At 45.2% G+C, this 144,179-nt stretch overlaps 1 protein-coding gene across 2 annotated transcripts; it reads right to left on the minus strand.

The window, feature by feature from the left end:
• Positions 1-631: 631 nt before the first annotated feature.
• LOC147722237 (C-C chemokine receptor type 5-like) lies at positions 632-104,294 on the minus strand. Of its 2 annotated transcripts, none has more exons than XM_086964688.1 (2): positions 103,687-104,294; positions 632-4,822 (listed from the first exon to the last, which is right to left on the minus strand). In XM_086964688.1, exon 2 carries the CDS (start codon positions 4,810-4,812, stop codon positions 3,754-3,756), a length of 1,059 nt encoding a protein of 352 aa, XP_086820814.1. In that variant the 5' UTR covers positions 4,813-4,822; positions 103,687-104,294; the 3' UTR covers positions 632-3,753. The 2 variants fall into 2 exon arrangements, with proteins under 2 accessions (XP_086820814.1, XP_086820815.1); XM_086964689.1 differs by lacking the exon at positions 103,687-104,294 and adding an exon at positions 101,135-101,232.
• Positions 104,295-144,179: the final 39,885 nt, after the last annotated feature.

Here is a 144,179-nt window from a genome sequence, read left to right on the forward strand (position 1 = left end):
ATGCGTTGTAATGGATGTTGTGTTGTAAAAGTTTTGTTGTAATGGTAGTGCATTGTAAAAGTTGCGTTGTAAAGGTTGTTTCCCTTTCAAAGCCTGTGTTCAAGCAGCGCGGAGGGAAAATGAGTCACCACATATCCTTTCATAAAAGTTGAACTGTTTCTCTCATACAATATTGCAAATTGCTATTTGGAATATACCACTGTCTTTTACTAATTCCAACAGTGGATTTTATAATTATCCTACCCGCCAAACAGCCCTTAGAGGGAGACCTGTCCCTCAACTATGAAATCTTTCAGAGTAAAAAACGCACTAAAACGTAGTTTTGCTTTTTTTTAAGTCTGGCTTGACAGCTAATCCTATTGTTGCCTTATGTTATCAATAGCATACCAGCTTTAAGAAGCAGTACTGAGAAAGAGGCTTTGCATCAGCCCAAATGTTGATTTCCTTGAGATTTTAATTGGGCTGAAGTTGTGTGCTTCCACTGAAAAAAAGTCCTTGTGTTGCGCCGTCTGCCTTGCTAGAAGTCGTATGCTCAATACAGCAGGACTCGGGTGCTCATGCTAAGGAGGAAATGAGCAAGGCTAGCTTGATCTGTTTATTATGAAAAAAATACGACAAAGGCTGTATGTCTGACTTATTTATTTTGAAAAGCACATGTTGAAGCCAATATGCCTTTAAAGATAACTTATCATTGCACAGCGGTAAATCATGTTGAAAGGTATGTTTTTACACGTAATCTCACAGATTACCATAGTAGGCATGGGTTTCCATGTTGGGTATCCCTTTTGACAAACTCTCACGGTAGAAAAATTGCACTTTTAATTCTTTGTCATGCATTTTAGGAAGGGTTTCATATTGTTTCTCAACTGTAATTTTGTACATATTTGTAGCGATTTGACTGTGAACCAGTACATTTACTGGTGGGATAATTTATGCAAAATGCAATAGACATGAGCTGTTCAGTGATAAACACTATAATCTTGATTTATTTAAAAAGTTTTACATCACTTTTTATTATGCAAAATTACGAAAAACGTAGGTTTGATTTGTTTATTGCTAAAATCATTTTTTAAACAAATAGGCCTCGGAGGGTAGATTATCATTACAATGTATTAAAGCTATTGCGCTATATAGAATCTCACAGATTACTGTAGTACGCAAGGGTTTTGATGTTGCTTTCCCCCTTTTATTTCCACCTCTAACAAACCGTGCCGGTAAAAGATTTGCAATTTGATAATCCTTGTAAACTCTCTTAGTTGTGGAATGCTGTTTTTCCAGCTGTCATTTCCTGTATTTTTATCATTTTTTGACTCTATGCCTGAGGGTTGACTTGTGTGAATTTGATAGCCTGATTTGTCTATGGTGGAACGACAATTATAAAGGCTGTGGGCTCATTGAGATGCCACAGGTCTGATCTGTTTATTGTGAAAGACTATGACAAAAGCAGTACGCCCAACCAATTTATTGTGAAAAGAGTTTGCTAAAGCTCAAAAGCTTTTAAGGGTGGGTTTTCATCACATTGAGTTAATGTTCTGTAGAGAGATATTTTGTTGCATAAAATCTCAAAGATTACCGTAGTAGGCAAGGTTTTTGTTTGTTGGATACCTCTTCTGGCAAACACTTGTGGCCTGATTCACAAAAGTAAACTTACAATTTTGTGTGAGTTTATGGTTTTTTGCTATTCACGAATGTATTTTATTAGTGATATCTTTACAACTGCAGAGTATCCCCACAGAAAAAGATAGGACAGTCCTGTTGTGAATAGCAAACAATTGTACACTTACACAAAAGTGTAAGTTTACTTTTGTGAATCAGGTCTTTGCAGCTGACCGGCTGCAATCTGCAATGTGATAATCCTTGCTATGCCCTGCATACGGGTTGTATATTGTTTTTCGAACTGTATTTTTGAACACATTTGTAATTTTATGATTGTATGCTTGATGTTTGCCAGCCTATGCGCACTACAAGAGGCTTCAGTTGGAAATGGTGACAAGCCAGTTATGTAGGCTATCTGCTTGATTGGAAAGGTTATAACAGATGCATTATGTCTGATCTGTTTATTGTGAAGAGTTATGACAATTCTATTGTGAAAAGCATATGCTAAAGCAAAAAAAATCATTAGGCCTTTAAGTGTGGTTTGTTATACTGTGTTGAAGGCTGTTGAGTGTTATTTTATTAGATGGAATCTCACAGATTATTATAGTAAACAAGGGCTTTACTAACTTTTATGCCAACCTTTGCCAACTTTAATGTTATATGTATTAGTAATGTTACCCTGGCAGCTGCCTAGGGAGAACCCTTAGGATTGATATAGTAGGATGAGATGGTTATGGTGACAAGCCAATGATGAAAGCTCTAGGCTTTATTGGTTCAGGATGAAAAGCAATGTCAGTTGCTATACGGCCAATCTGTTTATTATGAAAAATAACATCAAAGACAGAAGGCCTGACTTATTGTTTGTTACTGGAGTTGTAGGGTTGTTTCCCTTTCACAATGAATGGTTGCTTGGTGTTCAAGTGTTTTCTTTCAATCCCTGGTTCTACTTCAGCACTTTTGACTATTGCGATCCCTGGGCAAACCTAAAAGTATTTGTTATTTTCAGACTTTGAATATCTGGGACAACATAAATGTCGAGTATGGATTTGCCAAATAAATGGTGCACTACGAGTCTGGACACATCACAATCAGAGGCAGTAATCATATTTGAGCTAACACTTTGCAGAATTACAAAATACAAACCTGACACTGGTAGAGACACATATCCAGGAACTGAAAAGTTTAGAAAACTGTTAAGATGTTCTTGGTTAGAATGTTTATTTTGTGACAAGATTTCTTTCACTTACAGGTTTATTATAGATCTGTTGGGGATCCTTTCAATCTAAGTAGGACGTTTTTTCAAAACCTTCATAAGATAAGTAATATTTTGATGTAAGATAAGTCAGAAAGGAGATATTTTTGAAGAGCACTTGAGAAGCGATAGGGGCGTATTCCCTCTCAGCCACTACTATCTTCTGTGCTAATGCCTAGGTTATTCTCAGTTCATTTTCCATCCTCTTTACAATGCAGTGTTCTGAGCGTTCAGGGTTCTTGCCCTTACCTCTTTTCTCGTAATAATGGCAATATCATTTTATATATGAACAGTTCAAAACGCCATGAATCAGTATGTAAAACCAGAAAGAGTGCTCAGCCTGACTGGGCTTGTCCTTGAAAGTTTTGAGTTCTTGCGCTTTTGTATTGACATGAATTGGGCTGGTGCGATCATTGGTTAAAGTGTGTCCAGAATAATCCAGCACAGAACATATATACTTTCTAAAGATGGATGTAATTTGTCATACAATGTTCTGATATGTAGTTTAATTAAACATACAGAATTATACACATTTTAAACACCACAACAAAGTACACCGCTAGAGGCTGTAGGTCAAATAGTATGAGTATGGACCATCTGGTTTAATCTTTGACACAAGGTCTTTAGCCTGTAACTCTGTAATTGGTTGTGCTACTCGATCCACAGTCTTTAGTCATTAACTCTGTACTTCGTGGTTCTATAAAATCAAAACTTTGTTGAGTCTGCTCCATTAGACATATAGTTGAAGATTCATCTTCATGAAGCAGCATAAGAAGGCTGTGCTTAATGCTGTGTAGCAAGGAGAATGTATCTGATAGCACAACATATATGAAAATAATGGATTATCAACCCCAACTGTAGCTGAAGTCCATGAATCTATTGGCCAAGATAGTGGTGGATGAAGTCTACATGATGGCCGAGGTGTCCTGCTCGGTGGAAGGCGTGTATACAGAACTTTGCCGCTCTAGTCTTTCTCTATCAGACATTGGGCAGTAGGTACACATTGCCCATTTTGGCATCAGTTTTCTGAGATATTTTCTGAACTTTTCCCCTACAAAAGCATAGATGAAGGGATTAAGACAGCAGTGGATAAAAGCAATTGATTCTGTCCATTGCACTGCCCGATCTAGCGCCTTGCTTGTCTCACAAGTATTTAAAGCTTCGGAATCCTGAAATGTGAACAAGATGATCACTACATTGTAAGGCATCCAGAACAAGAAGAATGTAATCATTATGATGAAGATCAGCTTGACTGCTTTGTGCTTTTTCTCGTTCTTGCATTTCGATAGAGTCTTGAGTATCCTTGTGTAACAGAATATCATCATGGCCATGGGAAGTAAGAGACCCAGGATATTCATCTTAAATGTAACAAAGAGTTTCCAGGCCTTCACATTATGCAGTGGATAATGAGGGCTGCAGGTGTATTTTTCATTTTCCTTTTGAGCTTTGTAAAAGATGAATCCTGGAAGGGATGCGAGCAGAGCCACAACCCACGTGACCACGCTGGTGATTATCCCGTATGATACAGTCCGGGCTTTGAAAGCAAGCACGGCATGCACTATCGCTAGGTATCTATCTAATGTGAGAAGAATTATGAACAACAAGCCACTGTAGAACCCAACAAAGTAGATGCCGGAGAGAAGTTTGCAAAACCCATTGCCAAACACCCACTGGTCTTTAGCATAATGTGCCCAAAATGGTAAAGACATAACGAAGAGCAAGTCTGAAATCGCCAGGTTCAGTAGGTATATGTCAGTCATGCTTTTCAGCCGCTTGTATTTTATCAGAACCAGGATCACTAGAGCATTACCAAGAAAGCCAAACACAAACACAAGAGAGTAGACAGCTGGTAGAAACTGTGCTGCAAATTCTTTCACATCGCCTTTTTGACATGGCTCTGTGTCGTCATAGTTATATTCTGTAGATGCACCAGGGCTAGGTTCTGCTTCAGTTGTTGGATTCATCTTGAAAGACCTGAAAATAAAGACAGGAATATATCAGTGACATGAACAGCAACTGAGTGGGTCATACGTTCAACCAGAATTCTTATAACAGACATTACTGTGTCAACCTCACAACAATCTGTCTTATATCTCTTGAGATTGTTTAATGAAACAATTGTATCCTTTTCTGCAGTGAAACTTGATTTAACTCATGCACTGTAAGCCAGCAGTTAAAAGGCACAGCAGTCACAATCTCTCTGAAAAAACTCACAGGAGTGTAGATCTCAAAACATACATCTGGGAAGGTACATTGTGTGTTTAATTGTTGACGTTGCACTTTAATATTGTGTTGAAAATATGGGCTAGTGTATGAGCATAATTTCAATAATGTGAATGATCATGAACTATTATTTATGATCTGTGTTCCAAGCTTTGATGGAATCACTTCTGACATCAGCCTGAATAATATTTATTTGCAACTCGCAGAGGGTTATGTTGCTATGCACTTCTCTTTAAGTGTGGTAAGTAGTTCACTGTTGCATTAATACTCTAAGTGGATTTATTATTCTTTTGTGCAAGCGGCTAATTCTTCTACTGTTATTTATTTTCTTAAAAGTCTATTTAGGATTGAGGGTGCTCCAATGTGTTGTCACAGATAATGGCCACTCTTTCCTTTTCATCAAGTTACTAGTTTTCTAGAAAGTTTTGAAGTCAAACACTTTCAAGTTGCCTTGTATAGTCCATCCTCCAATGGACTTGTCGAGAGAGCTAATCGTTTTCTTAAGGAAGGGGTCCAAACAGCTTTTGCAGCTAATATTGATGTGGGGGATTTTTTGCAAAAAAAGGTTTGGGCATACCTGACTGCACCACATTCCACCACTGGTGTGACACCTTTTAAGGCAGTCAGGGGTAGAGAAGCTAGCTCACAAGCAGCGGATCTGTAGGTTACCTATCAAATTGCAAGACTATGTTTTATATTAATGTTACTGCTTTTTTTTTATCAATGGGAGGGGGGTTGTGGTAAGAAGTTCACTGTTGGTTTAATACTTAGAATGTTTTATATGGAATTCTCCTTATGTCATGTTCTGTTCTACTCTGGCTCTGGCAGTTGCTTCTGTGGTCCTTTGCCATGCAGCTGCCTCTTCCGCTGACTCCTATTTGTACTGTCTACTTGCTTTATTGGAATAAAGCTTTCCTGGATTAAAGTTGACATTTCTGCGAGTTTCCTGCCTCCAACCCCACCACATTAGGCTGACTATCTTGTGATGTAGCCACTCTTTTACGGAAATCATCATCTAAACCACTGATTGCTATTTCCTTACAAAATCATTTTGACATCCAGGCAACAAAAAAGGTACTTTAGGACCCCTTAATAAATCAAAATGAGTCCTTTTGATGATGGAATAAGGAGTGATCCAGTAGGACTGCAACATGGATCTGACTGCTCCTTCAATAACACAGCTAATCTTTACACACTTGACACAATCAGCCAAGACCCTATTCATTCTGTCTGTGAGCTCATTGATTTGTAGGTGATAAAAGGAACTCATGAGATGTTTAACTCATAAATTTGACAAAAAAGTGTTTCATGTCAGCACTCACAAATTGGACACCATTGTCTGAAACAAGATACTCGGGGAATCCCTACAATAAAAAAAAACCTTCCAAAGCGCCAACATATGTATAAGCAGTGGGATCTGTTACAGAATGCACTTCAAGCCACTTCCTATAGTAATCCATATGGGCAAATGCATTACAATGCTGTTGAGACAGAAAGTTGAACTAGCCAAACATATCTATTTTTACTTTAATCCATGGACTATCTGGAAATTCCATTGGATCTAAAGGGGCCATTTGAACATCCAAAAATACCTTGTTTCCACTCAGAGTTACTGTAGACCACACATTCCCCAACAGCTAAGTCAACGTTCTTGTCCATTGAGGGCCACCAAAATACAGCTCTGATCCGCTTCTTTGTCATGCTGGAACCTAAGTGACCTTTATGTGTGATGTGCTACAAGTGCATGTAAAGTCCTAAAAGGTGGATCCAGCTTGTCAACTCCCAAAATAACACCATTCTTGACAGACAATTTGATAAACTCCTTCACTTTAAGGGTTTCATCCTTTTCACCAGCTCTCAACCACAGCTCTTCAGAACAATCACAAGTATCAACTGCCGCTATAAAACCATCTTCCCTGTACAAAGACTCTGGCTCATTTAAGGGTAACCTGGAAAGAAAATCTGCCCTAAGGTTTTGTTTACCAGGAGTATACACAACATCAAAGCTGTCCACTTAATGGTAAGCCTAGCGATGCGTGGTGTGGTATTTTTTACATTCTCACCATTCAGAATATTAACAATGAATATACAATGTTTCACCACGTAAAAATAGTGTGAATAGTGTGATTTACTATTCCAACTCCAGTCTACGTACAATAGGGAAGGTGTTGGAATAGTAAATTACACTATCCCTTACGTTAGAGCGACATCCAGCACTTGTAATGACTTGTGTTGTAATACCCGCGTTGTAAAGATATTGCGGTGTAAATACGGCGATGTAACCGATATTTCCTATTAACAATAAGTTTGTGATCGGTCTGGAGCATAAACCATCTGCACCACACATAACAAAGACATTTCCATATAGTCCAAAAATAATGCAGGAGCAACTTTTCAATGTCCAGTGAATGCAATTCTGGCTCCCTCATGACTCTTGATACAGAACGTATTGTGACATTCCCATTCCCAATTTTGTGTAGGACCAGTGCCTAAGCCATATTTACTGGCATCATTAATTTGCTTTATTTCGGCTCACAAAAAAACCATAAAAGGAAACAATATACTATCACATATGAATAAAACAGACTAAAACATATATGTACACAAAAAAAGACAATAGATAAATAAATGTTAAAAACAAGTTACAGCCCTCGTGACATGTGAGTAATTTAAAATATCTCTAAGGCCCTTTCTTTGACAAGAAATTTCTTAGACCTTAGATACCATATGGCTATTAAAAATGTACCAATTGAAAAGACAATCGGACCACTCGTATTTGTTCTGAATACTCTTAGTGCTGGTACATACTTTTTAAACCCATCAGTTTGCAGAGAGGCCTGATCCAGCGTGTGCATTGCTTTTTATATGCCCTGCAGAAGAATAAGATGTGTTCAATGGACTTTGGAACCTCACAGGACACATGTTTGATATGCCGGACCCTTTCTTCCAAAGACAGGTGAAGGAAGCTATCTGTAGTGTGCCAATTCAAAACTTGATCAAAAGTGCTTGTGTAAAGGGGTTGGTAACCATATCTAAGTACACGTCAAACTCAAAGCTACATTTAAATAGAGATCATAGAGAGCACATAGTCTCAATAGGCCACTTTGAACTTCTTAATGGCGTTGCTTGGTAAATCTTGGGTGTATAACCAAAAAACCCTAGTTCAAGCCTATGTAACCCTGTCTTTCTGTAAGCACAGCAAACACAAGGGGATGGTGGACAGAGTGCTGAAACTTTTCAGACACTAACTGCAAACCACAGATCTTGGTTGAATCCTTCATCCTTCTTTAGCTCACTTCGTCAACCCAGTTCAGACCCAGCCATATGCGAATCAGTCTTGACCCTGTTCCTCATAGGAACTGTCCAAACTGAACTGCCAAGCCAGGTCTTCCCTGGACCGGAAATAAGCCTTCTGGGACCAGTTTCGGGGTAACACCCCTCTTCAGCCAGGCTAGCTTAAATCTAGTGCAAAGTGAGCAAGGGACTCACGTCTGGGCATACTCTGCTAACTTAGGGCAAACAAAGCAAAAAAGAGGAGATGATGGATGGAGTGCTGACATTTTCAGACACTCATCCTTAGTCACAGATCGTTCTTTAGCTCACTTCGCCACCCCAATTCAGACCTAGTCATATGCAAATCAGTCTTGACCGTGTTCTCATGGAAACAAGTATCCTGGAACCAGTTTCGGGGTCACACCCCTCATTGGCTAGGCTAGCTTGAATCCTGTGGCAATGTGAGCAAGGGACCCACATCTGGGCATGTCCTGCCAACTTAGGGCAAATAAAGCAAACATAAGGAGATGATGGACAGAGTGCTGAAACCTTACAGATACTCACCGCAAGCCACAGATCTTGGATGAATCCATCATCCTACTTTAGCTCACTTCACCACCCCAATTCAGACCCAGCCAAATGCAAATTGGTCTTGTCCCTATTCCTCATGGGAACAGTCCAGTCCGAACTGCCAAGCACACCAAGGGATCCTATCGGCACACAAACCCTGCAGTAAGCCTTGGAGTCATTCCATACAGGGCTCTTGTTCTTCTGTGACCCACACCCTTAACCAATACTGGAGTGGTCTCAATCCTGCAATATCAGAAAAGGGTCTTAGTTTTAGATCCTCCTGAATAGGGAGGGGGGGGTGCTCAGGTGATTTTTAAGCAGCAATTTGAGAAAACCATTCTCTGCAATTTCCAGCATCTCCAAGTTACAGTGGCCCCAGATGTCTGCTCTATAGTGGGCCGCCCCACAAGCTTGTTTTCTATAGATTTCCAATGGAGGAGAAATGGGAAAAGAAGGATATTTTAAACAGCTGTGATGCTGTGATGCAAGACGTGAGGCACACGCGGAAGGGGAAGAAGCCATCGGAGCCGGAGCAGGTTGGAAGCAGGTTGGAAACAGCCGTAAGCCGCGGGTCCGACCCAGCTAAGCCCTCAAATTTGCTCCAGGTCGAGTGTTGAGCAATTTAGCCCCATTCAGGCTCCACAATACCATTCCATAATAGCCATCTGTGCTAACTTCTAGCAGCGGTACTGGGCCACTGAGTACGGCTGCAGAGAGCGTTGGTGCCGCTGGAGTCGAGGCAGGGGGTGTTGTGTTCAATTTTAGATTCAGAATGAAATTCCCGATTCATGCCCTTATATAGGTACAATTCGCATTGCCTTTATATAGGCATAGAAAACAAGTCCTTATTTAGGCATAGCCCATGCTACCCAAATACAGGCATGAACACTTCCATCCGTTCATCTACGTCACAGCGATTTCTTGGAAAACTAGACACTTAAGCCGTTAGGGACTTCCCCTTGCATGGATATTGATTTCTCCAAGAACTAATTTATTATGCATGAACATCTATTCCTTAGGGGTTCATTCATGACGTTCATATTCTGACTTTACGTCAATACTGGCATTCCTAAACACTTTCAAGGTATAAATATACCTTCACTTGCTATGGCAAAGCATGGTGTGGTTCGGTGCAGTTCGACGCAGCTCGCTACAGCAAGTGCCGAAGGAAGCTAACTCTCCAGCTGACACACTGATTAGAAGCTATCATCCGCCTGCCGAGAAATCCAGCTCCAGTGTTCCTGACTTCCCTTGCGGGGTGTTGGGAAATCGAGTCCCTTGAAAGAGATACCAACCTCTCTCATTCTAAGGTAAGGAGCTGATTAGAATCTAGAGAAACCTTTGGCAATTCTTGGCAAAACTGAACCTATGCTAAAGAACAACACTTACTTCTTCCCTCGTACTAGACCTAGGTTAGGTACACTGGGGTAGGCATATTTTAGAAGCACCAGTTGAGTATTTTAGCCTGTGTTATTTATGTATGTATTTATATATATTTCCTAGCACCAGACAATGCTATTACAGTATTATTTTATATTACTGTTTGCGCTGTACGCATTATAATTTGCATTCTGTCTAACGATTGTAGCAGTTCACCTCTCTTGCATGAGAAAGAAGACTGTTCAATTAACCTCTTTTTTATTGAAACACCCGTCTCTCTATTTCTATGCAACTCTGTAGAAACAAAGCATGCACGATTGACTGAGTGAAATAGTTATCAATTGTTTCCACGACTCTGAAGATACGTTTCGATTCTAGGGGAAACAAAGTTGTCATGTTTATGCGGTTGTTAGAAACTAATCCCTTCTTGTTTATTCGAGAAAGTTTCTAGTGACCTCTGAGCTAGCTAGCACTCACAATTAGGTTTAGTGAACTCGATAGAGACATACTGACCTCAGTCCTATCTCAAATCTATAGTATATATTATTCCAATGCGCCGAGCCTATTGGGAATATAGCCGTACGGTTTGGTAAGGCACTAATTTAACGCTAGAAACTGGAGTAACTCAGTCGTGCTTTACTCAGAGACCCCTTTTCCGTAAAACTCCAATAGATTTCTGGAGTGGGTAAGGGATAATATCCACCAAAGCTGAGTAGGACAAAAAGTCCTATGTATTAGCTTTTTGGTTTGTTCAACGTTTAAGGATACAGTGTTCCAAAATATTGTGCACCTTATCTTTGTTCCCTTGAAACTTGCTCTGCAATTTTTCATTAAACAAAATGTCCCTAAACGGGGATAACAACACTGAAACCGGTGGAGCTGCGACTGATCCAGCCGATGCAGCTTTTAACTTTACAGGTTTCCAAGAAACCGATGCGAATGCTGTAGTCATTCCTCAAAATTTGAGGAAAGCCATCACTATAAAACTTATAAAACATGGCCTATCATCAAGAGGTGGTAGGGCAGTTTTTGTGATAGAGGCACATGAATATCACCAGCTAGATGTATTCTATTCATGGATAGTCTTCCCTGAAGCAAATTCAGTAACACATGTATTTCACTTCTACAAAGAAGATGATCCACCAGAGGAATATATTCCATTCGAGGATATTGAAATTCCACTCACATACCAGGAGCATGAGCTCTGGTTTAAAGGCGCCCTAAAACATTTAAATCACATTACCAGGCTCGGTCCACTAGGTAGACCAGGAGCAACATGGCCGGTTTTAGCTGGCTGTACATCACATCCTGAAATTAATGACAAGACAGATGTGGCATTACTAGCTCAGCGCAAAGAGTTAATCAAAATTTACAGACAATTGGTCCAATATGTCATGCGGACTCTTACAGTCCAACCTGCAATAGTTAATCCACAATATACCTCTCACCAGGGGAATACACTAAAAATTACACCACAGACTTCACACTCAGTCATTGGTAAATTACCTTCAAAACGTGAACAAATTCCATTCTGGATAGCTAAAAGAATTACTCAAATTGAAGCAGTATTTCCGAATACTAGACCTCATGAGAAACACAGGATTTTAACAATCTATTTGCCAATGGGGATCACACCACATCTGGAAGACTGCACCACTTGGGTAACAGTCTTCGCTGCAAACTACACTAAAACACATGGTGTTCAGTCTATGGCGGTAATACCTGATGTCCTGAAACAGATTCAAAACAAATACGGGGCAGAGCCTGCTCTAAATTTAGTTATGAAATTACTGAAAGATTTCAAACAGGTCTCAACAATAATATTAGCTAATCTGGCGATCAGCCAGAAGTTAAGAGAATTTGATGTAACTGAGCAACCACAAGAACTAGCCAGAATAATTGAGAAATCCTATGAGGAATTAGGCAGAGACAGCTTGGGTGGGAAACTGTCTGAAAGTCCTGAAAAGGTCTTTACTAAAAACACTCCTACTCCTTCTAAAAAGAAGTGGAAAAATAACAAACAAACTTTTAAAGAGAAGTGTTCTCATTCCAGAGGTAGGTCTCCTCGAAAGGAGCCCTCTGAAAGGAGGTAAAACCTCAGGAATGGGGATAATTTGAGAAAACTTGATAGATATCAAGATACTGATACACGTTCCTCTCGTAACTTTCAGACTTCGTCACAGAAATCCGAAAGAAGAGGACAGTCAGAAAACAAGGAAGAACACGTGAAGTCCAAAGACGATCAACACGTTCAGAAAAACAAGAAACCTCAATTCTCCAAAAAAGAAGGTAGCAGGTCTAAAAATCAGACATGCCAAGGATCTTGAGGACACAACTCAAGAACGGAGAATGGGCTCAGACAATGTTGGACAGCGCCGCAGAAGTCACAATAGCTCGCCAGAACCTGAAGGATCATCTGGAGACAGTGGACTTGAATGAATACATCTAAGTTGAAACTGCAGACACCAGGGTTAGTTCTCCACATAAGTTATATGAATAACACTCGGGATGGAGGGAGACATACCAAGAAAAGTGAGAGCACTCTTTTGAGAGCGACTCTCTAAGGGTTATGACATTCTTCTAGCTGAACAAGACTGGCCACCAGAATTTGTAAGGGAGTGCCCACATGGCGAGGACATCCTTATGCCAGCCTTCTCCAACCACATTCCAATACATTTAAAATATATTTATGCCAGGACATGGGCAGTCACCGAAGCTCCTGCATTATACAAAAATCATTTAGGATTGGATGAGGACTCACCTCACCATAAAATCCAATAAAAAAATCATCCAACTGCACAAAGGCAGTACCCAGTTAAGCAAGAAGCTAAAAAAACAGGTCAGGGAGATCTTAGATCAACTTTAATACCAGGGGGTGATTGAAACATGCACCTCATTAATGAACAATCCTTTGTTTCCTGTCTCCAAACCAGACAATACATGTTGTCTAGTTTTGGATTACAGTCATCTAAACTCTTGTTGCAAAACATTTGAAGTGCAAAATGCACACAGTACAGCATTAATGAATAACATTGTGCGTAAAAAATATAAAACAACTTTAGATATTTCAAATGGTTTCTTCTGTCAAACATTGCCCCTGATAGTAGGTATATGACAGCTTTCTCAATCATGGGGACACAGAGTCACTTCTGTCGTCTCCCTCAAGGATTCCAGGATAGTCCTGGGTTATTCCCAACAAGGGTAACAGAGTTACTACAAATTTATGATGACGAAGCATTGTCATATGTTGATGACACCTATCTGACAGACGATTACTTGGATAGGCACTTGAACAGGGTGAACACCATTGTATTGGGCTTCGCCTCTAAAGTGTACAAATTCAATTTTAAGAAATCAAGAATTGCCCATCTCAACGTCCTTGTTCTAGGATATGAGTTATCAAGTGAAGGCAGAAGCCTGGCAGCCAACTTTTAGAGAAATGTGCACTGCTCCAACCTCCAAAAACGCTAAAAAACTTACAGTCAATTCTGAGTTTCGGAAGAACTTACATTCTAAACTACACAGAAAGGGTTAAACCTCTCTACGAATTAATCAAACCTGATTTTAAAACAGTAAATTGGACACAAGGATTAAACCCAATGCGGCATGATGGCCATCATGTAATCAAAACAACGTCCTTTTTACCCTTGGTTGGGCCTGTGAGAAACCCAATGTGCAAACATGTCGCTTAGCAATGCATGCATAGGTTTAGCAGGAAATAGGGCACAACAAATAATCTTCCCAATTACACAAGATGTTTGTCCACAGTTTTTACCTTGTGTTTTTTGCAGTTGTACACGCACAGTGAATGCACAATGTGCTCCTGTTGACACATCGGGTGGTCTCAAGGCCCAGCAGACCCAGATTAATGCAACACTGTTTTTTTGCAATACTGGGTCACAGAGAGGAGACATTGGCTTATTGGATAAAGAAAATCTGGAAGGCGAGCAGGCCTAACTCATGTAGACACAGAGGCTGACCATCTTCATGGGATGAGCGTGGGTTCTTTTTCTTTTATAAATCTTTTTATTCAACAGTCATCGACATATAGAAAGTCATACAACACAATCAAAATCATTGCAGGCAAGACGGACTAATACAATCATCATTTACAGTATACATCATTGGGAATAAATCATGGGGAGAGTACGTCATCCAACTCACAATTTATAGGGGGAGGGCATATATCTCCACGATATGAGTTCCACACACTCCAAATTCGTGACTATTTTTTGGGCAGCCACGGGCCACATGAACTGTCTGTTTCCGGAACATGCACCAGTCTAGGTTTGTTTCCCATGTTCTTACTGTGGGTGGGTCACTGCTCCCCAGGCCTGAGCAATATTTCTTTTTGCCATCATCAAGCCCAAAGGGGCCCATTGTATCTGGTGTGTATTCAAATCAGTAGGCTCCCAAATGTGCAGGAGACATCAACGTGCCTCCGGATGAATAACCATTTCAAACATGGCACTCATAACCCTGTGTACTTCTCTCCAATATGTCTGGATATGTTTGCAGTCCCATATGATGTGCATAAAGGTGCCCAGCTGTCCACATCATCTCCAACAATCCCCTTTGCTCGATCTACCCATGTGCACTAAACGGGTTCCTGTAATATATGTCCTGGGCAGGATTTTGAGGTGCACTAGCCTGAGCCGTGCCGGGATAGCTACCACTCTTAGGGAATACACTGCGTCTTGCCATTTCTCATCGTCCATTTCTATACCCTCTGCCACCCATTCATTTCGGAGACCTAAAAGAGGATCCTCTATATTGTATATTCATTTTTTATTTATAAGAGAGATTTTTTCTCAGGGAGGTGGCCGTCTAGTAGTCTATCCTCTAGTGGGGAGGACTCTGAAGGGGAGGAACCCTTTGGAAGGAGTGAGTGTAATGCGTGGTAAACTTGGGTGTAGCCAAAATATTCAGTGGCAGCTAGCTCGTGTTGACTTTGGAGAGCCACGAATGTTTTAACATCCCTCTTTTCCCACAGGCCCGCAATCCGAGAAATTCCAATCAAGTCCCAATGACCAAATTCCTTTGACTTCCACAAGCTACCCAGTCTTTCAGAGTCCCACAGGGGGTTTGCTAGCGTTAGTTTATTCCACCATCCGAGGGATTTGTTATCTGCCTGCCACACCTTTACAGAATGGCCAGTGGGGCCGGTAAGACGAAATCTGATCGGTCTCGAATGAAGTGCCATATTATAATTACCTCCCGGGAGGAGCCACCTATCCATACGAAATCCACAGTCATCCGGGTTACCGTATGTGCCATGATTAATAGTCGCCAAGTGTGTGGCCCAGTAATATTTCTTTATATCACGCAGACTGATGCCTCCGTCATATCAGTTTAAGGTGAGTTTAACAAGGGCAATACATGGCACTCCATTCCACAATAAGTCCCTCTGGAGACTTTCAATGTCTTTAAAGTACATGTAAGTACCAACGAAATTATTTTATTTCTCTTGGTTGGCATAGCAAAGTCACCTCAGGACCAGTCAGCAGCTGTCAGCATCTCCAATTGAGTCCAGCAGAACGTTTGTAACCATTCTATACAAAGCAACAGAATCCTAATGAGGGTGAGTTATATTCTACCAACAGCAGCTCATAACAATATGACTGGTCTTCACAAGCTTGTCTCCCAGTACAGGTGATGTGAATGCCACAGAAGTCTGCCGATCAAGGAATATTTTCTGGGTACTGCAAGAGACTTCTTGGCCTAGGTCGCAGATCATTTTTAAAAATGCCTTCAATATACTGTCTTCAATATACTGTCTTGAAATAAAAGAAAAAATGACTGTAAATGTTCTCCCCTGAAGTGCCACAGTAGTTGACTTTAGGAATTCTAGTTAAACACAAAATGGTTGATGAACCTCTAAGGGGAATGTATGCAATCTCTTTTCTCTTTCTCTCCAAATATTTCACAATAAATATTGATGTAATCCATGCCTAGACATAGTGATTGTGACATACACCTTTTTTAACTCAAATCTGATTTACAAATCAGGACAACTGATGGAATCCTTGATCAGAAAGATTTGTTTTCTTGCACACAAGGTTTTCTATTTTCCATAGCAACATAATGCTAATGATTCTCTGTATGTAGAAGCATCTCTAAACTATGCCCCTTATATACTTACGATTTCTGGTCTTCTATGCCTCCTAAGATAAAATGTAAGTCTGTGAATTTTCTAGCACAGAGCTTGTTTTTTTTCCTGTCTAAAGGACACAGTCCAGTTTGTAGGTGGGACAAACATTATAAATCTTTAGGGAGGATGCTCAGGGTCCGTTGGTATGTTCTAGGTCTCACATAGTGGCGTGGCTTGGTTTTTAGGGGGGGGCGGCAATGGTGAGCAAGTTGTGTCTGTCTGCTATCACCATCCCCCCACCCCCGAGAACAAGTTGTCCGTCATCCGCCCCCCCCCCCCCACCAGAACAAGTTGTCCATCGGCCGCACCGCCCTCCCACTCTTACCTGCACCAGGCGGCAAACTTAGGGTCCGCCCGCGTGGCAGTAGGTCTTGCTATGCCACCAGTCTCACACTAATTGAGCCGCTTGGATGGTCCCTGAAGTGCCAATCCAGACAAGTGATTCTTTGTGAATCAGCCAATTGTAGTCATCGTTTTTCTGGTTTTTTTTTTGGTATTCCTGTAAAAGTGAAACAAGGTGCCCACAAACGTTGTGTAGAATTTATATATCCTGGTTTGCCTTTGACTGCCTTGATTATTCTCTCCTTTAGGGAGAATTATATGACCTAGACACCACAGTATTGCATTTAATTGGATCTCTTCATAGCAAAACCTTGTTTAGAGTGAAAGATGTTAATTAAGGTACAATGTTTGCACACATTCAATTGAAAATGACCTAAATAGGTCTGCACCTTCCCGTCCACACTATCTTACTTTGATGGTTGTTGACATGGTCCACCATCAGCAGCAAGTAGAATACTCTCCCAAGATTGGATAAAACCCAAAAGTCAATAGTTACATATTCAGAAAGCTTGTTCTTACTGATTCAAATATCTGTTGTGTTGCAGCTATTTGATCCATTGATCAAGTTTAGTCATATGTTTTTACTCTAATTCACCAACAATCAAAAATTAAATATTTGGTAGGGAGAGAAATATGTGTTTGTGGTTTACGAAAGGTGTTAAATTAGATCTCGTCTGTCTCAAAGTGGGGAGACAACCCCAAACCCATTTAACAAAGAACTTTACTGGCAAGGGCAGGCATAACACATTTTAACAATCAATTTGTCAGATCATCTCATACACAAATAAAGGTTAACATTATGCTAACCAATATTGGACCTGTTGGTTATTATAATGCTTATTTAGATGTAGTAGAGCTACACTTGTTATAAAAAAAATATTGGTTAATGACTGCCTAAATCTCATTAGCTTCTGCCTTTACATGGTCACTTTGAGCCCTTAGCAGGCCTTTTACTCAACTACATACTATGAAAGTTAGTATAAAAACAGCCAAAAATAAAAGATGGTTTCAAAGTGCTACAGGCGAATCTGTTCTATTTTGTGAGAGCCCATTGTGAATCTTAAACACTGTTTGCAGTGATTACATTAAAGTTTCCATCTTTAATGAACTATAGAGGGATAGGGGGTAAATCTATTCAGAATTAAATCTTTGGAGGCTAGCAGTAGATTCACATAACGTGTTTTTTGAGTATCAGAAGAATGCCCATTGACCGCCACACAAAAAGACCGAATGATATTTCGTCAAAGTGTTTTAGCACCTAGCATGACTTGTAGCCGTCACAATGGTCTTGGGTCTTACTGTTTAATTGTATAGAGTCTGCTCTAAGTATGAGGAATGTTTTAGTATTTTGTGAGATTTGATAGCAACATCACTATTTTATTGGAAACTGGATAATTATGCATTTAGTTTAGTCGTTGCAATATTTTGTATGATGTTGTAGAGTAAGTAAGTAATACACGAAAAGTGTATCTAGTTTAATATTTGATTTGAAGGTCGACATGCATCAAATCATCCCTTTAAAAATCTTGGCAACGGAAATAATGACATTTGCTGCTTTTTAGGTGCCATTGTGTCTCTCACAGCCAGAGTAGGGTATTTTGAACAATACTCACGTTTGTGATTGTTGAGCTGACATAGCCATGCCAGCATACTGCATCTGAATGAATGCCATCAAGCAAGCAACAAGTAAAGTGAGTTAATTTGGTAGAGCTGCTGTCTTATGGTTCTTCTGGATAAAAAGTAATTTCCCTTCATAATCCATCAGCAAACCTTGCAGCCTACTTTCTTTGGCTGCTTTTTATTCCATGTCACCCAAATAATTAAACAGTACTGTAAAAAAATGGTTAGTTGACACCTAGCCAGTCTGTAGTTCCAAAAGAAGTCGGACAGCAAAGGCAAAGTCTATATTACAAGTAGAGGATGGCACTGGGCTGAGTTCAGAAGGTAGTAAACTAGTGATCAACATATCTGAAGTGTCTCCAAGGATGAGGGTCTTGATTTGATCTGAGTTTGGTTTCAACGTGTTTGCTCACATGAATATGCTAATGGACAGCATGCATTCTCTAAAATGTTCAGCCACCGCACGATATCCCAATAAAGTCTGAGGATAATCTGTGTATCGAAGTATACACAAAGGGTGTGGGCTGATTTAATGTCCCTGGAGATGGGAGCACTGGATGATGATGGAAATAGAAAGAGGGAGACTATTTTCAAAGAACATGAGATGAAATTGAAAGCTAGATTCCAGATGCCCATTCCATGGACGCTACTATGGAGAATGTAATTGTTGATGATTTGTAGACCACGGAAAGGTCCACAATATTGAGAACTGAAATGTAACTGGCATACAAGTCACTGTTGAACACACCCAGCACAGCAACCAGGAAGGATTCAGTACTATGGGCAAGAAAATGTCCTATACGTCTTTGAGAAGAGGAGAGTTTTTATACAATTTAAAATTTGGATAGTAACTCCTTATCCCTTCATTTTTTTGCTATAGAAATGATAGGTGGATCCAAAAATAGTCAAAAGGGCCCATTTACAGGCTACTGGCACTAATACTGTTGTAAATGGTCTGGGTGACTTAGGAGGTGGCTTTTGGGTAGAGCAATAAGTTGTGCCTTTAATTCATGTTTAACTACAAAAATGGGCAACAAGGAGTTAATAAAAATCAATGGCTTTCTTCTCTGCTGCAACGCTCAGGTCTAAGAATGAAAAAGAGAAGAATCATTTGAAAGTGATGTCTGGCCACCCATAATGCGTTTAAAAGTAATGGAAAGTGACCACCTCTCTTGCATGTAGAAAAGACTCCCAGATTTTTCCAATGGAAGAATCCAAAGAAGTCCTTACATACCTTGGATAAAGCAAGGATTCACCCCAGCTATCTCTATAGCTAAATCTGAAATTACTCCACTGTGTACATGACTTAAAACAATGCACTTGCTAGCTTCAACTTACAACTTCAGATTGTTAGATTTGGGGGTCTCTAGTTGGCACCGGTAGGTACTTGTGACAAATAGGGACCCGTGCCTCTAGTCAGGGTAAGGGGGTACACTCCTAAAATAACCCCAGCTCACCTCCTTGGTAGCTTGGCACGGGAAGACAGGCTTATCTCAGAGGCAGTGTGTAAAGCATTTGTGACCACATACACTAATCAAGTGACAACACTACAGATGGACACCACACAGGTTTTATATCAAAAGTAAGTATGCTTTATATAGACTTATCACAAGACCACAAACTAGTCCTAATCTACAATACTGTACATAAAAATGGTAGTTTAGCTTAGTTCTGTTCAGTTCTTAAAATGCAGCACTTTGAGTCAATGTACCTTACGGTGCGTTACGCTTCCACAACAAAAGTGTTGCAGCGATGGAAATACGGCAAAGTTCTGGTGCAAAGAAATAAAGTCGTGAAGATCTTCCAGAAGTGGCATGCTTCTCTGATGATGCCAGAAGTCTCGATTCAATGCGTAAGCTGCAGCGGCGACACTCTTGTTCCGCGATGCGACGACAAAAGCTTTGACTGCAACACTCTTCTCCGAAGTTCTGAGACGCTTCCGCACAATGCGACAACTACAGGAAGTGGAGCCAGCATTGTGGAGGGAAGGCACAGCCCTTGAGCACTCTGTTGACATGACTCTTTCTCTCCTTTCACAGTGCAGGGCAGGGACATCAGATGCACCACAGGAGGTGGAGCCAGCATTGTGGAGGGAAGGCACACCCTTATTCAGGTCCCAGGTGCAACTCCTCCCTCCCATCTTGATGCATATCTCTCTATTCACCACTGGGCTGACTCATCCTGTCTCCTGGAATCCCCCAGTCCTGTCACTCAAACTCCAGATAAGGAATACACAACCTAGCAGAGGCAGGCTTGGATAGTTAGACAAGAAAATACCTACTTTCTAAAAGGGGTATTTTCAAACGCAGAATGTTAAAACCAAATTCACTAAAAGATGTATTTTATCTAAGTTCAGGCATACTAAACTCGGATTTCTACCATGTTCCCTGTGTCTGTTAGGATTATAGGAGGTAATAATCTAACTGCCCATTCTGGCCTATGGGGAATAGGTAGCCTTGCAATAGTGAAAAACTTAAATGGATGTAATTCACTATTAGGACATGCCACACACACCACGGCATGTCCTAACTTATACTTACAATGCACCCACCATAGGGGTGTCTGATATGAAGAAAAGGCAAGGTTTAGGGACTGGCAAGTGGGTGCACTTGCCCAGTTAACATGGCAGTACCCGACTGCAAAAAGGCTCTGCAATGGCAGACTTGAGACACACTTTACAAGCTGCTTCTGTGGGTGGCACAACCAGTGATGCAAGCCCACCAGAGGCATTTGGATTTACAAGCCCTGGGCACACTCAGTACACTGTACTAGGGTCTGATAAGTAAACCAAATAAGCCAATCATGGAATCACTAATCCATACATCAATTTACAATAGAAAGACCATATGCACTTTAGCACTGATCAGCAGTGGTAAAGTGTCCAGAGTCATAAAACCAACAAAAACAGGTCAGATAAAATACAGGAGGAAGGCAAAAAGTTCAGGGATGACCCTGCAAAAAGGGCCAAGTCCAACACAGCCCACTTCCAGCCAAAAGGCAGGGTAGACCAATAACTACCTTGATGGGCTTCCTGCTTTGGGCAATAGAACCTGGACCTGGCCCGCAACAGCAGGGGCATATTCCAGTTTTACGCCAATCTGGACCCATTTCAATTCCTCTATCCATACTCTCAGGGCCCACCATGCTAATCCATAGGGAACCCTTCTCCTCACCTGTGGACACCACCTGTGCAGCATCTAACCTTAACTTGCTCACAGGTGTGTCCCAACAGACAGACAGCAAGCCACACTGGCCACTGACAGTAGTCAGGGATGACACCCAGCCCGTATGCCTCTCAGGGCTCTCAAATCTCTGTGGCGTCAGGGAGCGGGGGGCAGTAGCCCCAAGTGCTTGGCACCCTTTGTCCACTCACCCTACTGTCAGGTCATGTATGACATCCTGGCACTGACCCACCAGCCCTAGGCCTGGACCCGGCGGCTGGACCAGAGCCTGGGGTGGCTTCTCCCATACCTGGTCCTCCTCCTTGGGGATCTGTACCCTCCCACCTTGAGCGGTACCCCCCTTCCAGAATTGTCATAGTGCCTTTAGCAGGTGTCCTGCACAATTCACCCACCATTTCAGGGGTTCTATCCTTCAACTGGGCTACCAGGTCAGGGGGGGACCCTGAACCTGGCCCTCCAACCTATGGTCTAAACCCTCAGGCGGCACCGGGGTCAGAGGCGAGGACTCCCTCCCTCTGCACCATCTTCCAGAGCACTTGCCCTTCCAACTGGAGGGGTATCACTAGAAGCTACATTAGTCAGGACACTGATCACAGTTGTCCCTCCCTCCAGGTCAGACAACAACTGAACCTGGCTCTCCGCCCCAGGGTCCAACCCCTGCGGTTGAACACTTGCCCAGCATATCAGGATTTCCTTTGGATCAAGCAAGCCCCCCCTGAGGGTAACACATAACTCATGTGTTGTGTGATAGTCTACCTGGCACAGATCTCACAACCCCTGTCCATCTGACAGTGGGCAAAGGTCCCCCAGAACAGAAGTGGTGTCTCCATGGTCATTCACTGGTGACCCAGCCCTTCTGGCTGGCCCCTGACCCACTGGTTCTTCCACTGGGGACTCTTTCCCCCTCTCACCCCTCAGTCTGGACTTCTGTACCCTCCACTTAGGAGCAGCACTGACAGACACCAGAACTAATGGAGGCCTGTTTACAGACACTGCCAGCTCACCAGACACTAGGGGATCCCCCTCAACGGGTGGCCCATCTGGCAGCCTAGGCTCCCCACCTGGTGTTCCCTTAAAGAACCATCCAGGCTCTGAGACTGGGTTTCGGGCACCTGGGGACATGCAGCCCCACACTCACTCCTTCTCCACTGAGACAGGACGTGAGTCCCTACACCCCTCTCACTACAATGGGACCTAGCTGGGCTACTCTGAACTACTTCCACCACTCTGGGTTGGAAGATACCTGAGCCACTCCCTCAGAGTCACTCCCCAATGCCTCTCCAGACCCTCTGGAATCCACCAAAAGGTCAGCCTCCAATGTGAGCTCCCTGGGATCAGAGAACTCACTCTCCAACAGGTGTTGGCATAGCTCTGGAAAACAGGGACTTACAATATTCTCTCCCACAATTGGATCAAACAGTCCCCTACAGGGGTTAACCAAACTATCCTTCACCTCACCATCAAGTGCCTCGCACACATATTCCACACCACTCTCCTAAGATTGGTAAGACTGTATCTGACTGTCTCTGTCACTCAACCCACACTCTTCTGGGTGGTTTTCACACTCACATACCAGGACATCAACTTGGGGAGAACCCCTCTTCCTGCACTTCTCATCTAGAGTCAGTAGAGTGTCTCTCCCACCACTAGGACCATGAACCCCTGCGCCAGTCACCCTATTCTCCTTATGGACACTGCACACTACTGGAGCTACCTCATGTCCTTGAACCTCTTGGTGTATGTTAAACCCCTCCTTCAAGTCAAGCGCCACATCTCGGGGTGTATGTACTGCTCCCTCAGCACTACATAACTCAATTCTGCTGCCACTATCTGAGCTGGACTCCACCTCCAACTCAGCCAAGCCCGCTTCCTGGGCTACACACTTTTTTTTTCAGCTAAGGCTCGCTCAGTTTCCTTGCACTGCTGGTCTAACTGCCTCAGCCTCCGGTCACAAGCACAAATCCGATTCCTCTCTTCACAAGCCAATATTTCCCAAAATGTTTCTTCCTCGGGGCCACTGCCCTCTTGGTATTTTGGCTGGGGATCCTCCCCCTCAGACTCCTCCTCAGAGTCATCAGTTAGTGTTGCTTTCCAGCGTAGCACCTCATAGCTATAAGGGCTGCCTCAAGATCCTGCCTTGTGGATCTCCTCTTCACAGGCAACCCCCTCCCCTTGCAAAATACTTTTAGCTCCCTTATCTTGTAGATGTACAGGTGAGAAAAGTTGACTTCCATTTTGACAAGGTCGAACAGGTACAACAACTAACCAGAGTTTCAAACACCAAACTCCAAAGAGAAACAGGGAAAAATAGTACGTGGTTGCGTTTTGGTCTGCAATCACTAGTATTGTTCACCAATTACTGTACATGAGTCACAAAGACAAGTCCAGAATCCTTACGGCTGACCACCAATGTTAGATTTGGGGGTCTCCAGTTGGCACAGGAATAACTTGTGACAAATAGGGACCCTTGCCTCTAGTCAGGGTAAGGGGTAAACTCCTAAAAATAACCCCTGCTCACCCCCTTGGTAGCTTAGCACGAGCAGACAGGCTTATCTCAGAGGCAGTGTGTAAAGCATTTGTGACCACATACAGTAATCAAGTGACAACACTATAGATGGACACCACACAGGTTTTTAATCAAAAATAAGTATGCTATATATAGACTTATCACAAGACCACAAACAACAAAAATCCACAACACTGTACTTAAAAATGGTAGTTTTAGCTTAGTCCTGTTCAGTTCTTAAAATGTGACACTTCCCGTGCAAAGAAATAAAGATGTGAAGATCTTCCAGATGCGGCACGCTTCTCTGATGAAGCGAGAAGTCTCGATTTGATGTGTCAGCTGCAGCGGCGACACCCTTGTTCCGCGATGCAACGACAACAGCTTCGGCTGCGACACTCTTCTCCGACGTTGCGAGACGATTCCGCACAATGAGACAACTACAGTGGCGAAATCCAAGATGCGATGGCAGCAGCTCCGACGGCGGCACGCTTCTCCGTGGAATTCCTTTTATGGTTGTGCTTTACCATCCAGGTAAAATTTGCGGTTGGAAATTCCCCCTTACTCTCCCTTACTGGCGTCCCGATTCACAACATCTTTTGAATAGGTGAGGTACTTATACCTACATGATATACCTTGTATGTTGTTTTAACATGAGTGTGTGCAACGCTGAAATTTTGGCTTTAATTTGGATTCTGAACGCTAGGTTATCATTGTAATGATTTATTTATATAGAATCAAGTGTCTCATTATGAAGTCAATATATTCATATGTTTACAGTGAAGAATCGATAAGGGTTTTCAAAGGAAATCAAGTGTCACTCATCCCTTGGGGTTTCTCATTTAACCCAGTAACTGTCATAGCACACGCCTTATTAAGTACACATACCCTAGTTTATCCGCAAATCCCTTGACATTTCTTCCACTTATATCTCTCCCGTCCCTTTTCTACAGCTCGTACTTTTGATTCTTGAGAGGTGATCGCCTCACTGAGAAATAGCATACCCTGCCGGGTTGGGATTATTACTGGCTTTGAGGTAAGGATTCACTCTAGTCTCTTACCCCCAGATTCATCAAAGTGCCGTTTTGCGAGTCCTTAATAGCGATTTTTAAGGAAACGCTATTAAAGACTCGCAAAACGTGATGCATGTAGAAATCGCAATATTTTTTGAGATTTCTACTGCTTCCTTATTTGCGCTTCGGTAATTGCTAATCGCAAATAAGGAATGGCTTTCCCATTCATTCCTATGGGCCTTTAGGCCCATAGGTATGAATGGGGAGTCATTCCTTATTTGCAATTAGCAATTAGCGAATCGCAAATAAGGAAGCGATTTCAAGGGTGCCAGGGTGTCCAAAGGACACCCTGTAGCACCCCTGAAATGCAAATGTACACTGGTGTTGCGCACACACATGTCCAAAGGACATGTGTGTGTGTAACATACAACTTAGAAAAATGCACTAAAGTGCATTTTTCTAAGTTTTCGCTATTTACCACGAAGTTACGCTTCGCGGTAAATAGTGGCGCCATATTGCGAATTCGCAATTTTAAAAAGGTTCATGAATAGCATTTAAGGAATCTCTAATTGAGATTCCTTAAATGCGATTTTTCGCAATTTAGCGATTTCTCTAATTGCGATTTTCGCATTTGGGATGATGAATTCCAAATGCAAAAATAGCGCTTGCAAAGGGCCAGATTCTCAGAATCTGGCCCTTTGCGAGCCGATTTCAGCTTGATGAATCTGGCTGTTAGTCTTTCTGTTTACCGATCTTTAATTTCAAGATTTGTTTTCCTCCTTGGCATTTTGATATAGCTAGGATGTGTACCCCCCCCCCCCCAACTTTGCCTCTCTTCTCTAATTTTGTCCTAGATATCACTGACTTTGAGTCCAGCCGTAGAGGTACCCTGTTATCTTTTACACCCTTTTTTTTTTTTTAGCCTTTTCGTTTAGATTTAGCTCTTGGCACTTTTGAGCTCCTTTACATTCAGTGGAAACATGCACAAGCCTGCCTTGTTTCACCCTGTAATTTGGGTCATTAGAAAGTGGGCTTCAACCCTAGGTATTCTCCTACCAAATATTGGCAATAACACCACCGTGGAGGGGTGGCGTATATACTACATCAACTGTTGATGTTTAAGCTCTGATCTATTGATTGAAAAACATTTGGGCATTCCGCTCACTATATGGTGTGGGCTACTTTCTCTTTTACGTTTTTATTAATTGGTTTCCACGCGTGCCTGGTGTTGTTCTTTTGTTTTTCACTCTCCACCACTGTGGGCAGATATGTTTTGCAGACATTGTGATCCTATACCATGTCCTCAGGTGATCTTTTGTATCATTCCCAGCCCTGAAGAGTCGGAGAACACTGTTTCTCTGATGAAACACGTGTCGGCTGGCTGTGTGTCCTTTTGTGTGATGAACAATTAAAGAAATCGAAGAACTTCAACGTTGGATTGGTTCCATTTGCTTTTACACATCGTCGACCTGATGTATTAATATACTGTATGTGTGCGCGGGATTGTTGCTATATGTATTTGTGCTTGGATTCTCCTTCTCAGATTAAGGGGTTTTAGGGTCTCCTCTTTTCCTGTCTGCACCATACCAAATAGTTTCTTCCCTCACACTATTACGTTAATATTAGCGAGCGCCATCACTTCCTGTCCACGAAAACCCTGTCCACTTTACTTGAATCATGTACAGTGCCCGGGTGGTTGGCAGTGAGGTTGGCGGAGATTCCCCGGTGTTCCACTAGTGCCTGCACATTGGAGGGATACATGCGCTTTCTGTTGCTCTTATTGTGTGCAGTGTTGGCATGTGTGCAGTCTAATGCCCCAACACATGCGGGAACCCAGCTCTGGCGTTAACGGCTTGCTTGGTCTCCAACTGTTCCTGGGCCGTGTGGGGGAAGTATAGATAATGGGGTACCAAGCTGATGGTGTCATCCATGACCATTTTGAGGGACACAGATTGGCCTGGCTGTGTGACTCCTCCAAATAGTGCAGATGTTGGTTTGAGGGTACCAGAGGCCAACAGGTGCATCACTGCCAGCAGCTTTGTCTGAGGTGGGACGTTGGTTGTCCGCTGTCTTGGTACCGTCAGCCTGTGGACAATGGTGGTCAGGATGTTGAGGTGGGTTGTCCCTTTGAGCAAGTAGTGGGCAATGACATTCTCTGGTGTTGGCTCTGTGAGGTTAGTGCATTTTCTGGGGTCGCTGTCTTGGTCTGCGCTGCCTCAGTGTTGGTCCGGGGGGGGAAGTCTGGTTAGTCCGGGGTGTGAGGAGGCAGGGGGTGTCCGGGGGTGGTGGCGGTGGGTGTTGTGGCCCTCTTGGGAGTCTGGCCCGCATGCTCAGTGGCTCCATGGCATGTGTTGTTTTTCAGGTGTGGCTCTGGGCTGGCCTCCCTTTTGTGGTGCACCAGGTCAGAGCAGGTGTTATTTTCCTGCGGCTAATGTACCTTATCGCATGTTTTGTGGTCTTTTCGCCGATCTGGCTGGTCGTTGAGAATGTTGCTTAGTGGTGTTGTTGTTGCTTTTGGCACGGGAACACCTACTCTGCATCTCATTAGCGATAGTTGCTGGGGTCATCTGTGGCGATGTGTTTTGCGGCTGCTATTGCTGGTAAACTGGTGATATCAGCTGTTAGCACCAGCTAGTGAATGGGGCGATACATTTATCGCCACTTTCGCTGCGATAAAGTGCAGTTAAGTCAGTGTTAAGTCCTTGAGAATATGCCTCAAAGTTTGTTATAGGATAAACAAGGGTAAGATGTATTTCTAAGGAGATATTTGTGCCTGGTGTGGTACTTGTGGCATGTCTTAGTCCTTGTTCCATTGTTATAATGATATATTCAAATTCCTGGTTCCTTGTTACTCGTAGGATTGGAAATTAGAGCTGAAGAAATGCGATGAACAGGAGCCACAACAGGGCAGAAATATAGGCTCTTCTCTTGAATGATAGTTGCTTGCACTTTTGAAGAGTCATCACTGAATGCTTCCCATTCTCAAGAAATAATACACAATCTTAGAGGGGCTGTTAGAATGTTAAGGGGTCGTCCTTGGCTACAACTTGCTTGGTTAATGCACCTTTTGTTAGGAGAGTCAGGTGGAGAAACACATTCATTAAACGGACATACTCCACTAGAAATGTGGTGGAGAAACTAAGCTTAGTGGCTTGCTATTTACTAATGAAAACTCTATATTATTTTCTAATGCTGACATTGTGTTCCAATACGTATCTACACTTATTGTAAGTCAAAAAGGGCTATGTGTGTTTTTCCATGGTAACTAAATCGCCTCTTCCTCTTTTGGTTATATTTGTGGTTAACAGTAGTAAAAAGTCTACTTTGCTTCCTCTTGTTATTTCGCAACAGTGGAAAACACAGATTCATCTATTTCTCTCAACCATATTTATTATTAGGTCTGGCTAAAAACAGCATTAGCATTTGTTTGTAGTGAGAGCTCATATTATCACTTTTTCAAAATAAACCAAATGTACTATATAGAGAGAATGGGCTTCGGATCAGCTTCTCTCAGCCATCGGCTTTCCTGGTTTTGTTATGAGTTAGGCATTGTTTGGGTGGCCTGCCATACAAGTCTGCAGCATCTCACAGATGTTCACATTGTGCAATTAACTTTATAAAACAGCTTTGGTGATGGTATAAAAGTAATTGCTTCCTGTGACACCACCACTTGAGGACAAACTGTTTTTTTGTTCTCTGGTAAATCTTCACATGAATGGGTACATCATCGAACAGCGGCCACAAGCTGGCCACTGCAGAGCCCCCATGACTCCTCTGATATTGCACCACTGTGATGCTGCTTTCAATGCAGAACCTTTACGGCATAGATTTAAGTGTCCTCTTCTCTTCCTCCAGTTATGTTGCTACACTGTGCTGCTCCTTGCCATACAGATCAAATGGTGAACAGTGTGGAGTCCCTCCACACCTCTGCTTTAAACAGTGTCACCTCTTTAGAGTGGGTGTGCATACAAAACAGCTTTGCAGGCTCCTCCCACAGCTAAGCCCGCTCCTCCCGCTGTCCTGCCAGCGCACGTCACTGCCTGCTTCTATCTTAATTAGACTGCCCCATGAAAGAAAGCATTAAATAGTGCTGTTGTTGAGTGGGGAGAGGTGTCTGCCACACGGCTTCTCATGTAGTTGTTCTATAGGCCCGAGGTTACCGACATATGTAGGCAATGACTCAGGCACAATTATAGATTATATCTTTTTATCTCCTAGTATTCTGCCCGAAGTTACTAATTATAAGGTAGAAACTACAGTTTTTAGTGACCACAACCCTGTGATTTTAGAGACTTTATCTCAGGGAGTCTTGGGAAAAAGGAAGATTGTTGCTTCATGCGCGACAGAATTAGTCCCGAAAGATCAGAATCGGAGACTGAAATGGGACCAAGTAATCCCAATCACCTTTTTGCAGGAAACTCTGGCTAAAGTTGAGGGGGAGGTTGCTATCTGTCTGGATAATAATAACTCTGGTGCCACCATGATTGAGGCTTTCAACGCTATCTGTCGTCAGGTCAATTTAGACCTGACCATAAAAACAAAGCCAAATAGGATCAGGGGCCCCAGATGGTTTGACTCAAACTGCTCTAAGGCTCACTCAATCCTCCTAAAGGCTCTAAAAAATAAACCTAGAGATAAAGAGCAGATAGCGTCACTGAGGAAACAATATAATTACGCTATCAGGGTGAGGAAATCCGAGATAAAAAATGAGGCCTGGAGTGATTTATTATTGCCCGAAACACAACGAGATAGTGCCAAATTCTGGGCAATCATAAACCACCCATATTTTGCAGGACAAGACAATCAGAGAGCAGACTGCATTATACCAGACGATCAGTGGGTGACACATTTCAGTAACATCTACAGCTGTTCTGATACCACCACAGACTGTGAGATGTCACTCATACAACCAACAACTACCATCTCTCCCTTTAGTTTAGAGGAGGTGAAGAAAGCAATTAATGATACACTTCATAAAAAGGCACCGGGACCCGATGGGGTCCCCGCAGATTTCTTTAAGAGTGCTCCTGAATTAAGTACCAAGATTCTCACAAATATTTTTAATGCTACTAGAGACCTCATTTTTCCTACCAGCTGGGCCAAGTCCACAATAGTACCGATCTTCAAAAAAGGACAGAGGACAGACCCGGCCTGTTATAAGCCAATTTCTCTCATAGATTCAAGTGTTAAAATTTTGGGAAGAGTCCTTTTAGGAAGACTGACTCGGCTCTTAGAAGGGAAGGGTGTCCTATCAAACGCACAATACGGCTTCAGAGCCAAAAGAGGAACCTTAGATCAGTGCCTAAATCTAGAACTAATTTTAAATAAATATGTAGTCGCCAAGGGGGGTTCCCTGTACATGGCCTTTATGGACCTCTCATCGGCTTTTGACCTGGTCAACAGGACAAAGCTGTGGAGGATCCTTCTGACCATGGGCATCGACCCCCCTTTGGTTGGATACCTAGCCGAGTTACATAGGGACCTTATGACCTCGGTCAGAGTGACTAGGGAAGGAAGATGCACTTGCCACTTTAACTCGGAGAGGGGGGTTAGGCAAGGGTGCCCCCCTCCTCTTTACTCTCTATATAAATGACCTGGAGGTAGTTATGGCAGCATCCCACACTGACATTCCACGTGCTGGTGAGACAAAGTTACCTGTCTTCCTGTACGCGGACGATGCAGTCCTACTGGCACGCTCCGGAGTGGCATTGAATAAACTTCTTTCATCTTTTGGAGATTTCATGACCTCGTTGGACATGAAAACAAATACAGAGAAATCTCATGTAATGATCTCAGGAGCTGCAGGCAGGAAGAGAAAGACTAAAACATTTTTCTGTGCAGGGAAAGAGGTTAGGAGAGTTCCATCCTTTCCATACTTAGGGGTGACCTTTGACGAAAAGGGCACTTGGGGCCCCCAGCATTCCGTTAAAAGCAACGCTGTTGCAAGAGCGGCAGCAGGGTTGCTTGGTTTTGCTAAGAAGTTAGGCGCCCGTCCCATGGAAAGCATCCTTAAGGTCTATAAAGCAAAATGTGTATCCGTTGCCCAGTACGGCTCTGCTATTTGGGGGTACACTAGTCACGATAAAATCCAGAAAGTAGAAAATACATTTTTGAGATCCTTGCTTTCAGTCCCCCAATCGACTCCTACTTATGCATTACATACAGAGCTAGGATTGGGCTATATAACTGACACCTTAAAATTAGCCCCAGTCATTGGATGGATGAAAACTTGGCTTAACCAGGAGCTCACATCAAACCACACTATTTTAAAAGATTGTTTAGCCCTGGATAGAGCCCTACACATTCCGTGGGTAAAATATGTACAAATGCAGTTGACCTTAGCGGGTCGACCGGAGCTTTTCTCATCTCCAGACTTGATAAGACAGGAAGACCTTAAAAGAGTAAAAAACACCCTGACTAGCTTATATGTCTTGGAGAGGGAAGCCATAGAGTTAAAGAAACCCACGGTAAGGAAACATTGTATGCTGACATCTGTCCCAGGAATGGAACCATACCTTTTCCTGGTAACTAAACCATACCATCGTTTCCTTTTAACAAGATTTCGTTTTGATTTGATCCACCTCATTCTGGGCAATTTTAAAACTTGGAACAGACCCGATGATGCTGAACCATGTGACTGCGATCACTTTTCCACCCAGGATACGACTCATTTTATCATGTTTTGCGGACATTATACTGAGATTAAAAAAAGATATTTGCTTCCAATTTTGCGTAATCAGGGCTTTATTCAGGTTAAGCCCGCCCTGATGTTCTTGCAACTCCTTCCTAACGTAAGAGTAGCCTCCCATGTTGCTAGTTTTTTAGTCGCAGGAGCACGCACAAATAAGCATCGTACAAGAGTTAGGCACTTTACTCCTGAACACTGACTTCCCTTTTTACCATATTTATTTTTAAGCGTTTGTTTATTAGAGGATCTCTTTTTAATATTTTTAACATCTTTATATGATTCGTTTTGTATATTGTGATTTTAGTGTCTTTTAAAAATTGATTATTTGTTATAATTATGTATTAACCTTTGCTCTGATGAATTATTGCTATGTAATTACGCTCGTTCTTTTATGATTTTTAATAAACGAATAAAGATAATTGATTGACTGACACACTGCTTCTCTGCTCCTCTCACAGTTAACCTTGCTCCTTCCATTGGCCAGCCTGATCCACCTTCTGGCAGCTCAGTTCATATTCAGAAATTCAGAAGGCTTGGCACAAGCAGGCATCAAATAGTGCCACCAGCTACCCCCTCCTTTGACAGTGTTGGGTTCCCGAGGTGTTTGGTCAGTACAGAAATTTAACCTAGACCCCTGTGCTAAGTGACTTTTAACATGCGAAAAGTGATGCAAAAGTGGCGCAAGGGGCATGTAAATCTGCCCCCAAGTTTGGAAGTAAAGAATAACTATTAATGCTTGCTTTATGACATTCAGTAAACAAGAGCGTGCACCCTTTTGCAGAAACACATGTTCTGTGCTTCACATTTGTCTAACAGTGTTGTAAGCATACATGTTCGTGGCTTAACTCCCGAGCTGGATACTTTCAGCTTCGTTGGCACGCACAGTGGTAAACTGAGGGGCTTAACCTTGCGCCGCCGATACGTCACGTTGTGACTCACAGGTGGCGCAAGGGGCTGTAAATAAGCCCCTAAATTATTAAAAGCTCTTTCCAGTTCTGCTGTACTGGGCTGGACTGGTGATCTTTAAAAAACTCGCTCTATGATGAAAGTTGCATCAAGAAATATGCAGCTCAAAGTAGATTCCCCTAATGTCACAGGCGTATTTTGCATGTAAAGAATCACAAGGTGCTTTGCGATAACTAGAACTGTGCTTCTGCTGCTGCTGCTGCTGCTGGAACTGGTCCTTGTCTGCTGGGCTGAGCACCACACCTAACTGCCTCTCATGAACCTGACAATTTCTTTTTTATGATTTGAGGATCTTTGTCAGCTGGTTTTGTGTGATCTCTGGTATATCGTGCAAGGTGACTTCACTTGATCACTTGCTCTAAATCACTGTGGAGGAGGGTGCTCGGGTTGAGAAATATGAGTCTACATTGTAACCAGTGTTGCTGCTGGGAGTAGTAATACCAGTTGTTTTGTTTATTTTACTTGCCCCATTTCTTTAATAAAGTCTCCCTTTTTGCTAAAGCTAGGAACATCTGCATTCAATAGATATAGAGGGCAGGGTTAACTGAGGATAAAACCAATGCCAGCACGAACCACTCAACTACACACCCTGCGTGCTGTTGTGCTACATGAAGTTTCCATGTAGTTGCTCAGCAAAATGGATTTGATCAACCCCCCTCCTCTTCTTTACAAGAAATGCCACTCCTGGTCAAGATAGCAGTGTAATGCCAAATGTATCTCAAGAGGCCTTACTTGAACGGCATTGTATTATGACAGTGGTTTGTTTTTTACCTGAACCATGTCCTCGTAATTGGGAACGGGGTATTGTCATTTTGTGAGTAGGGGGCACCAGCTCACTGTTGTTTTCATGTATGATTGTCTTGGTTTTCTTAAAATAAAATAAAGACTTGTTGAAAAAAAACTACTTCAAAATTCTAGTGATGAAATAAGTATCTAATTTCAGAATAGTGATCTGACACTCAGTGTATCCAGCTACCTCCTGAGACTCCATCAGTTTTCATCCAGGCATAGGCATAGGCACTCATTTCAATGGAAAGATCAAATTGAACCATCAATCAATCTCAGAAGCTCAGATCTACTGTAGATAATACGGATTTCGACTGAGAAATGAATGATGTGAAATTCAGTTGCAAAGAGAATTTACACTGAGCGGTCTAGCGCTCCGTATGTCCAGAGGGACTGCTATTTAAAGCTCGCTCCTCCGCGCAGCCGTGCCAGAGTCCTGCCTGTCTGCGCCCGTCAGCGTCCCGGCGGCGGTGGGAGCGGCGGGAGGCCTGGATTTGGCTGACCGATTTCACCTGGAGCTATCATGGTCTGCTATACATCTTCGCAACTGCGGTCCTTACACAAGGTATTGTGTGGTTGCTTTAAGGTATTCCCTGGTCGCTATAGGGGCAAGAGTAGATGCCCGGGTTGTGGCTGGTCGCCAGGCATTGTTCCACGGACACCCCCTCATCGGGAGGTGGCTAATAAACACCAGGTCAGTGCGCAGTCACGCCCAGGAGCTCTTTGACCACTTGACTACGGAAAAACCGGTGTGCCTGATGCTTACAGAGACCTGGCTTGGAGTTTCTTCCAACCCGGATATCGCCTCTGCGATCCCGCCAGGATACAGCATCTATAGGCAGGATAGACCGGAAGGAAGGGGCGGCGGCGTAGCACTCGTGGTGAAGAATTCCGTTGGATGTTCTATCATTCCTACTGAGGCTATCAAAGGGTCTGAATCCCTTGCCTTTTCTCTATCTTTGGCGCCGCATCAGTCAGTTAAAGGGCTGTTAGTATACAGACCCCCTGGTCCAGCAGGTACTTTTTTCGAAGAGCTCCAGTCTGCTATGTCAGCGCTGGCCTTGGGAGCGGACCAATGCATTTTGGCCGGTGACTTAAATTTTCACATGGACGATGCTTTGGACCCAGACGTGATTAAACTATCCGATATCACGGCTCCTCTGGGCTTAGCCCCCTTCCTCTTTGAACCAAAGCATGGCAAAGGCCATACTTTGGATCAGGTCTTTTCTACCTCCCCCATAGAGGTGACGGCACTTCTGCCGGTCCTATGGACTGACCACCGTCTGGTTAATTTTTACATACAGGCCAATAAGAAACCCCTGAGTAGTGCCCCTAGGCAGCTGGGATCAGCGTCAAGGGCATTTCACCGGGTGACCCCTGAAATGTTGTCACAGGCACTGTGCGAACATCCTTGCCCTTTTACGGGGGTTTTGGACAGGGACTTGGAGTCCTTGCAGGCCTTGTTTGTGGACAGGTTGAATGACCTGGCCCCCTTGACAGCTCCTCGTCCATTGCCCAAACGGGTTTCTGCTCCATGGTTCACTGGTGCGCTACTTGCCTCTCGCAGGCAGTGCAAGGTGGCGGAAAGAGCCTGGCGAGCTCAGTACAATCCAGCCGCCAGACTCGAATACAGAACAGTGGTCAAAGCCTACCACCGAGATATTTTCCTCGAGAAGAAGTGCTACTTTGCTAGGAGGATTGAGGATGCCTCAAATTCCTGCAAAGAGATCTTCACGATCGTCAGGGAATTTATTGCTCCACGGTCGAATGCGGCCCAGACTGCTCCCACAGAGTCATGGGCATCGGATCTTGCTTGTTTCTTCACTACAAAGATCAAGTCGATACAGGACTCCTTTTCACCGCGGCCGGCTGGTGCCGTCCTTTGTCTGGAGGTCGGTTTAGTTCAATCGGCTCCCCTAGGGCCAGTCTTGTCAGACTTTCCGCCTATTTCGACTGCTTCATCCCTGACACTTCTGGCCAATCTCAAATCTGGATCGCCATTCGATCCATGTCCGGCCAAATTTTTGGCAAAGATGGCGGCAGTGGTAAACCCGTTGGTCAACCCCCTTCTGAATCTTTCTCTGAGCCAGGGTGTGGTCCCTTCGGCTTGGAAGCAAGCTATGGTTATTCCCCTTATCAAGAAGCCCGGCCTGGCCCCCGAGGTCTTGGCCAATTACAGGCCTATTTCTCTTCTCCCCGCTCTGGCCAAGACCGTGGAGAAGCACGTGCATAACGTGCTTTCCAATTTCTTGGAATCACACGATCTGCTTCACTCCACACAATCGGGCTTTCGCCCCAATCTTAGTATGGAAACGGCGCTGCTGGAAGTGTCTGAGGTCATCAAGGAGACGCTAGATTTGGGTGGCAGAGCTATGCTGATCATGCTCGATCTGTCGGCGGCCTTCGACACCGTCCCCCATGAGGATCTGCTCGTCAGACTTCATGAGATCGGTCTGAGGGGGACAGGGTTCAGCTGGTTTGCATCTTTTATGGCCGGCCGCCGTCAGACGGTCTGGGCCTCTTCTAGCTCTGCCGAGATGCCGCCATTGGGAGTTGGAGTCCCGCAGGGCTCTGTATTGAGCCCGACTCTTTTTAATATCTTTATGACCCCTCTGGTGGCTCTGGCCGAGTCCTTCGGGGCCCAGATCGTATCCTACGCAGATGACACCCAGCTGCTCTTTACCTGCCGGAAAGGAGAGGATTTCGATGGAGAGAATATCCGTGAGTGCCTTGGGGCTGTTTTTAAATGGCTCCAACTGAACAGCCTCAAGTGCAACTCAGATAAATCAGAGGTGCTCTTCTTCGGTTGTCAATCCGATCCGGACTGGCAGGTATGGTGGCCTGCTGATATGTCTCCTCCAGGGCGGTCGTCCCAGTCAGCTAAGAATCTGGGGGTTAAAATCGACAACGGTCTGACTTTAAGATCTCAGATCCTCGCCCTTACTGGCACCTGCTTTGGTCTTCTCCGCATGCTTCGGAAGTTTTTTCCTTTGCTCTCGGAGCACCACAGGAGGATTACGGTGCAGGCCTTGATCGGTTCAAGATTGGACTATTCCAACGTCCTGTATCTTGGCCTGCCCGAATACCTCCTGCAACGGATGCAGGTGGTCTAGAATGCGGCAGCACGTGCCATTTTTGGCCTGCATAGGCGAGTCAAAGTCTCTGGCCTGTTGCAGTCACTTCATTGGCTGCCGATCCGACAGCGGATAGTTTTTAAAGCTTTAACCCTTGCGCACAAGGCCTTCTACGCCACAGGGGCTAAATACCTTCAGAAGAGGTTCGTTTCCTATCGTCCTGCCCGATCCTTGAGGTCAGAGTCGAAGTTCCTGGCCATTGTCCCTCGTGTGAGGAGGGCTCAGATGGGAGGTCGTTCTTTTATGCTCCGAGCCCCTCAGTTTTGCTCTCTGCCCCTGACGTTACGTAGCACCTCAAATCTGTTGGCTTTTAGGAAGGGCCTGAAAACTTGGCTTTTTGCTTCCTAGGTTTCTGTGTTCTGTTGACCCTGCTTTCTTTTAATCTGTTGTGTTGTGTTTGTCTTCCTAAGTTGTCAATAAAGCGCCGGGACATTCTTCGGAGTAGCCGAGCGCTATAAAAGACATAAAATAACATAACATAACAAGATAATGATTGACTCCGACAACAGTATTAGAGTGCAAGAAGTGAAGTGTATGGTTTGCCAAACTGTAGCTTGAGGCAATATTGCTCAGGAGATGTGGCCCCTCCATTCGCCTTTGGTGTGTTGGCAATGTAGAGCTACTTCACATGACCATGTGGAGAAAACGTTTGTTCTTAGCAGTCAGAAAACAAGCATGTGCAGCGACTGCAGAATAGCAAATTGGTGGCAAAGGGAACTCAAAAAGTGTTTTAGGCACTGTATGGTTCAATCAATCAATCAATCAATCAATCAATCAGGTGTTTGTGAAGCACACTATTCACCTGTAAATGTTTCAAGGCACTGGGAAGAGGAGGGGGTTCGAGGAGTTCTGTCTCATCCAAAGAGACAGGTCTTGAGGTTCGTCTGATGCTGAGTGGTAGTTTGTTCCAGGTCTTGGCTGCGATGTAGGAGAAGGATCGCCCTGCCGCTCTGGCTCTCTGGATGTGTGGGATTTTAGTCAGAGCAAGATCGGCAGAGCAGAGGCTTCTCTTGGGTGTGTTGAAGGAGATTCTTTCGTTGAGATATTGGAGTCTGATGTTGTGGAGGGATTTTCAGGCGTGAGTGAGAAGATTAAAGGTTACTTTCTTTTCGACTGGGAGACAGTAGAATTCGCGTAGGTGCTTGGTGATGTGATGTTGTCGTGGGATGCAGAGGAGTAGCCTAGCTGCAGCGTTCTGGATTGTCTGGAGTTTGAGGAGAAGAGATTTGTTTTTTTAGGTGTAGAGGGTGTTCCCGTAGTCCAGTCTGCTGGTTATGTATGCGGTTGACGATCTTTCTCGATTCGGGAGGGATCCATTTGAAGGTCTTGCGGAGGATGCGCACAGTGTTGAAAGATGCAGCGTTGATCTATCGATTCATGGCGAGAGAAGAGTTGAGTATGATGCAGAGGTTACGAGTGTGGTCTGTGGCTATGGAAGGGTTGCCAAGGGCGGTGGGCCACCAGGTGTTTTCCCAAGCAGAGGGGGTGGTTCTGAGGATGAGGAGCAACTGTTGCTCATCCAGGAGGGGACGCCTCTCATTTTATTACTGAAAAGTTACTAGAGTGCTTTAAATATATGGCATACACTAGATCAAATGATTCTTCTATTGTTATACTCACATTAAGCAGTATAGTGATATATATCATTAATTCATATAGGGATTAGGATGCATAATTAATTAATCCAGTAACTGTTTTCAGTAATAACAGGACATTATTCTTCCTTTCATATAGACCCAGGAGAATTCCTTTTCTGACTATCACTGTTATTTTTGCTTTAAATAGATAACTTAATATGGGTATGCATTAATATGTTGATTAATCTTAATCCAAGGTGTTTATTATCTTGCTAGTACTTATTTGTCATTGTTAGACCTGACATCATTGGCTTGAGTCTCTCCTCCATTTTTTCTGTTTTGCCTCCGCTGTTTTACGATGTTTTGCTGGTATATGCTTTGGACGCCGTGCCACTGCTGATCAGTGCCATAGCGCAAGTGCTCCCTAGGTTAAATTGATGTATCTATTGCATCCATGTTTGGCTTATTTGGTTTACTGTCAGTCCCTAGTCTAGTGCACCAGGAGTGCCGGGGCTTGTAAATACAAATGCCGCTCGTGGGCTTGCAGCACGTGTTGTGCCACCCACAGGAGCGGCCTCGTAAAAGAATGTCTACGGGTCGGTCATTGCGAGACCCACGTGCAGCCTAGTGCTGTCACGCAGACTGCGCAAGTATACCTACTTGCCAGCCCCTCAAACCTTCCCTTGACTTCATGTTAGTCACCCCTATGGTAGGCCTGCGGGCAGGGTGCATTGTAAGTATAAGGTAGGACACGCCTGACCAAGTTGGCATGTCCTAATAGTGAATTACCGCCATCTTCGTTCTTCACTATTGCGAGGTAGCCTGCTCTCCGTTGGGGAGAATGGGCCGCCGGGATTATTAACGCTATGATCCTAGCTGGCTCGGGGAGCATGGTGCAATGTCGAGTTTGGTATCCCTGAACTCGGGGTTTAATTACGCATCCGTTGGTGTGGATGGTTTTTGTACTCTGGGTTCGAAAATAGCACTTTTAGAAAGTGTCTATTTTCTTGTCTAACCATGTCTGGTTTCTGCTGGTCTTGCGTGTGTGTGACAGGAGCTGGGTGGCTCCACAGGTCTGGATGAGTCAGTGTGGGATGAGTGGGACATTTGCGTTGAGAGTAGGGGGAGAGTAGTTGCTGATAGCCTGCCCTGCCTGATACAATGCTGGCTCCACCTCCTGCCAAGCGGCTGATGGCTCTGTGCCTGCCATGGACGATCCCAGCCCCACCTCCTGCCAGGAGGCCGATAGCTCTGCTCCTGCCAGTGTCAATGCTGGCTCCACCTCCTGCTGGGCGTCTGAGGACCCACCCCTGCGCAATGAATAGGCCAGGTGCTTCTGCCTGGCTCCACCCACAACAGACCCAGGGTGTTGGGAAATTCCCCTGCATGGACAAAGGGATCAAAGCCGAAAAGGGGTATAAGAGAAGGACCCCTGAACCAAGAATTTAGATCACTTCTGACAAGGAACCCTGTAACCAAGGACAAGAGGCCTGCTGATCTGAGGACTTGCCTACCCCTTCTGCCAGTGTGCTGTTTGCTGGGGGGAATCCTGCTGTGCTTCTTTATTTTTGCCAAGGAAACCAGGAGAGAGGAACTGTGTGTACTCTCACGCTTGCTAAGAAAATCTCCAAGGACTGGAAGAGTGCCAGTCTCCTGCTGAAGTCACAGGGCTAAAGGACTTCATCTACTTAAAGTGCTATTTGCTGGAACCTGTGAATCCAGCACCTCTGAAAGAGCCGGCAACCTCAACGCCGACGGACGTCGCCGAATCCAGCTCGACATAGTGGGTAACGGCCCCAGTGTCCCGCTTCCTCGACGACCGGCCGCCGGGCCTGACCGACGCCAGCAGCAACGCCAGTGAGTGGGAGTACGGCTCCAGCTCCAAGGGACCTCGCGTCCGCACCGCTGCTGATCGCATCGCCCTCGTGCCCTCTCGACGCTGTGAGCGCTGCTCACTCTGTGCAACCGCATCATCGACAACGATGCCTGCTGAGGCCTGATCGACACCGAAGACGCGACGCCGGATTGCTCGACGCCGCTGATCATCGTGTGCTTCATTTTCCAAAGGGACTGTGTGTTGGGGGTCCGTGTGACTCCGAGCTCGACGTAGCGCTCCTCGCAGTCGATGCCGAACCTTTGGATTAACTTTGCCTCAACGTCGTGTAGCCCCCGTGTGGGTTACCCTGTTGCTAAGAACTGTATTGCCAAGAAGAAGATTTGCTTTGATACTAAAGACTTTTGTGCTAAAGAAGAAACTACCTTTGAACTATCATTTTTCCCTTCCCAAAGTATTTATTAAGATTGTGTACATTTTTGTCGTTATTTGGTCTTGTGCTAAGCCTTATATAAAAATACTTATTTTTATAATACTACTGAGTCGTGTCCATTTGTAGTGTATTCCCTTTATTACTGTATGTGGTCATAAATGCTTAACACACAGCCTCTGAGATAAGCCTGTCTGCTCTGCCAAGCTACCAAGGGGGTTAGCAGGGGTTATCGAAGGGTGTGATCCCCTTGCCCTGACTAGAAAAGGTGTGTCCCTATTTGTCAGAAGTGCATACCTCTGCCAACTGAAGACAGCCGGTTCTAACATTGGATGCAGCGGTGAGGATTTGGACCTTGCATTTATGACCCATGTGCAGTGATTAGTGTGCGCTACATAGTGAAAGCAGACCGTAGCGCAATCACAATCTAATTGGGAAGGATTCTATTTTTGGTTCTCCGCTTTTCTGAAACTTGATTTTTTGAACACTGCCAGTTTTGACCATGAGTGACAACGGAGTCACTACCCCTGTGGTTGTTGAGGAGGAATTCGACAGAGCGAAATTAAACGACTACAGATTGGAGGAGTTGAAACCCTTTTGCAAGAAGTTTAAAGTTCCTACCAAAGGTCTCAAGGCTAAGGAAACCTATCTCAAAGCATTGCAGGCCTGGTTGGAAGCCAGAGATCCCACTGATCCGGTGGTGGTACCGCCAGTGGAAGGGGATGAGGAGGCGCCAGCGAATGGGCCTGAGTCCTCTCCCGGAAGCAGTGTTTCCTCCAAAGGTCTTTCCCCTGAAGAACGAGAAGAAAGGGCGAAAGAGCGTGCATACAACATGGAAATGGCAAGGCTAAAGATAAATGGGCAGTTGGAGTTAGAAAATGCAAGAGGTAGAAGAGAAGCTGATTTGGAGACCAAAAGGTTAGATTTTGAAAGAGAGAAGTTAGCTTTGGAGCGTGATACCAAGTTGAGGGAGTTGGACATCCAAGCTAAGAAGTTAGAATTGAATCCCTCTGGTGGCAGCATTCCGTCTGGGCCTGCAGAAAGTAAGTTTTACTTTCCCAAAGATGTGATGAAAGATTATCATAGGAACGAAGATATTGGTCAGTGGTTTAAAGCATATGAGTTAGCATTGTTGGCCCACCAGGTCCCTGAGAAGAATTGGGGAGCGGGGTTGTGGGGTCGCTTTGTGAATGAGGGGAGAGATACCCTGTTAGACATGCCTGTTGAGGATAGGATGTCGTATACTCATATGAAAGATGCTTTAATGTTGCGGTATGGCCTAACCCCCGAGAAGTACAGACAAGCTTTTAGAGAATGTAAGACGTTGCCTGGTACGACGTGGGTTGAATATGTGTCTTATTTTTGCAGAGCCATGGATGGTTGGGTGAAGGGCAGCAAAGTGGAAAGTTATGAAGCTCTTTATGATTTGTTCGCTTGGGAGCATTTGTCTAATAACTGTTTTCCAGAGCTGCGCCAGCACCTGATTGATAGCAAGATATCTAACCCTAGAAAACTTGCTGAGGAGGCGGACCGCTGGGTCAGTACCAGGGTCCACAAGGGTCCAGTGGGAGACTCAGCCAAAGGTGGGCAGGGTCCCCACCAGAAGAGTGGGGGGGACAAGGGTAAACAGAAGGAGTCCCAGAAAGGGCCCCAAAGTAATCCCCAAGGGAACCAAGGGAAAGGTTCCCAGCCTCCCCCTGAGAAGAAGCCAGGGGCCCGACGGGTAAACCTGTTCATAGGGGCCCCCTAACCTGCTACGGTTGTGGGCAGGTGGGACACCGGTTTTACGACCCCCAGTGTCCCAAAAAGGATTCGAATGCACCGCCGCGTGCCCCCCCCCCCCCCCGTCAGTTGGCGAGTGTAGCCCTGGGAGGGGAGGAGGTGGTTGTCCATGGTGGGAGGGGTCCCGCAGAGATGTCCCTGGTCTCGCTAGGAGACATGCACATGGTCCCTCCACCCCCTCTGCCTAGTAACACTAGTAAATATAGGCAGTGGGTGACCATTAATGGCCATAGAGTGGAAGCTCTCAGAGACACCGGAGCGAGTGTGACAGCTGTCAAGTGTCACTTGGTGTCCAGAGAGCAGGTGGTTCCCCACGCATTCTACCCCGTGATAGCTGCCGACAACTCCCAGAAAGAGTGTGAGGTAGCTCAGGTTTCCTTTGAATGGGGGGGAGTTTCAGGTACTCTTCAGGTTGCTGTGAGGCCCGCCATGCCTGTCGATTGTCTCCTGGGCAATGATTTAGAAGACTCCCCTTGGGCTAAGGTGGAGAGAGAGGCGCACTTGAAAGTGTTGGGTGTGCCGGAGTGGGTGTGTGCAACCACTCGATCGATGACAGCAAGTAAGGGTGTTGATGGGGTCCCGGAGCCTGAAAGTACGGCCCAGGACCCAGCTGTGAAGAGAAGAGGCAGGGGGCGCGGGAAACCGCCCCCCGTAGTTCCCGTGGTCCAGGAGGAGGTAGACCCTGAGGGGGATGCCCTGAAGCCCACAGGGGAACAAATTGCCGAACTGGGAGACCTGCCCGAGCTGACCCATTGGCAGCAGGATGGTGGTCCCTCCAGGGAGGAATTCTGTGCGGAAGTGTTTTCTTTTATCGGCGAAGCGGACTCCTTCCGGCCAGGAACAGCACCATCTTGCTGCACGCTCGGCTCTGATCACTAAATAGTTTACTACAGCCCCTAAATATCCAGTCAGAAGAGGCGGCTTTAACCCTTTGTAGAGACCACTGTTTCCGAACTGAAAGAGGTTGTGATATGTTATATAAGTAACAAGCTATCAAGCAATTTTTATTATACTGGTCATCTCTGGGGTTACCAGCCTCCCCTTTTTGAATTAACACGTCAATCCAGGAACTTAAGTGATGTGAATTTTGACGCCAATATAAAAGGTGTTTATTTACACTTTTAACCGCTTGAGAAAAGCTTATCCGGCCACTCCAACCAACCTTTACCTAAGTGTTTATACAAGATTACTACAAAGATTACAACATAATTTATCAGGAATTAGCCTTTATCAAGTGGCTCCTCTTGTGAATATGAAACTATGAGATGATGCTACCCAATTTCTGATGTACTAAGCAAGAACACAATACTTCTGATAGTTATCACCAGTGACTCCTGAGGAAGGCGTTTTTTCAGCCGAAACACGCGTCGAGTTTTTTGTAATTTTTATTGTGACATCTGTGTATGAATTGTTTTACCTGTAATGTTTATGATTTATATATGCTGTGCATTTATTGTGAATATAATGTGTTATGTTTCTTTTATTGTATCATATAGTTTCAACGTGTTGTAGTTACTATATGATTTTTATCTATGCTAATTAAACATATATTTTTAATATATATTTATATTTCATTGTTCTCTCTGTATAGTTTGGATTAATTGTTCACTAACTCTTGCTGACGGCCTAGGTTGTTTTTCTCATATTGGTTCTTACCCTGCCCTAGGAGTCTGCGTACCTTACTACCCAGGGGGTCCTTGTTTAATTCTCACGGAACAGAAAGTGTGCCCTTCTCTTGTGGGTATGAGGCAGCAGGCCTCAGCCCAATCCTCAGGTGATCAGTCAGGGTCACATTTTGTGTACTGTGAGAACGACCTCCTGTATAGCGAGCCTAAGGCTGCTGAGCCTGGGTCAGCCCGTGTGCTGGTGGTACCCCAGCGCTTCAGAGCCTTCCTACTAGGGTTGGCTCACGACATTCCTTTAGCTGGACATCTAGGGCATGACAAGACCTATGACAGGCTTGTCACCCATTTTTATTGGCCTCAGATGCGAAGGGATGTAGACATCCATTGCAAGACTTGTCACACTTGCCAGGCAAGTGGGAAAAGCGGAAAGAAGCAGAAGGCTCCCCTCCAGCCTTTTCCAGTGGTCAGTACTCCCTTTGACCGGGTGGGTATTGACATTGTTGGGTCCCTGGACCCCAAGACAGCCCTGGGCAACAGGTTCATCCTGGTCTTGGTGGACCATGCCACACGGTACCCGGAAGCCATCCCTCTCCGAACAGTGACGGCCCCCGTGGTGGGACGGGCACTGATGGGTGTTTTCTCCCGGATGGGGTTCCCCAGAGAGGTGGTGTCAGACCGGGGCACCAACTTCATTTCGAACTATATGAAGTCTCTGTGGAAGGAGTGTGGGGTAACCTACAAGTTCACCATTCCTTACCACCCTCAAGGAAATGGGCTGGTTGAGAGATTCAACCGGACCCTTAAAGGCATGATTATGGGTCTTGAAGAACCAATGAGGCGGAAATGGGATGTCCTCTTGCCATGCCTGTTGTTTGCTTACCGTGAGGTGCCGCAGAAGTCTCTAGGGTTCAGCCCCTTTGAGCTTTTGTACGGTCACCCAGTAAGAGGGCCTTTGAGTCTGGTCAAGGAAGGCTGGGAGAAATCTCCCAGGAAACCTCCCCAGGATGTATACAGCTACATGCTGGCCTTTCGGAACCAGACTCGGCGTTTCAGGGAACTTGCTCAGGCAAATATGGAGGCCAGCCAGGAGGAGATGAAGCGTTGGTACGACCGGAATGCCACTCTGGTAGAGCTTCAGCCTGGTCAAGAAGTGTGGGTCATGTCCCCTGTGGAACCTTGTGCGCTCAAGGACAGGTGGACTGGACCGTTTAAGGTTGTGGAGAAGAAGAGCGATGTCACCTACTTGGTGGACTTAAAATCTCCCAGGAACCCCTTGCGGGTCCTGCATGTCAACCGTTTGAAGCCCCACTTATAGAGGTCCGAAGTGGGCATGCTCCTAGCTACAGATGCTGGAATGGAGGAGGAGAGTGAGCCTCTTCCTGACCTCCTGTGTGCTAAAGAGCAAGACGGGTCAGTGGATGGTGTGGTCCTCTCTGACACACTGACCCTTGAGCAGAAACAGGATTGTCGCCACCTTTTGGGACAATTCCTGGATCTGTTTGCCTTGGTTCCGGGTGTCACTCATTGGTGTGTCCATGACGTTGACACCGGAGACAGCCCTCCTGTGAAGCACAAGGCTTACAGGGTGACTGACAAGGTTCGAGCATACATTAAGGAGGAGGTCTCCAAGATGTTTGCGTTAGGGGTGGTTGAGTCCTCTAGCAGTCCTTGGGCCAGCCCAGTGGTCTTGGTCCCGAAGGCTGCAGCTCCTGGTGCTTCACCGGAACTCCGGTTCTGCGTGGATTACCGAGGACTCAATTCGGTCACGAAGACTGACGCACACCCCATCCCCAGAGCTGATGAGCTCATAGATCGGTTGGGGGCTGCCCGGTACCTTAGTACGTTTGATCTAACGTATGGGTACTGGCAGATCGCCTTGACTGATGGGGCAAAGGAGAGGTCCGCATTCTCCACACCAGATGGGCTATACCAGTTCCGGGTGATGCCCTTTGGGATGAAGAATGCCCCTGCCACCTTCCAGAGGTTGGTCAACCAGGTCTTGGCTGGACTGGAGGATTTCAGTGCCGCCTACCTGGACGACATCGCAGTGTTTAGCGCCAGCTGGGAGGAACACTTGCAGCACCTCCAGGAAGTGTTGTTGGCCCTGCGCGGAGCAGGCCTCACAATCAAAGCCAGTAAGTGCCAGATTGGGCAGGGTTCGGTGGTGTACTTGGGGCACCAAGTAGGGAGCGGCAAGGTTGCCCCCCTGCAACCCAAGATTGATACCATCCTGGCTTGGGCGCCGCCCAAAACCCAAACTCAGGTGAGAGCCTTCTTAGGACTCACGGGTTATTACAGGAGGTTTGTCAAGGATTACGGCAACATTGTGCACCCCTTGACGTCGCTGACTTCCAGGAAGCAGCCACGAAACGTGATCTGGACTGATGCCTGTCAAACGGCCTTCGACACCCTGAAAACTGCAATGTGCACAGCACCTATACTCCAGGAACCCGACTTCTCGAAACAATTTATTGTCCAGACGGACGCTTCAGAGCATGGTGTGGGGGCTGTTCTAGCTCAGGTGAATGAAGAGGGCCGAGACTTGCCAGTAGCCTTCATCAGTAGGAGGTTACTTCCCAGGGAAACGAGGTGGAGTGCGATAGAGAGAGAAGCATTTGCTGTGGTCTGGGCGCTGAAGAAGCTAAGACCCTACCTGTTTGGGACTCACTTCCGGGTTCAGACAGACCACAGGCCCCTCAGATGGTTGATGCAGATGAGGGGTGAGAATCCAAAACTGTTGAGGTTGTCCATTTCTCTACAGGGGATGGACTTTACGGTGGAACACCGCCCTGGTACCGATCACGCCAATGCTGATGGTCTGTCCAGATTTTTCCGCCTTAGTGATGAGGACTCCCTAGGTCAAGGGTAGTTCTCCCCACATTTCAGCTGGAGGGGACACGTGTTAGACCTGACATCATTGGCTTGAGTCTCTCCTCCATTTTTTCTGTTTTGCCTCCGCTGTTTTACGATGTTTTGCTGGTATATGCTTTGGGCGCCGTGCCACTGCTGATCAGTGCCATAGCGCAAGTGCTCCCTAGGTTAAATTGATGTATCTATTGTATCCATGTTTGGCTTATTTGGTTTACTGTCAGTCCCTAGTCTAGTGCACCAGGAGTGCCGGGGCTTGTAAATACAAATGCCGCTCGTGGGCTTGCAGCACGTGTTGTGCCACCCACAGGAGCGGCCTCGTAAAAGAATGTCTACGGGTCGGTCATTGCGAGACCCACGTGCAGCCTAGTGCTGTCACGCAGGCTGGGCAAGTATACCTACTTGCCAGCCCCTCAAACCTTCCCTTGACTTCATGTTAGTCACCCCTATGGTAGGCTCGCGGGCAGGGTGCATTGTAAGTATAAGGTAGGACACGCCTGGCCAAGTTGGCATGTCCTAATAGTGAATTACCGCCATCTTCGTTCTTCACTATTGCGAGGTAGCCTGCTCTCCGTTGGGGAGAATGGGCAGCCGGGATTATTAACGCTATGATCCTAGCTGGCTCGGGGAGCATGGTGCAATGTCGAGTTTGGTATCCCTGAACTCGGGGTTTAATTACGCATCCGTTGGTGTGGATGGTTTTTGGACTCTGGGTTCGAAAATACCACTTTTATAAAGTGTCTATTTTCTTGTCTAACCATATCTGGTTTCTGCTGGTCTTGCGTGTGTGTGACAGGAGCTGGGTGGCTCCACAGGTCTGGATAAGTCAGTGTGGGATGAGTGGGACATTTGCGTTGAGAGTAGGGGGAGAGTAGTTGCTGAAAGCCTGCCCTGCCTGATACAATGCTGGCTCCACCTCCTGCCAAGCGGCTGATGGCTCTGTGCCTGCCATGGACGATCCCAGCCCCACCTCCTGCCAGGAGGCCGATAACTCTGCTCCTGCCAGTGTCAATGCTGGCTCCACCTCCTGCTGGGCGTCTGAGGACCCAGCCCTGCGCAATGAATAGGCAGGTGCTTCTGCCTGGCTCCACCCACAACAGACCCAGGGTGTTTGGAAATTCCCCTGCATGGACAAAGGGATCAAAGCCAAAAAGGGGTATAAGAGAAGGACCCCTGAACCAAGAATTTAGATCACTTCTGACAAGGAACCCTGTAACCAAGGACAATAGGCCTGCTGATCTGAGGACTTGCCTACCCCTTCTGCCAGTGTGCTGTTTGCTGGGGGGAATCCTGCTGTGCTTCTTTATTTTTTCCAAGGAAACCAGGAGAGAGGAACTGTGTGTGTACTCTCACGCTTGCTAAGAAAATCTCCAAGGACTGGAAGAGTGCCAGTCTCCTGCTGAAGTCACAGGGCTAAAGGACTTCATCTACTTAAAGTGCTATTTGCTGGAACCTGTGAATCCAGCACCTCTGACAGAGCCGGCAACCTCGACGCCGACGGACGTCGCCGAATCCAGCTCGACATAGTGGGTAACGGCCCCAGTGTCCCGCTTCCTCGACGACCGGCCACCGGGCCCGACCGACGCCAGCAGCAACGCCAGTGAGTGGGAGTATGGCTCCAGCTCCAAGGGACCTCGCGTCCGCACCGCTGCTGATCGCATCGCCCTCGTGCCCTCTCGACACCGTGAGCGCTGCTCACTCTGTGCAACCGCATCATCGACAACGACGCCTGCTGAGGCCTGATCGACACCGAAGCCGCGACGCCGGATTGCTCGACGCCGCTGATCATCGTGTGCTTCATTTTCCAAAGGTACTGTGTGTTGGGGGTCCGTGTGACTCCGAGCTCGACGTAGCGCTCCTCGCGGTCGACGCCGAACCTTTGGATTAACTTTGCCTTGACGTCGTGTAGCCCCCGTGTGGGTTACCCTGTTGCTAAGAACTGTATTGCCAAGAAGAAGATTTGCTTTGATGCTAAAGACTTTTGTGCTAAAGAAGAAACTACCTTTGAACTATCATTTTTCCCTTCCCAAAGTATTTATTAAGATTGTGTACATTTTTGTCGTTATTTGGTCTTGTGCTAAGCCTTATATAAAAATACTTATTTTTATAATACTACTGAGTCGTGTCCATTTGTAGTGTATTCACTTTATTACTGTATGTGGTCATAAATGCTTAACACACAGCCTCTGAGATAAGCCTGTCTGCTCTGCCAAGCTACCAAGGGGGTGAGCAGGGGTTATCGAAGGGTGTGATCCCCTTGCCCTGACTAGAAAAGGTGTGTCCCTATTTGTCAGAATTGCATACCTCTGCCAACTAGAGACAGCCGGTTCTAACAGTCATATATTACCCACCTTAACTGTATTGTGAACATGGTGTTGAATCATTGTTGTGTCTTTTCTCGCTTTTCTGATTCGCAAATACAGTAATTTCCAATTGATTCACTTTCCTTTTAAATTCTGATTATTTTGATAAACATGTTGCACTTTACATATGAGGAATACCAGTCTGGCATTTGTTTTTCCTTTTTGATATTTCATTTTAATAAGTATGTCTTCCCTCTTTTTTCCCATAGCACCAGTGTCATTAGTATTTCAAGCTTCGGGCTGTTCTCCTTAGCTTGGGTTACGACATCTACATTTGATGAAATTGTTATTTTTAATCATTGTTATGCTGTATAACTATTGTAATAATTTGGTTATTTGCATTTTTTCTTATCATTCCTTTTTCTTTCACTGTGATGTATTTTTCTTCATACTGTTATTATATTGTGATCATGTTAATTATTCCATTACTGCTGTATCATAATTACAAAAACAACAGGTGATGGACCGAATGTGGATCAATGTCACACACTCACCCCAGTCCAAAGATCTGGGCCCAAATCCATCGTTTGTTTGCACTCCACACCACCCTGGGTTAGACAATGGCGATATGCAAATCATCTCTGACCCTGTGCCCCATGGGAACAGTCCAGTCCGAACTACAAAAGCCATGTCCTTCCCAGAACGGAATCAAGCATCCGAGGACCGGACCGGTTTCGAGGTAACACCTCTCATCAGCCCGGCTAGCTTGACTCCAGTGGTGTGGAGTGCCTGGGACCCACGTCTGGGCATCCCCAGCGCACTTAGGGCGGAATATGCAAAAACAACAGGTGATGGACCGAATGTGGATCAATGTCACACACTCACCCCAGTCCAAAGATCTGGTCCCAAATCCATCGTTTTTTTGCACTCCACACCACCCTGGGTTAGACAATGGCGATATGCAAATCAGCTCTGACCCTGTGCCCCATGGGAACAGTCCAGTCCGAACTACAAAAGCCATGTCCTTCCCAGAACGGAATCAAGCATCCGAGGACCGGACCGGTTTCGAGGTAACACCTCTCATCAGCCCGGCTAGCTTGACTCCAGTGGTGTGGAGTGCCTGGGACCCACGTCTGGGCATCCCCAGCGCACTTAGGGCGGAATATGCAAAAACAACAGGTGATGGACCAAATGTGGATCAATGTCACACACTCACCCCAGTCCAAAGATCTGGGCCCAAATCCATCGTTTTTTTGCACTCCACACCACCCTGGGTTAGACAATGGCGATATGCAAATCAGCTCTGACCCTGTGCCCCATGGGAACAGTCCAGTCCAAACTACAAAAGCCATGTCCTTCCCATAACGGAATCAAGCATCCGAGGACCGGACCGGTTTCGAGGTAACACCTCTCATCAGCCCGGCTAGCTTGACTCCAGTGGTGTGGAGTGCCTGGGACCCACGTCTGGGCATCCCCAGCGTACTTAGGGCGGAATATGCAAAAACAACAGGTGATGGACCGAATGTGGATCAATGTCACACACTCACCCCAGTCCAAAGATCTGGGCCCAAATCCATCGTTTTTTTGCACTCCACACCACCCTGGGTTAGACAATGGCGATATGCAAATCAGCTCTGACCCTGTGCCCCATAGGAACAGTCCAGTCCGAACTACAAAAGCCATGTCCTTCCCAGAACGGAATCAAGCATCCCAGGACCGGACCGGTTTCGAGGTAACACCTCTCATCAGCCCGGCTAGCTTGACTCCAGTGGTGTGGAGTGCCTGGGACCCACGTCTGGGCATCCCCAGCGCACAGGGTCAGAGCTGATTTGCATATCGCCATTGTCTAACCCAGGGTGGTGTGGAGTGCAAAAAAACGATGGATTTGGGCCCAGATCTTTGGACTGGGATGAGTGTGTGACATTGATCCACATTCGGTCCATCACCTGTTGTGTTTGCATATTCCGCCCTAAGTGCGCTGGGGATGCCCAGACGTGGGTCCCAGGCACTCCACACCACTGGAGTCAAGCTAGCTGGGCTGATGAGAGGTGTTACTTTGAAACCGGTCCGGTCCTCGGATGCTTGATTCCGTTCTGGGAAGGACATGGCTTTTGTAGTTCGGACTGGACTGTTCCCATGGGGCACAGGGTCAGAGCTGATTTGCATATCGCCATTGTCTAACCCAGGGTGGTGTGGAGTGCAAAAAAACTATGGATTTGGGCCCAGATCTTTGGACAGGGATGAGTGTGTGACATTGATCCACATTCGGTCCATCACCTGTTGTGTTTGCATATTCCGCCCTAAGTGCGCTGGGGATGCCCAGACTTGGGTCCCAGGAACTCCACACCACTGGAGTCAAGCTAGCCGGGCTGATGAGAGGTGTTACCTCGAAACCGGTCCGGTCCTCGGATGCTTGATTCCGTTCTGGGAAGGACATGGCTTTTGTAGTTCGGACTGGACTGTTCCCATGGGGCACAGGGTCAGAGCTGATTTGCATATCGCCATTGTCTAACCCAGGGTGGTGTGGAGTGCAAAAAAACGATGGATTTGGGCCCAGATCTTTGGACTGGGATGAGTGTGTGACATTGATCCACATTCGGTCCATCACCTGTTGTGTTTGCATATTCTGCCCTAAGTGCGGTGGGGATGCCCAGACGTGAGTCCCAGGCACTCCACACCACTGGAGTCAAGCTAGCCGGGCTGATGAGAGGTGTTACCTCGAAACCGGTCCGGTCCTCGGATGCTTGATTCCGTTCTGGGAAGGACATGGCTTTTGTAGTTCGGACTGGACTGTTCCCATGGGGCACAGGGTCAGAGCTGATTTGCATATCGCCATTGTCTAACCCAGGGTGGTGTGGAGTGCAAAAAAACGATGGATTTGGGCCCAGATCTTTGGACTGGGATGAGTGTGTGACATTGATCCACATTCGGTCCATCACCTGTTGTGTTTGCATATTCCGCCCTAAGTGCGCTGGGGATGCCCAGACGTGGGTCCCAGGCACTCCACACCACTGGAGTCAAGCTAGCCAGGCTGATGAGAGGTGTTACCTCGAAACCGGTCCTCGGATGCTTGATTCCGTTCTGGGAAGGACATGGCTTTTGTAGTTCGGACTGGACTGTTCCCATGGGGCACAGGGTCAGAGCTGATTTGCATATCGCCATTGTCTAACCCAGGGTGGTGTGGAGTGCAAAAAAACGATGGATTTGGGCCCAGATCTTTGGACTGGGATGAGTGTGTGACATTGATCCACATTCGGTCCATCACCTGTTGTGTTTGCGTATCATAATTACAGCATTTTGTAATATTAATATCTTGTCCCTGAGGAACCGACTGGTTGTCGTGAAACACATGTTGGCCATTGAAGAATTTCTGAAATTAATACATTTTCCTCTTTGACTTATGAATTTTTGACTATTAAGATTCATATCTAACCATTTTATTGACCTCAACTGCGGTCTAAGCTTACTGTTCTTTGTATATCATGCAGTAATTTCCGTTTTTATTATGGGAACATATTACTTGTGGAGAAGTGTGGCTCAGGGGTTAGAGGCGGCAGACCCGGAAGCTGAGATCGGTCCTGGACCAGGGTTCAATTCCCCGCCTCGGCGGGTCTTGGGCTAAAAATTCCACGGACTCGATAATTCTCGCTCCGGTGCCTTCTCGACTCACGGGTTCACACTCTGCGACTCTGGGCAATAGCTTGCTTAATCTCCACAACGGCCCCTCGCGGCGGGATGCCTGACTTTCACCTTGTGGATACCCGCTGGGGCTATCACACAGGGGAATATCAGGACGGGTTCCCTAAGCAAGCGCCGGGACACCCACTGCGGGTAGCTGTGCGCTATATAAGCTCAACTACATTTACATTTACATTTACTTCCAAGGCATGAACTCGCAAGTTTAGGAGAGGTTATTGGGTGTCAGGACTACTCTCCATTGACTGATCTTCTAGTTCCCACCTTTTTTATCATGTATGTGTGTTTTCCACTTTAATCCTTGTGTTAAGGCCTTCTAGATTATTTTTAGTAAAGCTATGTTAAGGGACTAAGATAAGTAGTAATGGATTTCAGACAGGGAGAGCCCTTAAACCACAACGCTTATTGATTTTGTTTTTTATGAAATAAGGAATGGCTTTTAATACTTTATTTAGGAAAGGCTGAGTTTACTATGGGAGTAATTTCGCTCAATGGCACAGACCTCCGTGTACAGTGGTGCTTGTTGGGTATTCAAGACTGCTGTCTACTGATTGATTTATTGTCTTCCGATTTCACTTTATTGTGTGGTTATGATTGTGCATTTTTTATTCTATCTAGGGTGTTAAGGCCCTTTTATGATTATTTTCTGGGATGCTATGCTGTGTGATCAAGATGAGGAAAAATTATACTTGCATATAATATACATTTTGTCTCTTGTTTACTTTGTCGAACTTGGGTTGTTCCTTTTTCAATTTTTTTCATAGTCCGTGTCAGGTTTAACATTTTGCCCATGACTTCTCAAAATTGTACCAACAAATCAGGAATAAAAGTTTCAGGAGAACTTAATTATGAGGGGTCACCAACTGGGTATTTAAGCATGCTTGCCAGCAGGGGTGTAGTAGAAACTACATTTCTGGGGGGGACAAGGACAACCTTTTGGACTTTTTCAGTGACCCTATACAAATCGCTCATTGTCTGAAAGCCATTCGCTCCCTTACACAATTGCATAGTTTTGTAAAGAAACATTGGCAGGCTTGTAGTCACAGTTTGCAAGTATACTTTAGTTGTTATTACCATTCACAAAGTAATTAGACCAAATGTGAAAAAACACATGTTTTTTCATTTTAAATCTTCATGCACCAAGCAAAGAAAGGTGGGACAAAAAAGGAAGAATAAACTGAATGCTCTTTGCAAAATTCCTAAACCTCAAAATGCAATTGGACTAATATGGGAGTGTTTTGGAGACTGGCTTTAAGCACACATAGCTGTAAGAGTAGAGAAATGTCTACTTTGTAAAAGTAATAGTGGGTGGATCTGCACACCTAACTGTTGGATGATGGTTGTGGGGTTTAATACAAAAATGAGGGTTAAGTAACAGAAGTTTACCGTGCCTACATGTAGTGAGGGAGTGTGCCCATACCCCTAAATGTTACGAAAAATTGAAAAAGAGTCTCGGGTCAACCCTGGACTTCATGTAGCACAGCTGTAGGCTGAAATAAACATGTTTGTCATTTCTTCAACAAAATATACTACAGTTACACCTTCTCTTTCTTCAAAGTTTTCATTCATAAGATATCAGAAAATCACCTTGAAAATATCATTTGAATATAAAACAGAAGGTCTATCCTGAGACCAAATTTCTCACAATCAAAGAAAGAATAGATAAGTGAAAATGTTCTAATCACATCAAATGTTTGTAACTCAATATTTGGTACTAAAACAAACACTCCCAATGCATTTCGCGTTCACCATGAACCCTTCTTCAGGGGTGTATAATTTAAGTAAAAGTGCATTCAAATAGAGACAATAAACTGTATTCTTCAAGGTCTTTTCATCCGGATCTACAACACAGAACAATATCAGTGTCAAAAGTGTTAAGAGTACATGATAGTGATAACATGACATAAAGTTAAGCATAATGTATGCTCCAGATTTGCATTAGTGATATAAAGAATACAGATCAAGGTAAAACGCCACCATGAAAATGTTCTTGCGAAAAATAAAAGTGATGTCTCCTATTAACAAAAGGTGCTCACTTGTGTACTAATGCTCGAGATACAAAGAGGAGTGGACCTCCATTTAGGTGACTAACCACGAAATCAAGATAAGGAGAAATACACAGATCTGTGCTCATAAAGAAAATAAGTGCTCACAAGAAGTAAACAAGGTGTCTACTGTCATCAAAATGTGTCTCCCAGTGCACTGGTATTCAAGATTCAAGAGGAACTGAACTCCACTGCGGTAGTTACCCGCTGACCCCGAAATCGGGTTGAGATCATATTTACAATATGGCTCTACAAAAGTAAAAGACTGAATTAAAAATGAGCCAAAGTTGTCAAGTGCTGTAAAAGAACAGTAGTGGTGAGATGTGTCCTTACCAATAAAGCAAGAGCTGTGACTGTCGGAACTTAAACCACGAGTCTACTGACTTAAACCATGAGTCACCCTAAAAAACCACAATAAGCTATTAAGACGCATTACTCTAGATGTTTTAACACATCATAACTCAAAGTATACCCGCCGGCTTACCAAAAGGAACAGGTTGTTCCATAGTAGAGTTGGGGACGTGCGGCTAAAGACACTTTAATATGCTGCAGTAAAGACTAAATCCTTGAATGCGCTGAGATACTGCGACAACACCCTAAAAAACACCATAAACCCACGAAACACAGTTCTCTCGATGTTAAAACTCATCATGACTCTATCTATACCCAAAGGCTTACCGGTAGGAACAGGTGGTTCCGAAGCAGAGCTATGATGCAAGGCGTGAAGCACTTCTCCGTACTGCATATTAAGTATAGAAAATAAACTTCAAAGAACTTGTAATCAACGTAATTATCACAGGCAAAAATGTCCTAAGTTTGACACTCACCAAGACCTGCAACGCGATCTCTCAACATCCGAATCAGCTTGAAGGTGTGTCGCTAAGCGGTCATATGATCAGTCCTACGCGGATCTACTTAATTAGTGCGTGCGTCCATTATTAAAGCTAGAAACGGACCATGCAAGTTGTACCTTAAAGGTGTAATAACAAGCGTGAACTAAAAAGAACGAGTGTTCAGAAAAAAATACACAAAACTTTATTGACTATATCCAAGACGCTTATGAGATCAGTCCAACGCGAATCTAGTTAATTTGTGTGTGCGTCCGTTCCCAGAGCTAGAAAACGGACTATGCAAGTAGTACCAGAACAGTGTTATAATGGGCATAAAGAACAGACTGGCACGTTGTCAGGAAGCAGATATACTAAACTTGTAAACTATTTCCAAGATGCTTATGTGTAGCGATCCCCCGTGGCATGTAAGCATGATTGCGTCAAAAAGTTGTAAACAATGATAACGTGCTGGAATGTGGAAGTAATTGAACCGAAACAGAGTGTGAAAGAGAAAAAAGAAAAGGAAAATGAGAAAAGAGGGAGCTAGTGCAATACCTTACAGTCTCAAGCCACAATATCGGTCTTTACATAAATAATATAGGAAACATAAGTATTATAGGAAACATAATAGTTCATAATGGTCATTCAGACCCCCAATGACCATTCCCAATTGCTTAATCCAATGAGTTTCCCTACCTGCCAGGGCAGTATTAATGTCAATCCCTGAAGTTTTGTGGATGCGTTCTAGAACAGTGTACCGTAATTGTGGGATAGTGTGTGAGGCTTCTACCCAGTGTTTTGCCAAAGATGAACTAGTGTTTTTGTTGCAAATTTTACTTTTATGTTCCACTATACACATTTTTATCTTACGGCTGGTCCTGCATATGTATACAAGCCCACAGGGGCACTTGATTGAGTGAATTACTCCTTCTGTAGTGCAATCAGATGTATGACACAATGTAATAGCCTGACCTGTATGTGGGTGTGTGAACTTATTTCCCATGATGACGTTTCCACACTGACCGCAATTGTGACATTTTTTCATGCCTTTAAGATAGCTTTTTATCTCCCTTTGAGGGTTTCAACAATTCCCGTAGATTCTGCAGATTGTGTGTGCAAAAAGTGGTGTTCCTAGGAAAATTCCCTTAAAGTCCGGTTCATTCTCAATGAGCTCCCACCTGTTTCTAATTATGGATTTTATTGGTGGTGCTTGTACTGAATGCTTTAGGACAAACACCTCCCTTCTAGTGGGCAATCAAATTTTTTGCTGCAAGAGATCTTCCCGTCGTTTCTGTGAAACAATGAATTCTTCCTCTGTCAACGTAGAGTCTGGGTATCCTCTTTCCTTGTATCTCAAGATTTGTTGCTTAATCAATTCCTGACACGTGCCTGCCTCCGAAGTGATTCTTTATATCCTCATTATTTGTGAAATTGGAAGATGTTTTTTAAGCGAATGTGGATGTGCGCTGGAAAAGAGCAAAGCGTTATTAACATCAGTTGGTTTCTTGTAAACCAATGTTTCCAAGGGGGCGGAGCTAGCCGGCAAGCGAAATGGCTGCATGATCCCGCAGCTCCGCCATGCACAGAACATAATATCCTTTAAAATCCTGACCCAGCAACGTTTGAGGGCCGAACCCGGATCTCACGGACTGCCCAGAGTGTGAGGAACGAGCGGACGCTCCGGTGGCTACGAGGGAGCGGAGTCGGGGCTGAGCGAAGGTGTGACGGTGTCTCTGAGGAGCAGGGCCGCGAAGCCGCGGTCCAGAGTACATACGGTACCCGTGCGGCATAACGAGGCGTGCGGCAGCGGGCAACGCACGGTGCCGGTCCAGCGACTCCCCCCCCGCCCGAGTGCAGGGAGTTTACCGGTGGTGTTTCGGGAGTTGGCGGCCCCCCGCGCGCCGCTGCCCATTGGCGCGGGACCTACGGGGTCCGCCCCCCACCTCCAGGAAACCTACTATAAGGCGGAGGGGAGCCACGACCCCTCCCGAAAAGGCAAGCGGACGTGGGCCCGACTCTGGATGACTCCGGGGTTTCGCAGCAGGACGGACATCATGGTGGGCTGGTCTGGAGGCTCCTGCCCTACCTGACTCGAGCGGAGTGGAGGACTACCCCCTGGAGGGTCTTCGCGCCATTTTCCTGTTCCGCGCCTGGTGTGCTGGTAGTGTGGGGCACCCGTGAGGCGGCTACCGACATCGCGCCTGAAGTGCAGTGTGTCTCCTGGTCAGCACAGGGCTGGCCCCTTTGGCAGCAGGACCCTCGTGCCCCCCACTCCTCCCGGCTGGCGTTTTCTTCGGAGTTGCAGACTGCTCGGCTTTGCCGCTACGACACACACCTGGGTGGCCCTGGGCCGAGGTAGTGCGTGGCCCCCGAGGTGAGGAGGCGATTGAATAGGGCTGGACATCTTCCCTCTCTGCCCCCCCGTCAGAGGGTGGTTTGGGGTGTGGAGACTGGTGAATACACGTTCCACGGCCTACCTCGGTGGTCCCACTCCTCTGTGCAGTCTACAAGTGTTTAGTGTGGCGAGATGGGCAAGGGTGACAGGACTCAAAGTAAGCTCCCGTTCTCGCAGAAGCAGTTACTACAGCAAAGCCCGATTACAGAGGATGGCCCAACGAAGCGTTCGGAGGAGGCTCCGAGCACTGATTCAGACATAAAGACCATGCTGCTTTCCATGGAGCAGGGCATACAGACCAGTATCTCCGCCCTAGGGTCCAAGATCGACGCTATGTCCTACAGAATGGATCGAATGGCGGAGAGGCTAGACAGGCACGCCGAGAGACACGATATGGCCGAAAGGAAGATGACGGGAGTCGAAGAGGCGCAGACAGACCTTGATACGGTGCAAAAAAAGATGGAGAGGATGATGCGGGCCCTGCAGGACAAGACTGAAGATTTGGAAGCGCGCTCGCGGCGCTGTAACCTTCGCATCACGGGCCTTCCGGAGAGCACATCCACGGGCCCTATGGAGGGCTTCGTGGAGCAGCTCCTCATGAAACTTCTGGGGGACAGAGTGTTCTCAGCTATGTTTACAGTGGAGAGAGCACATAGGTCGCTAGCGCCTCGGCCTCAGCCTGGCGCGCCTCCGCGCCCTATCATAGCGAAACTACTCAATTATAGTGACAGGGACACTGCACTCCACCTGGCGCGTACAAAACAACAACTGCAATATGAGGGGTCCGCCATCTCGCTGTACCCGGATTTTACAGCTAAGGTACAAGAGGAGCGGAAACAGTTCATCCCGCACAAAAAGCGTCTCAGGGAGATGGGCCTGGACTATGCGTTGCTGTATCTGGCTAAGCTGCGCGTCAACAAGGGAGGTCATTCCCATATCTTTACGGATCCTAAGGCGCTGCAACAAGTGATGAAGCGGTGGTCAAAGGAAGCGAAAGCGAGCTCGGAAAAGAACCATGAGGTCGACGAGAGCGACAGTAGGCTGGACGATCAGGATTGATCTTTTTCACTGCCCTACTGTTAACCTTGTGTCTAAGCAGCGATGTCCCGGATTGTCCTTTTGCAGCCCCCATCTGAAGAAGAAAAGGATCACCTGATGTACTTTATGAAGACTGCAAGCTATGCAGATAAGTGGTCTTGGGGGGGTGGTGTGTGGGAGAGGGGGCTACTCTGATTACACGTTCGCACACCATTGGTCCCTGCACACGTTGGGGAACACCACATGAGTCATTTTTGTGGACAGCTGGGAATGAATGAACTGGCACTGGGAACACTTAGTCAAGTCAAGTCAAGTCAGAAATTTATATAGCGCTCTACATACCCAGAGGGTCTCAAGGCGCTTGAGGAAGGGTGAATTACTTGTCGAATATCCAAGTTTTAAGTTGTTTTCTGAATGCTAGGTGATTCTGAGTGAGACGAAGGTGAGTGGGAAGTGAGTTCCAGGTCTTAGCTGCCAGCTAGGAGAAGGAACTGCCTCCCATGGTGGTTTTGTTGATGCGAGGTACGGTGGCGAGGGCTTGGTTGGTGGATCGTAGGTGGCGGGGGGGTGTAGAAGGAAAGTCGTGTGTTGAGGCATTCGGGTCCAAGTTCGTAGAGTGCTTTGTGTGCGTGGGTTAGGAGGCGGAAAGTAATCCTCTTGTTGACGGGGAGCCAGTGGAGGTTTTTCAGGTGGCTGGAGATGTGGTCTTTACGCGGGATGTCTAGTATGAGTCTTTCTGATGCGTTCTGGATGCGTTGGAGTTTTTTCTGGAGTTTTGCGGTGGTACTGGCATATAGGGTGTTTCTGTAGTCCAGGCGGCTAGTAACCAGTGCATGGGTGACCGTTTTTCTGGTTTCGGTGGGGATCCAGCGAAATTTTTTGTGAGCATGCGAAGAATGTTGAAGCAGGATGAGGAGACGGCGCTGACCTGTCTGTTCATAGAGAGTGAGGAGTCCAGGATGACGCCCAGGGTCTGTGCGTGGTCCGTCGGGATGGATGCTTTTCCAAGGGCCTCTGGCCACCAAGAGTCATCCCAGGCGGAGGGGGAGGTACCTAAGATAAGGACTTCTGTTTTGTCTGAGTTCAGTTTCAGACGGCTGTGCTTCATCCACTCGGCAACTTCTTTCATTCCTTCATGTAGGTTGGTTTTGGCGGTGTTAGGGTCTTTGGTGAGTGAGAGGATCAGTTGAGTGTCGTCAGCGTAGGAGATGATGTTGAGGTTGTGTTGGCGTGCGATGGCCACGAGGGGGCTCATGTATATGTTGAAGAGGGTGGGGCTGAGTGAGGATCCTTGAGGTACGCCGCAGATGACTTCAGTGGCCTCTGACTTGAATGGTGGGAGGCGGACTCTCTGGGTTCTTCCGGTGAGGAACGAGGTGATCCATTCCAGTGCTTTTCCTTGGATTCCGATGTTTTTGAGGCGCTGTAGAAGGGTGCTATGGCAGACTGTGTCGAAGGCTGCGGAGAGGTCGAGGAGGATGAGGGCGACTGTGTCTCCATTGTCCAGTAGAGTTCGAATGTCGTCTGTTACTGCGATGAGCGCGGTCTCAGTGCTGTGTTTGGCTCGGAAGCCGGACTGTGAACGGTCAAGGGATTTGTTGGTTTCGAGGAAGGCGGCGAGCTGGTTGTTGACGGCTATCTCGATGACTTTGGCCGGGAATGTAAGGAGTGAGATGGGGCGGTAGTTTTTGAGTTCGGTGGGGTCAGCTGTGGGTTTTTTCAGAAGGGCGCTGAGTTCGGCGTGTTTCCAGCTATCCGGGAAGGTGGCGGAGTTGAGAGAGCAGTTGATGACGTCTCGGAGGTGTGGTGCTATGATGGAGTCTGCTTTGTTGTAGATGTGGTGAGGGCATGGGTCTGTGGGGGATCCTGAGTGGATGGAGTTCATCAGGCGGATGGTGTCCTCGGTGGAGATTGGGTTCCAGTCATTAAGGATGTTCAAGGGGGGTGAAGGTCCTGCAGAATGTTGGGTGGGTTGGTCTCCGGGTTGGTTGTCGAAGCTGTTGTGGATGTCTGCGATTTTGTTGTGGAAGAACGAAGCTAGGGAGTCGCAGAGGGCTTGAGAGGGGGCGATGTTGTTGGAGTTGGCTTAGGGGTTGGTGAATTCTTTGACGATGTTGAATAATTCCTTGCTGTTGTGGGCGTTGTTCTCTAGTCGGTCTTTGAATGCGGCTTTCTTGGCAGATCGGATTAGTTGGTGGTGTATGCGGACGGCGTTTTTGAAGGCGTCCCTGGTGCTGGTGTTTGGGTCTTTTTTCCAGGCCTTCTCGAAGGAGCGACAGAGTTTCTTCGATTTCTTAAGATCATCGTTGAACCAGGAGGCGTTTTTGCTGCCTATTTTGATTTGGCGTTTTTTCAATGGTGCTAGGATGTCGGCGCTGTTGGATAGCCATAGGGTGAGGTTAATGGCTGCTTGGTCGGAGTTTGAGGAGTGGACAGGGGGGTTTTGAAGAAGCGATGAGGAGATCTGGTCCGTGGTGATTTTGTTCCAGTTTCTTCGCAGAGAAGGTTGAGGATGGTTGTGAGTTGTGGTCTTATTGTAGATAAAGTGAACGCAGCTGTGGTCCGTCCAATGTAGAGTTGTGGTGTGACTGAAGGAGACATGTTTGCTGGAGGTGAAGATAGGGTCGAGTGTATGACCAGCGCTGTGGGTGGGGGTAGTGACAAGTTGTTTGAGTCCTAGGTTGGCGAGATTGTCCAGAAGGGTGGAGGCGTTGCTGTCATCGCTCTTTTCCAGGTGAAAGTTGAGGTCTCCCAGTAGAATGTATTCCTCGGAGGGGAGGGCGTGAGGGGTGATAAAGTCAGTGATGTCGTCGCTGAATTGTGCGCGGGATCCTGGAGGCCGGTAGAGGAGGGTGTCTCTGAGTGTGGTCTTGGGATCGGTGTCGATCTGGAAGTGAAGGTGTTCGGCGCAGGTAAGGTTGACGTCTGAGCTGGTTGAGATGCGGATGGAATTTTTATGGACTATAGCGATGCCTCCTCCTGTTTGGTCGGTGCGGTCCTTACGGATGATCTTGTATCCTTCCGGGATGGCAATGGTGATGTCTGGGGCTGAGGAGGCGTTCATCCATGTTTCTGTTAGGAAGGCGACGTCGGGAGAAAGGGTGTATAGAAGGTTCCAGAGGTCAATGGCGTGTCTGTGGACCGAGCGGGTGTTGAGTAAGATGCATTTTAGGTGGTTGGAGTCAGATATCTGTTGCGTGTTCGTGGATGAGGAGTTGTACTTGGTGCCGTCGAACTTGCAGGAGTTGCAGGAGAAGGGTCCATGGGTGTGTCCAGGAGCGGCTTGGGAGCAGTTGGGGAGACGGCCGGGGTTTAGGGCTAAGAGGGTGGTGGCGTCGTATGTGATGCGGGACGGGTGGGTGGATCGAGGGCCAGGGGGTATGGCGCTGGGCGCGGACTTGGCGCGGACGGGCGTAGACGGGCTTACCTTTGGCGCACCTTCGGCGCGACTGGGGCGCGATCGCTGCGCGTGAACGCTGCGCGTAGCTTGTACTGACATAAATGGATAGTGGGGGGGCGGAGCGAGGGCGGGTCAGCTGGGAGGCAGGAGCGGGGTGGAGCTACGGGCTGGGACGAGGCACAATCAGCAAATGGCGGCAGCAAGGCTAAAGTGAAACCAGGGTGAGTTTCTGTCTAAACAGGCTCAATGTGGGCAGAAGCACAGTCACAATGGGGCAAAAGCTCCTCTCACCACTCACAGCGCACCAGCAGATAAGCGCTACAGAAGTGCATGTGCAGGAGCAAGCAGCAGGTTCAATCAGGCACCAAATTACACTGCAGGCATGTAAAGCGCTACGCTGATATTTCAAAGCAGCAAGTATGCAAATAAGCAAGGCGCTACGATTCCAGCAGTAAACAAACAAAGAAGCAAGGCGCTATGATACCAGCTGTTGAGGGAGCGACCGTTCCTGCCAGAGTCATGGTCTTGAATTAGCCCCACACTGGTGTGGTGCGAACTAGATAAACGTCACATTAAGAAAGTTGCACTAATTGTGGTTACTGTGCATGGCGGGAGCGGGTGGAGAGGCCTACAAGCGTTCTGAGACATAGGTAGAGACTATGACACTTGGCTACTTAGGCCCCCGCACGTTAAGCACTCCGTTATGTTGGTTGACTTCAGTTGGGGTGGGTTTACTGGGGAGTGGGGTGGGTAGAACACTGTCGGACCGGGTTGGGATGGGTCTGCTGTGGGCGGGGGGATGGAGTGTGGCACTATGGGAGTTACTGTTTTTGGGGAGGATGGGCAGAGTGGGGGATGGGGGGAAGGGGACTGTTCGCAGAATGTTCGCTGACCTATTCAGATGACTTGGGAACTGTTTGTGGCATTATGGCCGTGTACTATTGTATTGTCTTGTGTCAACTCCGATGCCTAGTGCCCCTGTGACGAACTTGGACAATCCTGCTGATACCTTGCGAGTGTTAACCTGGAATGTCAGGGGTCTAAATGATCACAGGAAGTTGAGGAAAGTGCTCCATTACCTACAGAGACACCATGTAGACCTAGCTCTCATTCAAGAAACCCATTTACCACTCACGGGCAAGATGCTACAGCACAGGGGCCTATTGGAAAACTCTACAGTGGCAGGTTTCACTACACACTCTAGGGGATTTTTGACATGGGCGAACCCACGCTCCAAGCTAGTTCTGCTCCCATTAACGCTGACCCTGAGGGCCGTTATCTAATTTCGAGGTGCGAGGGGAAAGGTCATGACTTAATTGTGGTTAATGTATATGGCCCGAATCATGACTCCCCTGATTTCTATGCCCAGTTAGCCCTCTGTTGTAGAACATATGCCTCGGCACACATGCTCTGGGGGGGAGATTTTAACCCCTTCGATGCGGCCGCTTTTTTTCCCGTGTGCGGCCGCCGGCCGAACACGGGCGGGCCATGACGAACCCCAGCCGTCATCAGCACACGAGAACCGTAGTGCATGACGGCTGGGGTTCGTCACCAGCATGGAAGGGGTTAACCTAGTGCTAGACCCAGAGTTGGACAGGTCTTCTGGCCCCGCGCGGAAGCCGGCCGCAGCGGCGGTGACTCTACAGGCTGAGCTGCTGACACTGGATCTGGTTGATGTGTGGAGAAGCAGGAATGCGGGCAGGGGTGGGTACACACACTACTCTTCCTTTCATGACATACATACCAGGATTGACTACTGGTTGGCCTCTCACTCCATCACTAGCCAAATTGTAGCATGCACTGTACTCGCGCGAACACTATCTGGCCACTCACCGATACTTCTAGTTCTAGAGACGCCGAATCGCAGGATCCCCCCATTCACCAGGCGATTCCCTCCATACGCCCTGTTGGATGACACCTTTAGAGGGGAAATGGCGGAGGAAATCGACCTCTTCTTTGAGAAGAATTTGGGCTCCGTGGATACTTTCCACATGGTTTGGGAGGCGTTCAAGGTTTTTATTCGCGGGATAGCTATGACCAAACATTCCAGTGTATTAAAGGCCATACAACAGCGACTACGCTCCCTGGAATCCCAATTAGCTGACCAGGAGACTCAACTCTTGACTGACCCTGACCCCACTATAGCTGACAGACTACGATCCCTCGTCTCGGAATTCAATGAGGAGGCAGATAGGGAGGTTTGCTACATGGGGAAATATGCCTCGGCGAGAACTTACGGTGAGAGTGAGCGCCCTAGTTCGCTATTAGCCAGAATATTGCGTAACAACAGGAGAGCCCCCAGATTGACGGAACTCAACACCCCAGGAGGGAACACGGCCACGACAGATGAGGAAATTATCTCCGCATTCCGCGACTACTACTCTGACTTGTACACTACTAAAATAAAAGATCTGGAGGCTGACATGGACGACTACCTGGAGCATATACAGCTACCGTTTTTAGCACAGTCGGGCAGGGAGTTTCTCATGTCACCCATACAAGCAGACAAGCTCTCTGAGGCATTAGCTACCATGCGTGTACACAGTGCTCCCGGGATAGACGGCCTGACAGTGGGGTTCTACAAAGCTTTTAAGGACAAACTTATTCCGCACCTGTTGTCCTTGTTCGATGAGATATGCGAGGAGGGCAGCATGCCCTGCACGATGAGAGAGGCCCTATTGGTTACCATCTTGACGCCGGGCAAGCCCCCTAATGTTTGTAGCTCGTACAGACCACTATCCCTACTGAACGTTGACGCTAAACTTTATGCCAAGGTTCTGGCCACCCGGCTGTCCCTTATTGCGCCAGAGATTGTTGCCCCAGAACAGTCCGGCTTTGTGCCTGGAAGGAACTTGACCTATAAGGTACGTACAGTGTTGGGCACAATGCAACATGTGCGACAGGATGCGAAGGCTGTCGCGATCTTCTTGGATATGGAGAAGGCGTTCGATTCTGTCGAATGGCCATTCATGCTGAGGGTCTTGCGCCGCATGGGGCTGGGTGAGCAGTTTTTACAAATGATTGGCGCGATATATTGGAGACCGGTGGCTAGGGTGCGAATGGGGGATCGCATCGCAGACTCTTTTACCATCAGCAGAGGCACGAGACAGGGCTGCCCCCTGTCTCCGTTGCTGTACGCCCTTGTTGCTGAACCACTCGCGTGTGCACTGCGAGAATACCACTGGCACCGGGGGGTTAGTTTTCCGACATACAAAATAATCGTCTCGATGTATGCGGACGATACGTTACTCTATGTGCGAAATCCGGAATCGAACCTTTCCCCCGTTCTCCGAGAGGTAGTGCGTTTTGGCGCCCTCTCGGGTCTAAAGGTTAACTGGGAGAAATCGGTGGTGTTCCCATTGACCCCGGTGACGGATCACTTTGAAATGGAATATCCTTTACACTGGTCTACAGACCCGGTACGATACCTTGGCATAATGATTCACACAGACCCGGAGGTGCTAATTCGTGAAAACTATGGGGTGGCTTTCAGTAAATGTGAGGACGACGTGGAACTGTGGTGTAAGCTCCCACTCTCCCTGATGGGTGGCGTAGCCATCATGAAGATGGTGATTCTGCCGAGATTTTTATTTCTGTTCACCAGTCTGCCCATAATACTCTCAAGAGCCTTCTTTCGAAACCTAACGAAACTTATGACCCGCTTGGCCTGGGGAGGTGGGCAGCCGCGGGTTAAGTGGAGCACGCTCACACTCCAGTGTGAGCTGGGTGGGCTCGGTGCGCCTGATCTGGAGAGATACTATAGGGTGGCCCAGGCCACACACCTGCACACATGGATTCATGGGGATAGGAACATCCCACACGTGCGGATGGAGCAGCTTTTTGCGGACCCTTTGCCACTCCCAGCCACAGTCTGCACTCCTGTTGATCGTAGGGTCGGTGTACTAGACTCAATAACGGCTACAAAGCATGCCTGGAATGCACTACTGAAGGCTAGAGATGAAGAGATGCTATACTCACCCGGGATGGCGGTGGAATGGCTGCAGTGGCTGGGGATAGGAACGTGATCCGAGCACTGCATGAGCTGGGGCTTGGGACTGCGGGTGAGCTGTTCGCGGATGGTAAAGTCAAAACGTGGGACCAGATTGCCCAGGGAGTTGATAGCCCGACACTGTTACAGCGGTTCCAATTCCACAGAATCCGGAGTGCCTTAAAGGATGTCCTGGGCCCAGATTTGGCAGAGCCACCGGACATTCCGGAACTCTCATACGTTACTGCTACAGTTTCTCCATGGCATATGACAACGCACTTATACAAGAGAATTGTCTCCTGTAGAGCGCAGGAACCTTCCAAGGCCCGTTTGGCCTGGCAGAATGATCTGGAGATAGTGATAGACGACTCCATGTGGACATATTGTTCTGTCAACACTAGGAAGCTGCCACTGAATGGGCGACACAGGTTGATACACTTTAAATTCTTAAAGAGGGTGTATTATACTCCTGAACGCTTACATCGCTACGGCCTCCGACAGTCTCCTGAATGCGAGCGCTGCCATGCGCCGGTGGCGGATTTCCTGCACACGGCGTGGAGCTGCCGCAGGATACATGGGTTCTGGGTGGCGGTCATTTCGGAACTAAGCGAGATACTGGATCATAAACTACCGATCGACCCGGCTTTGGCACTGTTGGGCTATTCGAAGCCCTTACCGGTGGCATATAGACGGTTGACAGATATGGGACAACTACTGGCAAGATGTACAGTGGCGCAGTGTTGGATGAGAGGGCCGACCCCGACCAAGAAGCGGTGGGCTAGAGATATGGTATACTGCTGCACACAAGCGGAACACTACAGCGAGCTCCTCCCCCCCACCAGCATGCCGAAAAATTTCTGAGGCCTATATAACACCTTTAGATGCACTAGGGAGGACACGGCGGACACGCAGCGGGAAGAGGGGGAGGATGTACAATAACTAACACATAGACGATGCACCCACAAGAACCCAGGAGCGGGAGGGGTGTCAGTGACCTGGGAGGAATAGCGACGGCTGGGTAGTGTATTGAAGCCCGGCTGTCCTGTGGTGAGAAGCAGATGTTGGTACACAAGGGATGTCGCACAGGGTGAGATTGAGACATACTCGGAACATTCTGAAGAGGTTACACGCAAGACACGGGAGGTGGACACCGACACAAGACACAGCATGGCATTTCCAGTAGCGAGTAGGTTAGCGAACGGGTAGGATAGCGGGGGGGGGTTCCTTGGTTTGTTTTTTTTTCTCATTTTTTTTTGTGAGTGGGAGGGAGAGGGGAGTTTACTTCAGGGAGGGGGGGTATCTTATAATACAAAATACACCTACATTTCTGACTTTACAGCATGCGGCCTACATGTACCAACTTCTGTGAGAATGGGGGCATTACCATATACACTGTCACAGCACCTGCAGTCGTTAACGGTTTGAATGCCTACCTCAAAGTGATCTTGCGCCGCCGTAACCCAGGGATGACGGCATAAGGCTGTGTACTGCTCGTTGCCTGTTTATTGACTACATTTATCTTTATCGCAGCGCCGGCCCAAAGAGGTTGTAGTTGGTATGCTGTGTATGCCTTGGACTATATTAAAAAAAGGTGTTAAAAAAACAAACAATGTTTCCAAACCTGCAGATGTTTTTTTGATCACAATATCCAGGAAATTGTTTTTTTCTGTGTCTATTTGATGAGTGAATTGTATCCTAGGGTTACATTCATTCAATTCTGTGATACTTTCTTCTAGCAACTTCCTTGATCCTTTCCAAATAGCAAGTATATCATCAATGTATTGTATGACAGTTCCGACAGTCACAACTCTTGCTTTATTGGTAAGGACATATCTCACCACTACTGTTCTTTTACAGCACTTGACAACAGTGACTCATTTTTAATTCAGTCTTTTACTTTTGTAGAGCCATATTGTGAATATCCTCTCAACCCGATTTCGGAGTCAGCGGGTAACTACCGCAGTGGAGGTCAGTTCCTCTTGAATCTTGAATACCAGTGCACTGGGAAGCACCTTTTGATGACAGTAGACACCTTGTTTACTTCTTGGGAGCACTTATTTTCTTTATGAGCACAGATCTGTGTATTTCTCCTTATCTTGATTTCGTGGTTAGTCGCCTAAATGGAGGTCCACTCCTCTTTGAATCTCGACCATTAGTACACGGGTGAGCACCTTTTGTTAATAAGAGACATCACTTTTATTTTTCGCAAGCACATTTTCATGGTGGCGTTTGCCTTGATCTGTATTCTTTATATCACTAGTGCAAATCCTGAGCATACATTATGCTTAACTTTTTGTCATGTTATCACTATCATGTACTCTTAACACTTTTGACACTGATATTGTTCTGTGTTGTAGATCCAGATGAAAAGACCTTGAAGAATACAGTTTATTGTCTCTATTTGAATGCACTTTTAGTTAAATCATACACCCCTGAAGAAGGGTTCATAGTGAACTCAAAATGCATTGGGAGTGCTGTTTTAGTACCAAATATTGAGTTACAAACATTTTATGTGATTAGAACATTTTCACTTATCTATTCTTTCTTTGATTGTGAGAAATTTGGTCTCAGGATAGGATAGGTGGAACGTCCTTTTTAGAAAATCTGTATTATATTTTGTTGAAGAAATGACAAACATGATTATATTTTGAAGGATTCTTTCAGCCTACAGCTGTTCTACATGAAGTCTAGGGTTAGCCCTAGACTCTTTTTCCACTTTGTAAAAGTGGCATAGCTAAAATAGTAATATGAAATCCAACCTTACCAGTAAAGAGGATTTATCATTGTCATTCCAAATATGTAAAAGATGGCACAACTACTCCTTTCTAACCAGAAATTACAGCTTAAAAGAGTGTACTGAGGAATTCCCAATTTTATTATATGAGATGAGTAGGCCTCACAGTAGTGAAACACGAATTTAGGTGTTTTTCACTACAAGGACATGCAAAACTTAAAAGGACATGTCCTACCTTTTAGTAACATAGCACCTTGTCCTATGGGTTGCCTAGGGCCTACCTTTGTGTGAATTATGTGTAATAAAAGAGAATATTAAGGTTTGGCATGTCGACATGGCAGTAAAATTGCACACACAGGCTCTGCTGTGTCAGGCCTAAGACATGTTTTAAGGGCTACTTGTGAAGTTGGCACAAGCAGTGCTGCAGACCCACTAGTAGCATTTAATTTACAGGCCCTGGGTATATGGTACACCACAGAAAAAGCTACATACAAGTAAATTAAATATGCCAGTTGTGTATACACCAATGTTAAAATGTTTAGCACTGGTCAGCAGTGGTAGAGAGCTCAGAGTCCGAAAGGCCAACAAAACCAATTAGCAACAAGAGGAGGTAAGTATGCAAAAGGTTTGAAGGAAGCTACCCTAAGCCTGGCAGGTCTAATAGTATGGTATAGAATTCTGAGTACTGAAGTCAGTCGGATCCCTTTTGGGAATGCTTCATTTAGCAGGGCACAAGAATGATAATGAGAGTAGTTTCTCAAAAAACTGGAAGTTTATCTCCTGCATTGCTTTGGCTGGAGGGTGGAGAAACCCTTATTGCATCAGAACATATGCAACACAATACAGAAACTTTTGTTGTCTAATCTATGAGAAGTGTTTTTGCAGATGAATGATATGAGTGTATAATGCACTCAAACCGCGTTATATTGCACAAAAGTATAAGAAGCCCTATGAGATTAATCTGTAATAAGAATTAGCCTTCTGTGGGATGCTCACAAAAATGAGATGTACAGTGTTTGTGTGGAAGAGAGATGCTTACCAATGCAAAAACAAACTGCTGTGAGAGCCTCATATGAGATGCTCACAGAAAATAGATATAGTGAGATATGCAGAATGAGGTGTGTGGCAAAGCTCAGATATGATGTGCTAGTTTCACTCTCTCAGATCTGCACTCCTCCCCTTAAACCCTCTGATGTCTATCACCACGCCCCTCATGCCCTCTAATCATCTCAAACCCATATCCAGACTTTATGAATCTACCGTCCTCATCTGTCCTCCCTTCATCAAACAGCCTGTCCACTGCTCGTATCCCTCCTCTAGGCCTCTCTCCACTTCCTCACACCAGATTTTCTTCCCTGATCAACAATGAACTCATCCCATCCCCTCAACCGCGCTTTCCCGATTCTTTTAACCCAGACACTGTCCTACATAGAACGCAATCTCTCTACCCTGACGACTGAACTCTCACGACTGAGAAAGGATTTCCACTCCCTCTATGCCAGGTCCCTCTCCAATCGTTCGAGCACCCTTGACTCTGACTCACAACGCATCTCTAATCCTAAACCATGTAGCACTACTCCCCTCTGCTGCCATACCCATAGGTCCCTCTGTGCTTCGAGCCATCTCTCCTCTTCTGAACTCCTTGCCCTTTGCAATTGCTACCTTCCAAATTCCTCGACTAATGTTCCTCCCCCCACTCACTCCAACATTCCTGTGATTTTGGGGACTAGCATAATCCCCTCCTCTCCAACCTCCCCTCAACCCCCACCCCAGCTTACCACCATACATTCATGCCCTTCTCCCAAAGACAACCCTAAACCCTTCTCCTGCATGCTTTTGAACTGTTGTTTGGCCGTCTGACAAACAATTGAAATATTTGAAACTATCCTTAGTGAAGCTATTGACATTACCTTCCTCACGGAAACCTAGCTCAATGACCACTCAACGTCCAGCCTTGACTTACTTTCTCCCCCGGCTACTCTACCATCAGAAAAGACAAAACTGAGAGAATAGGGGGTGGATTAGCGATAATGTTTAAAAACGAACTTCAACTTTCCCTTGTCAAGAATTCTGACCGCTCTACCTTTGAATACCTTGAAGCTGAACTTGTTTAAAGGTTCAAACCGATTTGACTACACAACATCTACCACCCTCCTGGTGATCCTCTTACCTTCTCTTAGGAATTTTCTGACCTTCTTACTCATCCTCACTCTCTAGCTCACAAAATCTCTTCCTAGGTGATTTTAATCTCCACTGGAATGAGACCGAAGACCCCTCAGTCAACCTCCTCAGTAATCTTCTTGAGATCAGTGACCTCAAACAACACTGCCATTCTCCAACCCGTATCAAAGGGGCCTCCCTTGATGCCATCATTGACAACAATGACTTGGCTTCCCTTTTCAACATCATCCCCATACACTCGTCTGACCATCACCTCATCCTGTTGTCAGTCACCTCCACTGCTCCTCCCCCATTAATAACATAAAATCCACGAAATGGACCAGAAATCTTGATCGTATCCCCCATGGCGAACTGAGTCTAAACTCCAAACACAACTTCTTTTCACCCCTCGCACCGAAAATCCTAAGAAACTCACTAAGCATTTCAACAAAACTGTCACTGATGTCTTAGACCAAATTAAAAACTCTAAGAAACATTCCATTCAAATTGTGGTTCAAATCCAATCTCAACAACGAAAGACGTGCACTTAGACTAACTGAAAGAACATAGAGACAACACCATCCAGCCATCCATCTTGCCCTCTTTGGATCCCCTAAAGCTACTTACAAGAAACACATTTTCACACAAAAGGCTTCCTTCTTCTGCACACAACTTAATCATGCCAAAAATAGACCCAAAGAGCTGTTTAACATAATTCAAAACCAAACTTCCTCTGCCCACCTAAAAGGACGACCACCACTGATAGATGCAAAGAAATTGCTAACTTCTTCTCCGAAAAAATAGCCGCAATAGAACAATCCTTCTTTGTATCTCGGATCTCTCCTTATCCCCTATTCTCCGCCGACTCCTCCACTAAAATTCACTCCCTATTAACTCTCCCCCTGACTCCTCCTCCCCCCCTCTTGCCACTACCCCTTCGGATAACAGCCTTTCTAATTCACAACTTAAAAACAACGCCTCCTGGAACAATTTCCACCCCGTAAGAGAGCTCTAAGTCTTGAACATCATCTCTAAACACAAACTGTCCTCACACACCAAAGACCCTCTCCCTTCCAACCTTGTCCAGTAGCTTAAGCACATCATTGCCCCTTATTGAAACACAATCATCAACTCCTCCCTCACCACTGGATGTGTCCCTGCCTCCCTCCAACTTCGGCAAATCACTCCCATTCTTAAAAATCCGAATGCCGACCCTGACAACCCTAATAATCTCCGCACGATCGCCAACCTCCAGCTGCTTTCTTAAGCCCTTGAAAAATGTACCATGCTTCAGCTGGACAAACACATTGACATCTTTAACCTACTTGACTCCTTACAATCTGGCTTCCGAAAAGGATGCAGTACTGAAACTGCCATGCACATCCACCACTTCCTAGATTATGGTGAGACCTGCCTACTTATTCTCCTTGACCTCTTAACAGCATTTGAAACTTTTGGCCACCCTGCATTACTTGACATACTCAATGTTCGCTTTGGCCTCAACGGTCCTGTCCTCAAATAGTTCTCCTCCTACCTCCAACACAGAACACAACAAATAAAAATCAACAACTGCCTCTCAAACCCCACACCTGTCTCCCTTGGTGTCCCCCAGAGTTCTATGGCTCTCTCCCTATCTCTTTAATAACTTTATGGAACCCCTTACCATCATTCTAAAACAAGCAGGAATCACATACCGCCTCTATGCTGATACACCCAACTTTACTTTAAGATTAGATCCCACTCTGTTGTTCTGCACCTTAACAACACCCTGGCAAAAATCCAATCCTGGTTCCACTCCAATCATCTTAAACTCAACCCTAAAAAAACTGAAATCATTCTCTTCTTTCTTAAAAATAATCCTCTTTCTAGCCAAACATGGATCTCGGACCTTAATGCCCTCAACTGTCCGCTCTCCCTTTCCAACTCTCTTAGTATCACCATTGACAATAACCTAAACATTCAGGACCATTTAAAAAACTCGTCCAAAGGACCACTCTTCCCTCTCCGTCATCTCAAGAAAATTAAACCCTTCATTCCAGCGGATGACTTTAAATCAGTTGGCCAATCTCTAGTCCTCTCAAGAATAGACTAAGGTAACGCTATCATCTCTGGTAACCCCAAAGTTCACCTTGCCCCTCTCATATCGGTGCTCAACCTAGCGGCCAGACTCATCACAGACTGCAAACATTTTGACCACATCTCCCCAGCCCTCAAAACCCTCAAATGGTTACCCATTGAAAGCAGATCCTCCTACAAGATTGCATGCTTTACGCACAAAGTCCTCCATCAAAATGTCCCTCTGTATCTCATTAACAAACTCATCAAAGCGGGCTGCTCCTGACCGTTGACAAGTACCAACGCCTCCTCCTTGTTCCACCTCTATTAAAAAAAAAAATCACACAATCTTGCTCCTTCTCCGGAAACGCCCCTAACATCTGGAATGCCCTCCCTAAAGACCTGCATTGTAACTCCTCTTACATCAGCTTAAAAAAGACCTCAAACTGCACATGCTCAACAAATATTGGGGTCCTTAAGCCTCTCATTTCACTCCTTTTTGACTCTCTCCCTTCCCCCTCCTTACCCCTCCCCGCACACACCTTTTTATTTCCCACCTGCTTCCATACTCCTTTCCTTTCAGTTACTTCCTCCCCTTTCTAAGTTCAAGATTTCCTCCGCATTTTTCACTCCTATCCTCCCATTTCCCTCCTACCTTCCAAACTTCCTCCATCTCTTGTCACAGTTTAATAATTTCGATTTCCTGTACCATTTTCATGTCAAATGTATTTTTCTATTTGTTCTCTGTCTTTATCCTGTTTTGAATCCTATGTTGTGTAACTCCTGTACTATACCCACACTCCTGTAAAGTATTCTAATACTCTCGGGTCGAGCCAGTGCTATATAAAACCTTCACAATAAATAAATAAATTAGTGATGAACACCAGAAACCTTGGGACATATTCTCAAGGAGCTATTGCCGAGTTATCGCAGCCAAAGTCGCGATAATTTTATCTCCCCAAACACAAGCTGGTGCTAACAGCCCATTTCACCATTTTACAGGCGATAGCAGCTGCAAAAAACATCGCCACAGATGACCCCGGCAACTATCGCTAATGAGATGCTGAGTAGGCGTTCCTGTGCAGAAACCCACGACAACACCACTCCGCAAAATTCTCAATGACCAGCCAGAACGGCAATGAGAAGACAAAACAGGCAATAAGGTGTATTAGCAGCCGGAAATAACACCTGCTTTGACCTGGTGTAAAGTCGGACGACAGCCTGCACGAGAAAGGGGAGTACAGCCCATAGCCACACCTGAAGGGCAACAGATGCCATGGAGCCACTAATCATGTAGCTCGGACACCCAAGAGGGCCACAACACCCACCGCCACCACCCCCAGAACCACCACCCCCGGACCAACACTGAGGCGGCGCAGACAAAGACAGCGACCCTCTGAAAAGCACCAACCTCACAGACCCAACACCAGAGAATGGCATTGCCCACTCAAAGGGACAACCATCTTTCGCACCCTGACCACCATTGCGTACAGGCTGACGGTACCAACACAGCAGACAATGAACATACCACCTCAGACAAAGCTGTTGGTCGTGCTGCATGTGTGGGCCACTGCTACCCTCCAACCAACAACCGCCAGAGGAGTATCACAGCCAGCCCAATACATGTTCCACACAACGGTTGTGGATGACATCATCACCCTGCTACCCAACTATCTATACTTCCCACACACTGCGCAGGAACAGCTGGAGACCAAGCAAGTTGTCTATGCCATAGCTGGCTTCCCGCACATTTGAGGGGGCAATTGACTGAACACATGTCCTTCTTATGCCCCCTGGCAACACTGCACACAATAACTTCAACAGACAGCACACGTATATCATCAATGTGCAGGCAATAGTGGCCACCCAGGAATCTCCACCAATGTCGACGCCAACCACCCAGGCAGTGTGCATGATCCCTACATCTTCCGACAGTCCATCATCAACCAGCGCTACCCGGATGGCACCCATGGAAAAGCACTGCTCGTACGCAAGTACCAAATGAACACACCACACACCTCAACTCACCAATAATGCAACTCACAACACTGGGTATGACACGTCAAAAGCTCACATACAACATGCCAAACAACATGCACACCCACCAGACAAGACAGCACAACTGGGCCAACCATGTACAGAAGCCATCAAAGCATGGCACCGCAGCCACAAAATAGCAGAATGTGGAAAGAGGTGGGGTCCAGGCACATGAGAAGAAGGCAAGTTACCCATGAATAAGAATGTACACAATGCCAAGAGTGGCATGGATGTGCTGGCTAGACTGCAGTATGCAGGCCACACACATATCCATGTCAACATACACCGCTGGTGTTTGGATTGTAGTGGACAGTGGATGTAACCATGTCACCCCAGCCAGTGAGCAAGATCACGGAAATGTAGCTTGTTACGTCCCCCCGTAAGCATGAGCAGGGTGGGCTGGCCTAGCGTACGCCAGGCCTACGCAGGTGTGTGAATAAAAGGCACGTAACTCTGGGTGTGGTCCTCTTCCGGGATGCCCAACGTGTCTGCCACGGCTGCACCTCTCACCCCGCCACAAGGCTGACACCGTCACCGTGAGCGGTGTTGCCTGCGATTCTGTGCGCCTGCTGCACCCCGGGCCACTGGTCCTCGAACCAGTGTTGCCCGCCCCTCTGCACACAGGCCTCAATGCTCACTTGCCAACACTGGGGTGCGTGGAAGAGGGCCCACCACGTGCCCATGCAAGCTCCAAGCCCAAGGCCCTCAACCCTGGCAACCTGCTACGACCATCACGGCCTCAGCGAGCAAGGCCCGCAGTACTCCTTTCTCGTTAATGTACTCTACCAGCTGGCACAGCGGACTAGTAGGTCACACATTTGAAACTGAGTCTTGATTACACTGTGGCAGAGAACATTATTTATGGCAAATGTTATGTCACTATACTTCATTCGATGTGGTACCACCAAGTCTGTGCATAGCATTACAACCACACGTGTCTGTGGCCACGTGGGCAACTGCCCTCAGGCCACACTAAGCTCGAGTAGGTCACACATTTAGAACCAAGTCTTGATTTTTCTATGGCAGAGTACACATCATTGCATGCTAGGAGAGGTGTAAGAGGAAGACACGTTTCAGTCATGATAAAAAAAGGATCATCGTCACGGAGATGATCGAACACTACAGAGAACTGCCCTGGTGTCACTAACTCTGTGCATGGTGAGCCAATCACACGTGGCTGTGGGCCACTGCTGACTGCTGACTCCAGCCTACACTGCGGTCAAGTAGGAAACACATTTGGAACTGAGTCTTAATTATGCAATGGCCGAGTTCATTACATTGTAAAAGCATCATCGCAGACTGCATCCCCTCCCAGCCCCGGTGCCACTAAGTCTGTTCCCCAACATACATGGACACTCTCTGATGAATTTTGGTGGCATCCGAGTATATGGACTGGGGGTTGTCTTCATCCTCATCTAGTTGATACTGACATGCTGGTAATGACAAGGCTGTAGCATTCCACTCCTCAATTTGCCACTTCCGGGTGGCGTCTGCCCTCTGTATCATGCCCTGGAGGACACTCTCCATTGGCCCCCACATCCCTCCGCCACATTCACCTCTGACATCGATGAGGACCCGCTCAGGCCACGTGGCCCTACCTCAGTGCACCGCAAGTCACTGTCTCGTGGCGGTGTGCCTGTGCCGGCCGCAGTGCAACCTGGGCCACTAACTCTGTGCAGCTCAAGTCATGGACCCGGTCTTCAGAGATATTGGATGACCTCTGAAACTATGGCCTTGGGGTCATTAACTCAATTAAGCAAACAAGGGGACCCGATAGGATCGCTTCGGACCGCAGGTAACTAATTTTTACAAGGAACAGTGGTCCTAGGCTTAGAAGGGGTATTCAAAAAGATTCTTTATAGACTACAATGAGTGCGCTAAGTTTACTTCCAATGTACAGCCGGACATGGAATATCTATTTAATCAATGCAGAAAATTTTTAAGGAATTAGAACACACACAAATATAACAGGGCACAGTCCTGTACCCAGTATGAGGGAAAGAAAAATGGAGAAAAAGGTAGAAAACAAAATAGATTTTCAGGCAATAACTTTGGAGCAGAACCTGACTTGCATCTTAACCCTTTCCCTGCTGATGACGGAACCACTCCATCATCAGCTGCGGTGGCGCTGTGCTGATGACGGAGCGGTTCCGTCATGGCCCGCTCGGCGCTCCTGCGCGGCGCGAATTCCGCGCCTGCGCTGAGTGTTCCATGAAGGAACCGCTCCGTCATAAGCACAGAGCAACCAACGCTGGTGACGGAGCGGTTCCATCACCAGCATGCGGCCGCCCCGCCCCCTTAGCACTGCGGCGGAATAGCCGCCGCAGTGAAGGGGTTAATACATAGTACAGCAAGCTCAGAACGCCAGTGACTGCAATATATAAACACAATGGTACAATTGCGGCACTGTATGTGAAAGTCGACATTTCGATCCCATGCCCCTGTATTAGCGGGATCATCATCAGGACTAGTGATAATTGCCTGGTTGAATAAAAAATAATAACGCCTGTTAGGATAAGGGGAGAAAGGCAAAAGAAAAGGAATGATTCAGGTGAATCACATGTAGTACAAGTAACAACTTGACATGCAGCATATGGTTAACAACCAATTATTAAAACACATGCGGCAAGTGTTTGGCCAAGGAGTGACGACAATAGTGCTCAAGGTGGGGAATGACCGGCGCTTCCGTCTCTACTAGGTTTGAAAACACGGAGAGAGAGACGGTGGAAGTCAGGGTGGTCAGCAATTTGAGGTGCATGCGAGCAACGGTTATGAATAAGTGAACGACAACGTTACAAAACAATACAATGGTCATTCTTTTTTTTATTTTTTATTTTTATTGAAAATAATAGACAGTTACAACAAACAAGACCATTATGCAAAGGACATCTGCAATACAGTTTCGACTAATCAGCGTTCCAGCGGTACAGAATCATGTAGGAGTATCACAATTGGGTTCAAGGTGCCTCAGTGTCTTCATTTACTGACTCGGTCTCTGGTGGTGTGCAAATATCTCCTCAGTATGCATTCCAGGCATCCCAAATCTTTCCCCATTTAAGGGGTCTCCCTCTGGCCACATACACAGCTCTCTCTCGAAACATGCACCAATCAAGATCATCAATCCATTTCCGAATCCGGGGTGCTCGACCCGCCCCCCAAAGTTGTGCAATGTTCCGATTGGCAACCATACAGGCAATTGTTACCCAGAGCCTGCCATGAGTCGAAAGATCGGAAGGCTCCCATACATTCAGCAAGCTGCGGTGTGCCTCCAACGGAACCTGGACACCCCACACCTCACTCATTTTCTCATGGATCTTGGTCCCGTATTTCTGGATATCAGGGCATTCCTACAGAATGTGCATGAAGGTACCTAACATACCACAACCCCGTCGACAGTTTGCATTTGAGGCGAGCCCCATTCGGCACAACCCCGGGCCCATGGTATAGGACCGGTGGAGAATCTTAAGCTGCACCAACCGGAGTCTCATCGAGACTGCCACTTCCCGAGGGGATGACACAGCTTCCACCCAATTCTCATCATCCAAAATCAAACCATCTGCCACCCATTGCGCACGGACTCTCACCAGGGGATCTTCTGTGTGGTTGACCAACTTTTTATAGACCAGAGAGATCGCTCTGATGGGGAGATACCCATCCAGGAGTCGATCTTCCAGTGGGGAGGCCTCAGGCGGTTTCACATCACGAGGGACAGCTGCCGCCAGTGCATGTTTGATTTGCAGATATCGGAATCGCTCACTCTCGTTCAAATGATATTTGGCCTGTAATTCCTCAAATGTCAATATACCCTTCTTGCCCCATATGTCTCTAATCTGGGAGATAACTATTAGGTCCCAACAATTGAAACCCTTCGACTTCCACAAGCTGCCCAGGGCTTCAGAGTTCCATAGTGGGGTGGCCATAGTTATCCTACCCTCCCATTGGAGGGCACGGTTGGCATCATGCCACGCCTGTGATGAAGCCGACATGGGACCCATGAGTGGGAACCTAACTCGCTTGGCGTACAATACCCGGGTATACTCGCCTCCCGGCAACTGAGCACGATCCATTGCGAACCCGGGGTCAGCCGGGGAGCCGTAGATCGCGTGATTAATGGGTCCAGTTGGGAAGCCCAGTAGTATCTCCTAATACTGGGTAGTCCAATCCCACCATCATACCAGGGCAACATCAATTTTGATAACGCAATCCGCGGCCTCCCCGCCCAAAGAAGCTGACGCTGTAGCGATTCTATCTCACTGAAGTAAGTGGAAGGCACGGGATCAAAGAAGTTCTGCAGGGCGTATAAGAACCGCGGTAGCGCCATCATTTTGAACAGAACCGCACGACCCAGTAGGGAGAGTGGCAGTTCCTTCCATTTTGCGACATCCTGGCGGAGTCTGGCCAGGGCGGGAGCCAGGTTGGCATCGAACCGCTGTTTAGGGTCCCTGGAGATGTAAATACCCAGATAGCAAAAGCCCGCCTGCTTCACCCTTACCGGGAAGGTATCTGGCACCCTGGGGGGGTCGCCGCTCAACACAAATAAGACCGATTTCCGCCAATTAATGTCAAACCCCGAATATCTACCATATATCGCCAAGATGTCCATGAGGACGATGAGGGACTGTCGGGGGGAGGTCAGCTACATCAGGATATCATCCGCGTATAGCAAGATTTTGTCCTCCCACTCCGAAGTCCAGCGTAGCCCTTTGATTGATCTATCCCATCGTACCCAGGCCGCCAGCAGCTCCAGTGCCAGAGCAAATAAAAGAGGCGAGAGGAGACATCCTTGTCTGGTCCCCCGTCCAAGCCAAAAATCGCAGGACTTGTGATTGTTCACCACTAGCCGGGCCAGAGGCACAGAATACAAGAGACGGATCCATCGTATGAATTCCGGGCCGAACCCAAATTTCTCCAGCATCGCAAATAGATATGGCCATTCCACTCTGTCGAATGCCATAGTATCTCATGGATGCGAGCCGAACCCGCCATCACTCCATGAAGTCTACGAAGATTAAGGGCGGTATTTCGACGCGGCATAAAACCGGATTGATCCGGGTGCACCAGTTCAGTTATAATTTTCACTAGCCGGTTCGCGAGTAGTTTGGCCAGAATTTTAGGATTCGCATTTAAGAGAGAGATCGGGCAATAAGAAGAACACTCCAGACGAGGCTTACCATCCTTATATATAACAACAATGTTGGCAGTATGCTGGTCATAGGGAAGCATACTCCCTACTCTCAAGAAACATGGCCTTCATAAAAGGAGCTATACGGTCAGCATGGAGTTTATAGAGTTCGGCAGGAATACCATTCGGGCCCGAGGCTTTCCCGGAGCGCACCCCGCGTATGGCCATCGCGACCTCGTTGTTTGTTATGTCGGAATCCATAAACTCCCGATCCTCGGCCGATAGGGCGGGCATTCGGATATCCCGGATAACCTCCGCATTCTCTTCCACCGTGTGCTGTCCCGCTGAGGTATAAACCTCCTCATAATATCTGGCAAACTCATCCGCTATGCGCTGCGGCTCCGCCATGGTCCCCGAGTTGGCGATCTGCAGCTACGGGACAAGGCGAGACCACCAGTCTCCCTTCTCCAACCACGCTATCAGTTTCCCTGCTTTCTCTCCGTGTTCATAGACTCTACTTTGCATGTTAGCGTGCTGTTCCCTCACCCCCTTCGCGATAGGTGTTTGAACTCGTCCCGGAGAAGACTGAGGCGATGTTCACCGTCCGGGTCCCCAGTAGTGGAGACCTCCCTTTCCGTCGCCAATAACTCCGCCTCGACCCTGTCAATTTCCGCCCTGCTCTTCTTCTTCTTCTTCTGCCCAGAGATTAGGGACAACTGTTTTGTAGACCTCCCAGAGAGAGCAATCAGATTCGACTGTCCCCAAGTTCTCACTAAAGTAGTTATCGGTGACATTTACCGGCTCCTTTTTGGTGTTGGGATCTCTCAACCGCCAAGCACTAATTGGTGCAACCCTAGCATCATTGTCCGGTCCGATTTTCAACTGCAACCATATCGGAGAGTGATCAGACACTCCCCAGGCCAGATGGCGCTCCTCCTGGACGAACGCCGCCTGAGACGCAGGCAATAGCAGATAGTCAATTCTAGAGAAAGAGTGGTGTGCCGCAGATGTATGTGTGTATTCCATGTCTACGGGATGTCGAAGCCTCCACCCATCCACCATTCCCGCACCAGCAACAAACTCCGACAACCACCTACTAGAGGGAGGTAACACATGGGAGGGGTACCTGTCTAATTCGCCATCCATGACTGCATTAAAATCACCCTCAATCACCATGATGCCAGTGGGTAGCGACAAAAAAATCCTACTCAGGTCACGGAAGGTGTCTGTCTGCAATAAACTGAAAGGAACGTGATTGTTCTGCCCTCCCACAGCCCCGAAACCCCAATATACCGTCCACGGTTATCAGACCAAGTAGCCTGTATGGTGAGCGGGAAGAAATTCTTAACCAATATCCCTACCCCTCTGGAGCCTGAGGTGAAACCGGCATGGGCAACCAATTTATACCCACCCCTGTGTAGTGCCATGCATCTCTTTCCCATGAGATGAGTCTCTTGTAGTAGGACCACATCTGGCAACCGGCACCTGATCAACTGTCCCACCATTGCGCGTTTGATCTTGTCTCCCAGACCATTCACATTCCAGGAGAGGACCGACACACCCAAACCCCGCCTAGCTGACGCCATATTCGTCCCCGGAAAATCCTAAAGCGATACTCGACATCCTTTGCAAGCATAGGTCATAAACAAAACACAAATCAACGAACAAAAGACGCCACAACCCAACCCCCTAACCCCCCACCCTGCACCCCTGCATGCAACTTGTGCACATCCCCAACCAGCAGTGTGCCTGTCACCCCAAGACTAACTACAATATCTAAACGTAGAAAACGGAGGAGGACCTTAAAACAGGCCACCAGCTCACCCCACCCCAACCTGCATAAGAACCCGCTTCGGTGCGAATAAAAACACCCAAGGATGTTAACAAAGTCAGCGGGGATTAAAAGATCTCCCCCAGCAAACCAGCTCCCTTGCCACCCTGCCCAACTGCAGCGACCAACACGGGATTATTGTTACTCATTGTCCATCAGGGTGTCACCTTCGTTATCAGGCACCTGGAGTCGGTCCAACCAGTCCGATGCTGCTTCTGGGGGATCAAAAAAACAGGCTTTACCGTCGCGTTCTATCCGGAGGCGGGCAGGAAACAACGTGGAATATTTGAGTTCCGAGGCATGTAGCCTTCTCTTGATATTCATGAAACCCTGCCTTTGTTTCTGCACAGCCTGGGTGAAGTCAGGGAAAGAAAGGAGAGATGCATTTTCATAAGCCAGAGGTCCAGAGGATCTCGCCGTCTGCAGAATAGTATCTCAGTCCCGAAAGTTCAAAATGCGGACAATCATCGGGCGAGGGGGCGCCCCTGTCTTCGGGCGGCCACCAGGTACTCTATAGGCCCTCTCAACTGTGAAAAAGTTGCTAAGACCCTTGGGTTTTAAGTGGTTCAGGATAAGGTTTTCCACAAACAGGTCAGGGGTCTGCCCCTCCGATCTCTCCGGTATGCCTAGGATACGGACGTTATTGCTCCTCACCCGTCCTTCGCACTCATCCAGCTTGCGAGCAAATTGGGTCCGAGACTCCTTCAACTCTCTCACTTCTCGCTGGAGGTCCGACACATCGTCCATGAGACTCGATATTTTAATCTCAAGTGATTTGACTTTTTACGAGGTTTTATTCAGGTTTGCTTGGATTAGGCCCACCTCGATATGGACAGTGTCCAACTTGGTATCAATCTTACCAAGGGATGACTGAATCCCGATGATCGCCGCCATCAGGTCTTTCAATGTCGGGTCTGCCCCGGACGGGGCCTCCTCATGACCACTCACTTGCGTGTGTTTCTCATCCACCGGGGACCCTTTGGAGAAACTGTACTTTTCCAGTCTGTTGGACTGGACCGGTTTGGTGTTCCTCAGCGTTTTTGGAGGTAGCTTCTCGGGATCCCCCCTCGCCGCCATTTTCCGTTTCTGTGCGACTACCAACTCTGCCGGCTGAATGAACCCCTATATCACAAGGGCAATCGGCACAGCTACAGATTGTTCCGTAGTGGCATGAATGCGCGAAGTTAATTGGGATGAGATGGGGGTCCGAGGGCCACTCGAGTGGGACGCGACTTCCAGAGAACGGGTCCCAAGCAGACTTCTTCCTACAGCTGGAATGTCCCGGCTTCATCGTTGGATGTTCTGCCACGACTCTGCATATGAGGGATGCGCTATGCATTGCCGCCCACTTGATTGTGTAAGAATTCAGGCGGTTTGATTTATAAGTGCATCTGTAGGAAGAAGTCTGCTCGGGAATTGTGCCCCGCCCCGCAGAGCGTGAGGTGTCGCTACCTGGGATACCTTTTGAGAGGGGGAAAGTGGATCCTACATATCGTGAGGTGATTCTTCCATCAATTTAAAGCCAGACCCACGTTTCTACAACTTCCCCTTCTGACTCGAGTCTTTTACATCTCGCTGTGAAGTAATCTGCCCGTTTCATCATCCACGCAACTCCCGGTGTGTGGATAGGGATATTGTCTATATGACTGAATATTGTGATATGAAGCGGCAGCCCTGAGTCTAGCTTTCTAGATACAATTTTGTGTATTCCTTGATGTATACTTCGAACCTATGGATATGTTTTGAAAAGTCACAGAAGAGACTATATGTAATTGTTTGCGCCCTGACGAAGGATTGGTGAATATCGGTCCTGTTCCGAAACGCGTGTCGGCGCTTTTCCTTTTTTCGTTTTGTTCTGTTTCACCTGTGTATGTTTATTTTTTATGGTGTACATTTTTGTAAATTGTTTGAACTTTCTGTATATATTGTTGATTGGTATGACTGAGGATGGCTTGTATGGGTGTGATTGGTGGTTACTATGAAGGTGTGAGAGGGTATGTGTCGCATATATTCTGATATGTAAATAGATTTTGTAAATTCATGTGTACCTTTACTACTGTTGGATCTACAAATGAAAGTTTCAGAAAATTTAATTAAATAGATATATGTTTTTCAAATAAATACTCTCTGTGTGGGACTACAATGATGTTTTTATGGATTAGAGTGTTTGCCATTTAATAGATCTAGTCTTAGGGGGGGGTCCTTTTGTTCTTGATTACCTAAAGGCTGTACTGACTATTTACCAGCCAGGATAGAAAGTATGGGTTTGTAGCCTGTGGTCCCAGAAGCTCTCCAAGACAAGTAAAGTGGCCCCCACAGTATACTGGAAAAGAAAGATGAGGTCACCTACTTAGTTGACCTAGTTACTCCAAGAAGCCCCCAGAGGGCACTCCATGTGAATGGCCTGAAAACGTTTGTTGACTGGACTGGCATGAGCTTGCTTATGGCCACTGATGAGGGACAGGAGGAACAGATTGACCCTCTCCCTTAACTCCTCTCTCAGGACACTGTTGATGGATCAGCTGAAGAAGTAGTCTGGGCAGACAGCCAGGCTGATCATCAACAAGCTGATTTCAGACAGGTTATCAGTCAATTTCCTGGTCTCTTTTCTCAGACACCCAGTAAAACCACCTGATGAACCCATGAAGTTGACATATGTGGCTGCCTGCCTGTAAAGAGCAAAATTTACAGACAGTCTGACCATGTCAAAGATTGCATCAGGACAGAGGTCCAAAAAATGCGGGAAATGGGAGGTCATTAAGCCTTCAGATAGTCCTGTTGTCCTTGTACTTTAACCTCACACCCGAGATAGTAAGAAAGTGAAAAGGTTGTGTATTGTCTATAGAGGCCTCAATGCCGTCAGAAATGTACTTGAGGCTCTGCAGAAGGCAGGCCTCACTATCATGGCCATAAAGTGCCAGATAGGGCAGAGCAAGGTTGTGTACTTGAGTCACCTTGTAGGTGGAGGCCACGTTCACCATTGGAGAGAAAAATTCAGAATACAATGGACAGGATTGCTCCCAGTACTCAGACTCAGCTCAGAACTTTTTTGGCCTGACTCGATACTACAGAAGATTTGTTAAGGGTTACGGATCCATAGTGGCATCCTTTAAGGATCTCAACTGCAAAAGAATGCTTAAGTAAGTTCAGTGGACATTTAGCTCTCAGAAGGCATTTGATGAACTGAAGCAAGCTTATGCAGAATCCTGGCTACTCCAAAACACTCATTGTCCAGACAGATGCTTCTGAGAAAAGGGATAGGTGCTGTATTGTCAGAGTTTAATGCAGAAGGCCAGGATCAACCAGTAGCTTTTCTACGTAGAAGGTTGACCCCCCAGGGAGTAGTGTTGGTCAGCTCTTGAGAGGGAGGCCTTTGCTGTGGTCTGAACCTTGATGAATTTGAGGCTATACCTGTTTGGCACTAACTTTATTGTTCAGACAGACCATAAGCCCCGCTTATAGCTTAAACAGATGTATTTATTTATTTCATTTGTATGGCGCAACAGCTACCCAGATGGTTTCCCGGCGCCTTGGATCGAGTCAATCAATACCAGGGCGAGTAGAACTATGAATCTTAGTTTTGGTCAAAGAGCCATGCCTTGATACTTTTTTGAAATGTTCTAAAGTTCGGTTCCAGTCGTAATTTTAGTGGGATTGAGTTCCATAGAGCTGGTGCCAAATATCCGAAGGAGCGCCGCCCATTCGTGCTCGTTTAAATCTCGGAACAACACATTTCGCCAAATGGGTTGATCTGAGATTACGGGTAGGAATGTATTTTTGGACCAGCTTGCAAAGGTGAAGGGTGAAAACCCCAAACTTTTGAGGTGGTCCACTTCCCTACAGGCGATGGACTTTTCAGTGAAACATAGACCTGGGAGTAACCATGTCAATGGCGTTATACTTTCCAGATATTTACACTTAGAAAATGAAGACTCAACTGGGCAAGGTTAGTCCTTATGTCTTTATATTTGGGGGGTTGCGTAGGACAGTAGGAACTGATTTTATGGCTACCCCCACCTTTTGCTTGGTGTCAGTGTATTTTGACTGTAGTCTGCTGGGTTCCTGCGAATCAGGACCCCAACAACTGTGCTTTCTCCCCTAAATTGGCTCTGGTAAGTATTTTGATTCATCCACGATTGGGTGCTGGTGTACCTTTATAAGTCACTAGTATATGATACTAAGGTACCCAGGACATAGGTACACCAGGGGTCTCACATGGGCTGCAGCATGTATTGTGCCACCCATGGGAGTCAACTTAAACTCTGACTACAGGCCTGCTATTGCAGCCTGTGTGAGATGGTGCTTGCACCTCTCATGATAGATATACATTTCCTTATATCTGAGGTCACTGGACTTAAAACCTATAAGTCACTCCTGTTGTAGATAGGGTGCTTGGTTACAAGTGTGAGGGTACCCCTGCCTGAGCAGGACATCCCTACAAACCCCAGAGTAGATTTCTCCAGGCTTTGTAATTGCCTTTAGCAATTTTAAGGTATATAGAGGACATCGTCATTACGAGATGTCTAACGATATAATGGCTGAACTGAACCTGGTCATGCTTAGTATCAAACATGTTGGAATCAAACCTCAACACCAATACGGCTGCTGGACATATGATACCATGTACTGGGGTACTCCTTGGGGGACTGGACACTTGACCTTTATCGAACTTCGCCTGGAACCGAGACTGCATCAAGCAAGACTCCTGGTCTCACTGTTCTTCAAGTCTGTGCTTCATCCAGGTTCTCCAGAAGGCTAGTAGGCATCAAGGACATTTGAAGTACTCTCCTTTGGAGAGAAGGAGTCACCCCCTGCATCTGCAGGCACCGCAACAAAGCTGACCATTCTGCTGCTCCTGTCGTTCTTTGGACTTCCCGAGGCCCAACAACACCAGTGGTGGTTCTGCAGCTACCTAGAGGCCTGACTTGTTTTCTCTGCAATTTTGAGGACAGTATCCCTTGTCAAAGCCACTGGGACCCAACCCCAGTGAACTGCATTGAATTGCCTTTGCCAAGGCTTTTTGGCTCTGCACGGCTCAGGGTCTTCCTCAGCATTGCCTAGTCCCCACCTAGCTGGGACAAGGTCACCATCTGGACTCTTGAACCTCCCGACATCGGTGGGCATTTTGCTTCTGTGCCTCCTGATCTCTCCTGAGTGTCATAGACTCTGTCTACTCTGCTTGCATGTTCTCTTCTTCAAGAAACCACTCTTGGATTCCACTGGACTCCTTCACAGGGATTTCCAGAAGCATCTTCTTCAAAGTCTTCCAATGCCTTCTATGGCAGGCTCCGACGACACATCACCCCATGCACCTGGCTTCCCTGGTGCAGGTAACCGGGTACCTGGGGCATCCACGGATGGCATGGCTCTCCAAACTCTGGTCTTCATTCCTCCCTAATATTTTCAGTGAGATCACAGATCATTTGTGATCTCTACTGGCGCACACTTTCACAATTTCATTCATATGTGCTTTCAGTCAAAATAGTTTTTCTGTTTCATTGACTGCTGTGAGATTGCTAGGGGTCATTTGATATTTGATGCTCCGTGTTCATAAAGCGGTACAAAAGGGGGTGGTAATGGACGGAGCATCTGAGTCAATCAAACACTCACACCCAGTCAAAAGATCTGGGTTTAATCCATCACCGTTCTTTAGCCCACTCTGCCACCCCAGTTCAGACATGGCTATATGCAAATCAGTCTGACCCTGTGCCTCATGTGAACAGTCCAGCCCGAACTGCCAATCCATGCCTTCCCTGGACCGGAAAAAAGCTTCCGAGGACTGGTTTCTGGCATTCCAGCCATCTTCAGCCCAGCTTGCTTGAATCCAGTGGCAAAGTGGGCAAGGGACTCACGTCTGAGCATACCCTGCCACACTTATGGTGGCCAAAAGCGGTACAAAAGGGGGTGGTAATGGACAAAGCATCTGAGTCAATCAAACACTCACACCCAGGCAAAAGATCTGGGTTTAATCCATCACCGTTCTTACGCCCACTCTGTGTTCATAAAGAGCATTATGCTTTTTTTCCATGGAATTTTTGTTTCCTGTGATTAGATTCTCTCTGTTTTGTTTTTTCCATGTTTCAAGAGAATTTTCTGAATATGTTAGGAAGTTTTTTACACGGCTTTTTGTTATGAGTTTGCCGTAGAGACGCCGCGCGTCTCAGGGGTAAGTGTTCTAATCCCTAAAGGATGAGCTTTCTCATATACATGCTTTTACATAGATTAATTATATTTATGTTGTTATTGTTTCAGTTCAGACCATTGTGTCAGATGATTATTTGACAACATATTCATCGTCACCATTGATCCATGTGAGTGCCAGAAGGCAGTTTTTTTTCATATCTTGGCACACAGTCACATTGGTGTTTTTTCACTGAGTCACATAAGCATGAATTATGATAGTTTGTCTTACGTTTTGTATGTCATGTGTAACACACACTTGTAATTTGATTATATCATGATTATACCTTGTTTCAGCCTACTGTCCCCGATGAAGGGCACAGCCCGAAATGCATTGGACGGATGAAATTATGTTGATGGACATGGAATTAATATGATGAATTTAAATTGATTCTGATGATTTATGAAGTAAATAATTCCATTGGAGTATATGAACTTTCGACTGGGTAGTCGATTATTTGAACATTAAGGAATCCTGGTTGTACCCAGGAAATTACTGAGAAGTACGCTTGGGGATGCTTTCATTGTTGTACTTGTGAGCACTACTTTCTTTACTACAAGGATTTTTGTAAGGACAGGAGATCGTAACCTACTTGTTTTTCACATTGTTTGGTTCTGTAGCTCATAGAGTCTTAATTTTATTGCCAGATTTTGGGACGCTTAGAGGAGCAATAAAAACTATGAATATGCATGAAAACTAATAGTGAATGAATCCTACATGCAATGTTATATTCACTTTGCTAATGATGCTGCCCTTACTTGGTCTTGGAGATTTAATGTGAAGTTTCATTCACTGAATGAGGTAGGTTTCAATATATATATTTATAAGTCTCTTTGAGTGACTTAATCCCAGACCTCCTCTCTCAGTGGCAAACTGATACAACAGAATGTTCTATGAAGCTTATAAACACACTAATAATACATGCTGAGAAGAGATTAGGGCAAGAAATGGAGAAGACCAAAGGCCTAGAAAAATCCTTGGAGAAATCTATGGAATCTGCTGAGGGCACTAAACTATTTGAGAAATTGAGAAAAGGCTGGATAAACATGAAAAAGAAGTACAAAACAAAAAGATTTGAAAATTCCAACATGATAAGATTGATTATCTCTTAGTAACATGACCTACCATTCCTATACTCTACATTCTACCCAAAGTACATAAGAGTTTGGAGAATCCACCGGGATGCCCGATGGTCAGGTCATCTGGCTCTCTTTTGGAAAACACATCACGATTTATAGACATTTTTCTTTTACCATTTGGAGAAACCCTTCCGTCATACATTTGTGTCCCAACAGACTTTCTCAAACGCATTGGAGGAATACCATGGAAGTAGGACTACATCATGGCTACTGTTGATGTGGTCTCCTTATATACATCTATCAACCATGAGGATGGCATTAAAGCGAGTGAATTTTTCTTAAGGTGCACTCATTTAACCTTCTTGAGCAAACACAAATGATTTCTGGGATGATTCACTTCTGGTTGCATAACAATGTGTTTATATTAGACAACAAGTTCTATAGACAAAAGAGAGGAACTGAGATGGGTACATCTTTTACACCATTGTATGCCAACCCGACCATGGGCTTTTGGGATGCTGAATATGTCTGGTATCAGAAGATCAAAGCCATAACTGACCAAGTGGTGCTATTGGTGCATTACGTAGATGATCTTTTTTTAATCTGGGAAGGGTCGGAGGAAGAATTGGCTCTCTTTCTAAAATCTCTCTAACTTTCTAGATACCCATATATATTTCAAAAAACAAAAAGTATTGTACCACCCTATATCGCAAGTCAACACCATGTATCAGTATTCTTGTAGCAAATAGCTGAGATTCTGCACCCAAGATCATCTTAGCATCACATACAGAAAATCTCCATCCTTAGGTGACATTTTATCACACAGCTATTTTGAGAAACCAAAACCACAAGAAAACACTGCTGGGGATTGGATGAGAACAAGTGGTTTCTACAAGTGCCACAAATGTAAGGCCTGCAAATATGGATGCAATCATCAGTAAGTGGTAACTCTCACAGAAGAAAAAAGAAAAATCACAGAAAGAATCTATTGCGAAACAACACATGTGGTCAACATCCTTGAATGTCAGTGCAGACAGAATACATTGGTAGTACCATCGACAAATTCAACTGAGAATCCTCCAACACATAAGAGCGACGAACATCAAAGACTTCACGTATGTCATGGTGAACCCTATTTGGAGGGATAATGAGGGACATCTAAATAAGATATCTTTTTATGCTATTGAACATATGCCCTGGAAGATCAAAGGAGGTGATCATGAACTTTTACTAAGAAAAACATAGTCTAAATGGATCATTACGATTGGAACAGAAATACCATGGGGACTCAAAATGTACGCAGAATTGGTGCTGGTGGTTTTGGTGGTGGTGGCAGTATTGGTATTGGTGGTGGTGGTATTGGTGGTGGCGGTGTGCTGGTAATGGTGGTAGTGCTGCTATTGGTGGCATTGGTGGTGGTGGTATAGGTGGTAGTATTGGTATTGGTGGTGCTACTGGTATTGGTGGTGGTGGTATTGCTAATGGTGGTGGTGGTACTGGCATTGGTGGTATTGGTGGTGGTATTGGTGTTGGAGGTATTGGTGGTGGTATTAGTTGTGGTATTAGTGATATTGGTGGTGGTATTGGTGGTGGTGCTATTGTTGGTAGTATTGGTGGTGCTGGTGGTATTGGTGGGGGTGTTATTGGTGGTGTTATTGGTGGTGGTGGTATTGGTGGAGGTGGTATTGGTATTGGTGGCGGTGATACAGGTTTTGGTGGTGGTATTGGTCATGGTATTGGTGATATTGATGGTGGTGGTGGTATTAGTGGTATTTTTTTTTTTTACTTATTCAATCTTTATTTCGGCCAATTTGACCATCAAAGATATGCAAAATACACGTGAGAAACAATGTAAAACCATCGTAAAATAAGCAGCAGCACATATTATACAGTATAAAATCATTCCACCCATGAAATAAATACTACTAGAGTGGGAACAGATAAAAGACCATACATTTAAAATTCTTAATCTTAAAATTAGGTGGGGGACTGCGACTTTAAAATACGGGTGCGAGTATGCCAGACATTTGTGAGAAATTTAGCTAGTGCAAAGACCGTTGGTCCCGAGACGTCAGTTTTAAAAATTCTATACATCGGGAGGTACTCCCTGCAGCCAAAGTTTCTGATGAGTGGTAGGAGCCAATATTTCCTGGCGGCCTTGTAAGTTGGACAAAACAGGACCACATGTAAATCGCTTTCCTCAGCACAGGTACATGCCGGGCATTGCTTGGTAGAGGGCGGTGTTGACCAGGAGCTAGTATAAGACCGCAGAGGCAGTGTGCCATATCTCCATTGGAGAAATAGCTTCCTGGCCAGCATGGGAGTCATACCATCCAGAACCCTCTCCAGCCTGTATGAGTCCTTGCTTTGTGTAAATACAGATGTTAATGACCCCTCACCCTGGCAATCTGAGACCGTAGCTAGTTTCTACTCATGATAAACATTGGCCAAGACTCTTCATGGGATCCTTAGTGAAGCATTAGCTGGATCGGACCATAGGTCGGGGAGCCCTAGTCTCACACAGGACTTTTTTATATATTTTATCCAGGGGATCTGTAGGGCTTTGGGGTGGGTTAGAAACTCCCTCAGTTCTGCCCTGTGGGTGACAAGTTCTTCACTACTCCATAACCTTCGCCAGAAGGCTATGGGTCTGAGACCCAGTTCATCTGCTATTGGTCTCAATCCCAGGTCCATCCTCAGGGGGTATTGGTGGGGGTGGTTGTTTTGGTGGGGGTGGTAGTATTGGTGGTAGTGATTGTATTGGTGGTGGTATTGGTTTTGGTGGTGGTATTGATATTGGTGGTAGTGGTATTGGTAGTGGTATTGGTGTTGGTGATATGAATGGTAGTGCTGATATTGGTGGTGGTAGTAGTAGTATTGGAGGTGGTATGGGTGATATTAGTGATGTTATTGGTGGTGGTATTGGTGATGGTGGTATTGGTGGTGGTATTAGTGGTGGGGTTGGTGGTGGGATTCGTGGTATTGGTGTTTCTATTGTTATCTGTGGTGGTAGTATTGGTGGTGCTGGTGGTATTGTTGGTGGTGGTATTGGTGGTGGTGGTGTTATTAGTGATGACGTTCGTGTTGGTATTGGTGATGGTGTTGGTGGAGGTGGTATTGGTGGTGATGTTGGTATTAGTGGTGGTGGTAGTATTGGTGGTGATGGTATTTGTGGTGTTATTTGGGTGGTGCTTTTGGTGGTGGTATTGGTAGTATTGGGGGTATTGGTGGTGGTGTTGGAGTTGGTGGTGGTGGTATTTGTGGTGGTGGTCTTGGTTGTGGTGGTGGTATTGGTCGTGGTATTGGTAGTGGTGGTATTTTTTATTGGTGGCGGTGGTATTGGTGGTGGTGGTATTTGTGGTGGTGGTGGTATTGGTGGTGGTGTTAGTGATGGTATTAGTGGTGGTGGGATTTGTGGTGGTATTGGTGGTGGTGGTTGTGGTATTGGTGGTGGTGATGGTGTTGGTGGTGGTGGTGGTATTAGTTGTAGTGGTGGTATTGATGGTGGTATTGCTGGTGGCAGTGATATTAGTTGTGATATTGATGGTGGTATTGGTGATGTTATTGGTGGGGGTATTGGTATTGGTAGTGGTGGTATTGGTGGTGATGCTGGTATTGGTGGTATTGGTATTGGTAGGGGTCTTATTGGTGGTGGTGATGGTGGTATTGGTAAGCGTTGTGTTATTGGTGGTGGCGGTGTTATTGGTATTGCTGGTGGAATTGGTGGTATTAGTGGTGGTGGTGGTATTGGTGGTGGTGGTATTGGTGGTGACATTGGTGGTATTGGTGGTGGTGGTTTTGGTGGTTTGGGTGGTGGTGGTAATGGTATTGGTGGTGTGGTAATGGTGATGGTATTGGTGGTGGAATTCGTGGTGGTATAGGTGGTGGTGGTATTGGTGGTGGTGGTGCTATTGGTGGTAGTATTGGTATTGTGGTGGTTGTATTGGTGGTGGTGGTATTGGTGGTGGTGGTGATATTGGTGGTAGTATTATTGGTGGTGGTGATGGTATTGGTGGTGGTGATGGTGTTAGTGGTGGTATTGGTGGCGATGGTTTTGGTGGTGGTTGTATTGGTGGTGGTATTGCTGGTGGCACTGGTGGTGGTGGTATTGGTGATGCTGGTATTAGTGGTGGTATTGGCGATGATATTGGTGGTGGTGGTATTGCTGGGGGTGGTATTGTTGGTGGTGTTGGTGATATTGCTGGTGGTATTGGTGGTCGTGGTGGTGGTGGTATTGGTGGTGGTGGTATTGATGGTGGAATTGGTGATGGTGTTGGTGGTGGTGGTATATTGGTGGTATTAGTGGTGGTGGGACTGATGGAATTGGTAGTATTGGTGGTGGTGGTGGTGGTATTGGTGGTGTTATTGGTGGTGGTGGTATTGATATTGGTGGTGGTGGTATCAGTGGTATTGGTGGTGGTGGTGGTATTGGTGTATTGGTGATGGTGGTTTTGTTGTTTGTATTATTGGTGGTGGTGGCATTGGTTGTGTTATTAGTGGTGGTGGTATGGGTAGTAGTATTGGCGGTGGTGGTGATATTTGTGGTGGTATTTGTGGTGGTATTCGTTGTGGTGGTATTGGTGATGTTATTGGTGGTGGTATTGGTATTGAAGGTGGCAGTATTGGTGGTGATAGTACTGGTAGTGATGTCCCTAATGGCAGTATTGGTGGTGGTGGTATTGGAGTGGCGGTGGTATTGGTGGGGATGGTGGTGGTATTGGTGGTGGTTGTGATATTGGTGGTGGTGGTGGTATTGGTAATGGTGGTAGTGGTATTGGTGATGGTATTGGTGGTATTGGTGGTGGTGGTATTTGTGGTATTGGTGGTGTTGGCAATGATGGTATTGGTGGTGGTGGTATTAGTGGTGGTGGAATTGGTGGTGGTGGTAATGGATTGGTGATGGTATTGTGGTGATTTTGGCAGTGGCTGTGATATTTGTTGTGGTATTTGTGGTGGTATTAGTGTTGGTGGTATTGTTGATGTTATTGGTTGTGGTACTGGTATTGGTGGTATTGGTGGTGGTGTATTGGTATTGGTGGTGGTGGTATTGATGGTGGTGGCATTGATGGTGTTATTGGTATTGGTGGTAGTGGTATTGGTTTGATGATGGTATTGGCGGTGGTATTTGTGGTGGTGGAATTGGTGGTGGTTGTGGTATTGGTGGTGGTAGTGGTTAGTATTGGTGGTGGTGTTATTGGTGATGGTATTCGTGGTGGTATTGGTGGCAGTGGTATTGGTGGTTGTGGTGGTATTGGTGGATGTAATAGTATTAGTGGTGGTCTTATAGGCAGCGGTCTTATTGGTGGTGGCGGTATTGGTGGTGGTGGTATCAGTGGTATTGGTAGTGTTGGTGGTGGTATTGGTAGTGGTGGTATTGTTGGTTGTAGTATTGGTGGTGATGGCATTGGTGTTGGTGGTGGTTTTGGTGATGGTATTTGTGGTGGTGCTATTGTGGTGGTGGTATTGGTGGTGGTATTGTTGGTGGTGTTGGTGATATTGGTGGTGATGGTATTGGTGGGGTATTGGTGGTGGTATTGGTGTTGGTTTTGGTGGTGATGGTATTGTGGTGGTGGTATTGGTGTTGATGGTATTGTTGGTGGTGTTGGTGATATTGTTGGTGGTGTTGGTGATGTTTGTATTGGTGGTGGTATTGGGATCGGTCGTGGTGGTATTGGATTGGTGGTGATATTGGCGGTGGTATTTGTGGTGGTGGATTGGTGGTGGTTGTGGTATTGGTGGTGATATTGACTGTGGTACTGGTGGCGGTATTGGTATTGGTGGTGGTATTGGTGGTGATGGTATTGGTGATATTGGTGGTGGTATTGACAGTATTTGTGGTGGTATTGGTGGTGGTGGTTGTATTTGTGGTGATGGTGTTAGTGGCGGTGGTATTGGTGGTGGTATTGGTATGGGTGATGGCGATATGGGTATTGGTGGTGGTTGTATTGGTGGTGGTGGTGATGGTAGTGGTGGTATTGGTGCTGGTGGAATTGATGGTGGTGGTTTTTGGTGGTGGTGGGTGTATTAATGGCGGTATTGGTGGTGATATTGGTGGTGGTATTGTAGTAGTGATATTGGTGGTGGTATTGGTGGCGGCATTGGTGGTGGTGGTATTAGTGGTGGTGGGTGGTATTGTTGGTTGTGGCAGTATTGGTGGTGGTGGTGGTGTTGGTGGTATTGGTCATAGTATTGGTGGTATTGATGGTCGTATTGGTGGTGATGGTATTAGTGTTGGTATTGGTGATGGTTGTTTTTTAGTGGTGGTATTGGTATTGGTGGTGGTGGTAGTGGTGGTAATGGTGGTGGTGGTATTGGTGGTGGTGGTATTGGTGGTAGTAGTATCAGTGGTATTGGTGGTGGTGTTGGTAGTGATGGTATTGGCGGTGGTGGTGGTATTGGTGGTGGTGGTCTTGGTATTGGTGGTGGTTTTATTGGTATTGGTGGTGGTATTGGTGATTGTGGTATTGGCTGTGGTATTGGTGATGGTGGTCTTGGCTGTGGAATTGGTATTGGTGGTGTGGTATTGGATTGGTGGAGGTGGTATTGGTGCTGGTGGTGATATTGGTGGTCATGGTGGTGGTGGTGGTTTTCGTGGTAGTATTGGTGGTGGTGTTTGTGGTGGTGGTATTGGTGGTGATGGTATTGGAGGTAATGGCATTGGTTGAGGTGGTGCTGTCATTGGTGGTGTTGGTGTAGGTGGTATTGGTGGTTGTGGTATTGGTGATATTGGTGGTGGTGGAGTTGGTGGTATTGGTGGTGGTGGTGGTGTTGGTGATATTGGTGGTAGTATTGGTGGTGGTGGTGGCATTGGTGATGTTGTCGTTGATAAAGCAGGCTTTTGAAAACAACCCGTTGGGTGGATTTAGTGCAGATGACATGTAACACAGATGTGCCGTTGTCAGCTTTAGCCCATTTGCACACGATTATGTGCTACCTGGAATTCACATGACTTAATTTGATAATCATTTCTAAATCTATTTTACTTGGGGGTTGAAACAGACAGGAGATAATGCCGGGTTAAAGTGATTGAAAGCGGGCACCTGTGTTATGGGGATGGCTGTGCTGCTTTAAGAAACACAAACGGTTTCAGCTGAAGCAGTGCATGTCCAGCCTTCAGTAAGAGAAACTCAATAAAGTAAACAGGTCCAGTGTAACAACCGAAGTAAAGGTGCCAGTAGCCATGGGAGGCTACAAATGAAGACAAGGCCATACCAAGGAGGGATTAACAAGCCTGTTAACAAATCCAAAGGTAGCATTTACGAAAGACAATGACACAAGCCAATGAGAAATATGGGCAGAGTGGGTGTGGCTTCTCTCCCATACTATACTACAGCAGTCTCGCAGAGTGAAGAGCTAGGCACGACCTAATAACCGCTGCAGCTCATTGTTACAACTGGGTGCCTACTAATAATACTCCCAGCTGCAGGTACGTGTACAGCAGCAGAAATATGTATGATTTGCTGTGATTGATCCTTAGATCAGAAATGCAATAAAAGCTAATCAAATCAGTCGAAGTTGGGGAAGAATTCTTTTGTCATGTCTCAGACATATAATAACATGTCATCCGCGTATAAGGAGATGGCATGCACCATTTCCGCTAGTGGTATGCCCTAGGAGAGCTCTGTTGGAAATGCGCCATTTGTTAACTCCAGTCTTCTAAACATTCTGGTTGGCTCAGCCAATGTCAGCATTCCATACAAGGAACTAATGACAACTACTGCATGGTTAAGAGAGTAGGAAAAGTAAGACTCTAGCTCCCATCCCATTCTATAAAAAAACTCCAGAAATCTTAAGGAGAAATGCAATGTTCTGCATTTTGTTTTGAGTACTCTATATATCCTTCTTTTTTTCCTCCTTAAATTCCAAGAGAGAGAGAGAGAGAGAGAGAGAGAGAGACGCAGTGAGAGCGTGTGTTTGTGTGTGTGTGTTGTGTGTGTGCGCAAGCACGCTTGTGCTCCTGTCATGCATAAACATGGAATGATGGCATTGAAATTTTGGGTAAGTGGTATGGCATGAGGCGAGTGACTGTTGGAGCATTATTGCGCTCTGCTTTATCGTGCATAGTGAAATGAAGTGCTCGCTGGTCCACATCTCTGTCTCAGTGCATCATTTACTGGTGACAAGGAGGGTATTGCAACCCGTACTGCACTGTGCTGCCTGTCACTATTCTGTGGTGGTAAGCCTCTCTTACCGATCATCAGGATCTACTGATGGTTCACCTTGTCATTACTGCCTTCCTATCGGCACTGCTGTATATGCTGCAGAGATGGACTACGCTCATGTGCAGACCTTCAATGCGTCGGAGTCACAAGGTCTCACATCCACCTCTGCAATGTACACACCCATTAGATCTGCCTGTTATGTCCTGGTGATGTTTATTTTCTTTTGATGCTATATTGGCGGTTTCTGCTTATGTATGCTGAATTGAATGCACACATAAACCATATAATTTTTACTTTATTATAGTTTGACAAAGCATCAAATATTCATTTATGTGTATTCATGTGATTTATAACTTGTGATAGAATTTAGTGAATATGCAACTGAATGTATATGCTAACTCTTGCATTTTACATCTTCAAATAATCAGAAAGGGGTATTTAAGCCTGGTATTGACATGCATTAGGTAAAGAGGCACCTTAAGCTTCCTGGGAACTTTGTAAAAGCTGTACCGCAAATATCTCTTGCGAAGGCCATTGACTACTTGAAGCCAGGAGGTCTTTATCAACTGATACAGAGAACGATCTTCTCCAAGTACAGAAGCTAAGAAACAACAATTCAGTTGTTAAACTTTGGTATGCAGGCTGGAGGCGACCTAAGAAATACAGAAAGGAACTTTTGGTGCTACGGAAGCGCAGCTAGATGTTAGAAGAGATGGGTTGGTTATCAAAGACTAATTTCATCTTCTGATGTAATGAGTTATTGAAATAACATCACAAAGTTGCAATTCATTGTAATATTTTGTTCATTAATCACTTTCATCGCTACGGTCGTGTTTATTTTTATAGTTACATGTATACAGATAATCTATACTAGATTAGGACATTAACTTTATTAAAGACTTTAAAATATATAGGGGCATGTTAGCAAGAAGCTCGTTAAAATTATCGCTGTTTTAGTGGCAGGAAACTGCCGCTAGAACGGCGATAATGGGCTTGCTAATATGCGTTATAGAATTCCAATAGAACCCAGGTTAGATGTCCTGCACATCTAACCTGGGCTTCTATTGGACTCACATATTGCTGATGCATACATAAACATGTGCTGAGAACCAAAAGTAGAAATTCTGGAGGCATGTGTAAAGATGCAGAATCAAACAAAGGCCCTTGTGACCATTGTGTAGCGAATACCCACCTGACATTTTTTTAGAAATTGTCTGGCAAAAGGCTAGTAATGCCGCAAATGTGGAAACTTGTCACTTTTTAAAAGAGGGCCGGAAATAGGCTAAAGAGAGTTTATACAGTCCATGACAAAGAAGAGGATGAATTTTACATTGAAGAGGACATATTGTTACTGGTAGCAATCCTTTGCAAAAATTCTGAGCAGGGCTAAACAAGGAGTAACATATAAATCTAAAAATCCACTAAAGTCACGTGGAGGTACTCGTGGACACTGGGTCAAGGATCATCTCTACACAAATTTACAAAAATCTACCTTTGAGAGAACAACTACATTTCATAATGTAGGTGCTCATGGGGGCAAAAAATAAAAAGAGATGTTTTCAGAGTATAATTGTGCTTCGAAGGCAGATATACCTTGGCCAATGTGTAAGTGGATGAATATTCTTTGTTGGAATAAACAGAACCTTATAATGCTAATCAATGCATGCAAGACACTTCACACATTCAGCCTTATTGAAGAAAATCTATGACTACAACTGGGTATTTAGAAATGAATTGGGTAATCTCAAGGGATTCCACCATTGCATAATTCTGGAAAACAAGTGCAGCCTTGAAACCGAAAGTGTGCTACATATCTCTGTCAGCATGGAAGAAACTAAAGAAAGTTTTAGGTAATGGCAGAAGATGGGCACATTTAAACCAGACAATATATTCCAATGGTTGTCACACGTTGTTGTGACAAAGAAGAAAACAGTTTAGATAATAGCTGAGACAGGTTATTTAAGTTAAATGTCAAATTGTGGTGGATTGCCATCCACTGCCATCATTCATGAGATGGTAGCTACATTGGGTAAAGCCACTGTTTCTACCACCGTCAAGTTCACTGCTGGCTGGCACCTAATTTGACTCCATAAGGACTCAAGGAGCCTAACGGCATTGATTGGCCATATGGGGTGTACCACATTTATTGCATGCCCATTGGCTTGAAATCTACTTCAGTTGTGTTCCAAAAGATTATGAATTAACTCTTTAATGTGATGGAAGAAGCACGTCCTCCAAGATGATAATCTATACATCAGATGAAAGGAAACACATCATCAAGTTAAACCAAGTAATGAAGAGGGCACAAAACAGTAGCTTGACCCTCAAGATGGAAAAGTGCAGGTCCAGGCAAACCAGTGTGGAGTATATTGGCCATAGGAGCAGTGCACATAATATCGACCCCACCCCTTCTTTGGTACCTCTCAACAGAAAAGTGCCTCAACCAAGTAATAAGGAAGCACTGTCATCATTTTTAAGATTGTGTCAATATAATCTAGATTTATAACGCACTATGCTGAAAAAGCGGAGCCAATGAGGAAACTAAGGAAACAGAATGCAGACTTTGTACGGGGGAAATAATTGCAGTGACGGTATTGATGAATTACAAAACAAACTGCAAGGGTCACCATCTTGAAAATCCTTGATGACATTTTAAAATCCTTGGTGACTGTAGATGGAAGTCAGATAATGCATGAAGGCTTGGGGCTGTCTTGAGTCAAGTGGCACAGAGTAACAGAAGGATGATAGCCTTTGCATCACATAAACTCAGGGAAGCCGAAAGATAGAGCATGAACTCATAGTGTGTGCGTGGGCTGTACCAAATTTGAGAATTGTGTTGTTGGAGTAACTGTCCCATATCCGTACCAACTAGAATCCATTGAGAACTTTATAGAGAAGGGTGGTTCGGAGTAGGTGTCCCCTTGCATAGCTAAACTGGCATGCAAGTTGCATTGATATATGTTCTCTGTGGAATACATTAGTTGGAAAACAAATGTTACTGCTGACTTTCGGTCACGTGTGCTGTGAGAAGACCCTGAGGTTAATGTTGTGAGGATGATGAGGATGGGATAGTGCTGTGCTTGTCTGTTGAAACCAGTGTTGAGCCAGATGTCATCTTGTGTGAATGGATGAACGCCAGGGTTGCAATATTTTGCAGTGCATTGTAAAACGATGGCCTAAGCATAGAGGGCTAGAAATGAACTTTTGACAATTTTGGAAAGAAACATAAGAGCTAACAAGGTTAATGATTTAGTCATAATGTAATATATGATAATAATGGTACCTTAATTGATCCCAATGAATTAGAGTCTCATTTTCTTACTCTTGTTCACGAAGGGCTCGTATGCATGACTGGCAGGAAGAAGAAACTCACAAATAGCTATTGTTGGCCAGCTGTGGAACAAAATGTTGAAATATGTGTGTGTGTGCATGGGTGTGTGCGTGTGTGTTTTGTGTTTGAATGCCAGGTGTGCAGAAATTCTGATAGGACGCTCAGGGTTTCCATTCGTCAAATTTGCATATTCAGTTAGCTGAGGAGTCATCCCTAAATCTACACATCAACCTCATAGGACCAAGAATTAGCACCACTTTATGTGAGCTATGCCACGATATTGCTAGATTATTAAGGTTCGAATTGGAGTTTCTAGAAAAACCATTGGCAAAAAAAGTGTAGACTTCCGAGCACACATTTTTCACAATGGAAATGTTCTCAAAGGATTTGGTCAGTGACCATGGGGCTCAGTTTTATGTCACCTGAAGTCTCTGGCTTTTTGAGGGGGAATGGTGTAGAATCATTGTGGAACCCTTGTACCATGCCCATCAAGTAATGTGCAAGGAGAACACACCACCACATTAATAAAATACAGTTAGCTTTAAGGGGTGTCTACCCTTCAAACAATTTCAAATATGCTTGTGAGCATATCACCAACCTCCACCCCATACCCAATGTTTTGATGGGCATACCCCCTTTGAGCTTATTCGGACTAGAATAGCTGCTACCGAGCTGCATCCTCCTTGGTCCAAAGTGGGAAACACAGTGAGTGATTCAGGACACTGGGCAGGACGAGGACAGCAGTATGCGTGAAACTGTGTCCAACAAACAGAGACTGATGAGAAGGCATTATAATAAGAGAACGGTGGTTGCCTTTTGTATGGCGACTGCTAGTTATTTTGTCTGGATTAGACTGCCACCTATCAATAACTGGTCTACCAAGTTTTACAGTCTCCTTCGCGTTGTGAAAACAACTGGTTCCACATCACCTTTTGGAAACTGGTCAATGGGGGAATGAGGCACATGTTTTATGCGTGCCAGCATCCGCCATGAGCCCCTGACTAGGGATGAATGTGCTGTGGATGTGCATGCAGGCGAATGTATTGCCGATACCTCAAAGCCCAAGATGACCAATAGCATGTCTGCCAAGGACCAGGTTAGTGATCAAATAAATCAAGATCGTGAAATATCTGTAGCAAGCCAAGTGTTAGCAGGAATTTTTGTGGCATGAACCATGGCAGGGTAGAGGGCTGCAATTCAAGCATAAAGTTTTACTGACCAAATTCGAAGTTTGGTTGATGGTTGGAAATTTCTCCAAAAAGGGGAGATGACATAATGTCCTGCATTTTGAATTGTGTGCTGAATATACCTCTCTTCCCTTCCCTGCACCCCTTCCATTCCTTGTGCGTGTGTTGTGTAGTCCAGTCACGTGCTGTTTTGGAACGTCAGCATGGTACGTTCAGGGGAATGGGGAAGGTGGGAGGAGGGTAACCATTAGAGAATGGTAATGTTCTCAGGTACTGTGCATGGTTAAATAAAATGGCTCCTGTTCCTCGCCTATGTCTCGGTGCATTACAACAAATGACAAAGGAAAGTATGAGGTTGAGGGCAGCACATTGATTAAAGCAAATGGACTGCCCCAGAGATCATAGCCGTGGTTGCACATACGTTTGTATGTAGCTCAGAAAATTCCAGTGTTCTACCATGTATGATTTCGGTATAAACATGGCTCTGTCCCATGATAAGAAGTATGGGGCCAGACTTCAGTAGGACAACCGATAGTCAGTCTTCTCAACGCACGACACACTTTTAATATGTTCCCAGAAGCAAACACCTCTGCCCAACCATCAACAAGTTACATGATTATTATCATGCCTCGGCCTTTCATGTGGTACCTCAAAATAGAAATGAATTAATGAAACCTTAGAAATGTAGTCACTGCTTCTTTTATAGACCCAAATTAGTCACCCAATTCTAACATGAACCAAAAATACTTTACTTTATATTGCACATAATCTACCGTTTTAGAAGTTAATTTCCCATGATAAAAATAGCATTAGTTTTACACGTATGTAAGACTTTGCAGGGAAACTCGTAACAAAGCATTAGTGAAATAATAAAAAAATCTGGTGGAGAAAATACCAGAATATCCTAAAAAAGAAAACAATTATTGTAATGCTAATCAAAATAGAAAAAGACAAGTGAAAAGAATGATTAATGCTTCAGGTGAAAGTTTGGGATACCAGAGCCCAGCTTCCTTCTGCGCTGCAAGGGAATGGATATACGCGTGCAGAGTTGCCCTACTGAAGAAAGTTGAGAAAGCACTTGAACATGAGTTAAGAAGTCCCAGTTGCCCCCTCCAGCTTTCTACTTTTTAAAGTAATTGCACCAATAAACCCATTTAATAAAGAACACAAAAATAATTATTTCTCTGTGTATAAAGCCCACAGCTCGTGCAAATTCAGATATAATACAGCTCAAGAAGAAGGGGCAAACAAGAAATTAATTGAATGCCACCCAAGACTGCATCACTATTAAAATGAAACAACTAAGTAGTAACTTACCAATTGAAACTGCAACGAAGAACAAGTATGCTGGCTGTCTTCGATAATTGTTCAAACGTCTTATGGTCGCTGTGTATTCTTCTTACTGGGACTTCTGCAAGGTTTCTCCATTAGCTACAACATCCTTTGCTTTGAAGGAAGTTCAATAGTTTCTGAAATAATGTGCACTTCATCTCAAGTCGAGCAGCAGCGGTTGCAGACACCGTGCATCCCTGACCTCAGCAGGAAGAGGTATGAATGAGTGGTGCTTCAGCAGAAGCAGCACTGATGCGACGACTGAGGTTGCACAAGAGGGACCACAGAGTCAGCCACTGAGCTCTACCATGCTTTGGAGTGAGCGCCGGGGTAAGCCAGTGAAATACCAGTACTTCTGCTGTCTTGCCATCGATTCATGGTTCCACAGGAATAAGCATAGGTGCCCTCAGTCACGGAGAAAAAAAAACACAACGGAGAAAAAGAAGAGCATAAGAAAAGTACATAAAGCACCAGCAATGTGAACAGAATGACAAGACGGGCCAGAATTTGCACCATAGAAACCCCCATGTAGTTCAAAGCACGTAGGCTGAAGTAAAAAGGAAACAACTACATTGTGACCGAAAAGCAGAACCGAAGTGAAAGGACACCAGGGCCGTCACTTGTGAGAAAATCTGAATGAAAAATAGCTCAAGTAAAAGAAGAGGGAAGTGCAACAGATTGAGTATGTGGCAATAGAGACACCGAGGTGTGTTTGCCTCACAGGCTCTCTCATCCTCACTGCTGAGACCCTTTAGGTTCGCTTCCGAGGCCCAGTTGAGCCTTCATCCTTTCTACAGATGGTTTGGTGGCGGAGCGTTCTATGTGACCGCTGTCGAAACCTGTACCTCTACTTGTTTGACTCGTCCTGCGACCATCTCACCTTCACAAAGAATGAAAAACTTGACTGTTTGTCTGTTGATACCTCTCTGTGTGCATGCTGCGAGGTCCCGCACACCTCGGGATATTAGAGCAAACTACACAGTTGAATTGAATGACTTCTGATTAAAAGGAATTGTCTCTTAGAACGAGATGACAAACATTGAACATGTTAATGGATGCACAAACAGTGATGGCCTGTTATTGGTACGCTCTCACCACCTATATTTATGGTGACCAACTGACATGGGTGCAAATTCAGGACAGTGAGTGTAAAAATTCAGGACAAAGGGTCAAAATTCAGGATGAAAATTCGGGACAAAAGGTACGTTTTGCATACACATCAGAGCAAGTCGCACAATAGTGCATAAGTAAATAGACAACCAACACAAGCACAAGTCAAAATAAGTTTCTTTTAGGTTGGGTGAACCTTGCACTCACTGCATCTGCTGTGTAAGTGAGTGGAACGCACCTGCCTTTGCATATTCAAAAACAAAAGGGAAGAAAACGATCAAAGCTGAAGGCTTCTCAGATCTTACATACCCCCTCTCCCCCACTGAAAAAAACACCAGATCCAAAATGCTGTCACTAGGCCGAGAGGCCCATTATCATTCTGTATGTGTAGGCTGTCCGGTTTTAGGTTTAAACCTATAATAACTGCTAAAACCCCACTGGAAGGGAAATAGACCTCACAGGTGTAAAAATATAAACACTGAAAAAACTACTGCACAAACTAAATGCCATTCAAAGAAAGGAAAAGGAGAATGGAATAGTCATTTTTATTTCTTCCTGAAGGGGCCAATACATTGTAACTTTGTTATATAAGGTAGCAGCAAGAAAGACTTGGCTAACAATATTTTGCTTGAGTTTTGTTGTTTAAGGATGTCACTAAAATATTGTTTCTAATTCCTTTTATCAGTTTTGTGGACTTTGGTCTAAAGATACAGGGGTTAGAAGCATGCTTTAGGTGTTGTTTATTTATTTTATTAACTGTAGAGAATCAGGAAGTATCAAAATCATATTTGGTTTCTTTGGCTACATTTGAATCTTTCACTGATAGGAAAAATGTAGGTTTCTTAAGAATCTTTCCCAATATGTACCATCACATTTACCCACAGAGAATTTTGAATTTGAATTTGAATTTAAAAACATTTATTGAGCGCGGTTATACCCAGCGGTTTCATGGAGCTTTGAGGACTGCGACTAGCAGCAGCAACAAAAAAGACAGGCTAGGCGGCAAAAGCTCTGGAAAAAAGGAAGGTTTTTAGGTTCTTCCGGAACTCCAAATAGGAGGTTGAGGATCTAAGTGTCATAGGGAGGGAGTTCCAGAAGACAGGTGCAAGGGCCGCGAATTTCGCCCCGCCTGCTTTCTTTTTCTTAAAGCGGGGTGGGGCCAGGAGTGCCATGTGGGTAGAGCGGAGTTCTCTGCCCGGCAGGTAAGGTTTGATGGCTGAGCATATGAACTCAGGGGCAGTGCCCATCCTGGCCTGGAAGGTGAGGCAGCCTAATTTAAATAAGGCCCGCTCCCTCACAGGCAGCCAGTGCAATGATTTCAGCAATGGGGTGACTCGATGGAATTTGGGCAACCCATGGATCAGGCGGGCAGCCTGATTTTGCACTAGCTGCAAGCGGTGTATGGCATAGGCCGGTGCGCTGTTATAGATTATGTTCCCATAATCGAGGCGCGAGAGCATCATTGCCATCACAATTATTTTCAGTGCCGGAAGGGAGAAGAAGCGGGATATCTTCCTAATTGTCCGGAGGGAAAAAAAACAAGAAGAAACCACCGAACTGACCTGGGGGTTTACAGAGAGTTGGGAGTTAAGGAAAATCCCGAGGGTTTTCTCTTTAGGGACCGGGAGGGGGGGGACACCAAGTGAAAGGGGCCAAAATGAGGGGGACCAGGGACTGCAACCACCTCCTGTCAAGACCAACTCTGTCTTGTCAGGGTTGAGTTTGAGGTGGTTGCAGTTCATCCAATCTTGGATGAATAACATAACAGTTTGGAAGTTCTGAACAGAAGAGGGGGAGTGAGAGAGATTAAAAATAAGCTGGAGGTCATCGGCGTAATTAAACACCGTGACCTCGAGCTGCTGCAACATAAAAATGAGGGGATAGATGTATAAATTGAACAAAAGAGGGGATAAAGAAGAGCCCTAGGGACGCCGCACTCCACCTTTCGTGAAGAGGCAGCAAAACCAGCGAGATGGACAGCCTGTGCCCTATCCCACAGGAAGGATTTGAGCCAGGAGAGGGCAGAACCCTCTATGCCCGCCGCCCTGACACGAGTGAGAAGGATGGAATGATCCACCGTGTCAAAAGCGGCGGACAGGTCCAAAAGGACAAGGGCTTGCGAAAGGTTGGTGTCAATACCCTCGCGGAGTCCATCCATCACTGAGATTACTACCTTCTCCGTGAAGTGCAGAGGTCGAAAGCCCGCCTAGTAGGAGGAGAGGCAATGATTTGCCTCCACATAAGTGCTCAGGGTATTCGTAACGTGGGTTCTAAGACCTTTCCCAAGTAGGGCAAAAGGGAAATGGGACGGTAATTAGATGGGGACGAGGGATCAGCGCCAGCTTTTTTTAAAATTGGGATGATGACAGCTGATTTGTGATGGGTGGGAACAACACCATTGCTTAGTGAGTCATTAAGGAACGTAAGGGGAGGGGTGGGGCAGGCCGAAAAAATCTCTCTTAAGACATAGGCGGGACCAAAATCCAAGGGGACCCCGACTTCACCCGCCGAAGCAAAGGGAGGAGTGAGTCCTTGGTCAGCAAGGGGATGCTAGCCAATTTGGAGGTAGAAGGGGGAGGGGACGGATTAACAAATGTTAATGAAGGAGGTGGTATATTAATTTTAATCTGTGCGACCTTCTCAATGAAAAACTCATTTAGCGAGTTACACAGATGTTGAGAGGGAAGGATCGTTGCCGTAGCTCTGTCAGATGCTGCCAATTCATGGACGGTAGCAAAGATCTCTTTGGATTGGGACTCTGCCGCTAAAATCCTGCCTGAGTAGTATTCTGTCTTAGCCTCAAGGATGCCTTTTTTTATAAGTCTGTAAAACAGAATGGTATGCAGATTTTAGTAAAGGACAATAGGCTCTCCTACAAGCTCGCTCAGCTCTCCGAGCAGCTAGTTTTTTCGCCTTAAGGTCAGAGTTAAACCACCTATTAGCTGCATGGGCCCGCTTGACCGTAATCCTCCTCAGGGGAGCGAATGGGTAAAAACCTTTGATACATCAGCCCTCTTTTCTAGTGAGTCAGTATTGATTGTAGGTAAATTGCCAAACACCCCAGTCTTTAAACATTCAATGCAAGGTATAGTGACATGTATATATATATGTGTAAAGAGTGCAGTCACAAATTATCTGGTATACTGGTGAAAACATAACACCAGCCTTTTGGAAAACATGGAATGCAGTGTCACTTGGAATGCTGCTGCAAAACGTTCTTACCAAGTTCAACAAAGATTGGAGTGATGTTGTCTGTATTTTCAGTGATCCAGCTACGTATATGAAAAAGTTGTGTGATGACCTGTCAAAATCGATACTTGAGCTAAAATGCTTCCCTGTAAGAGATCCTTGCCACTTGTTAGTAGGCATGCTAAAAGCATCTTTACAATCTTCAGAGTTAATGAAGAATGCTATGGACTTTTTAGTCCATTCTGGTGCACTGTTTTGTTATGCGCGGAAACTAAAATGCAAATATTTCCCATTTTGTGCGTTGTGTTGTATCAAAGAAAGAGTCATCCCAACTGTGTCACTTAGCTGATGGTTCTCATCCTAGAGGCCATGAGGTTATACTATCCATGTGGAAACCGTTTACAGAACATTTGGTGAGTGATGATGCCAAAGGCAAGAAATGTGAGAATCTTTGATCGCATATTGATAGTGATTTGAAAAAAGTACACTCCACTGCATTCTTAGATTTTTACAGGAAAGCATGACTGCTGTAGGGGACATAATAAAAAAAACTAGAATCTGCAAACACCCTCCTCTAACAAGTGTTCAACATAATTGGTGTAGATGTGAAACATCTCCTTGAGAGTAGGCTAGGCAACACTTTTAGTGACTTTGGCACTGCAACATGTTCCATGTTAGAGTGCTTGCCACTTGGTAAGCAGAGAAATGTTGAGGAGCAATTCCAGAACTTTTATTTTGCACTGTATGAGCTATAGCCCTTCACCAACCATGGAATTTGAAGTCAAAGAAGCCTCACTGTGGTACTCTGCACAAGTTATAGATCCCTTCCGTAAAGGGAGATTTTCTCTGGAGTTTTAAAAATGCTTCCCCATTTTTGACCGCTTCAATAACTCTGAGGGCATATGCACCCACTTCAACCCATAGGTTGTATAACCTGTTGCAGAGAACCACAATCTTCAGGTGCACCAGTATTGGCATGGAAAGCTACATCAGTTAGGAAATTGTGTACTGGCTATTTTGGCGTTTTCTGCCTCAAGTGCCAATGTTGAGAGGACATGTTCACAGATAAAAGTTTACATTGGAAGGAAAGAGCAAGCGTGCAGACTCACTGAAGAAGTATTTTATGGTGTACTACGATAAGTTTGATTTGTAAAAATGTATTTGGACCTCATATACACTGTCTATATACCATGCACTATCAGCACAGAAAGCAAGCAATAATTAAAAGCAGAAAGTTCCATAAACACCAGAATAACAGTTTTTGTTGTTTTTAATGGTGCGAAAATGTGTAACCACTGATAATCACTGTTTTATAAGGTATTGAAATCACTTGAAAATACTGAAAAAACCCCACCAGAATTTACCCAAAATAGAAACTGAAAACAGGAAAGCCTATGCATGTGATAATTAGGCCGACATACAGAATGATAATGGGCCTGATAGCAGTCTGTGCCAGGTCGGGGAGGGGCTGCTGCAGTCCACAGATCACAGCAGGTGCTTGAGCTGCCCCCTGCAGTGGAGTGTATCCCATGTATCATACTGTTTTAAATGTAACTCCATGATGGTTGATGGCATTTTATGTACACTTTTTTAAGTTAAAAGTTTACCTGATGATTCTAAGCTGCTAGCACAAGGCACTTTAAATTGTGTTGGTGTGTTGAATATCATGTACCCTTACCAATCCAAAAAGTTTACCTGCAATTTTTGCTGCTAGCACAAGGCACTTTAATTTCTGCTGCTAATTGGTGTGTTGTATTTTATGTACCTTTATCAATTTAAAAAGTTTACTTGCAATTTTTGTTTTCTGCAATTACAATGCACTTTAACTTTTGCTGCTAATTGTTTATTAGTAAACTGTTCATTTGCCGTTGAACAAATTGTGTTAGGGCTTAGCTGTGGATCTCATCTTGGATATAAAAAAAACACTGTATCTGTATATTTTAATCAGATTTTGTTTTGGATATGTACTTTGCTGTTGTAATGATTTTAAGTAATCAACAAATAAACTTTTACTTACTTATTGCCCCCTGCAGTGAGAGTTACAGGCTGCTTGCATAGGGCAGCTCACACCAATGTCTGAAATTATGGACAAAAGGCGTCCGTGGAAGAAACCCTCACGAACAACGGTCAAGAGGCCCAAATTACAGGCAGCCCGTGAAATTTACAGACGGTTGGTCACCCTATCTATATTGTAACAGCGGAGGGCACACCACATTTCAGACACCCAATTGGAAATAAAAACACCTCCAGAGCATCCTTTATTTGATCAATTACCAAATGGAGGAGCATGGTTTCACCCAGTGCTTTAAATTGGCCGGTACTCACCGGTACTTAGTACCAGTACTTCTCATTTTTACCGCTCTGAGTACCGGCACTTCTCTGCTGCCAAGGAGAGCACCGGTACTCATCAAAGGTAGACTCATTGTTGCTTTGGCTCATGCACATGAACAAGGCTGTCTGACAGTCAAAGCGCCTCTACCCCAAGCTAAGCCGCCTCTAAATAATTCAGCAGGGCTCATCTGTGGTGTTCACAACCACGCTGTGTTTGACAGAGCAGGGTCCATTCAGGCCCTCTGCTGTCAATCACATTCACACCATGGTTTGAATTTGTGCACACACTCGAATCCAGGCATCCCGCTGACAGCAGCATTAGCAGCAATTAAGAAAGCCACAGGAGATAAGGGGTGTAAAATGGCCTTTATCCAACCTGAGTCTTTTGTGTGAGTGTCTGTCTGCTTGTGTATGGGTGTTTGCCTGCTTGTGTGCGCATGTTTGTGTGTGTGTGTGTGAGAGAAAAGCGAGTGAAAGAGGGAGAGAATCCAGACATTAGGGAGGTATTTTAAAGGACATTCTTGGAATGTTTTGTGTGAGCATTGATGCTTGTTTCTGTGAGTGCGCACTCAAGAATATATAAGTATTCGGCCACATAGTAGAAGTGTCTTGTCCTAAGCCCCACCCCTAGCCCCGCCTACTTGCTACACTCATAGTTCATTTTAAGAGTACCTGCACTTATGTTTTCCCATTTAAAGCACTGGTTTCACATGCACCTTCATTGATGACTGGGTTGACGTATTCCAATGCTGGGGATGGGAACATCAAGCAGTACCAGAAGTGAGCATCATCCTTTTCTAGAGCAGTATTATCATTAAAGCATCCTTCCTCCCATCATCTTCATAAATTGATACCACAACCACAAGCATTTCAGAGTCAAACAGTTCTGATGTTTGAGTCAGTGATGTACAGTCAATACATTTTCATACCAGCTATGAGAGTAAGGGTGAGCTGATGCCTTCACCTTGAATCAAAAGACTGCAACGCTTCAAGTTGTGGTTCGTAGCAGTTATATTGTTCAGCATACAGTTTAGAGGCCTCACCCACAAAGTAGCTACAACCAACTGCCAAACTTCAATCATGCTGAATACGACATGACAGCGCCCTGTGGATTGGCTCATCGACCCCGGCCTGATGCTCTGGCATTTGACCAACTTCGGCTGCTTCATTTACTGGGAACTGCACCGCCAGTCTGGTTTTTTCCCCCCTCACCCGGGCCGGACAGAGCGGCACAAGCTCAACGGGAGTCCTTTGAGGGCCCCTACCTGACCCTTCTTCATTCTTCTACCGACTTTCCTGGCCATGGATTCCTTGTGAACTGGGCTGCGCCTGCCATTGGTGGACCCTCCTCAGTGTCCCAGCCTCCTTGCACTTCTTTTGGACCCCCAGATCACTGCCGCCCCCGAATCCCTTCTGACCGGGTCACGCTATCACCCTTTCCACATCCCACCTTTAGTCTCTCCAATTATTGGACTGCACCTCCTTGGACTAATCCCCAGCACCTTCATTCAGTAACCCCGTCCTGATGATGATCCTCAATCGATAGGATCGAAACGCCGTCGACATACCCGCGCTACCTCCAGCGCCTTCTCTCTGTGGTTCTCGAAAGTGTTATGAATTCATGAAAGTTGATGTAAATAATTGATTACGAACCACAAGTGCCCTTGAACATATATTTTTGTCACTTTCTCACTCTGCGCCATCCCTGTTTTTCTTCACTTGTCACCTGCGCCGTTCACTTCAGAGTGTCACGAGCACTTACGTGCACAATGTCTTCGGGTTACCTATGCAATATTTATTTACAGTGCTGATACAACTGTCTACAAATTTCATACCCCTTGTCATTATCTGTATAAATATATGATGCCACTAGCACATCTAAAAATCTTCATTGAGTCTTCCGGTTTAGTTTCTCTAGCAATGTTTTTTACATGCTTTATAATCAGTCTTTTTCAATAATACCGGTTGATATATTGTTGTTTGTTTAATCTTCAATCATGAACATTCTTCCTGCAGATGCTTACTTTCTAGATTTTTTCATCATTCCATGGCAACAAGAACTGCAAGGAGATACCTACTTCAGAACACCACATCACCACCTTAACAACACCAAAAGAAGAGAAGATGAAAAAAAGAAGCAACAAAATCAAATAACATTAAAGAATAGATGTGCACCAAATGGTCAAAAAGAACAAAACAATTCAGCGAACACAATCTTGCAAACTAAGAGGGACCCTCTTACTACAAAGAGACCTCCTCCCTTCCTCTTGTGTTACAGGAAGGTCCACATTACTTGTTCCTTGTTGTCGACATTTGGCAATTCTGTTTAGATTCCATATTTTATAGTCAAAGTTTTGACTGCATAGCTAAACAGCTTAATGATCTTCATGAGTTGTCCAAACTTTCACCTACTCACTCCCTTTTTGATAACTTGATCCTGACCCAATCACCAACCCCCACAACTGTCCTCTTCACCCCTTTCCACACATCATACCTCTCTTTCCTCTTTTCCATCTTCCTCATCTCCCTCTCCTTCCATCCACCTGTACCATCCACACCACCAACACCATCAGCTTCCTTCCTTCTAGAAGCAACCCACAATGGAATCACATCCGTGTTGGCTGCTCTCCCTTTGAACAAGTGAAAGGGGGCCACATCCGTAGAAGTATGGGGGTAACTCTCTATTCTCGCAACTTTTTTTGCAGCCTCTTCCCAGTCATTACCAGAGACCACAGCCAATTGCATAACTTGATTAAGTACCTTTAGGAACAACTCCACCACACCATTACATTCAGGATGATACAAAGCTGCCTTCTTTTGCTTGACACCTCCCTGCTTTAAAAAGTCTTCCATTACCCGAGAAGTGAACTGGACCCCTTTGTCAGATAAAATTGACACGGGGAAACATTTCCTTTCAGAAAGATCCTCCAGAAAAATGATTACTGCTCCTGATTTAACAGAGTTAACAATCTTTACCTATTGCCATCTTGAGAGCCTGTCCAGACAGCCTAAAACTTAGTGATCCTGAGACTTAAACTTAATCAGACCTAAAATGTCCACTGCTATGTCCACCCGTAGGCCACTAGATTGCCCTCTGATCACCATTGGTTGTGTCCTGCACTTCAGAATTTTGTCACTATATGCACATTGAGAGCAATCTCGCACAAATCTGTCTATGTGCACATCTATAGATGGCCACCAGTACACCTCACTGATCCTCTCCTTGGTTTTATCAATGCCCATATGACTCACGTAAGCATAAGCCACAAGTTTATCGTTTAAACACACAAGAACCACCAACTTACTGCCATGCATTAGCAATACACCCATCACAGCCAAATCGTCTTTGACATGCCAAAAGCCTTTGAGATCCTCCTCACAATCCCATTTCTCTCCCCATCCTCCTTGTACGTTAGCCATCACCTGTTGCAAAGTTAGATCATTATCTTGTCATTCCTTCCACAAAACTTCTGAAACAAAAACATCACTTATCATACAGACATTTACCTCCTCATCAATCTCCTCTCCCGCAAAAAGGGCCTAATCCTCAGACAAATCAGAACTCTCAGTAATTGCACACAGCCTGGAAAGACAATCCACCGACATGCTTTTAGAATGAGTAAGTCTAAAACCTCAAACTAAAATTCTTACAAGGCTACCACCCTTTTCCTTATCCTATGAGAAACAAAATCAACACCTTTCGTTCAGAAAACGTCTTGTAAAGGCTTGTGGTCAGAAATTACTTCAAAGCACTTACCCCAGAAGACGTTTTTAAGTTTGCATACTGCCCAGTAAACACCAAGCGCCTCTTTCTCCACCACTGAGTAGTTGCATTCAGCTCCCCTGAATCGGCTGTGTATGAACAAAATGCTTTTCTCAGATCCTTCCATGTTTTGATATCACACAGCATCTAACTCCTTAGAACTTGTGTCGGTCATCACATTTGAGACCCTGGAGGGATCAAAAATAGCCAAATTGGGAACCTCATTCAACTGTTTCTTAATCACATCAAACTCTTCGTTACATGCCTGTTCTCACACAAACTCACATCCTTGTTTAATAACCCATGCATGCATTCTGTTTTCAGCGCAAAGTTTAGAACAAACTTATTGTAAAATTCTGCCATTCTAAAATCTTTCACCAATTCATCCTTATGTTTGGGATAATTCAGATTAAAACTGGCATCTACCAACAAACTGTTGGCTTGATTCCCAACCCAGCGACCAAGTACCCTAAATATTCAATCTTTCCAACATCAAATTTGCATTTGATCACCCTCAGTATGAGGCCAGAAACCAGTCATTTCTCTAAGACAGCAGCCAATCTCTCATCATGCTCCCTTAGATCAACCCCATAAACCAGGACATCATCTTGATAAACCTTAATCCCATCAATACCTTTCAGAACACCTTCTATCACGAAAGACTGAAGCTGAGTAAATGAGTCCAAAAGGCATACTGAGAAATTTGAAGTTCACAAATGGTTGATGAATGTTGTGAGGTCCTGAGATGTCGGATGAAGTTTGACCTGATGGTAGGCTGAAGAAAGGTCAAATGTTGAATTATTCTTTTTGCTACACCCAGAGAAGACAACATTTTGGTAACATTAGGGAGTGGGTAATGATCAACTAACACCGCCTTGTTCAGCTCCCTCAAATCAATGCATAGCCTGGCCTCCTCATTGGCTTTGACCAACAAGGGAACACTCCTAAACTTTTGCTACTCAGGGAATAGCACCGAATCTTAGTTTAATATGATGGACATAGTTCTTAAAGCCAACTTAACTTCTTCTCTAATACCTCTGGGAACCTATTGACCCAAGTTTTACTTTCCCCACTCACTGTCTTAACTGTTGGTAACACTTTTAGGTACACAGAGGGAGATTCATTGGGATTCTAGTATACATACAAATCACGCTGGTGAAACCAACTAATTTGACAGTCCCCTTTTATTGAGATGTACATTTTCCCAGGGATAATTCTTCCCTCAAATACAATTGTGCCCCAAAAATAACCCAAGAGGTCAAGGGTTCCTCCCTCATAACCCCTAGGTTTGATGTCAGGCTTGAATAAATGTTCCTTACCTAACCGTTGATAATCATAGAATTCCTTGGGGATGAGCGTAATCTTAGCTCCTGAGTCAAAAAGCATGTTTACTGACTGGTCATTAATTAACACACATTCAAACGGACCTTCGTTAACTCGTTCTTTGACCTGAAGGACAACAACAACCTCACTAGAGTGATCATAAATGTCTACTTCCATGACTTTTTTTGCTCTTTGCTTGATTTGCAGCACTTCAAATAATGACCCTTTTTCCCACAGCAAGAACACCTGCCCTTCAACCCCGGACACTCTTTAAAGTTCACCATATGACCACAATTCCCACATCTGAAACATTTACCTTAAAAGGTTTTGAAAATGGAAGTTTTAGTTGATACAGTGGTTTTGTCAGATTTGTTTTTGAAAGGTTTATCAGAGGATTTGTCACTCGCCTCTCTGACTACTTCGCATTCACTCTTTCCGACACTGCTTTCTTTACATATCACGTCAACCCAGGCTTTGGAATGCTCCTGCATTTTCAAAATTGTGCTAACTTCTTGCAGTGAAGGATTGTCTTTTTGCCACAAACTGTCCTTAATTGTCAATAATGCATCCTAGCATTAGTTGATCCCTTAGTCTGTCCTCTAAGGTTGCACCAAAACAAGTGGATGATAATTTTCGCAACATGGTCATGTTTTGCTTTAGAGATTCTTCTTGCCTTTGTATTCTCTTTCCACAGTAATAACGTTCCAACACCATGCTCACTTTGGGACGATAATGCAAATCCATCTTTCTGATGATGCAAATCTCACACTTATTCAAAGCTGAAGCTTCACTGTCTGAAAGCTCAGGGAGAGGTTCAAACACTTCTTGCCCCTCAGGGTCTAAGCAATGCATAAATAATGACAACTTCCTTTCAGCGCTCAATGAAGTAGTAAACACCTCCCACTTTAGCCAAGGAGTCATAGGGTCACCTGGAGAGGATAAGAAAAACAGAGGATCATTAAAAGTACAGATATCCAATTCAAAGGATAAAAGAGAAGAAAAACTGTAATATTCCCTCCGAATACAATTCCTATTTTTTTTTAAAAAGAAGTTCATGAACAGAAATTGCTGTGCATGGCAGCAATGCAGAATAATGCACAGTGGAATTTTTTTCCCTAAAGACAGTTATCAAAGGGAACAGACATTGATACAACAGTAGGGTATACTACCTCCACCGATGAAAGAGAAATGTGAGGAGATAAGCTGTGCACATTGTAGTGTAGTTCCTATTGTAACCTTCATGCAGGACCTGCGCTGTTTAAGGATAACTTATACCGTGGGTCTGGGGGTAGACTGACTCTGTCCACTGTCCCATGTTAAAAAATTGATATTTAAAATATTGCTGGAAAAAATATCATTGTGAAAATATCGATAACAAAAATATCGACTTCCAATACATAAACAGGTAAGTACAATCATATCAATACAAAATTATCGATGAAAAAAATAAAGAAGTAAAAAATATTGACTTAAAAAAATTACATACGTTAAATAAAATTCATTGAATATTATTAACAAAATAAATTACATTTAATATATATTTTAACTAATTATAACTAATAAACTTAATTTAATAATTATAAACACAAACAAATGTGTACATCTACATATATTTACTTAAATACATTTTATTAACTATTATCTTTATTTAATTTATAAACGTTATAAATTATTTAAAAATTCAATATACACATATATTAGTTATTTAAAATTAAATTAAATATTCTATATTTAATTAATACATTAAACTGTTAAAAAAATTAAACAAACATTTAATAACAAAATAAACACAATAGTAGTGGAAACGTTGGATAGCGAGGGGGTAAAAATTACTATTCCCATTCCAGTAAATGCAACAGTAGGGAAAGCTCTGGAAAGTGCAGGGGTAAAAATTACTATTCCCACTCCAGTGAGTGAAACAGTAGGGAAAGGGCTGGATAGTGTAGGGGTAAAAATTACTATTCCAAATCCACTGAGTGCAACAGTAGAGAAAGCGCTGGATAGCGTAGGGGTAAAAATTAATGTTCCCACTCCAGTCAGTGCAACAGTAGGGATAGCGTTGGAGAGCGTAGGGGTAAACATGACTATTCCCACCCCAGTAAGTGCAACAGTAGGAAAAGCGTTGGATAGCATAAGGGTAAAAATTACTATTCCCACTCCAGTGAGTGCAACAGAAGGGAAAGCGTTGGATAGCGTAGGGGTAAAAATTACTATTCCCACTCCAGTGAGTGCAACAGTAGGGAAAGCTTTGGATAGCGTAGGGGTAAAAATTACTATTCCCACTCCAATAGGTGCAACAGAAGGAAAAGTGCTGGATCCCACAACAATAAAAATCAAAAACATAATTATTAACATAATTAATATATAAGGAATGAAGGATGGTGCACCAACAAAAGAAGTCTGTAGCAAATATGGTAAGTAGAAAAAGTTCTCCTTTGAACCTTCAGCATTGTGAAGACAGGTACTCCGAACATAGTACATTCCCTTATTATGGGGAGAATATATTTGAAGTGGTAAAAAGGATTGATACATGCCTTATTCCTCGCTGTTCCTTGCATATTTGTAGTTTCCATTACTTGCTGCAGCGTTTGGGTGGCCTCTACTCTCAACACTTTAAGTCCAGTCGAAACATCTTTCACCCCACTCAGGGACTGTGCCATTTATTTATTTATATATGGCGCCCTGATCCATTCATCCACTTGGATACGAGGATTGAGTAGTTTAGATCTAGAACCTCATCGACCTACGACGTGGACACTCGGTGTTTGTGGGATTAGCATGTCCTGGGTTCATCTTTAAAATATTGCCACTTTTTCTTTGCCCTGACGAAGTCCCCCTTGGGGACGAAATGCGTTGGCTGAGGCCTTTTAAAGATTTCTAATAATAAAGGAACTTTTTCTACTTACCATATTTGCTACGGACTTCTTTTGTTGGTGCACCATTCTTCATTCCTACATTTCGGTATCTGCCCTGACAGTGGAGCTTCTGTGTGGCTTGCCCTGGATGTGACTTGCACAACTTTCTAAATTCTTCCTACTGCGAAATTTGAGTACGAACCTTGGTCAGCCACTGTTTTCTTTCATTGACACATAATTAATATATAACATTAAATATATTATTATTAACATAGATAATACAAAAGTATTAATTACACATGAATTAACACGATAATATCCACAAAACACACCTAAAAATAATTACACAATTACAATTCATAATTAATTAATAGAAATGTATTTATAAATATTTAATTATAAATATTTAATAATTAATCAATAAAAAATTAATTAATTACCACCCTTCACACCATTTATACATATAAACACCACAACACAAACCTAAAATGTATTACACTATTACTATAAATACTTAATAATTAATTAATGGAAATGAATTAATCAATATTTAATAATTAATCAATAAAACATTTATTACTTACCTCCCTTCACACCATGCACACATATAAAACACCACAACACACACCTAAAATTAAGTAAACAATTAACACAATTAATTGAAATAATTAACAACTAATTATTAACTATTACTAATTAATCAATTAACACATTAATTATTCTATAAATGTTGTATGATTAAATTACTGACCACCCTATTCCCCTATAAACCCACAACCTGCTACGGAACTAAAAACACAACATTTTTATAAAAACAAATATTAACTACTATAACTCATTATTTAAATCTATACAATTAAACCACTTCCCACCCTATTACCCTATAAACCCACAACCCGCTACGAAACTCAACACACAAAATTAAACTTAAAATAAATTAATAACTACTAAAATTTTTAAACATATCATGAAATGACAAACAATTCTCATTAAAACCACAAAAAGACATACAATTATTAATAATTCGATATTGTTGTCAACTATATTTTTGGAAACGATATTTAATACATCGATATTTTTTAAATCAATATTAATTACCTGTCAGTCGATATTCTTGTCAACAATATTTCTGCTGTCGATATTTCATCTACAGGATATTTTTGCAGCGATATTTAGGTCCCTCGATATTTCTACTTCGATATTCCTGCTCTGCACCTCTGTACACCCCCGCCAATTATGTTAGCCTATGTGTTTGCATTAGCTAGCATGCAGTCCCACTAGAATCTCCTATTATGCGAGAGATTCGTTTTTGGCAACCTTAGAACACAACATACGCTGATTCCTCAGACTCGTATAAACAATATACTACTATTCACCCATTCACTTGTGCTTGCTTGTTTTGCTCTCAGAGAGATACACAGAAGAAACAGTCAGGCGTGTTTACAATAAGAATTTATTGTATTGTTGTTCTCCTCATGTAAAACAAATGTGATGCTACAATTGTAACACAGTAGTAGAGATATAGAACCAGCAGTACAGTGAATAAAAAGGAATAGTATTGTTCTACCATTTTACAATAGTCATGAACACATACATGAATATAAAATGTATTTATAAAATAAAGTGTGTACTCCTAAGATGCCTGTCTAGATGTAACTAAATGTACCTAGCATGTGAGTAGGTGCGCAAAGAGCCTAAGCCTAAGAGTCTATGTGCCAAGAATCTAATAGCCAAGAATCCCACTAGGATTTCGTCGAACCCCATTACCTGAATAGTGAGATTGTGGGACTTTGTCCTGGACTTGAGTTGAACACCCCTCAAGGGATAGTCAAACCACTGTCAGCTGGAGCGATTGTATTGTATTGTATTGTAGCATACTTGTATAGCGCAACCTGTCACCACCAAGGGCATCCTGGCGCTTTGACCCATGATCCAGCGGAAAACAGTGGCTCAACCTATCCTGGGAAAGAGATGGGTTTTCAGAGCCTTTCTGAAGGCCAGAAGATCTTCAAGGCTTCTCAAGGATATTGGCAGAGAGTTCCAAAGTTTGGCCGCCGCTACTCTGAACGAGCGGCCACCCATTCTCACTCTCTGGAAGCGCGGAACTATCAGTAGCCTGGACGACGAGGAGCGTAAGGCTTGAGATGGACAATACCAGGCAAACATTCGCCGCAGAGGAATAGGGCCCAGGCCATGAATAGCCCTGAACACAATACAAGCTGCTTTATAGCGAACCCGCAGATGAACCGGCAGCCAATGAAGTTCTCGCAGCGCTGCCGTAGAAGAACTATGATAAGGGCGAGAAAGGGCGAGTTTGGCAGCGATGTTCCGCACCCTTTGCAGCTTGCCCAGAAGTGTTACCGGGGCCTCCAGAAGCAGTGCGTTACAGTAGTCAAGTCGACTTAGGATGGTACAACGCACTACTTCTGGCCTGGCTTGCTCCGGGAGAAGGGGTAAGACCTTGCGCAGCATACGAATAAGCATCATACATGTGGAAGTGGTCTTGTTTACATGTAGATCTAGCTGCAGGTTGGGCCCAAAAGTAACGCCCAAATTGCGCGCAGATTGTGCGGCTGACACCGTCTCAGAAAAGGACGGAGGCCAAAAATCGGCCGGCAGATCGCGAGGAACTCGATCTGTAGAGCAGTGTAAAACCTCCGTCTTGGTACCGTTGAACTGTAATGAGTTCAAACGGAGCCATTCTGCTGTCGCCTGCATACACCGGTGGAAAGTCTCCAATGTGACTGCATCCTGACCCTCCAGAGAAAAGACCAACTGGGTATCATCCGCATAATTGAATGCGGAGATACCAAAGGATTTGATGAGCTGGACTAGAGGGCGGAGGTAGATATTAAAAAGTATGGGGCTGATGGCAGAGCCCTGGGGAACACCTTGTCCCACTCTCCGCTCCTCTGAACTGAAGGGGGGTAGCGAAACCCTTTGCTGACGGCAGTCCAGATAGGAGATTAACCAATCCCTAGCTCTGTCTGTAACCCCGCATTCTTCCAGCCTAGAGATCAAGGTGGGATGACTGACCGTGTCGAACGCGGCCGACATGTCGAGCAGCACCAAAAATGCTGCCCGACCACTGTCGACTCGCGCCCGCAGGTTGTCTAGCACGGTCACCAGCGCAGATTCCGTCCCATGCGCAGGGCGAAAACCAAATTGCATCTCATCCAACCAGGTGTTCCCTTCTACAAAGCCGGACAGGGTGCGGGTGACCAATTTTTCCATGATTTTCACCGGAAAAGGGAGCAGGGAAATCGGCCGGTAGTTGGATAGGCATGCAGGGTCGAGCGTAGGTTTTTTTAAAAGTGGAGATACCACTGCCTTCTTCCAGCAACTTGGTACAATGCCTGTCTCAAATGACTGGCAGCAGATGGCATGCAAGGGCTGGAAGAGATCCTCTTGAAACACCTTCCAGAGTTTTGGAGGAAGAGGATCCAAAGGCGAACCCGAAGAAACCGTAAGAGCTAAGTCTCCGAACTCCTTCAGAGAGGGAAGGGGAAAGCAACTCAGCTGGGGACGACTGGCTTCAGTCGCCGGAGCTCCCGAGCTGAGAGCTAGATCCAAAGAAGGAGAAAAGGGATTACTCTGCTGGGGTCGACTGGCCACCGACGCCGGAGCTCCCAGGCAGAGAGTTGGAACCAGAGGAGGAGGAGAGAAACTGCTCAGCTGGGGTCGACTGGCTTCACTCGCCGGAGCTCCCAAGCTGAGAGCCAGATCTAAGGGAGGAGGATAGAAATTACTCTGCTGGGGTCGACTGGCCACCAGCGCCGGAGCTCCCAAGCAGAGAGTTGGAACCAGAGGAGGAGGAGAAAAACTGCTCGGCTGGGGTCGACTGGCCACAGTCGCCGGAGCTCCCAGACAGTGAGCCGGGTCCAAAGAGGGAAGGGAGGAGCTACTCAACTGGGGTCGACTGGCCACACTCGCCGGAGCTCCCAGGCCGAGAGCCTGATCCAGAAAAGGAGAAGGAGAGTTACTCGGCTGGGGTCGACTGGCTTCTGTCGCCGGAGCTCCCAAGTTGGGGGGCTGCTCATCTGGTCGGGGTCGACTAGAGGACGTGGCCGGAGCTTCCTGACAGAGGGGAGTAACCCTCTGCAGGGGTCGACTGGCCATCTCCTCCGGAGCTCCCTCCTCAGTGGTGGAAATCCGTGGATCCTGCAGACCTGTTAAGATTTTACGGATTTTTTCCTCAAAAGCATCCGCATGTGAGTCACAAAGAGCTTGCGATGAGGGAACTGCGCTAGCCACACACGTGGGGTGGGCAAGGTCCTTAACGATTTTAAAGAGGGCCTGTGCCTTGTTTGGGGCCTGATTCAGAGTAGATTCAAGAAAGGTCGCTTTCGCCGTCTTGATTTGAGCTTTATATTTTTGCATGGCCGACCTAAATGCAATTTTATCAGAATCTAGGTACTGTTTCCTCCAGACCCTTTCTGCGCGTCTACAGTCGAGTTTAAGCTGGCGTAATTCGCTCGTGTACCAGGGGCTGGCTCGGTTCACCCTTCCTCGGGACTTCCGAAGGGGTGCCAACTTATCCAATGTACTCGATATGGATTGGCAGAAAAGATTATAACTTTCTTCGACGGTGTTGCCAAGCTTGAAATCCTCACCTAAAATGTTCGGCAGTGGGGAGGTTTTGAGTATTCGGGACCAAGGTCTCTCTAGCTTGGTTAGGGGTAATCCAGCCTTTCGCGACGAAGAGTCCTCCAAACGAAGGGAAAACCTAATCAGAGAATGATCCGTCCAAAACTGGCACTTGATGTCAACTAATGCAGCCCACTGAGGGTCCGCGAACACCAAGTCCAAAGTATGGCCTTTCCGATGCGTGGAGGCGTTCACCAGCTGTTCTAAGTTGATGTCTATACAAGCTTGGCTAAGAGAGAAGAAAGCATGGTCCAGCGAACTGCCTGCCCACAAATTAAAATCTCCAAGGACCAATAGCCTGGAGTGCGAGCTGGCAAGTTCGTAAATCAAATCAATGAGAAAAGATATGGTAGGTGCCGGTCCCGGGGGACGATAGCAGAGGACACCCGAGCAGCAGATCAGCTCCTGCTGTTTAACTGTAAAACCCATCAATTCGAATCCCGGTACCTCTCGAATCTTTAACTGGGAGAGGGTGAGCGAGTCCCTATAGATATATCCAATTCCCCCTCCTCGATTAACCCCTTCGACGCGGATGACAAAGCCAGCTCGTCATGGGCGTTACCTGCGCTGCGCAGATGACGAGCTGGCTTTGTCACGTTACGCGGGATTTTTTAAAAATGCCGCGCACAGCGGGAAAAGCCGCCGCGGCGAAGCGGTTAAGAGGGTGCGGAGAATGGCTGATTTTATACCCTAAGGGGCAAGCTAAGCCCAGCTCGACCTCACAGTCCTCCCGAGTCCACGTTTCCGTGAGGAAGAGGACATCGAGCTGTTCAGACTCGATGAGGAAGGCTATTTCCGTGTGGAGCTTGCAGAGGGATCTGACATTAAGCAAGCCACAGGAAATGGGCCTAGAAGTTGGAGGGCTGACCTGGTCCTGACCAGGTCTGAGACTAAGTAGCTCAGACCGAGTGTAGGCCAAGCGGTTTGGACCGGAGGGGCCAGAGGTAGCGGCCCTAAGCGCGTCCGTTGCGCGAACGGGCGCAAACGGGCTTCCCTCTGGCGCACCTCCGGCGCCCCTACGGCGCCCCCGCTGCGCACCGTCGCTGCGCACCTGTCTAGCGGCCATCTTAAATGGCCAGCAGGGTGTTGCGTGGGTCCTGGCAGGGCGAGTGTCTCTCCCTCACCTAAGATGGCGCTCAGAGTGGAAGGACTTCTCCCCACTCCAAAATGGCGCTCGAAACCGGCGCGATGGTCCTGCAGTGCCCCCGAGTCCCTTCTGTCCCACAAAATGTGGGTATGAGATGGTTATAGTGCGGGTGAGAGCTCCGCATTGTTTGAGCTGCAGCATCTCTAGTCAGTGTGTTGGCCTTAAAGTCTTGGTTCCCTCCCGCCTACTGATAGCAAGAGGTGCTGTATTTATACAGTCTATATGCGTGTGTTACCCATTGTTCAGTATGAGTTTTACGCTGGTGATTAAACCTTGTGCGTCGATGGTAGAGGTGAAGTATGCCTCCTGGAGAGTGTACTCATAAATTATTCATATGTGCTAAGGATGGCATCTTAGTGATATCGATTGGAAAAAACCCACCCTCTGCATGGAACTAGGTGAAAGGTTTAGTCCATAAAAGGCTGCAGTCCTTATAAGGCGTTATCTCCTTATAGGGCATTCTGTCCTTATTTGGAGTTATTTCTTTATAAGGCTCGTTCATATGAAATGACGGGGAGATTATGTAGTAAAAGTACAGGATGTTCCCTAGACCTATATCAGGTTACCAATATAAAATATAACACCCACTCTACCTAATACTTAACAATAATAATAGTACACATTTGAGATACACATGTATAATGGTGTCAGTGCATAAAACTATCAAGCATTCATTTAAAATGTTTCTAAAAACTTGAAAAATTCATTTAAAAACAGTTTAAAAAACGAGGAAAAATGGTCTTTGTTGAGTTTGACAATGTAGTAAAGTTCCGTAAACCACAGTTCTAAATGAGTTCAATCACACAAGTTGATCTACTGCAAGCGTACTTAGAAGGCCATGCTTTGTTATCGAAGTGTCAGTTTGAAAAAAGTTCTTTAGAGAAAAAGGGAAAAGAAAAAACTGAGGGGCTGATGTATCAAGATTCCATTTTGCGATTCCTAAATAGTGATTTTTAAGGAATCGCTATTTAGAATTCGCAAAATGGAATGTATTAAAAAAATTGCTATTTTTTTGCGATTCCTTAATCTTCACTATTTGCGAATTCGCATTTAGCGAATTCGCAAATAAGGAATAATTTCCCATGCATTCCTATGGGCCAGGAGGCCCATAGGAATGATTGTGAAGTAATTCTCAAATTGCGAATTCGCAATTTGCTAATCGCAATTTGAGAATTATTTCAAGGGTGCAGGGGTGTCTCAAAGACACCCTGCTGCACCCCTGAAATGCACATGCGTGTGCACATCGCGCACATACATGCCCTATGGGCATGTGTGTGCGTCACATGCTACCAACAAAAATGCTAAATTGAGCATTTTTTAAAGACTTCGCAAATTACCATCAACTACAACTTGGTGGTAATTTGCGAATTCTTAAACAAAAATCACAATTCAAAAATGCTACATACATAGCATTTAAGGAATCGCAAAATTGCGATTCCTTAAATGCTATGGCAAAATAAGGAATCGCGAATTTTTGCTATTTCTTATTTTGCGAATTTTTGATGCATGCCAAATCATGCAAAAAGACGTTTTGCGATTCGCAAAGGCCGAAATTCTGCTAATTTTGGCCTTTGTGAGTCGCAAAAGGCTTGATACATATGCCCTTGAATTCATTCTCAGCACATGGTGAGCCAGATTCAGACTATATATCCGGGCTGGGAGACATAACATCGTTGTTGCCTGCTGCCGTAGGGTACAAACATTGTAGTACCTCGCATAGCACATCAGGAGTGCATAGATGAAACTCAGTGCTGCCAACAGCTGTTGGAGAGGCAGCCGGTGCTCTGGTCGATAACTCAGTGCCAAGGGTGGAGCTGAAATTCAACTCAGTCAAGGGCACCTGCGGATCTTTGAGGAAAGCATGTGTTAAGATGGGAATACGCTGAGGACAGAAACTAGCATGGGACCGCAGTGGTTCCAGCCTGGATTCAAAGTCCGCTGGCGTCTCCGTTAGGGGAGTCAGACAGATGTCCAACTTGCATTCCCCTCTGCAAAACAGGCATCGTAAAACAGGTACGATGCAGTCTTCAAAGACTGCTCTGAATTTCAGGAACCAAGAAGCACTTAGTTCTGGAAGGCGAGGAGCATCCAGATGATGTACCATACGCTCACGGTAATATCTTTCCAGGAGAGCTTTTGCAATTTCGCTGGCGGATGGCCCTTCCATTGCGTAGCAGGTAAACGACACTCAGGATTCCAGCAATAGCAAGCAGGATCAGAGGTAGACCCCCAAAAATGCTTCCAAATACAGAGTGTATTAAGTTAGGAATAACTCTGAGGATGGTCCGCAAGGTGTTAAGGAATCCTGACCCTATGGTCTTAAATATGTGTACAATACCACTCATATCTGACATATTAACGATATTACCCATCGTTTATACGAAATGTCGGGGGCAGTTAGTATGCATAAGTGCCTGTATCTCTGTCGAGGTCCTTGCAACTTAAAGTTAAAATGTTTCTTGATCTAAGGTTAACGGCACGGTTCGCTGTAAAACATGGCTTTAATTAGCTCAAAGCATCATGTTTAAAAGAAACATTCAGTGAAGGCCATACTGGCGCCTCACTGACTGTATTTGTTGGAGGAAACAATACTTGCATACAGCAAGTAACCCTGTTGTTCACTGTGACCAGATAGGCAATGCCCGGGAACATCCCACAACAACCTTGACCGTTCAGCATCAAGTAACTCCCATTCGAAAGAAACTCAAATGCTGGAGTGATCACGGCAGCTGGAGTTCCTTTCATGTGACAAGACAGATTTGAAACTGAACCATTACAGGCCCCGTGCAAAACAATATCTTGGCACATGAGAGAACCGCTTAAAGCACTCTTGCAGTTGGTACCACTAAGAAACACTTCTCGATGTGCACCCTGGGATCGAAATTTATATGGTAAATCCCAAGATTTCATAATGTATTTTTTACCCAACTGTTCCTGTTTGCCTGCCTGCCTTTGTTCAAGGCAATAGTGAAATTGAAAGGTAGTGACCAGGAGAGTGATTTGGCCGTGGATTAGCCACTCAGTGGGTGGTAATTCGGCCCCAGTGAATGGTAGCCTGTTCAGTTTTTCAATTTGCAGCACTGTATATTTTGCTCCTCTTTGTGCCATTTCTATCTGTGTATCATTTAATTGTATTCTGAAAACAGAGACGTACTGTTTATAAAACGCCAAGGAACAAAGCCTGCACACAAAGATTGCAGCGTCCAGCTCAATAACATAATAGAACATAACTGTGATTGGCCGTGTTGTAATATGGCTAAATCCTGTTCCAGAATGTCAATAGCAGAAGATACAAAGCTGTCCAATGAATATACTCTGGAGGTCAAAGTTGTTAACCCATTATCCACCACAGTTAACGCTTTTTCTAAGTTTATACAGTCTATTTCCCGTATTCTCTCTGTGGCTTCTTGTTGGGAAATCTTCCAGATTTCATTATAGTTCACATAAATGCCTGCATATATGAAACGTATATTTTTTTTAAATATCTTTTTTATTGGCATTTATATATATTTCAATATTGCCATCAAGTAATTTACACATTTATGAGAAAAGGAACATATGGCACAATAATTGTACATGAGAAGCATTTTGTTACAATAAATATGACTGTGGAAGTCAGATCATTTCTATACAGGTTTTAGCCAGTTTCTCTAAAATAATATCTTCTTCCAGGTTATGGGTCTCATTAATAGAAACAATTAAAAAAAAAAAAAACAAGAGAGAAGGAAGTTTTCTCTCCATGGTATACTTTTAATGGGAAGTAGTCCGGTTGGCCATCTATAATACCCACCCCAGCTGTACCTATTTCTAAAAATCCAATTGTACCACTTATCGATAAGTACAGTTATGATGTGGAAGAAATTAACAGCCATAGAATACCAAAATAAAACAGAAAAAGAAGGGTAGCAACACAAAAAGAAAAACATTCACTCTGCATCACCATAAAAGGCACAGCAAACTACAACTTGTAAGAAACGACCATTGGTCTTTAGTCCAAGCAACTGCGTATATTTATGGGCCAATGCTGCCTGTGGGATTGGGGAGGCCTGTGTAAGGGGGGTGGGAAGGGGAGCCCACGTCCAAATCCATTTTGATGTTCCATCCGGTTGCCCATTCACACCTCCTCCACTCCACATGAGTCCCAATCTATGTGGTCAATCTTCACCCATCACTCCATAGAAAAGGTGCAAGTGTGTGCGGCCCCTCCAAGTCATCAGAGTCTGTCAAGTGTGTATATGATGATCGTGTGGGCAAGTGTTGTTTTTCCCATGCCCTCACAATGTCAGCCCAGGATTCCGCTAGCGGTCTTTTTGTGATTCTATCTTCTTTAATCAAAGCCCTCTCCTCAGCTTGCGCCCAACAAGCTATGTCGTCTTCCCATTTGATCACTAAGGGAGCCTGCTTTGCCTTCCACTTAAGAGCTATTCTTCTCCTAGACAGGAGCAATGCCAAATCCACGAATCTGAGCCCTAGCCGTTTGGATTTGGGTCTCGGAATAAACCAAGGAGATAAGTCTCTGGGGTGCATGCCACTTTGGTCCAATAAACTGTAAGTCTCGGGCAGGCCCAGACAATATGGTCAAAGTCCGCATCCCTCTGTGAACATCTGGCACAGGCCTGTTCAACCTCCCCGGAGACCATGTTCAGCCGATGTAGGGTGAGATACGTTCTGTGGAGTACATTAATCTGTAGGAATTTAAAAGCTGCGTTTCTAGACACCTTTTTGGGTCCCCTCAGAACCTTCTTCCATTCCTTCTCTATCAATTGCCCATTCAGAGGGCCTTCCCACCTCTCCCGTAGGTGAGGCAATGGATGGGCTGTCATCTCCATTATTGCCTGATAGAGCTACTTTACTAAGTGTCTGGCCCAGCCCAGTGTTACCATTGCCTGTAGGGGAGCATGAGTATCCAGTTCTACCACCCCCTTCCCCCAAGTGTCTATGAGTACCCCGTATCTTATGGTAATTCAAAAATTGTCCTGGTGGCAGCTTGTGATACTTCAGGCATTCATTGCGTGGCAGCCTTTCCTCCTTTCTATGACAGTCTCCAACTGTCTGTACTCCTGCATCTTCCCAGCCTGATAGCTGTCGCCACGTGAGGGGAGGGTCCCTTCCTGCCTGTGGGAGTCCTACCAAGGGAATTCTAGGTGAGTAGAGCAATGCCTATTTGGAGCGTACGCACATCTGTCCCAACAAGACTCTGCTACAGAAAGTAACAGCCCATTTGCTTGCTCTTCTGGCGACGATCAAGCATCCTAGGAAGCAATACCGCTGGCAATGAACCAGGAGGTAGGGATAAGGTATCCAGTCCTCTCCAGTCGAGATACCGAGCGAGCCATTGCAGTTGGGCTGCCAAGTAATAAGCCTCAAAATGATCGGGCCCTAATCCACCACTCGCCAGCGGGAGCCTCAAGGTCTGTAGAGACACTCTGTTCGGCCACCATCCCACACCAAGTACCTCAATATCGTGTCCAGTGTCTTGAACCAGCTCTTAGGTATTATCACTGGTAAGTTGACAAAATAATAAAGAAGACAGGGTAACACCACCATCTTGGATAGTGTCACTCTAGCCATTATTGGTAATTTGAGGGTGCGCCAAAAGGCCACATTTGAGCGAAGCCCCTAAATGAGCCTCCAAGGTTGCCCTCCAATAAATCCTCCTGAATGTGATAAAGCCGAATTCCCAGGTACTTAAAGGAGACCGGTGCCCATCCCAGGTCCGGCGGGAAGATATGAGGTCTCGGTACGGTAGGGTGTATACGGAACACATGTGTCTTACTCCTATTAAATCGCAACCCTGAAATTCTTCCAGTAAGCATGGCACCACCGGGATCCCTCTAGGCCCATCCCGTAGATATATTAGTACATCATCAGCGTATAATGATATTATATGATGGGTCCCATCGAGTCCTAACAACAAAAGAACCGGGGGTCTATAACGGAGCTTCAAGTACTCCGAGCTGCTGCAAAACTCCTACATAAGTGAGTTAGGCGCTAATAGAGCTATATAAGTCTCTATATCAGAATGTGTGGCAGGACAAGCCTGTCGAAGGACCTACTGAGATTGTTGGTAAGACCCGTACAGAGATGTGTTGGATTCCCATCAAATAGGTGTGTAGATCAAGTGTTCTCATTTGGTCATCCAAAAATGGGGTGGTATGTCTCTTGATCAATGAGACCCATCCATCGCCCTTACTCAATTGGGTCGCACCATCAATTGCTAAGGTACCCATGAACAAATGATAAAGATGGGATCGAGTGCAGTGCAAAAAATCAAAAGATGTGTGAGTTAAAAACAAGGGGTAAAAGGATCAATAGGCGAAAAACTCTAATGTAATTTGTCGTTTCCCTCAAACAAACAAGAACAATGCAGAGGAACCAGTCTAAACATATAACTGCATTTACAAGGCCAACATGTTTCAGCCGGTAGAGACAAGATCCCATGGCTTTCTTCTGGGCCAGAGTTCTAAGCATTAGCTACTGCATACATAAAGTGAACGTAACGACAATCTGTAAAGGATATACATAAATAGTCCAAAATCGTGTTCCTCTGTACCAAACGGTGTCTCTTACATCTGAATAGTACAGGGAGTGTACCTCACCTCTCCTGGAACCCAGCTCAGGAAAAAGGAGGCCCCGCTCTGTCCGGCGTTGTCTCATTGCAGGACCCGAGCTTCGTGGGAGGCCTCATCGAGTGCCACATCCAATCTCTCACTTTTTTGTCTGATGCGTGCCTCCAGCGGCTCTATCGCAAGAGCTAAAAGCAGTGGCGATAGGGGACAGCCCTGTTGAGTCCCCCCTATAAATGTTATAAGGTATAGACACTGTATTTCCTGTTCGCACCCTCGCTCTGGGATCCTCATATAGGAGGCGGACCCAGATTAACCACCCCTCTCCCATCTGCATCCTCTCCATCATCGCAAATAAAAAGTCCCAGCGCAAGGAGTCGAAAGCCTTTTCCAGGTCTATCAACATCACTACAGCATCAGGGTATCTACCCAAATCCCTGCGGAACAGGCAGAATATAGTCTCCTCAGATTATTAGATGTGGAGCAGTAGGGGATAAAACAGTTCTGGTCAGTGTGGACCAATCTCTGCATGTATGGTAAAATCCTAGTTGCTAATGTTTTGCTTAAGATTTTGAAATCCATGTTCAGCATGGACAGGGGTCTAAAATCTGTCACTGTTAGATGTTCATTCGTGGTTTTTGGTACAGGGATCACCAACGCTTAAACGGTGGTAGCCGTTTTTCTCCAAGCGCAGATGTAAACAGTTTTACCAGTCGTGGAGCTAATATATTCACACATGCAATGTAAAACTTGGCCGGTAGGCCATCAGGAACAATCATTTTCCCCTGTGCCATATCTTTGATTGCCTTCCTGATTTCGCCCAGTTTGACCAGTGACGCCAGTGAGTTACAAATGTCTTGCTCTAATTCCGAAAACCCCAATTTACCGAGATACGCTAATATTATGTCTCTTTGAATAACTCCCAGCTTCTCATAAAGCTTCTCAAAGTATTTTCGGAACGCCCCATTAATAGTCCCCAGAGAAGAAAGTATTTGCCCTGTTACCTTGGTGACACTAGGAATCAGTGCACCCCTACTTTCCGGTCTAATCAGCCATGCCAACAGTCTACCAGCCCTACCCGGTTCCTCTTGCTACCGTGCCTGATAGTGTTTGAAGTCCAGTACCCGTAGCCCGTCCCAGGTGGAATTATAAAGACTCTGTACCTCTGCCAATTTATCCTGCCCTGTAATTCCGCTAGCCATTCCCCTGTCCAACCTCTGAATTTGAGTTTCTAATGCCCCAAATTCCTTCATAATCTCTAGTCGGAGTCCCTCCACCTGCCCCAAAAATTGTCCCATGGTTACTACCTTAAATGCATCCCATTTCACTAATGGGGAGCTGGCGGTACCCTGATTCTCGGCGAAATAAGTGCAGTAAGAATCTGCCGAAAACCATCATCTTCTACCAGGGTGGGGTCCAATCTCCACAATGAAATTGGGGCCCTCTCAGGGGTTGGGGAAAATCTCATAAGCAGTGGACTGTGATTAGATATGGCCCTGCCCAAATATTCAGTCTCCGACATAATTGGAGCTAAGGGAGCTGAGCAGAAAAACATGTCCAGCTGTGTATGCAAGTATGCTCTCTGGTGTGTATTATGTAATCTCCACATGTCCAACAGGTCCCATCCCGCAACCCATCTCCTAAGTCCCCTAGCTGTGGTGCCAGCGAGTGCGCCCCGCAAAGGGGGGGTAGATTTGTCACAGTCAATATCACACACAATAAAATCCCCTCCCAGTATCAGGTTTTCGTGTGGCACTCACTGCAATGTTCCTGAGAAACGTTCTAGGAAGGGAATCTGTTCCTTGTTCAGCGCATACACACTACCTATCGTAATTTCCCAGCCTTTCAGCTTGCCCATAAACCCCACAACTCCCTCACCCAAGAGCAGACTGACAATGGTCAGCTGCCCAAACTTGCAACAATACTGCATATCACTGTACTACAACTAGTCGTTAAGGACCCAGCCTACATGCACAAGGGCCTACAGGGGAGCGCAACCACTGTCACCAATGTTGAACCAAAGTTTGTAAATCATACATGACGTCACAGCCTTAATTGGCCATTCCAACCCGTGCCCGGAAGCCCCAACCCAGGCCCCCTCCCCCACCCCCCTACCCCAAGAGGAAAGGTCACAGATACACAAGTGTGCACAGGATGAGTCAAGCCCATAGTACAGATAAAGAAAATACAAGTGGGAAATGAGGAAAGAAAGAAATTCCCATCACCTATCCAAAGACCCCGTCTGCCATCTGGGGAGTCACTTCCGGCATGTCCACACTGTTATTACTCCGTTGTTTTGATTCTGAGCCTTTCTCCAATGATGACCCCCTGCTTTGTATCATGGCCTCAACTGCCTGTAGAGCATCCGCTCGTTACGCCGCCGTCCCCAATGGACTTGGCCTCTTCGGAAACCTCAGTTGACGTCTTCTTCATAGTCGTGCTCCTGATTCTTTGGTCTTGCTCGTTTGCTTCTCACTTCGGGGTAAGGGACGACCTTCCATTTTGTAGGCTTCAGTCCACTCCAAAGCAGCTTTCGGGTCAGCGCAAAATGGGTTTTCCCATCCAGCATTATCCGCAGCCTGGCTGGGAACATCAGAGAGTATTGGATTCCCTCTTCATGTAGGGCTCGTTTGACTTCCAGGAAAGAGGTGCGGCGTCTCTGGACCTCCAGCGTGTAATCCGGGAACAGGGACACTTTATTGTTCTCCATCATGTAAGATCCCTCTGACGGTGTCTTCTGCAGCAATAGGTCTCTATCACGAAAGTGGAGAAATCTGACCACCACCGGTTGTGGCGGTTTCCCGTGTGCCGGCGGTCTGGCAAATACTGGGTGGGCTCTCTCCAAAGTGTAGAATTGTGTGAGACCCTCTGGTGCCACCACCTCTGGGAGCCATGTTTCCAGGTATGTGACCATGTCCTGCTCCTCCACACCTTCCAGCAGGCCCAGTACCTTCACATTGTTTCTGCAGTTTCGCCCTTCTGCATCTTCCGCTTTCTGCTCCAAGAGCCCGATCCTACCAGAAAGTTCATCGACCTTCGCAACCAGTACTTGTTGTGCTGGGGTAGGCACTTCCAGGGTCGATTCCGATTGTTTCACCCTGTCCGTCAGCTTGGCATGTTCCGCCCGCAGCAGCCCCAGACCCACCGCCACTGTACTAATGTCCTGGTGCAACGTTGCCTTGGTGTCAGCAATGGCTTCTAAAATCTTGGCCAGTTGTTGGTGCACAGGTACATCCGGTAGTTTCCCTCCATTGTCTTTAGGTGCCAATTTAGCTGCACTATCATCTTGTTCCGGGAGGGGTCCCGCCAGCTTCCCTCTAGGCTTCCCCATGGCTAGCGTGGGAGGGTCTGGGCCCACAAAGCGAATACGCACTGTTCTGATTGTGCGATAGGCTGCCACCAGCTTTTCCGTATCGAGCCCCTTCTACAGGGATGCTCCGCTCACTGCTCCTCAAAACTGGTGTGTTGCCAAAGTAACACAGTGTTCTGCCACTTACATCAGCGGACCCCCCTCGGTTCGTTCATGGAGGTCACGGGATGATGGCACCAGGTCCGCCCCTCATTGAGTAGCAGCATGCGGCGGTAAGTCCCCAGAAGGTTACAGATGCTACGGGGCGCCAATGAAGAGGATCCGACCACCTCTCAACAGTGTGCCACAGGTCACCAGGAGCGGGCCGTTGCCTCCGCACTCCCGGCCCAGCCAACAGCCGTACTGCCACGGGACCGATCACCACCGCAGTCCACTCTGCCTTCAGAAAGCCTCTTGTAGTCCATCGAGGTCCAATGGGGAGGCGCAGAACATCACAGTCTTGCACCTGGCCGCTGCTCTCTCCCTGCTGCTAGTGTCTCACAGCACCCCCTTCTCCCATCCGCGTGGCAGCCTTTCACCTAATGGGGAGATAGGGAATTCCATCCCATTTGCCTTTCCCTGGGCTCCGCCGTCTTCACCAGGGAGGAGTCTCCCGCAGTGTGTGCAATTCAGGGCATGGGGGCAGCCCAGTCAGTTCCGCTACACCCACCTCTCAGGTTTCCGGCCTGTATCCTGGTGCTGTGCAGTCCTCCCAGCTCCTCAGATGCGGGCATGTCCCTGTTTTTCCCCTCTGGCTCAGCTGCTGTTAGCTACAGCCATATAGCTATTCTGGGGCTGGGGGGGGATCTCGTCCTCCGGACAATGCTCCCGGCGTCTCCGCCCACCTTTTGGCTACTGCATTTCTGTCCGGGCTGTGCCACTCCACGAAACCCCAGCTCGACGGTCTTATTGCGGGCTGTCATCTTGTTGTGCCTGCGTCTCGGCGGCTCAATCGGATCGGAGTCCCCGGAGCACTCCCCAGCTCAGCTGGGGCACCCCCAAGTTCCCCAGGGTCAATGGCAGTTCGGGTCCCCGAAAGAGCGCTCCCGGGCACGGCCGGAGTCAGCAATATACAAGAGAATTTAACAAGCTGGCACGGAGCTCATCGCTCACGCGTCCGTCATCGTTGGCTCCGTAGCGACTTCCCTGCATATATGACGTTGTTTCCTCAGTCCTAGTAGAATGTCCCTAATATCCATGTTTTGTGAGAGTAAAGATAAGTGTTGTTTTACTTCTGCAAGTGTTAAGGTTTCTAGCCATTCTATGCACTACTTCCCAACACTATAGGATGTCACTAACCCCTGGATGTTCATATCGTGGGTCTGGCCTATACATCCAGAGTCCCTTGGTGATGTGCAGGAACCATTTATGACATGTGTTTGTGTCTGAGGGCCAAACCACCCACTCCTTCCAATTTGGGTCTGATCTATTGTACTTTAGTACATCATCAACTGTTGGCCCTACCTTTGTAGAAGAATTTTGCCACCCCTGTGTTGGTGTAGGAAGCTTTGGAGTGTGCAGGTCCTTTATCTTGGCTATTCCAGGACAGGATGTGTGTTGCACAGTATCATTTAAAAAGATCATCTGCTCTGGAATGAGGCATTCTCTGAATAGTGCCTCTGTACCCTGGACTTGCCAGTCCCTTGAACCCCAAATCGATTTTGTGTCAATTTTGTCCTTCCCTAGGTTGAAACCCTGTTCAGACAATTGGGCCAAAAAGGAAGCAGAGTAAACCTGTTTAGTGTTTGTCAACGTAATTTTCAGTGCTGATGTTGGTACAACTTTATAATAAAATGAGGCTGGGTCTGTGGTGTTAAACCCTGAAAAGTACGCACATTTCTGTGCAAACGTTTGTGAACTACTTTTTGGTGGTGTTGGGCAATGTTCCCACTGATGGTACTCAAAAACATTCCTAACCGAAATGGATGTGTGCAGGAAATGATGACCATAACGTTGGTAACAGTACAATTTGTCATAGTTTGATGAACCCTCTAACATTTCATTATTAGAAAATGCAGCAGTTTTCTCTAAATCAGACAACATGCTATGTACTGTTTCAGTGTCTCAATCATAAGAAATTGTACTGGAGGTAAAGAAATCACTTAATAAGATTTTAAATACATGATTAATTTTAAAATGTTCGGTTCGTTAGAAAATTTTGAAATCAACCTTGTCCCATACTATACCATCGGGAATAGGAACAGCTGTAATTTTCACTGATGACAAGTCCCTTTGTTCACAATGTGATAGCGGATGTGGCTTCAGTAGGATTTTGACCTTTTGGGCTGTGGAACCTTGTTGTAGATAGTGTCCATTGATAAGCATTCTAAAAGTCAATACTAAGCCTTACCAGAAAAGAAAAAAACAATATCCCAGAAATTACCTAGAGTTCAATCCTAGGTGATACCAGGTATGTCTTTTGAAGAAAGAGAAGAAAGTTCTTTAATGTTTACTTGAATGGTGTTTTAGCTGGCATTGTTTCTGGCTCGTATCAAAGTAAATGAAATAGCCAGAAGCTGTTCGATCAATTGTAGGAATTGCATCAGGGTAAGTGGAAATGTTATTTTCCTCTTGACTAGGCATGTTGATGTAGACGTCTGTATTCGGTCTAATTACAACTTGTGAATTGTACTGATTTTCATTTTGAATTTGAATGTCTGGTTCAAGTGGAACAAGTTCCATAGTATTGTTGCTTAATTCTTCATGCCTTACAGGTGGCTCTTCAAACGTGATGAGTCTTTCTGTTTGAACTTCTTAGATTGTAGCTAGAGGAGGGTGTCTGCTACAGCACAGTCCACTAGGCCTGCTGTTCAGTATCAGCCACATAGTATGGTTTGCTTAAGTCGATTGAGACAAATCTTTTCTCCTTTTTTCCCGCAATAGCCGGGAGCAGCACAGTTCTTGTTCCATGTACTGCAAGGACTGGTACAAATTTTCTCTCTGACGAGATCTCCGACTTTTGGGATCCAGACAGATCTTGCGGTGACTACTTTGACTTCTTCAGTGGCGGTCTGCTTTAGATGGACATTGCTTTGTTTTGTCTTGGATTCATTTAGATCCTGTAAAACAGCCAAACGATCATGGATATCAAATGGTTTTTCATGCGCCAATGTGCCTTTACAATCAAGATCAGGTACCCCCATTTGTGTCCCAAAGAGGACCTCATGTAGAGTGATACCCCCAGAGAGCTTCTTGGTTCGTGGTTTAATGCCCGCTGTACCCCATAAAGGTGTGTGACCCAACTACCGCCCTTGCTTAATACCCTACCTGTTTGAAAGATTGCTTTAAGTCCTGTTTCTTTCTCTCTACAACCGAATTTCCCTCAGGATGGTACAGAGATGAGAATGACAATGCTACACCCATCCCTTCTATGGCTTCTTGTAAGCCCGAGAGCGAAATGCAGGGCCGCGGTCAGAATGTAATGTGCTAACTGCGTATGTGCCAATAGAGACTTGCAAATCTTTTAAAACAGTTCGAGCATCAGCCAAACGCTGAGGTCATACCCATAGGAATCTCAAGCATGAATCCACTGCAACCATGATATATATGTAAGCCCCGTCCGTTTGTAAGGGGGTGCAAAGGTCCAAGTACACACAAGCAAGAGGTTTGTCAGATTTGTGTAATGGCGTCTGTGCCGGATGTGCAACAGTGGAACCTTTCACCTGCTGGCAGATGTCGCATTTCAAGACATAGGGGCCCATTATGATGTCGGAGGGATCGCCCGACATCCACACTCGTTTCCCCCCGCTATATTAGTATGGCGGGGGGACCTCGGCGGACGGAAAAGGAATAATATGGTGGCGGTGTCTATCAGACACCGCCACCATATTATGATGGGCGTCTGTAGGTGCCTTTCCGCGGTGGCGATGCCGCTACGGAAAGGCATGCGGTCTTAACTCTGGGGGCCCCCTGCGGGCCCCCAGAGTGAAGGAGAGGTGGAGGGTACCTGTGGTACCCCCTTCATTTGCATATACAAAGCGGCAGGCACCCCGCGGTGCCTGCCGCTTTGTTTATGCAAATGCATCAATTCATTTTTAGCATTGTGGCCACAATGCTAACAATGCAGGATGTGCCCACCACTGTGGCGGGCACATCCTAATACCCCCCACGGGACCCCCGCCCTTATGGCGGGTGGTCCTTCTTTCCGACAGGATGGCAGGCGGGCAAAGTCTGCCTGTCATTCTAACGAGGCCCATAGTCTTTAGTTTGCTTAGTTAACCCTGGCCACCAATAGCGCTGTTTCAGTAAAGAAATAGTCGCTGTAACGCCTGTGTGCGCAGAGCACAAACCCTTGTGTGCAGCTTGTATACAGATAAAATATTGAGTACAAAATATCGAATTACACAAATATCGACTTCAAAATATAGAATGAACAAAATATCAAATGGACAGAATATAGTCATCAAAAATATTGTTTTTAAGGTAAGTATAGAAAGACAAAATATCGAAGAATATAATATAGGTTTTTAAAATTATTGCATTTTTAATAATATCGAATTTTTTAAAGTGTTTTGTATGTTAGTATATGTGTGAAAAGTGTATATATTTTTTGCAATTTATTTTAAGTAATTAATTTTGTGTTATTTCATTTTTGCGTAATTTAATTCTGTAGCGGGTTGTGGGTTTATAGGGGAATAGGGTGGGAAGTAATTTAATTATAATTAATTAAATATGTTAATTTAATTATTGATATTTATTTTGAATAAATGGTAATCAATTTTTTGTTGGTATTTATTTGATTCTTAATTGGTAATTCATTTTTATTAATTGATTAATTGATAATTATGTGAATTATATTAATTTATTTTCCGTACCGGGTTGTGGGTTTATAGGGAATAGGGTGGGAAGTAATTTAATTATAATTAATTAAATATGTTAAAATATTTATTGGTATTTATTTTGAATACATTGTTAATTAATTTTTAATTGGTAATTAATTTGTATTAATAGTTAATTAATTTTAATATTTATTATGTATTTAAATTGATTAATTATTATATTGTATTAAATTCGTATTTACTTTTAATTATTTTTTTATTAGTATTGATATTTAATTTATATTTATTAATATATTAAATATTTACTTTCTCTACTGTTAAGTTCACTAGTGTGGGAATAGTAATTCTTACCCCTGCGCTATCCTACACTTTCCCTACTGTTGCACTCTCTGGAGTGGGAATAGTAAATTTTACCCCTACGCTATCCAACGCTTTCCCTACTGTTGCACTCACTGGAGTGTGAATAGTAATTTTCACCCCTACTCTATCCAACACTTTCCCTACTGTTGCACTCTCTGGAGTAGGAATAGTAAATTTTACCCCTACGCCATCCAACGCTTTCCCTACTGTTGCACTCACTGGAGTGGGAATAGTCATTTTTACCCCTACGCTATCCAACGCTTTCCTTACTGTTGCACTCACTGGAGTGGGAATAGTAATTTTTACCCCTACGTTATCCAACACTTTCCCTACTGTTGCACTCTCTGGAGTGGGAATAGTAATTTTAACCCTACGCTATCCAACGCTTTACCTACTGTTGCACCCTTTGGAGTGGGAATAGTATTTTTTACCCCTACGCTATCCAACGCTTTCCCTACTGGTGCACCCTGTGGAGTGGGAATAGTAATTTTTACCCCTACGCTATCCAACGCTTTCCCTACTGCTGCACCCTCTGGAGTGGGAATAGTAATTTTTCCCTCTATGCTATCCAACCCTTTCCCTACTGTTGCACCCTTTGGAGTGGGAATAGTAATTCTTCCCCTACGCTATCCAACGCTTTCCCTACTGTTGCACCCTCTGGAGTGGGAATATTAGATTTTAGCCCTACGCTATCCAACGCATTCCCTACTGTTGCACCATCTGGAGTGGGAATAGTAATTTTGACCCCTATGCTATCCAACGCTTTCCCTACTATTGCACCCTCTGGAGTGGGAATAGTAATTTTTACCTCTACACTATCCAATGCTTTCCCTACTGATGCACCCTCTGGAGTGGGAATAGTAATTTTTACCCCTACGCTATCCAACGCTTTCCTTACTGTTGCACTCACTGGAGTGGGAATAGTAATTTTTACCCCTACGCTATCCAACACTTTCCCTACTGTTGCACTCTCTAGAGTGGAAATAGTAATTTTTACACCTACGCTATCCAACACTTTCCCTACTGTTGCACTCTCTGGAGTGGGAATAGTAATTTTTACCCCTACGCTATCCAACGCTTTCCCTACTGTTGCACCCTTTGGAGTGGGAATAGTAATTTTTACCCCTACGCTATCCACCGCTTTCCCTACTGTTGCACCCTTTGGAGTGGGAATAGTAATTATTACCCCTACGCTATCCAACGCTTTCCCTACTGTTGCACCGTCTGGAGTGGGAATAGTAATTTTGACCCCTACGCTATCCAACGCTTTCCCTACTGTTGCACCCTTTGGAGTGGGAATAGTAATTTTTACCTCTACACTATCCAATGCTTTCCTTACTGATGTACCCTCTGGAGTGGGAACAGTAATTTTTACCCCTACGCTATCCAATGTTTACCCTACTGTTGCAGTTGCTGGAGTGGTAATAGTAAATTTTAACCTCTTGCTATGCTACACAAAAAATATTGTATATTTTTAATTAATATTAAGTTAATATATATTACCTAGTGGCGCTCGCCAGTAGGTATATATAGTTAGGATTTTTTTCCTATGGGATTTCTGAAAATTCTATGTCAAATAACTTTGGCGTTTGTGGACGGAATTGGCTGAAATCTTCAGGAAAATGGCACATTCTGTTTCTGAGCAGCCCCTGAAAATTTGGAGGGGTTTCGTCAAGGGGGGGCCGAGAAAAAATGGGGGTCCCAAAATGCATTTTTCCCATTCATTTTTCCATAGGGCGGTTGGAATCACTTTTAGCTCGAACGGCTGAAAGGATTTACACGAAACCTGGCAAAATTGTAGATATGGTTTGCCCGACGTGCCTTTGCTATGTCTCAATATATGTGCTCCAGTGGATTTTGAGAAATTAACGTTTTAAAAAATATATATATCTGTGACAGCGTCCCGGTTAGCGCCCCGGTTCACGTACCTGACGGGTAACGGAACTTCGCGAGGAGAAGCGGATTGGCTCCCCGGTGACTGCCAACATTCTAAACAGTCCGGAGCGGCCGCCATCTTGTGTCTCTGTAGGATCGAGACACAAGAGGTGGCAAAAACAAAGGGGGAAATTAGCATAGGGGGGCAGAGTACATCCTCCCTGACCCCCTAGGTTTGATGAGGGGGCTTTAAAAGGGCTCGCGGGACAAAAAAAAAAATTTATTATCGTTTTTTTCGGGGGGAGCGCCCGATACGCGCACCGGGAAGCGGTCCGGGGAGCGTAATATAGGGAAAAAAGAATGAAAGAATGTTCAAATATTGTATGTTTATTGATTGTTCTTTTTGTTGTATTTTTTTTAATTTTTTTTTATTTAAGTACCAACATGTAGGTACCAATGCAGAGTATAAAAATAAATATACACCGTTTCCTTTGTAGATATCTTGCATGTTGTTTCAGAAGTTATTGTGGTATATGGAATTCATAGCATAGTCTGTCAGGAAAGCAGAAACAACATGGAGGCAGGAGATGATAAAGAGATGTTAAATACACATTGGAGATAATATAGTGAGAGAAAGAAAGTAACTATGAGCAAACTTACTATGTAACACAAAAAAGTTGCACAGTATATTTTAAGTCTCAGTTTATATTTTATCTTTTTGGGTACTATTTCATAATTTTCATATTAAAAAGAATAATGTCTCAAACAATTTTAACTTTTAAAATTTAAATTTATTGTTCAGATTTTTCAAAATCTAAGAGAATTTGTAACATTAAATCATCAGGAATGTCCTCCTTTTCATTCCAAGAATCACATTCACATTCTTCAACACATATTTCTTGGTCTACTGATTCATCCATAAAGTCTAGTTCTTCTTTTTCTTGGTTTGGATTGCTTTCAATCTTAATTTCAAATGAAATTGTATTTTCTTTTTGCTGTGCTTCCATTTTCTTGCTGTAAATTGCATTAAAAAAATATATCAGTGGAGATAGGGCACTGTTGGGTTTAAGTTCAGAAAGGTGCTTGTGAGTTTTTAACAGTGAAGTAATCTTTGGGCAGTGCATTGGTTCAGGCAGGAAGTAGAACTATTAAAAAGTGCCTGTGATGAAGCCTAAGTAAATTCATAATTATACCACAGAAGCCTAACTCAATCAATAATTTAAATAATTAAGTCTTTCTCAATGACTAACTCTTATAGAGGGACAGTATGTAACTATCTGAAAACGTTTTCCTTATTTAATTTAAAGTACAAAACATAGTTCTCCTTTCAAATTTTTTAAATTATATCTTACCTTTGAAAAAGAAGTTAAAGTTGACAGTGAAAATGCTCTTGAAATGTACTTCAGGAAGTAGTAGTCAAAATGGCTGTGTTTCTCTCTCTTTCTTTATATATATTCAGGTACATAACCAATCAAATGTCTTGAAATAATAGTAGAAAATGAAAGTAACATTTTAATTGGTTGTCAATTCTAATACTTCATATGTGTTTCTGTCATGTAATTTACCTCAGGATATTTAGTCAGGCCTACAGCATAATTTTCTCAATGAAATTCCATCAAATTTGGGTAAAAGGTAGGGACTGCTATGTATTAGGGCCTATTCTATATTTGATGAAAGTGTCTCCAGTGGTTTTTCTGTAAATTACTTTCCCACCTTTTTTTAGCGAGCGCTCACCGGTGCGCGGCCCGGTACGCGTACCGGCAGCGTTACGGGAGTCCTCCATTTTGTGTATCGGTAGAATTGAGACACAAGATGGAGGGGAAACAATGTTCGGAATGGGTAGAAGGGGGCACGGTAGACACTTTCTGACCCTCTAGGCTTTCTGAGGGGGGCTTAGGACGCTCATATAGGCAAAAAAAAAAAAACGCGCGGGGAGCGCCCGGTACGCACACCGGGGAGCGTACCGGGAAGCGTACTTTGGTGAAAAATAGTGAAATAAGTTAGAAAAAGATAAACGTTTTGAATGATCAGAGGTAGGGTATCTCTGAAAAGAGCTATTGGGTTCTTTGGCTGATTTAGGTACCTACAAGTAGGTTCCAATGCACAGTTTTAAATTCAGGAGGAATATTCTATTCCCCTCATCTGAGAAATGCACACCATCTCCTCTATAGATGTCTTGCATGTTGTAACGCAAGTTGATGTTGTATATTGAACCCATTCTAAAGTCTCTCATGTAAGCACAAACAGATTTATTCACATGTTTCCGTGCTTTCACAAATTGTGGACAAAATTGGTTGGAACAGTTCCATTTCTGTCTTTGGCATATATTGGAATATACCAAGGCAGTTTGGGGAAAAAGTGTCATTAATTGATGAAAGGTGTCCTTTAAAAGCATTTCCAGACCAACCCCAGTCATAGTCCCAAAATCATTTCCCCCACAGTGCACTATTAAGAGGTCAGGGTTTGGCAGATGCATAAGAAAATTATAATAAAAACATATAAAATATATTTTTCATTTAAAAGAAGAATACATTTTACAGCTTTTGATATTTGCTATTAAAAAACCATTGAAATTCACTGAAAAAACCATAGGTTATAGACCATATATAGTTAGGAATTAGCATTTACAAAACCTTGAAAATTCACTGAAAAAACCATAGGTTATAGACCATATATAGTTAGGGATTAGCATTTACAAAACCTTATTTTACTCACACAAAACCATTGAAATTCGGATATATAGTTAGTTGCACTAACTATATATCGCGCACCCGCAATCCACTGCTGATGATGTCACATATTACATCATTCATGACATGGTCAGTGACATCACTGATGACATCTCAAATGACATCACTGATGACATCACTGATGACATCACTGATGACAACATCCAGTGACTGTATGTTTCTGTAAAGTTAAAATATCTCTTACAGTGTGCTTAAATCCTGCTACTTCCAGCACCAATACAGACGGGACATTACCCCCCTGCTGGTCCTTTCTTCGGCTCTCAGAGGTGCGTCGCTTCCACGGTCTGAGCAACCGTGTAAACATGTCCAAAAACATAGCTCAGGGCTTTGAAGCCGCACACCGCTGAAAGTTTGGTCACAAACCTTTATTTGCAAGCACATTGTATCCCCTCCAGTTGCTGTATCCTTCGGCCTGACGCGTTTCGATGCCTTTGT

This window comes from Lissotriton vulgaris, chromosome 4_1, assembly GCF_964263255.1.
Source record: "Lissotriton vulgaris chromosome 4_1, aLisVul1.2, whole genome shotgun sequence".
In the NCBI taxonomy this organism is placed as follows: domain Eukaryota; kingdom Metazoa; phylum Chordata; class Amphibia; order Caudata; family Salamandridae; genus Lissotriton; species Lissotriton vulgaris.

Coding starts and splice junctions, on each gene's coding strand:
- LOC147722237 (XM_086964688.1), bottom strand. CDS start 4,812: ATGAATCCAACAACTGAAGCAGAACCTAGCCCTGGTGCATCTACAGAA.